The sequence below is a fragment of the Pleurodeles waltl genome, chromosome 8 (assembly GCF_031143425.1).
Source record: "Pleurodeles waltl isolate 20211129_DDA chromosome 8, aPleWal1.hap1.20221129, whole genome shotgun sequence".
NCBI lineage: Eukaryota > Metazoa > Chordata > Amphibia > Caudata > Salamandridae > Pleurodeles > Pleurodeles waltl.
The window spans coordinates 1,297,472,611-1,297,616,789 of record NC_090447.1 but is presented as its reverse complement, the minus strand read 5'-3'; the positions used below and the strand labels follow the sequence as shown (position 1 = coordinate 1,297,616,789).

General features: G+C 44.5%; 1 protein-coding gene across 1 annotated transcript; it reads left to right on the top strand.

Moving 5' to 3' along the window:
- The first annotated feature begins 59,034 nt into the window (after positions 1-59,034).
- On the top strand, positions 59,035-137,851 carry FGF9 (fibroblast growth factor 9). The gene is made up of 3 exons (XM_069202255.1): positions 59,035-60,185; positions 107,829-107,932; positions 135,997-137,851. Exons 1-3 carry the CDS (start codon positions 59,906-59,908, stop codon positions 136,240-136,242), a joined length of 630 nt encoding a protein of 209 aa, XP_069058356.1. The 5' UTR covers positions 59,035-59,905; the 3' UTR covers positions 136,243-137,851.
- Positions 137,852-144,179: the final 6,328 nt, after the last annotated feature.

The following is a 144,179-nucleotide window of genomic DNA, read 5'->3' as shown; positions in this document are numbered from 1 at the left end:
CATGATGGATTTTAAATTACTAATAAAATGTATCCTTGAACCATTTTTTAGCTATTCAAAAGCTGATGTTAAGCATTATATGTTGTTCTAAAGTATCCCAGTATTTTCCTATGGGAGAGCCAGCCTTGCAACAGGGAAAAATTACTTTTGAGGTTTTGCACTGCCAGGATATGTAAAACATTAACTAAACATGCTCTACTTTTTAAATAGTGAACCACGGCATTTAGGATCACCCTTAGAGGTTCCGTATAAGAATTACAATTGAAGATTTAGGCCTGGCAAAGGATTTATACCTATTTTGGCTTCTAATCTTTCTAAGCTGTCTCAGATCGATTTAAGTGTGCTAAATTACTTATCAATACAGACTCCCCACAAATGACTCCTCTAGAGTGCCATAGGACTGTACTGAACCTGTGTTAATTTTGAAATATTCAGAGGAAAAGGTTCTAATCAGTCAAAAGAGAAATGTGCTTGCTCAAAAGAATAACTCTATGAATAACAATAAATAAACATAGGGTCTCAAGAGAGGCCGGAGGGCATTTGTATTCAAAGGTTGATAAGGGCAAATCTGACTATCTAGCTTAGCGATGAGCAACTAAAATTTAGAATTCAACATTCAAGTTACTCCTTTCTGTTCCCACAGAGAAAGAACCAATCAAAACTGAGCATTTGTAAACTCCTGGTGTTGAGGTAATCCCACGAATCATACAATGGAAGATTTAAGCTTTGTGGCCTTCATAGATAATTTGCAAAGGAAAATACATCTCAGCCAGGTGTTAAGATTTACTATTCAGCTCGTTAAGAGATACATTTGATGACATTTTCACAGAAATCAACAACAAAAGCACAGTTCTAATGAGCATATTGTTAAAACGTTGCTTCTGACACAAAAAGAAGATTATGCACAGCAAGTAGAGACACAATTTTATATTTAACACAGGGCCTTTCAAATTGAGGCCTACAGCCACCATGACAAACTTAACGTGAACACACTCTATAATTAACTAATAATACAAAATTAACTAATTATGATCAGCCTAAATATAAAATCACACCTGAATGTAAGTAAACAATGATTATATATGATGTGCATTAGCACGTTGGCAAACAAAAATGAAAAATAGTGTCAACGCATCACCAATTTCTCCCTCTGATGGCTTCCAGTCATCACACAAAACATCACAAGTCTCCTTAATGACTGTTTTAGCTACCTGTTTCTTGACTTTTGCTGCTTACATCTGGGCTACTTTAAGTTCTTTGATTCATCATATACATGGCACAGTCAAGTCTTTCTCCTCTTGCTTTCCTTTCTTTCCTTTACACTATTTTTTTCACAATTATATTTCAAGGAACACAGAATTAAAAGGCAAAGCAAATTCTATTTGCCGTCTTATACTTGTGCAAATCTGCAAAATTTTGATTGATCTCTGTATTGTAATTTCTTTCTTGCCTTCATCAGCTTTAATCCCTTCTGCTTTAAAAACAAACAGATCACACAAATTGCAGTTATCAATATGGGTTCAATAAGGCACCTACAACCCACTTACAATCTGGCTAAACCAGCTAGCCATGGCAGAAAATCCCTTCCCAGTTGCTTCCTAGGAGTTCTCTTCCAACTCCTTTAATCTTTTAGATAAGCCTCTGGATATTCTTTACATACTTATTGAATCCCTGTTCTTATCTGGCACGTAAGTGCAACATTGCTGGACTCCTGGTATCTTACAAACTCAGCCATTGTTCAAAGCAAAATATCTAAAGCCAGCCTATTTTGTAAAACCATTGCCCTAATGGCTATTAATTTTGCATTAATGGCTAGAAGTGCTCCAGCATTATTTTTACAACTCTATGAATTTATGTGGAAAGCTTTCTAATCTTCAGAGCATTTAAAACTACTCAAACAGTGGGAACTACAGCCCCAAAAAATGTGACCTATTTGTGAAACACTACGCTTAGCTCTTCCAGAAAACCTGGTTTCCTTGTCACCTACATGATACACCTTAGTGAACACTAAAGCTAAGTAGCAGCTCCTGAACCAATTTACAGGAAGCTCCATTCTTTCCGCACAGCTATTAAACTCTAGGTATAAGAGGATCCTTTCCTCCAAACATCTGATCGCCTCTCACAAAACCTCAGTCAGTGTGGTCATTCACTCCAAACCATCATCTGAGAATTCCACATTTTTTCTTTTCTCCTTGTGAAGCATAGTTTCCCTTACTGCTGCTAATCAAGACTCAATTTCAATTGTATTTCAGCTAATTTACATTTTTCCTCTTCTCTTCCCCACACACTCTTAGGCTCATCCTTTACTTTCAACACAAGTTCTTCCCTTATATCCTCCAGATCATCAATAAAATCCTTCCCATTCTTATTCAACTTTGCAAGTCAAATTTTGACTATGAGCTTGGCTGGTTTCAAACTTGATTGGTGACCTAAATAGATACCTCATAGTATCCATATATTTAGCATTATAATGAGGATTTAAATGTTTGTACATGGGCACCTCTGAAAGAACTAAGGGGGTGATTTATACATGGGCAGATGGCCCACAGTTCTGCAACGAGGCTGCAGTAAATTACTCAGTCCCCCTGGTGGAGGGACCGCCGGCCACATTTATAAATGGCTGCCAAGCAGACAACGTTGCAATGGAGTACCCGTACTGTCAAGATATAAATCGTCCTCTAAATCATAATTTTAAAACTAATATTCAAAATGACCTTGATGATACAAAGACTAAGACGTATACTGCAGGAGACAAGCTGTATATAAGGGGAATGTGGTGCTAGATCATATCCTCCACCACAGATGCAGGTAGATAAGTACAGACATAGCAGTCTTTAACGTGAATTATATGAGAATACTTGTGCAAAAGATTGAAAAAGACATAAGTAGTAAAATCTCCCTGAGAGTCATCTCTGTGTAAAATCTTCATATTAAATCTCTGCTGCTCCTCTACATAAGTAAGATTAGGTTCAGGCTTGGTGAAAGCATGATCAACAGATGAACTCAGACTTGTTAATGAAAAAATAATCAAAATAATAGAAATGAATGATACTATGACCATGCTGATTTGGTGAATGAATCACTATTTCTTTCACAATCAGAATCAAAAGGCAAAGCAAATTCTATTTGTCGTCTTCTACTTGTGCAAATCTACAAAATGTTGATTGATTTAAAGATGAGTATGTAAGTTTGATTATCTTCAGAAGTTTAAAAGTACCCTACTTTAAGCTTCTTTTAAAGTGTCTACCCTAGTCTTCTGCAGGGGTCTTGGCCCTAAGCACTTTCAACAGTTTCAGCAAAGTTCAGTTTATTTGTAAGATCCACTTGAACCAAGTCAGTCAAAAATTAAAAGTCAAGCAGCCTTCACTATGGTTGCCCTATTCACGGAAGGCCACTTTCCGTCAGTCTTTAGGGTTCTCTTTGATCTCCTAACCACTGGCTGTTCATTTTCACTGTCACTTAGCTCACTTGTCTCTGCTTCTTCACGGACATTTTCTTTAATGCATTGCTCCAACAACAGATCTCCATCTCACACTTCCTTGGCTAGTCTTCTCTTCTCTGCCCTCCTCTGACTGCACTGCTACGGCCTTCTTCTGAGTTGTTTACAGTTTACATTGGGTACTCTAGGTACATATAAGCAATTATGGTCAACCCCATCATCATTTTCATCAGTAACAGGTAGAGGCAACTATGTAGTGGGATTGAGACAAGAACACCTTCGCAAAGTGATGCTCTCCGCAGCGAGGATAACGTGTAGGAAAGAGACCCTTTTTGCCCTTATCAACCTCACTTTTGACCAATGCTTGTGGTTCCTTATTCTGAAAATGCCCTAGGTTCTTCTAACTAGGCCCAGGGCCAGTGCTCTGTCCTCTAAAGGTGCATGGCCATTGGTATTATTTTAATTGGCAAAGACATCCTACCTTTAAGTTCCTACTATATGGTAGGGCATGTAGGTTTCCAGTGGACTTAATGCACTTAAGTGGGCACAGCTGGGGGGCTGGTGTCATTTTAAAACCAGGCCTATCTTGCTTGCAGGCTGGTTTTAAATAAAACTATGTCACAATTCGACTTTGGAATTAAAAGTACTTCAAAAGTCCAAAAATACTGTTGGGAGGTTCCTATTTTGGTAATAAGACTTCATGTTTAGGGCGGCAGCACCATTGAGTGTGGGAGACCGAATCATCCCCACACCACTTGGTTGCTGTCAGCCAAACTCCTGGCTAGCTCGCAGTGCCTCATCCAACCTTTTCATAAGAGAGGTGATTTGTGGCAACCTAAACCTGATGCTCTGACTTCTCAGGGAAGTTGTGGAAACACATCATACCCCTTTCACTCAGTTACTCAGGCAAGCTAAGGCAGGACACAAGATGCAAACTAGATTTAATTCCATTTATTGAAGCAATTGCATCCTAGTATAAAAGGCATGTGCTGCAAGAACAAGGCAGATGAAACAGAACACAGTAATCATCATTACAACCAAAGTAAAGAAGGTGAACAACCTCAAAGTTAGTGTGAGTCTAAAAAGCCTGGGGATTCTAGATATTTCTACCAAACCCTATGTCTAGATCTGAGAGCATAGTGGTTGTAACCCTTCTGCCTGGCCGAACCTAAGGGAGTAGCCCCAACCCCATACCTGTATAGAAGAGCAGGGGTATGCCTGTTGTCTGGATGGCAGTCTTCTCGGGAAGCTGAAGAGTCAGCGCCAGGATCAGCAAAGCTGTGTACAATGTGGTATGCATCCCGGGATGGTCATGAGCGGAATGCCCTCTACCCTCCTTAGGCCTATGTATTGGTTATATAATAACCCATGCAGAGTTTGAAGAAAGGGCCTGACGTAATGATGTTTCTCATGGATAGAGCTGGCTCCTGAGCTGGCAATACAACTTGACATATCATGTACAGTGCATGGCAGCCTTGGACGAAGATACATATTACATGTCGTACAATGGCATGCAGTGTGAATTCTGCCTTCCTAGAAGAGGCAGCTGATAAAATATGTAAAATAATTCCTAAAAGCAGGCTTTGCTAAAATTAGAAATAAGATGTGAATAAAGCATGTGTGTTATAAAAGGCACAAACCGGGGAATTAAGCTAAGGGTGCCCAACCCAAGTACAAAGGGTCCCTACAACACTACCTTTTTATGACCTGATAGTCACCCCTATGGTCTGCCGTTGGTGAAACAAGGGTATGGTGCATTGTTATAAAAAGCAGGGACAATATAAAATATGTTTTATATGCCCTTGTAAGGAAAAAGAGTCAAAGTAATTTTTTCTTATTGTAGTGCTGCTAGCCCGTAAGCTAACATGAGGAAGGCTTTCTTCAATTTAATTACATCTATCTTTGCATTGGAGATAGAAATCAATACCTTTCAAAGTATCAAATTAATGGTCACATTGAATCTAACAACTTGCCAAAGTTAGATTTAATGTAACTATTACAGGAAAGTAGTTTTAGAGCTTATTATCCTGACAGTACCTAAAATGGGTATTTAGCAGCCTCTTCTGGTTGGTCAGCCTTTGACAGCCTGAGCCAAACTGCTCCCTGAGTTGGTGTTCAGAGGCCTGGGTCCACAACAATACAGGCATTTAGTGAGAGGAGATTTGCTTCCTGGAGAAGCCAGGGAGAGGAAGGGGGCTGGGGAGATAACCTGGGCTTCAAAGGCAGGAGAACAGATGTCATAGGACCCAGGCCAGCCTCTATTTCCTTGATCCCCAGCAAAATGTGACCCACCCATAATTAGATTAGGAAACGGGCTGGCAGGGGAGTGTAGTCAGTGGTTAGCCACATATTTGGATTTAATTCCACAGATACACACACCAAGGAGACATTCTCTACATTTTGATTGTTGGGAGAATACTGAAGTCTGAGTAAAAATGATGCCAAACTTTGCATGAAGTGGTCATAGCAGAGAGAGTTAGCTTGACTCCTAATGGTTAAGTTGCCCCCCCCCCCCCCTCTTGGCAGCCCAGAATGGAACATACATGTGGAAGAGCTGCAGGAGTTCCTCAGATCACCGCCTGGAAAAACAGAAGAAGGACTGTCAGGAAACATGCTTGAACATTTTCTCAAAAGCTAATAGTGCCCAGTAAGAACCAGAATATAGTCTCACATGGTACCCCTGTTTGAGCTCTGTTTGACACTTGGAGTTTGTTTTCCAGAACATAATTATGCCTGGACTTGTTCCTTCATAGTTTCCTGATTATAGTGCACCGGCTAGATCAGTTTCGCAGCATGCTGATGACTCATAAAAAACATGTGCAGAACTAATCAAGCCGGCACAATGAGCTCCCCCACAAGCGCTCCAAAATGACTCATCATAAGGAAGTAAACACAAACCATCTGTCACCATATCCTGAATGACTCATTGTAAGGTGATAAAAAAACAATCAACCATGTAGTTCTAAATGACTTATCACCAGATGGTAAACATATTCAGTAATCATGAACATTCTAAATGACTCATCACAGACCAAAGACAAACTATTTAAATTGGCTCTACCCTTAAACCAGTGGTTCGTGTTGAGAATCCAGAGTCTGGACAAGCCTCTTCGGACCCTCAAAGAGCCTAGGTTCTGAGCATCTACTTACTGCCAGTAGTTTCTTTCAAAGACAGGAACCTTCTCCCTTGAAACCCGGACGGCCCGACACCTGTAGGAAACAAGAAAAGAGAAGATTAAAAGTTAAACGCTAACTGCAGCATTGCAGAGCATGCATTAATAAGAAACAGAAATCAGCACAAGCACACACCCGACCCCCTGTTGTTTTGTAATACTATCAGGGTGGCATCGGGTGCACTGAGCCTTCCAGAAAGGAACCAATTTAAAAAGGCCAATTATTTCACCAACTATATACCACGACCAAATGGACTCAGCCACAATTTACATATACATGTTAAATCAGGAGGCACTTAAAGCCAAAAGGTGAGAGTCTTTTCATAGCATACCAGTAAGTTAGTAGTGGGAAAATGTTCTTGCATGCATAGTCAGTTTGCTGAGACACGCTTTGAATAATACGTTCTTGTACTGAAACAGAATTCTGTATCTGTCCCTAGAAACAACTCATCCTTACGAAAACCAGCACTACTCTTCCTATCACTCCCACAATATCCAACAAGTTTCTATCACGCCCCCTAAAAGAAAATCTCCAGCTGGATACAGGGCCAACTAAAGAACAAGGAGATGAGAGGTGAGCCCCTATTGTCCCTGTAACCCAAAAGGAACAGCTCCTTTTCTCAGGTAAGAGCGTTCCATTGATCCTGACAGAACGGGAAGCCCACAAATAAGGTTGCCTGGACAATATGGATTCACAGGTCACCCTTCAGGATTTGGCAGCCATGTTGTCTGCCATATAGGCCGAGAATTCCACCATGAAACAAGAAATGGCCTCTATTCGGTCTCAATTAGCACAAAAAGGTAGAACCTCGCACATAGGGAAAAATATAAGTTCACAAGGTGCCTCAACTTCCTAATCTTCCACACGTCTTCAAGTCATTACTGTAGTACCCATACCACTGGCCCCTCTGAACGATTTTACTCAGATAGCAAGAAATTTGACATTTTTACAAATCAATGCCACTTACACTTCATAGCAAAACCTACAGCATTTCCAGACGATGCTTCCAAGGTGGTATTTATCTTTTCCTATTTAGGTGGAGACACAGCCCTATGGTCAATACCCCTAGTTGAGCAGGATGACCCACTGCTGTACAATTGTAGATGATTTAAGAAAGCAATGCAAAATTTGTTCACCCGACATGCCTTCTTGCAGGCTGCAGAGAACTAATTCTTAAGCCTTAAACAAGGGCCGTCCGATCTATTGCATTATATAACTACTTTTGACCTATTAGTTATCAAAGCAAATTGGCCTGAAGACAAAAGAGTATCCCATTTCTACTGGGGTTTAAATGATGAATTAAAACATCTGCTATCACAACTAGTAGAACTTCCGGAAGAATGTTCAGACTTCATAGATCTTGTAGTTAAGCTCAACCATAGGCTCCAAGAAAGGAAATCAGAGAAAGGCAAGACTTCAGATCACAGAGTAATTGCTTTCCAGCGAACCTGTGCAAGTAAGAACAATTAGGGGCCCTTTATCCAAAGAAGAGAAAGAGAAATGTAGGAAACTAAATCAGTGTTTATATTTTGAGAAGACTGGCCATTTTGTTAAGGAATGTTTGACTTGTCCCCAAAAACTCAAGGTCACTGAGGGAACTTCTTTGGCAAGTTTAACCCAAGCTCCAGAGCAGTTGGAAAACGAGGAAACTCAACTATATTTACATATGTATAAAGCAACCCAACAATATAATTAAGAATGCGTAGAGAAATGTATTCAGAACTGAAAATCTCAGCACACGAGTCAAGAAGCAGACAACTCTTCGTGTTAAATTGAGAACTATTCCACGAAGTTCATTATCATACCCATAATAAATAATTAGACAGGCAGAGAGAAGCAAAACCTCAGGGAGCTCAGGGTGAGTGAGTATAACATTGAATGTTAGAGAGAATTAATTGTTAATTAATAAGAAAGTACAGTAACAGATAATAGTGTGTCCCTAGTAATTGCGAATGTGATTTTTCAGGTGCCATTATCCAGTCAAATAAGGCGTGAGTGGCAGACTGAGTGTTCGACGAAACATCATCTCTGAGGTAGTCTCTCTGAATCCCATTCCCCTTTCCCCTTCCAGGGTCCTCAATACAGAGACTCTAATGTGTTGCCAGTAGTCTGGGTTGGGTCTGAGGATTTGTCTTCCACTCCTGAGGCAATCAAATCAAGGTACTCTGACATCTTGTCCCGGGAGCCAAACTGCCATGCAGCAGAATATATGCCCTCACAGAATGAGAGAACAAGTATCTGTGCCAATATCTGGCTAAGTACCTCGCTAATGGGTTTATCTGCCAGTCTGTCACCAGTGTCTTCTCCTCTCTTCTTTGTCACAAAAAAAGGGGGGAGAGTTAAGAATGTGCATCGACTACCGTGCATTGAATGACATTACTTTTAAAAACAGGAACCCCTTCCACTCAATCCAGAATTACTGGGCAAGGTCAAAGATGCTGTAATGTATACCAAATATGACCTCAGGGGGGCTTACCATTTGGTTTGAGTCAAGCAAGGAGACAAATGGAAAACGGCCTTCCGGACAATATTTGGTTTATGTGAATATCAAGTAATGCCCCAACTGCTTTCCAATTCTTTATAGACAAGGCCCTCTGAGAATTGATAGACATTTGCTGTATTGTCTATATTGACGATATTCTCATTTACTCCAAGAGTGAGACAGAACACGGATAACAAATACAAGCCATTCTCCAGCAACTAGAAAAACATCAATTATATGTCAAGCTAGAAAAAAGTGAGTTTCATAAGACAGAGGTGACTTTCTTAGGGTACAATCTAGGAACAGAAGGCGTAAAAATGGATGACAAGAACGTGGAAGCTGTATTAAATTGGCCAGCTCCAACTAACCTAAAACAGGTCCAGAGCTTCCTAGGATTTGCAAACTTTTATCGTCACTTTATCCACAATTTCTCTGAGATAGTCCACCCATTCAAGCCTCTTTTGCGTAAAAATACAACGTTCCATTGAAAAAAAGATGCTGAAGAAGCCTTTCAGCAGTTAAAAAAGAAATTCACAGAGGCTCTTATTCTAGCCCACCCTGATACTAGCCAGCCTTTTAAAGTGGAAGCAGATGCTTCTCAAAATGCCACAGGGGGAATACTGTTGCAATGAAATGTCACAGGGTAAATGCACTTGATAGCTTACTACTCTAGAAAAATGTTGCCCACAGAGCAAAACTATCCCATTGCAGATAAAGAACTATTGGCAATAAAGGCAGTTTTTGAGGAATGGTGTCAATATTTATTAGGAGCCCGACATCCAGTAACAATATACACAGATCATAGAAACGTACCATTTTTGCGCTCTGCCCAGGCCCTCAAAGCTATACAGTTAAGGTGGACTCTATTCTTTAATGATTATGATTTCATAATAATGTACTGGAAAGGTAAAGTAAATGACGAGGCAGATGCCTTGTTTCGACTTGGAGACGAGGAACACTCTCCAGTGCAAGAAGAAAGTAAACCCATAATTTCCGCAGAACACTTTCAAGGAATTATAATCTCCTCTAAACTTATTGAAGACATGAAACAAGAAATCAAAACAAAGCCAACACAGAAATTGATTCCAGTAGAGCCCAAGTTAGTATCAGATGACGGGTTACTGTCTACAAGAAAAAGATATTTGTACCAAACAAAAGTTTATAAGAACAGGCTCTCCATTTATTTCACAACCCCACATTAGCAGGGCATACAGGGAAACAGAAAACTGTACAACTATTAGAAGACACCTCTGATGCCCAACCTTGCCCAATGACGTGTAGCAATATATAGATGCCTGCAGGACCTGCGTCCAAGGAAAGAGGACAACTGGTCCCCCCAGCGGACTACTACACCCTATTCCAGTACCCCCCAAACCTTGGCACACCATATCCATGGATTTTGTTGTAGAACTCCCAAAGACTTCCTCAGGTCATACTACTATTTTAACCATCATAGACCACCTCTCTAAGGCCGCACACCTAATAACTTTGAAAATACTCTCCACAGCTCAGGGGTGTGTGCAAATCTTCATGCAAAATGTAGGAAGTTTACACGGTTTACCTTCGTAAATTATTACTGATCGTGGTTCCCAGTTCATAGCTACATTTTGGTAAACAATGTGTACATTACTAGGCATAGAATCATGACTATCATCAAGCTATCACCCACAAACAGATGGTCAGGCCATGTGCCTGAACCAGACCATGGAGCAATTTTTACGTTGTCTTCTACTCACTAGCGATCAGGATTGGTCAGACCTATTATGGGTAGTAGAATTTGCCTACAATAATTCTGATCATAGCTTCACAAGCATGTCACCATTCTATGGCTTGACTGGAAAACACCCACACATGACTCCTTGGTTGGACACAACAAACAGTACAGTGCCAGAAGTTGCTGAGTATCATGAACAAATTAAGAATCATATGCACACCGCCCAACAGCAACTAGCACAAGGAAACATACAAACACCATGCAGATAAACACCACAAAAAGGCACCAACATACAAAACAGGAGATAAAGTGTGGTTGTCTACAAAAATCCTGCCATTAACAGGGACAAAACGACTAATACCATGCTCTATTGCTCCATTTACTATTAGTCAGGTCATTAACTCCCTTAGCAATGAAGATGACATTAAATCCAACCGTAAAAGTACACCCAGTTTTCCACACATCACTACTCAAGCCCCAGAATCCCATGAATAGAAGAAACTCCACCCCACCACCTCTTTCAGTGGAAGGTCACGATGAATACGAGGTCTTGAAAATACTTGATTCCAAATGCATTTGTGGGAAATTGCATTATTTTGTAGATTGGGTAGGGTTTGGCTCTGAAAACAGGTCCTCGGTGTTACTCTCTCACATGATGCACGTCTCCAGTTTAATTCAACATTTTCATCATAACCATCCTGAAAACCCTATTGACACGGTGTTAGGGACGTTTCTAAGAGGGAGGTACTATCAGGAATCATGCTTGAACATTTTCTCAAAACCTATTGGTGCACAATAGTAACCAGAATACAGTCTCACATGGCACCCCTGTTTGAACTCTGTTTTCCAGAACATAATAATGCCTGAGCTTGTTTGTTCATAGTTTCTTGGTTAAAGTGCACTGGCTAGATCAGTTTCATAGCATGCTGGTGACTCAAGAAAGAAACATGTGCAGAACCAATCATGCTGGCACAATGAGCCCCCCCACAAGCGTTCCAAAATTACTCATCATAATGGAGTAAACACAAACCATCTGTCACCACATCCTGAATGACTCATCATAAGATGATAAATACAATCAGCCATGTGGTTCTAAATGACTCATCATCAGAAGGTAAACATATTCAGTAATCATGAACATTATTTCAGAGTCTGGTCAAGCCTCCTCGGACCCTCAAAGAGTCTGAGTTCAGAGCATCTACTTACTGCCAGTAGTTTTTTTCAAAGACCAGAACCTTTTTTCTTGACTCCCGGACAGCTCGACACATGTAGGAAACAAGAAAAGACAAGATTAAAAGGTAAATGCTAACTGCAGCGCTGCCCAGCATGCATTGATAAGAAACAGAAATCAGCACAAGCACGCCCCCCCCTGTTGGATTGCACTAATATCAGGGCAGCATCAGGTGCACTGAGCCTTCCAAAAGGAACCAATTTCAAAAAGTCAACTATTTCGCCGAACATTTACCACAACCAGATGGACTCCGCCACAACTTACATATACATGTTAAATCAGGAGGCATTTCAAGCTAAAAGGTGAGATTATTTTCATAGTGTACCAGTAAGTTAGAAGTGGGAAAATGTTCTTGCATGCATAGTAGGTTTACTGAGACACGCTTTGAATAATAAGTTCTTGTACTAAAACAGAATTCTGTATCTGTCCCTAGAAACAACTCATCCTCAAGACTACCAGCACAGCTGTTCCTTTCACTCCCACAATATCCAGCCACTTTCTATCATGCCTCCTACAAGAAAATCTTCAGCTGGATACAGGGCCAACTAAAGAACAAGGAGATAAGAGGTGACTCCCTATCGTCCCTGCAACCCAAAAGGAACAGCTTCTATTCTCAGGTAAAAGTGTTTCATTGATCCTGACAATGACTGCCCTGCTGGACCCCTGGACTACACTGTAGAAGGCTTGCACTGCACCTGCAGCACTCATAAATCTCCACAAAGCAAGGGCTGTGCCTGACTCAGACAGAAAGAAGTGGACTACCTGTTCAGCAGCAGGTACACCAGAGCTGGCAGAAATCAACTGTAGAACAATGAAAGAGGAGCACCCCAACTGACCAGATGCAACTGGAATTTTCCTGGACTGTGCCAGTACATTGCAGGAAATTGAGTCCTAGCCTCCTAGAGGCAGTCTCTGAACCCTTGGCATAAGCTAGTGGACATTGATTTCCCACAGACAGACTGAGAACCAACAGGATTTCAAAGTTTGGGAGCTTTCTGCAAAGTTAGTTTTGCAAGCTCCAGGAGGAGACTAGCTCTATTCCGAGAATCAAGCTGCCATCACCGACTTGTGAATCGGCCTAACCCTGCTGGTTTGTCCCGCTGAAAGCTCCAGAGCTCCTTGCTGTTGAGGACAGACTTCCAGAGCCTCACTGAGGCATCGTGCTGCAGCAGGCTGCCATCGTCCAATCAGACTCTGGATCCGAGAAACCAGAGGAGTCTTCATCGAGAGAAATGCTCCAAGGAAAAGACTAAGGTAAACTTTTCACTGGGGCCTAGACTCTCAGCCTATGCGACCCAAGCTCCATTGCGGTTGGCCTAAAACTTTGACTTTGTCCTGCTTCAGCACAAACAGATAGCAGCACAAAGTAAATTTTTTATATAATATTTTAAAAAACATATCCCTGGTTCCCTACATTGGATTTTTGTTTTCGTAGTGTTGTTTTGAAGATTTTTATAAACTGTGTTGGATTTTTATTGTGTTGGGTCTTTTACTTATTTAGGGCCTCATTATGACCCTGGCGGCCGGCGGTAAGCTGGCGGTAAAACCGCCAACAGGCTGGCGGTGTTCCGCCAGCTATTATGACAGTGGCGCAATAGCCACGGCCATACTGCCGGTCCCTTTCACAGTAGGGGGCCAGAAATACCGCCAGCACTGGCTGTATTCTGGCACCTGATGCCTCAGCGGTCTTCTGAGAAGACCTCTGAGGTTGTAAGGAGGGCCTTAATGTTTTGCAGTATAAAATGCTTAACACACACCAGTCTACTAAGTTCAGCTGGACTGCTCGTTTGCTAAACTACCAAGGGTTGAGCAAGGATTCATTTACTGAGACTTGACTGGACCTAAATACCCCCACCTATTAATAATCCCCTCTATTACTACCTTCTAATATCCTGTGAGTCTGCTGAGGGTCATGTGGCGCCAAGATCAGACTCTGGACAAACACACAGCCTTCAAAAACACCATCCGCAGACACCATCAACTCATCGGAACTGCCAAGAGAACCACCTTCAAAGAACGCATCAACAACAAAGCACACAACCACAAGGAGCTCTTCAACATCATGAAGGAACTCTCCAACCCCAGCAACATCCCGCCATCACAAGTCCTGTGTGATTCCCTAGCCACCTACTTCCACCGCAAGATCGCAGACATCCATGACAGCTTCAGCACTCAGACCCCCCATCAACCACCGAGACCACAGACTCAACACCCACCAGCCTCCTGCTATCCTGGACCCACGTCAATGACGACACCATCGAAATCATGAACACCATCCACTCTGGCTCACCATCTGACCCTTGCCCTCACCACATCCTCAACAAAGCAAGCTCCGTCATTGCATGCCAACTCTGGAAGATCATCAACAGTTCCTTTGAATCTGCCACCTTCCCGTAGAGCTGGAAACACGCCAAGATCAACGCCCTCCTCAAGAAACCTAAGGCAGACCCAAAGGACCTCAATAACTTCCGGCCCATCTTCCTGCTTCCCTTCCCTGCAAAAGTCATAGAGAAAATTGTCAACAAACAACTGACCTGTTTCCTCGAGGAGAACAGCACTCTAGACCCTTCCCAATCCGGATTCCACAGCAACCACAGCACCGAAACTGCCCTCATCGCCGCCACCAACAATGGCAAAACTGCAGCCCTCATCCTCTTGGACCTCCCAGCCGCGTTCAACACCGTCTGCCAACACACCCTACGCACACGCCTCAGCGATGCAGGTCTCTGCGACAAAGCCTTGGACTGGATCACCTCCTTTCTCACCGGCAGAACTCAGAGAGTCCGCCTCCCTCCATACCGCTCTGAAGCCATCAAAATCATCTGCGGCATACCCCAGGGTTCATCCCTCAGCCCGACCCTTTTCAAAATCTACATGGCTCCGCTCGCTAACATCGCCCGATCTCACAACCTCAACATCATCTCATATGCCGATGACACCCAGCTGATCCTCTCCCTCACCAAGGACTCCACCAAAACCAACCTCCACGAAGGAATGAAGGCCATCACCGAATGGATGAAGAATAGCTGCCTTAAACTGAATTCCGACAAGACTGAGGCCCTCATCTTCGGGTCCACCCCCTCCGCATGGGATGATTCCTGGTGGCCAGCCACACTGGGAACCGCTCCGACACCCACCGAACACGCACGCAACCTGGGATTCATCCTGGACTCCTCACTATCTATGACCCAGCAAGTCAATGCCATCTCCTCCTCCTGCTTCAACACCTTCGCATGCTCCGAAAGATCTACAAATGGATCCCCACGGAAACCAGAAGAACATTCACCCAAGCCCTTGTAAGCAGCAAACTGGACTACGGCAATGCCATCTACGCAGGAACCACAACCAAACTCCAGAAAAGGCTGCAACACATCCAGAATGCCTCTGCATGCCTCATCCTGGACATCCCCCACCACTGCCATATCACAGGCCACCTGAGAGACCTGCATTGGCTCCCCGTCAACAAGAGAATCCCCTTCAAACTCCTCACCCTTGCTCACAAGGCACTGCACTACACCGGACCAGAATACCTCAACAGACGGCTCTCCTTCTACACCCCAACTTGACAGCTCCGACATCCTTGCCCTTGCCACCATCCATGCATCCGCAGAACAACCACTGGTGGCAGATTATTCTCGCACCTCACCGCCAAGACATGGAACATTTTTCCCACACACCTGTGTCAGACTAATGACCTCCTTACCTTCAGGAGACTTCTGAAGACTTGGCTGTTCGAGCAGTAGCAGCCCCCCCCTCAGCGTCTTTAGACCCTCATGGGTGAGTAGTGCGCTTTACAACTTCACTGATTGACTGATTGATTGATTGATTGTGTTGGGTTTGAGTGTGAATAAGATCTCAACAGACTGTGCCCGTAACTGTAAGAGGATATCCCTTCACAATGACATTGCATTGCTAAATGCTGACACCTGCTGCGGTCACCACCTTTAGGCAGCCCATCAACACTGCAGCTACTGGGACAAGAGTGGCTGAAAAATGTCCAATCGGATGATTGGAATTGCTATGAGTTTGTGTGTGCACTGCAGGGAGCACCCATCCCATTCACTTAGAACAGAACAAAGGCCATCATTACAACCCTGGCAGTAAATCCCGCTTTCCGCTGTGCAGAAGACCGCCAACGTACTGTTGCAGCTGCGGAATTCCGCTACAGGTATTACGACTCAAAGCTCGGAATCTGCCACAATACAAACACCCACACAACTCCGCCACATCAAAGGTCAGTGATAAATTGGCGATACCAAAACCCACACCGTCACGCCAACAGGAATACGCCTACACTATCACGACCCACAAATCAACGCAGTGGTCTTTCAACTGCGGTAATCCATTGGTGGTACACACCGCCGCGCTCAAAATACACACACATTTGCAAAACACAACCAGATTGGACAATTCGAAATACACACACCTGATACACATACACACACCACACCCACACACCCAATCCAATATAAAGCACACACCCACATCACCCACAAACCCTTACAACCAAAATTTTGAAAGAAGGCCAGAGAGATTAGCTAACACAACACCAGCATCCACGGACACACAACACCATCACTCATACAACATCCACGCACCTCAAACAACACACACCAACACATCCCCTCACACATCACAAAAACAGCACCTCACACATCACCCACACCACATCATGGCAGCTCAAAGACACCCCAGGTTTTCTGAGGAGGAGCTCAGGGTCATGGTGGAGGAAATCATCCGGGTAGAGCCACAGCTATTCTGATCACAGGTGCAGCAGACATCCATTGCAAGGAAGATGGAGATATGGTGGAGAATCGTTGACAGGTTCAACGGCGTGGGACAGCATCCAAGAACACGGGATGACATCAGGAAGAGGTGGAACGACCTACGGGGGAAAGTGCGTTCTGTGGTATCCAGACACCAGATTGCTGTACAGAGGGACTGGCGGTGGACCCCCACCTCCTCCCCCACAACTACCAACATGGGAGGAGCAAGTCTTTGCAATACTGCATCCTGAGGGCCTCGCAGGAGTAGCAGGAGGACTGGACTCTGGCAAGTCAAATCTTAACTCCTATATCCCCCCACTCCACCTGCATGCCATCACAAACCCCCACCCTCACCCTCACACCCATCATCCAACACCCCACAGATACCCCACTACCACAACCTACACATCCCAAAACCAAGCCCTGCATGTAACACCAATGCATGGACACCCATCACCAAAGCATGTCCAGTAGAGAGACTCACTCATGCCCCAAAATCACCGATCACACAAGGGCCACGGCAATAATGCAAGCACAGGAGAGTGGTTAACTCACCCATGGCATACACAGATACTAAGATTATGCATTCACACCCCAACAGGACCCATACACCAGACAAGAGGTGCCAGACATATCCAGTCCCCCCACAGAAGAGGCCCACAGTGATGACAGCAGCTCTGCACGCCTAGATCAAGATGACCAGCCCGGCCCATCAGGGACCTCGGGACAGTCGGTTCCCCTGCCACTGTCACAAGCCACCACAGAGCCTCCCCTCTCAGGAAACACAGCATCCACCCAGCGGGCCCATCCCTCTGTCCCCAGGGCATGTCAATCAGCAGTGTGTCCACCACTACAGGGAACCCAGGCAAACCCACTAACACAGGACGATCAGGGACTTCGGGGCAGTGGCAGTGGGCACACGGTTCAGGGGACAGAGGCACAGGATAACAGGGAAGCTGGGAGGACTGCTGTGCGACATGGAGAGGACAGGCCCAGGAAACCCACTCTCCATGAGGCACTCTCCAAAATCATGGGAGCTTACCACCATTCCCAGGAGACCATGGGCACGGTACTGGCCAAGTTTTAGGAGACCCAGCAGCTGCAGGAGGAACACTACCTGGGGATCAGGGAGGACTTGAAGTTCATCAACTCCACCCTGGTCACCATTGCAGGGGTGCTGGCAGACCTCGTCAACACCAGGAGGGACACAGTGGCACACCAACGGGCCCCTGACACAAGCCTGGACGATGAACAGCCCTCCATCTCCGCCGGTGCTAGTGGACAGGAGACATGGCCACAGGAACAACAGGACACCAGCACCCCACCCCCTGCAGAAGGAGAACCACCCCTCAAACAGTCTCTGAGATCCAGTAACAAGACAGAGAACATTGCCAAGACCCCCGCCAGGAAATAAGACCCCTCTGAATGTCACCCTTCTGTCCCACTTTGACATCCTGCCATTGCTCCACTTCCTATGCCCCATTGGACAATGCACCTGTGAAACAAATAGACTGGACTCTGCCATGGACATTCCTCCACCATCACCCCCAGCCCATTTCACACCCCCCTCCACTTATTTGCACAGAAATAAACACACTTGAATCACAAAACAATCTGGAGTCAGTCTGTGCTTTCACTAATGTGTAATAGCAAAATCTCAGGAATATAGCAATGTCAATGTACCTGTTCACATACCAATGTTACACAGCTGTAGGCCAGCAGTAAACAGAGCAGAGGGCACAAAGTGGGACCCAGATCTGTGAAATGGAAAGGCAAAGTAACAAGTCAGGGTCCATACACTGAGTGAAAGTGACAGACTTATGCTAGCTCCAACAATAGTATGAGATGTGGGAAGCAGTTACATCTTCTTACCTGTGTCTCACTGGAAGTATTGCATGATGATGTTGTTTCGGTTGTCGACATCTTCTTCTTCTGACTCCTCTTCTTCACTGTCCACAGGCTCCACAGCTGCCACAAGACCACCATCTGGCCATCCTCCTGCAGAAAAGGCACCTGGCGTCGCAAAGCCAGGTTGTGCAACATACAGCAGGCCATGATGATCTGGAACACCTTCTTCTGTGAGTAGTATAGGGATCCACCTGTCAGATGGAGGCACCGGCATCTGGCCTTCAGGAGGCCAAAGGTGCGTTCTATAATCCATGACAGGTTGCTGTAACCAGAGTCACCTGCAAATATAGAGGGACAACTGTTAGACACACACTAACCCTTAGGTGCAACCCAATACCCAGACACCTATGTCAACTGTATTTGGACCTTGGGCTCACCTATTAGCCACACCCGGTGCCTCTGGAGTTGCCCCATCACATAAGGGATGCTGCTATTCCTCAAAATGTAAGCGTCATGCACTGAGCTATGATACTTGGCATTCACATGGGAGATGTCCTGGTCTGCCAAACACACCATCTGCACATTCATTGAATGGTAAGTTTTCTGGTTTTTGTACACCTGTTCATTCCTGCAAAGGAAAAATGCCACATGTGTACCATCAATGGCATCAATGATGTTGGGGATATGTCTCAGGGCATAAAAGTCACCTTTCACTGTGGGAAAATCCTCCACCTGAGGGAAAACGATGTAGTTGCGCATGTGTTTCAGCAGGGCAGACAACTCTGGACAACACGTTAGAGAACATAGGCTGGGACATCCCTGATGCCATGGCCACTGTTGTTTGAAAAGACCCACTGGCCAGGAAATGGAGTACAGACAGAACCTGCACTAGAGGGGGGATTCCTGTGGGATGGCGGATAGATGAAAGTGACAATGGCTACAGTGTATGGGGAAAGAGCCCCTGCCCTCACTGCGGAGGAGTTGGAGAAACTGGTGAATGGGGTCCTCCTCCAGTACACGCAAATGTACGGTCCTCCAGACAAACAGGTGAGTACACTGTGAGCATGGTGGATGGCACATGAGTGTATGGAGTGTCGTGGATGGAAGAGGGTGGGGAGGGGGACAGGCCTGCATGTCAGGATTGTGTGCGTATTTATGTCTGGGCCAGGGTGGGAGCTGTTTGGCAATGCGTGAGATGAAATGTACGGGATAGATCATCCATTTTGTAACTCACTTTCCCTCTAGGTCAGGCTATTTGGCGTGCCATCGCCAAAGACGTCCGGACCCTGGGGGTCTACCATAGACGGAGCACCCACTGCCGTAAAAGATGGGAGGACCTGCGCCGCTGGAGCTTGAAGACAGCGGAGGTCCAGCTGGGGATGGCCTCCGAACGTGGAAGGGGTGCCCGTCGCACCATTACCCCCCTGATGTACCGGATCCTGGCGGTGGCCTATCCAGAGTTGGATGGGCGCTTGAGGACATAACAGCTGCCAGAAGGGGGTGAGTACACTCTCGTTCAGCTGACTCTGCGCGCTTTACGAGGTGTCTGGGTGGTCGAAGTGGGCTGTGGGTTCCCCTAGGCCAGGGCAAACTTGGTAGACTAGGTCCCTTGTTAGGCAGGCTCTGTGGCACCCCAACCCCACTACTGGTAATAGCCATCTACACCTAGTCAGGCTCCTGTGACTTCCAGGTGTGCCGCAATTGGGCCTAGGCCTCGTCCCCCATGGGCATGTGAATTTGCTAGGAACTGTTAATGCATGGCTTAGTGCATAGGGCACTATGGGGGTCATTACAACCCTGGCGGTACAAGACCGCCAGGGCAGTAATGCCGGAAGCACTGCCAACAGGCTGGCGGTGCTTCCAAGGTCATTATGACCGCGGCGGAAGCGCCACGGTCGCACCGCCAGGGCCGGCGGTTTCCCGCAACAATGGCCCCGGTGGTAGTAATCCCCAGGACAGCGCTGCTAGCAGCGCTGCCCAGGGGATTACGAGTCCCCCCTACCGCCAGCCTTTTCCTGGCGGTTTGAACCGCCAGGAAAAGGTTGGCGGTACGGGGAGTCGCGGGCCCCAGGGGGCCCCTGCACTGCCCATGCCAGTGGCATGGGCAGTGCAGGGGCCCCCTGACAGGGCCCCGTGCAGCTTTTCACTTAAAGCGCGACGGGTGCAACTGCACCCATCGCACGTCCGCAACACCGCCGGCTCCATTTGGAGCCGGCTCCTGTGTTGCGGCCGAGATCCCCGCTGGGCCGGCGGGCGGAAACTAGGTTTCCGCCCGCCGGCCCAGCGGGGATCTCCAAATGGCCGCGGCGGGGTGGGGCCGCATTGGCGGCCGCCCGGCGGTCTGATCTTGGCCGGCGGCTGAAGCCGCCCGTCAAGGTCATAATGAGGGCCTATGTGTTGTGTCCGCCAACGGTAGTGGTGTTGCATGCATTGACCATGTGTATCCTCTGTCTCCCCCCCTTTTGTTTTGTCTCCCCGTTCTAGCGTGCATTAGCATCATCTGGCGAATGAGCATTGGCACTGGAGCAGGAGGGAGCTGCACCCCACATGGCCATAGATGGTGAAGCAACGGAGTCTGAAGCCACCAGTGGGACGGAGGGTGAGGGGAGCTCTACGACAGGAACAGGAGCATACACCAGTGACAGCGACTCCTCCTCTGATGGGAGCTCCCTTGCGGTGGTGGGCACCTCTGTGCCCATCGCATTAACAGGTACAGCTGCCACCCCCCCTACCAGCACCACCCTCCCAGCAGCCCCTCAGCGTGTTTCCCGTGCCCGCTCACCCAGGAGGGTGAGCATCTCCTTCGCCCCAGGCACCTCAGGCCCTGCCCCAGTCAGCCCTGCTGCCCTCAGTGAGGAGGCTATTGACCTCCTGAGATCCCTCACTGTTGGGCAATCAACCATTTTGAATGCCATCCAGGGTGTTGAGAGGCATTTGCAACAAACAAATGCATACCTGGAGGGCATTCATTCTGGGCAGGCAGCCCAACAGAGAGCATTTCAGGCTCTGGCCTCAGCACTGATGCCAGCCATTGTCCCTGTGTCCAGCCTCCCTCCTCCATCTTCCCCTACCCAGACCCAATCCCCTGTACCTCAGCCTATCCCAAGCACACCATCAGACCAGCATGCACACTCATCAACACAAAAGAGTGGACATGGCAAATATAAGCACCACACATCCCGCAAGCACTCACACAAGCACCATCCCCATGAAGACACACCAACATCCACTGTCTCCACTGTGTCCCCCTCCTCCACATCCTCCCTCCCTGTCTCGTCTCCACTCACACCTGCATGCGCTACATCCTCAGCCACTACCTCCATCACCAGCACGCCCATCACCACACACCGTTCACGTGCAATCACCAACCCCACTGCCATTCACACATCCCCAGTGTCCTCTCCCAGTGTGTCTGTGAGCCCTCCTCCCAAAGTACACAAACACAGGCACACACCCACCCAACAACCATCCACCTCACAACAGCCTCCGGCCCATGCACCTTCACCCAAATTCAGCAAACATACACCTCCTACAACCACTACCTCTTCCTCCACTCCCAAACCCCCTCCATCTTCCCGTTCCAGTGTGTCTAAAAAACTTTTCCTTGCTAACTTTGACTTCTTCCCTCCACCCCTCTCCCCAGTACTTCCCCTAGGGCCAAGCTTTCCAGGTCCCAGCCCAGCATCTCAGCCACCACATCCCCAGGCACAGTGGTGCCAGCAACTGCGGGGTCATAGAGTGCGCCACCCATCAGGGCTGCCAGTGTGCCACGTAGCAAGGCGAAGGACATCCCGCCACCTGCCAAGGTGAAAAAGGTGCCCACATCCCAGAGGGAGAAGCTGCAACTACCAGCCACCAAGGGCTCATCCAAAACAAAAGGGGCCAGTGGCAAGACACCTGCGGTACCATCAAAGGTGGGGAAGGGACACAAACCGATTGAGGGACTTGAGTCACCCCTTCTGTCAACCACTACACCAACCTGTACGGCGGCGAACACCGCCACCTGCACCGCCAACAGCACCACCACGAGCACAGCCACCTGCACCGCCACCTGCACGTCTGCAGCCTCAGCAAAGGTCCCCAACATCATCCCCAGTGGGCAGCCATCCGAGGCTGCAGGAGACGTCCTGCTGTGTCCCTCAACAGGTGCTGACACATGCACCACCGCCAGCACCTCCGCCACAGACACTGCCGCAAGCACCGCCACCAGCCCCACGACGTGCTCCGACAGTGGCACCACAGCTGACATGGCTACCATCCCCAGCAGCCGTCCGAGGCTGAAGGAGACGTCGTGGACCCTGCCCAGCTTCCATGAGGCATGACTCTCATCACTGTTTGCACCTGCAGGTGGAAGGCGAAGCAGCAGCACAGTGGGGTATGTCTCTGCCTCCATGGCATATTTTGCTACCTGTTCCTAGGCAATCTCATGGCACACACACCCATGTGAGGTAATGGGACCAGCCACACTGCATGTGAAGCACTCTGGGCACAAAGCCCCTTCCAGAACCAGTGGAGATTCACATCCACTACCTGAGTCCTTGGCAGGATGAAGCACTCTGGGCACAAAGCCCCCTCCAGAACCAGTGGAGAAAGACATCCACTACCTCAGTCCTTGGCAGGATGAAGTACTCTGGGCACAAAGACCCCTCCAGAACCAGTGGAGATTCACATCCACTACCTCAGTCCTTGGCAGGATGAAGCACTCTGGGCACAAAGCTCCCTCCAGAACCAGTGGAGACTGTTATCCACTTGAGAGACCGTGGCTTTGCGCTCCCCAGGATAAAGCAGTGGGCAAACCACCACTGGAAAGACTTCAGAGACTGTGGCTTTGCAGTCCCCAGGATAAAGCAGTGGGCAAACCACCCACTGAAAAGACTTGAGAGACTGTGGCTTTGCACTCCACAGGATAAAGCAGTGGGCAAACCACCCACTGGAAAGACTTGAGAGACTGTGGCTTTGCACTCCCCAGGGACAGCAATGGGCATGGAGCCCCCTCGTGGAGCAGTGGTGTTGTGCGTTCATCCGGCTGAGGTGCCCCCCTCTTCCCCCTGAGGTGCCTGTTTAATTTCGATCTGATGCCCCAGCAGTGTTCTCTCCGTTTCGAGTCAGGTATCTTGTGTGGGCTTCGCCCATGTATTTTGGGACCACTGGTCCACGGACAATGATTGGTACACTATCCAGACTTGTGTAGTTGCTGTACATATTTCTATGTACTGATTTTTGAACTTTCACTATCTGATTTTTCATGATTACACTTGTTACAATCATTTCCTTTTGTCCTTGCGTTCGTCCAGGGGGCGAGGGTGTGTATGTGTAATGTTGCTGCATGTGTCTGTGTGTATGGTGTTGTGGGTGGGGGTGGGGGTATTGCGGGTTGCGTGTGTGTGTGCCACTCTCTTTTCCCTCCCACCCTCCCCTGTGTTGTAGGTGCAGTACTCACCGCGATCGTCGACGGCGTCTGTCCTGCTCCTGATACAGCAGGAGGAAGACCAGCATGGGCAGTACGTGTAACTCGGGCTCCATAGCGTCCTGGTTCCTCGTAGGGTGTCGAGAGGTGAGTGGTTTCCCTTCTGTGTACTGTTTCCGCCGTGCTTTTGATAGCGTTGGATCCGCCCCGGAAAAGGTGGCGGATAGGCGTGTTGGAATACAGTGGGCAGTACTTTGTCCTCCGCCTTTCTGTTGGTGGTGACCGCCAAGCTGTTTGTTTCTACCGCCGTGGTGGTCGGAGTGTTAAAGTGGCTGTCTATGTTGGTGGTTTCTGCCATGGTCGTGAGACCATTTTTTTTTCCGCCGGCCTGTTGGCGGTTTTACCGCTGCTTTAACACCGACCGCCAGGGTTGTAATGAGGGCCAAAGTCTTTCTCAAAGTCTGGCATTCTTTGAGCCAGGCCGCGACAGAGACTTTCTCCCAGCTCAAAGAAGGCTTTCAAGCATTTGTTGTCTTGTGATAGTGGATCAGGCTTATCTTTGTAAGTAAGCCTCTGTAGAGGTTTTGCCACCATGGAAAAATTGGAAATCCACAGTAGCTCACCATTCCCAGAAACATACTGATTTTTCTGTGATTTGTGGGAGGGCTTATTTTCAATATGGCAGGGATTCTCTCTCTTGAGACACCTTTCTTGCTGCATTTTTGATATGATGTCCTAGATCCGGGGTCTTCAAACTGGGGGGCGGGTCCCCATAGAGAGGGCCTCAAGTGATCCCGGGGGTGTGCCAGGCACTGGCCAAGAGTAGCATTATGCAGATAACAGTGCTTTTTTTAGCAGAAAAACATTTATTGCATTTTTTAAAAGGTAAAAGAACTTAACTGCAATGTTGAAACAAGTCTAGACATATTTAAACATTGCCAACTTAATAAATTAATTGTGAAACATTCTGAGGAGGGCCCAACTATTTTGTTCCCACTGGGGAGGCTTGGCATTAAGAAGTTTGAAACCACTGTCCTAGATACAGTACTGGATTTTAGCTGGGGACACTTTATGTCAATTTTCAGCCAGGTGATCCAACAGAGCAATTGTATCTTGTCTGCACGCTTCTTGCTTTGTCAATGACAACAATAGGTCACCGATATATTGGACCAGAACAGAGTTGTACAGCAACTGCAAAGCCTCCAGATTATGTTTCAATATCTGATTGCAGATTGAGGTACTTTCTGTATACCTCCGTGGAACTCAGCACCACACCAAAACTTTATTTTGGAACCAGAATGCAAACGGGATAGAAAAGAATGCTTTGCACAATTTAATGACTGTGAACCATTTTGCATCGCACGTTATTTGAAACAGTTTCACAGCAAGATTTGGTACCACAGGACAACATGAGGCAATAATATTATTAACCTTTCACAGGTCCTGCAGAGTTCTCTATTTCTTTGGTTTCTGCAGGGCCATATTAGAAGGGACTTTCTAAGATGTCTTTTAAGATGCCTTTTTCTTGCAGGAACACAATTGCAGAAGTAATTCCAGCCAGCACTTCTGATGAGAGGTTATACTGAGGTGTTTGGGGATACTCTAAATTCTTATACTCACAGCTTCTACATATTTGATCAAGCCGATGTCTTTACCAGTATAATCTCAGACTTCCTCCTTCACAGAGTCCTTTAAGGAAAGGGGTAAGTCCTCTTTTGTTAAAACTGGGAACTGTTCAATGACTGAATTTTGGGTAGTCAATTTAAAGTCAGCATTTTCTTTGTGTGTTTGGAGCTCAACACCAACTGGTGTACAGTACATCACACAATTCAGTTTTCACAAGAGTTCCCTGAACAACAGATTAACTGGGCTCAAATCACATATGACAAACTAAGGGTCCTCTCCAAGGGGACCCACATTTGCCAGGACTGCAACTGAAACAGGATTCACTATCTACTTGTTGGATGTGCCTACAACTTGGTTGTGCGTTCCCGAGGGGGATAGGTTTGAAACCTACAGTTCTTGCAGTAGAGTGGATAACACCTATATAAATAATAAGCGACGGGGTGGCCATTCACCTCTCCATATACACATATGCGCCGCTCTGGTCTACTTTAAATACTGCCCCAAACATTCAATCTTCCTCCCCTCTCAGGCCCAGTCAGTGTGATTAATCAAAATCTGGCTCTCCGAAACAGTAGAGGATCGTAAACTGTTGAAGACTTTCAACGTTTGTGAAAAGGTTCTTTGGGGTTTGGGTTGACATTAAATCTGAGGTTATTCATGCTATGCTGCATTAACTGGGCTTGGGGCATATTACATTTCTAAGGTCCTGCCAGTTGTATATTTTGAGTTGGGATAACATTCACACTAGGCACCTGGCCCTCAATCTGTATTTGATTTGGATTTGACCTATAGTCTGGCTTCCAGTGGCCTAATTTATTATTATAATAATGTATTGGTTTTCTTCAACATGGCTATATCCATACCTGAATTCAGATAAACCGACAAACCTCGCAGTTTACCTTGTGGGATACCATTCCAATTCTGCATCAAATGACCACGACCTTGGTATCCAACTCTTTGGGCTCCAGCACCAACACCAGAACGATAAACAGGATTTGCCATTTACAGACCATTCTGACATCTGTTGTGGGATAACTTTGTTTGAGCTAACATGAACTACTTTCTTGTTGATTTTTTAATTCCTCTCTTCCACATCAGCATTATAATACTTTGCACATCGCTGTGTTTCGTCTAAGAGCTTTGACTCCCAACAAATTATATTTTGTTGAACATGTGACCTAATCTCCATGCACAAACAAAGAACAAACTGGGCCTGAAAATTACTAAGATATCTTTGCTTGGGTTTTTCAGTACTGCTATGCTGTAGAAAGACTTGCATGAGCCTTTCATAATAGGCATGCACTCACTCTTTGGACTCTTGAGTCGTCCTTGATAATTTCAACCAATCAAACTCTTTTTGTGGAAAAAGGTAATCCCCTAATTATACTTCTCCATAACTATCTGGGAAGGAGCATTCATCTAAGCATTTTACTGTGGCTCTGCATTTTTACCACTGGCCCACAGATCATTGGGGACAATGATGACAAATAAAGTGTTCAAATCTTCTCAAGGCACTTTCCAAATGTTCACAAATCTGTCAACCTGGGTATACCGGAGGTCAGAATTTTCTCTCAACTTTGGAAATTGATTTGTAATGACTCTAAGATACATGCACATACCCACCCCCATGTACTTCTCTCAGTGGGTAAGTCCCAACATCTGAATCGCTTCTGCTAGTTTCATCTTGTGGTCCTCCAATCTCACTATCTTTCTTCCTCTTCCTTACTTTTTTAGCCCAGCGATCTTTAATCTTTTTAGTATCACTACACTTTCAGAGGGTCCCAAATAGTTCCTGCAAATGTAACTTTAGTCCAGTTGTTTGCATGCTTTTTAAGAGTTTCCACGGTCATAAACATAGTAAGATTCTTTTGCAGAGTTTGACTCTTAGACAAATAAACCCCAAATTCTGCTGCTACTCCTACTAGCCCCTCATGAGCTTCACATTCACACCAAATAGCTTCTCTATACAGGAACGAAAGTTCATCTTGTTGTACCCATGTATAAAGTGTAGCTCCAGACTTTCTTTAATAATTTCCTCCAGCTCTGTCTTTGTTCTCAGGACATCCAACTCCCCTGTGGGAGTCTTCTGTTCTGGGATATAGTAGTTACCACTCCAAGCCTTGCTCCTTGATCTATAGTGTAACTGGTGTATGTGGTAGAGAGGACTGTTATGATTGGGGAAGCAACTGGGGCTGGAGTGACTACAATAGTACTCAGAGTTACTAGTGGTGGAAGTAGCCCAACAATGGACAACCAAGGCCGCCCTTCCTCCAGGAGACCCTGACCAACTGGTGCACTCATACCTAGTGCGGGCATTGATTGGAGTCATCCAGCAGCCTGATTCCTTCCAACTGGTGGATTCCTCCTCCAAGCTGAACAACATTATATGGAGATGGTCAGGAAGCCACAGACCATCCTAAAAGTCATCACTAGAGTCATTATCACTCATCTTATCTTTCTTTTCTTGATCGACACCCCTCTCTTGTGCTTTCTTCATCTCTGTCTCGGGCTAATGTGCGATACATTCTTACACTCCAGTTAGAAATTAGGTTTCTGATTGACAGAGGTATGCACCCTGATAAAGCAGAAACCACAATCCTAGTCAGGACAAGTCACTGACACCCCCTAAATTAACCTGTGCTCACGCTCTGGTATCTTGGCACACAGCAGTCAGGCTTAAGAGGCAATGTGTAAAGTATTTGTGCAACAATTCAATCAGTAAAACAGTCAAAACACCACACAAAAAGACACCATGCGTGGTTAGAAAAATATTACTTAATTTAATAAATAAAAGAAGAAAAATTCAATAAGTAGAACTTGAGAAATTAATTTTTAAAGAATAAACTGTGAAATAGCACTTAAAAGCAATAATCACCAATCAGGGATATCAGGTTGCACTGGACCGGGACAAAGTCCAAAGTTCAGGCCAACCGCAACAGGCCATGGGCCGGCTACAGTGACTATTGGGCCCGCGGAACAAACATACCTTAATTCCTGGCAGCAAAAGTGTTGTGTTGGTGCCAAACCACACTGTCGGGGAGATGTGTTGATTTTCCCCATGCATTTGAGGAGATGTGTTGAAGTTCCACACGGAGGAGTGATGAGGTGTTGGTTCCAAGATGAGGTGGAGTTCGGGTGCAGGTGCTGGCTGCATTGACATTGAGGCAATGCTCTAATTCCAATGAGTGCAGGGGTAAGATATGGAGTCCGTCATAGTCATTGAGGCTGTAGTTATCGGAGATGCAGAGACCTTGCCATGAAAAAAACACTGCAGTGCTTGTGCCAAATGCAATGCGCTGATTCTGCACATGAAATGGCAGAAATGCGCTGGTTCCACCCAGGCAATGGCAGAGATGCTGTGCTTCTGCTGAAGCAGTGCATTACATCTACTTCCAAGGGCTCAGGAATTGAGTGCCACCACTTGGCAGGCCAGGATCACAGCTGGCAGAGTCCAGTTGCAGTGTTGGGTTAGTTGGAAGTCTTTTATGTCCCTGAGACTTCAGATCAGGTGACTCGTCAGCTGGCCCTCGGAGTCACTCTGGTTTCTGGGTTGGAGAGATGCAGGTCCAGTCCTTCTTATCCAGGTAAGGAGGGTAGCAGGCAGCAGGTCAGCACAGCCAGGCAGCAGTTCATCCAGAGGCAGTCAAGCAGAGTGGCAGTCCTTGTAGCATCACAACAGTACTTCTTCCTGACAGGGTATCTACAGGTCCAGCGGTATGCTCAAGTGGTAGGGTCTGTAGTCCACTTCTTATACCCAGTGGTGCCTTTGATGTAGGGGAGACTTGAAAGACATCTTCGAAGTAAATAGAGCTCCTCCCTTCCTGTCCTGGCTTCAGACTCACTACAGGGAGTATGCAGCCCTTTGTATAGAGACAAAACAGCCTATTCAGGTGCAAGTGTGAGGTTGTGGCCGCCTCCTCCGCATCCAGGATGGCCCATCAGGGTCCATCAAGTCATGCCTAAGCTCCCATTGTGTGTGGCTCTCTAGAGAGAATACACAAAGCCCAGCTATTATAAGCCACAGACAAGTGATCAGAGACAGGCTGCAGGAACACAATGCTAAAAGCAGAAAAATGCCAACTTTCTAAAAGTGGCACTTTCAAAATTGTAACAATAAATCTGACTTTGCCATTAAAGATGATTTATCATTCCAATTCCATAAGTACTAATTATGACATTTACTTCCTCTCAATTAGGAATTACAGATTATTAGATGTAATAAGGAATCCCCAGTATTATCCTCTGAGAGGGATAGGCCTCACTGTAGTGAAAAATGACTTTGGGAGTTTTTCATTACCAGGACAGGTAAAACTGAAAAGCAGATCCCCTACCTTTTAAATATATAGCACTCTGCCCTATGGGTTACCTAGGGCCTATTGTAAGAGTGGCATATGTAATAAAAGGGGAGTTTAGGCTTGGCAAGGGGTTTCAAATTCCAATTCGACATAGCTGTGTGACCCTGCATTCAGGACGCAATGGCAGACCTGGGACAAGTTTTGGAATGCTACGTAGGTGGGAGGCAAACACGTACTGCAGGCCCAATGGTTGCATTTAGTTACAGGTCCTGGGTATATTGTAAAACTCTCTACAAGGAACTTACTTATAAATTAAATATGCTTTTAGGTATATACCAATCAAACCATGTTTAGGGGAGTGAACACAAGCACTTTAGTACTGGTTAGCATTCGTAAAAAGCACACAGTCCTAAAGGCATTAAAAACTAACTCAGCAAAATGCAAGGCAAGCAGGCAAAATGTTTGAGGAAGACCACCCTATGGCTCATAGGTCTAACAACCCCCAATTACATTCTACCTCAGTTCTTGTTGTTCTGCATGTAATCTCGTTTCTATCCAATTACAGACCTTGTTTTTTGCTTTAGTCTGGTATTTCTCCTTCTCCTTAGTGTATGCAGATTACGCCCATGCATTCAAAGCCTTGCATTGAGTAGGTCTATTTGGGGGTTTCATCCCATACAGCACTCGCCTTGAATTCTCAATTATTCTCAGATTGAAGGTACCATGTATTGGAAACTGCAAGGACTCTTTATTTGTAGTGATTTTATTCCACTGTTTGAGCCAGAACCACATGTGTGAACTGACCTTGGTTACCTCGTAATGTGGGGTGTGCCCTAGAAAGTAGCCTCCTCACCTTATCAGAAAGGTATTCTCACATCATCACTGACTAAAGCTCTCAATTTCTTGAAAATTTTTATTTTTCTGTACGTGCAAGGCAATACAAAATCAATAACTGTCAATTGAAATAACAGGCAGTTCTCAGCAAATCACAAGGTAATACACAACAACATTAACATCCAACCTTAGCGCGTTACCACTGAACTGGCCACTCACGGCGCAGCACTCTCTGACGTGATTACCAATCCCAGCACTGCAAACACACCAACTGACTAATACCAGTGCGGCACACTATGACACAACTTGAAGCTCCTCACATTAGCTCTCACTCAACAGCCATCATTTTCATACCAATAAATTATTAATACTCAAAACAAAATGATAACTCATCTGTTCCACTAAAAGAAAATTCATAGTTCACAATTACTCTAAGGGGATTGAAGATTTGTGTTCTCCTGGTGCTCTCACACACACAAAGTGAAATCTCTACTAGCGAGAAAACACACTAACTAGTGCAGTCTGCTCTTCTGTGCAAGAGGATTAACTAAACATCATTCTCAGTTTGTACACCCTCACATCAGAAGTTTAATAAGGACCCTTCCTTTTGTGCGGCAGACAGAGCTTCACGGTTCAACACCACAAACCTTAACAGACAAGTTACACTCAATACACTCAGGTGGTCATTCTGACCTCGGCGGTAAAAGGCGCCTACCGCCGGTCAGAAATCCTCCATAATTCCGCCGCGGTCGCGGTAATCCGCCACGGTCATTCTGACCCGCAGCAGCCAAACCCCCGAAAATCCGACAGCCACAACAGACCGCCAGACCAGCGGTCGGCGGAAAAGTGGAGGTGACCAAACCTCCACCGTCACGCCAACAGAAATACGCCCATGCCATTACGACCCACGAATCCACGCGGCGGTCTTTCAAACGCGGTTTTCCATTGGCGGTACACACCGCCGCGGTCAGAATACACACAAACGAACAAAACTCAGCCACATTGGACGATTTGAATTCCACACACCTGATACACATACTCACACCACTCCCACACACACAATACAATATAAAACACACACCCACATCACCCACAAACCCCTTCGACCAAAATCCAAAAAGAAGCACTGAGAGACACAGCAGCGATCACAGAACACCATCACACAGAGGCACACTACACCATCACCCACACAATATCCACACACAAAACAACACACACCACCACACTCAACACACTTAACTACACATACTCCACCCCACACATCATACACACCACTCCATGGCACCCCAAAGACTCCCCCGCTTCTCAGACGAAGAACTCAGGGTCATGGTGGAGGAAATCGTTCGGGTAGAGCCCCAGCTCTTCGGCACACAGGTCCAATACACCAGCATTGCCCGGAGGACGGAGCTATGGCAGAGGATTGTCGACAGGGTCAACGCTGTGGGACAGCACCCCAGAAATCGGGAAGACATCAGGAAGCGATGGAACGACCTACGGGGGAAGGTGCGTTCCATGGTATCCAGGCACAACATCGCCGTGCAGAAGACTGGCGGAGGACCCCCACCTCAACCCCCACAATTTACAACATGGGAGGAGGAAGTCTTGAACATCCTGCATCCTGACGGCCTCGCAGGAGTCGGCGGAGGAATGGATTCTGGTAAGTTGAAGCTTCAATACTGCTTCCCCCCCACCTGCATGCCAAATCATACCCCAACCCTCACCCCCATCCTCGAACCCCACCCTCACCCCCACCCTCACCCCCACCACCATCCTCACCCCCACCGCCATCCTCACCCCCACCCCCAGCACACCTATTCCCTGCCAATGTCTCACCATCACAACCCACACATCCCAAAACCTAGGCCTGCATGCGTCCACTAAGCATGGACACCCATCACCAAAGCATGCCCAATGCATATACACATCCCCCCCACAAGCCACCCTCACCAAAGCCCCCACACACGAATGCCAGCACTTGGGGACACGGGAACCCACAGATACACCCATATGGCACACATTGAAACTATAACCATACCTCTATACCCCTGCAGGACCCGACCGCCAACACACCGCCACGGAGGGCCCAGAATTCTCCACACCCCCCACCCAAGAGGCCGTCAGCGATGACAGTAGCTCTGTCGACCTGGACACTGATGACCAGCCCGGACCATCGGGGACCTCTGGACAGTCGGTTCCCCTCAGACAGCCAGAGGCCACTACAGACCCAAACCCCTCTGGGAACACCAGCACAGCTCCCACCCAGCGGGCCCATGCCTCTGTCTCCAGGGCGCGTCAATATGCGGTGTGTCTACCACTACAGGGCACCCAGGATAATCCACCACCCCAACAACAACAGGGACCTGGGGGTAGTGGTAGTGGGCACACCGGCCAGGGGGCAGAGGCCCAGGGAAACAGGGCAACTCAGAGGGCAGCTGTGCGACAGGCGGGGGACGGGCCCAGGGAACCCACTCTCCACGAGGCCCTCACCACCATCATGGGAGCATACAACCGCTCCCAGGAGACGATGGCGACGGTACTGGCCAGGTTCCAGGAGATCCAGGTACTGCAGGAGGAACACTATCGGGGGTACAGGGAGGACATCAGAGCCCTCACCTCCACCCTGGTTACCATGGTAGGGCTGCTGCAGGAACTCATCAACACCAGGACGGACACTCAACAACAACAAAGGGCCCCTGCCACTAGCCTGGACCAAGAACAGCCAACCACCTCCGCCGGCGCTAGTGGACAGGAGGCCCCCGCACAACAGCAGCCCACCAGACCCCCACCTCCTGCAGGAGAAGAACTACCCCGCAAGAGGGCCCTGAGATCTCGCAAGAAGACAGAGTAGGATGTCAAGACCCCCGCCAGCAAAGGATACCACCTGATGTCATCCCACTGTCCCACATTGTCACCCTGTCCATCCTTGAACTGCACATGCTCCATCTCTCCACAGGCCTATGGACAATGCACCTGTGTGACTGTTACTCTGGACTCTGCCATGGACATTCCTTCACCATAGCCCCCACCCACTTGAAACCACCCATCCCATTTTGAGCACTGAAATAAACACCTATTTTGCACAAAACTATCTGGAGTCTGGCTGTGATTTCAAAATATTGTAATTGACATGACAGTGCAAATATGTCCTTGTACATAGTGAAGTCAACAAACAGCTGCCACAAAGCTGTAGTCCATGGGGAAACGAAGCACAGGACTCGTAGTGGGGACCCCAGATCTGAAATAGGGAGGGAAAAGCCACAACTCAGTCATCATACACTGGGGCAAATAGACAGGCAGCAGGGATGCAGGAGAGTAGTTTACATTTACTGAATTATGTTTGAATTGTTACCTGTGTCCTATTAGAAGTACTGTGCAATGATTCTGTCCCTGTTGTCTGTTTCATCCCCGTCGTCTTCCTCCTCTTCACTCTCCACAGGTTCCACAGCTGCCACAACACCACCATCTGGACCATCCTCCTGCAGGAAAGGCACCTGGCGGCGCAAAGCCAGGTTGTGAAGCATGCAGCAGGCCACGATGATGTGACACACCTTCTTAGGTGAGTACATTAGGGATCCACCTGTCATATGCAGGCACCGAAACCTGGCCTTTAGGAGGCCGAAGGTGCGTTCGATCACCCTCCTAGTACGCCCATGGGCCTCATTGTACCGTTCCTCTGCCCTGGTCCGGGGATTCCTTACTGGGGTCAGTAGCCACGACAGGTTGGGGTACCCAGAGTCCCCCAATAGCCATACACGGTGTCTCTCTAGCTGTTCCATCACGTAAGGGATGCTGCTATTCCTTAGGATGTAGGCGTCATGCACTGACCCAGGGAATTTGGCATTTACATGCGAGATGTACTGGTCAGCCAAACACACCACCTGGATGTTCATGGAATGGTAACTTTTTCTGTTCCTGTACACCTGCTCCCTGTCTCTTGGGGGAACCAAAGCCACATGGGTCCCATCAATGGCACCAATGACGTTGGGAATATGTCCAAGGGCATAGAAATCACCCTTTACTGTAGCCAATTCGCCCACCTCAGGGAAAAGGATGTAGCTCCTCATGTATTTCATCAGGGCAGACAACACTCTGGATAACACCTTCGAAAACATGGGCTGAGACATCCCAGAAGCGATTCCCACTGTTGTCTGAAATGACCCACTTGCCAAGAAATGGAGTACTGACAGGACCTGCACCAGAGGGGGAATCCCTGTGGGTTGGCGGATGGGGGACATCAGGTCGGGCTCCAGCTGGGCACACAGTTCATGTATAGTGGCACGGTCAAGCCGGTAGATCAGGATAATGTGGCGTGCTTCCATTGTCGACAGGTCCACCAGCGGCCTGTACACGGGAGGATTCATCCGTCTCCTCGCCAAACCCAGCGGACGGTGCCTAGGAAGGACAACATGGAGCACACAGTCAAGCAACCCACAGGTACGTACTCACAGCTTGCACAGTAAACGATTCTCTATGCAGTGAATGGCGTGTCTGAGTGGCTATGCAAGGCCTAGGCCTGTGTGACGCAGTTGAAATTGAGCCATGTGGACCCTCGAAATGGCGGCTGCCTGACCTGTGAAGTGTGACAATGGGATGTGAGGTCAATGCGCTGGCGTGGCACACCGCGGCGGTCGGCAGTCGGCGGTCGAAGACCGCGGCACGAAGCCGCATTGGTTAACATTGAAGCCTATGGGTTTCAGGAGCCAATGGCGAAGGGCGCCGGCGGTGGCGGTACGCACCGCCGCGGTACGCACCGCCGCGGGCGTGACCGCCATTTTCTATCTACTTATTCACTCGCGACTTGAACTTTCACAGGAGAGGACCTATACTGCAAGTGTTGCTGTGACCTCGGTCTGGAAGGGACAATGGCTGCTGCGCCTGGGGAAAGGGCCCCTGCCTTCACTGGAGAAGAGTTGGAGAAACTTGTGGATGGGGTCCTCCCCCAGTATGCGCTATTCTACGGTCCTCCAGACCAACAAGTGAGTTTAATTCAATATGGATTTGGGGCCACTGGCTGGCTTGGGGGCCTGGCGGGGGGCATGGCGGGGGGCCTGGCGGGGATGGGGGGCATGTTGGGCCTGGCGGGGGGCATGGCGGGGGGCCTGGCGGGGATGGGGGGCATGTTGGGCCTGGCGGGGGCATGGCGGGGGGCCTGGCGGGGATGGGGGGCATGTTGGGCCTGGCGGGGGGGCCTGGCGGGGATGGGGGGCATGTTGGGCCTGGCGGGGGGCATGGCGGGGGGCCTGGCGGGGATGGGGGGCGTTGGGCCACTGGCAACGAAAATGCAGACAAACTTGAACGTGGTATTTCTCCCTCCCTGTACGTGTCACATAGGTCCGCGCCCATGAGAAGATCGGGATTTGGCGTGCCATCGCCAAGGAAGTCCGGACCCTGGGGGTCCACCATCGACGGGGCACCCACTGCCGCAAGAGGTGGGAGGACATCCGCCGCGGGACCAAGAAGACTGCCGAGTCTCTGCTGGGGATGGCCTCCCAACGTAGGCGGAGTGCCTGCCGTCAACTGACCCCCCTGATGTTCCGGATCCTGGCGGTGGCCTACCCTGATTTGTATGGGCGCGTGACGGCAGCACAGCAGACACAAGGGGGTGAGTACAAGCATAATCTACTCTGTTGTCGCGCAGTGGAGGTGTCTGGGTGGGGGAGGAGGGCTGTGGGTCCCCCTAGGCCAGGGCGATATCTGTAGGCTGGGCACCCCCGTAAGCCCCTGTGTCCCCAGCCACCACCCTCAGTAGTGTGCCAGTACAGCCATCCCTGGGCAGTGTCATCCATGGGTGCAGTTGTCAACTCTAGGCGTGTAGGGCATGTTCCACGGAATGCGTAGCGGACCCCAAGTGCGCAACTTAGTGCAGGGGGCATCTGTGTCTGTCATGTCCGCTAACTGTACCGGTGATCCATGTACTCAAAATCTCTTTATTTCTCTCTCCCCCCCCCCTTTTTGTTTGTCTTTCTGTGCTTGTGTGCATCAGCATCATCAGGCGGAGGAGAAGTGGCATCGGGGCAGGAGGGAGCTGCATCTCACATGGCCCAGGAGGGCCATGCCACAGAGTCTGACTGGACCAGTGAGACGGAGGGCGAGGGGAGCTCCACAACGGGGACGACTGGACCCTGCAGCGACACGGACACGTCCTCGGAAGGGAGCTCCCTTGCGGGGGTGGCACCATCCGTGCCCCCCGCCATTACAGGTACAGCCGCCACCCAGCGCACCATCTCCGCCCTTCCAGCAGCCCCTCAGCGTTCGCCCCGTGCCCGCTCTGCCAGGAAGCCGGGCATCTCCTTCGCCCCAGGCACCTCAGGCCCTGCCCCTGTTACCCCCGCTGCCCTCAGTGAGGAGGTCATTGACCTCCTCCGAACGCTCATTGTTGGGCAGACTACCCTTTTGAATGCCATCCAGGGGGTGGAGAGGGAGGTTCATCGCAGCAATGCGTACCTGGAGGGCATTCATTCGGGTCAGGCTGCCCATCAGCGATCGTTCCAGGCTCTGGCCTCAGCACTGACGGCAGCCATTGTCCCTGTCTCCTGCCTCCCTCTACTAACTCCCTCCTCCCAGTCTCCTGTTCCTCTGCCTGTCCCACCCACACCATCAGACCAGCCTGCACACACCTCAACACCCAAGAGCAGCTCATCCAAACATAAGCACCACAGATCACGCAGACATTCACACAAGCAACATTCCGATGCAGACATGCCAACAGTCACTACCACCTCTGTGACCCCCCACCTCCTCGTCTCCCTCCTCCCTCCCTGTGACGTCTACACTCACACCTTCATTCACCTCACCATCAGCCAGTGTTTCCATCACCAGCACACACTCCAGTACAGTCCGCACACGTGCAGTCACCACCCCCACTGCCATTTACACGTCCCCTGTGTCCTCTCCCACTGTGTCTGTCACCCCCTCTTCCACACCACACAAACGCAAACAGCCATCCACCCAACAGCCATCCACCTCACGACAGCCTCCCGCTCCTGCACCTGCACCCAAAGACAGCAAACTTGTCTCGCCTACAACCACATCCTCTCCCTCCACTCCCATACCCACTGTACCTACCACTATCCATTGTCCCAAGAAAATCTATCTCTCTACTGCTACCTTCTTTCCTGACCCTGAGCCCCCCCTCCTTCTCGTCGGGGTAAGAAGAGCACCTCAGCCACCACCAGCCCTGCAGCCCCCTTGACAAGGGTGCAGGGGTATTGGAGTGTTTCCCGCAGGTCTGGATCTTCGCCCAGCAGCAAGGGGACAGCCAGCCCACCCCCTGGGAAGAGGAGCAGAAGGCGGAAGGGCCGCCGCAGGAGCCCGGGTTCTATATCCCCCCAGGACACTAGCCAGCCACCGTCAACAGCCACAGCTCCAAAGGGAGGAAAGGGCCACAGACTCCCGACTAAGGAGGGCAAGGGCAGCAAGGCGGAGAAGTCAGGCAGCAGGCCTGCTGCCCATGGAGGACCCGTCACAGCTGCCCAGGAGGAGCCCGCAACCCCCATAGCCGCTGCCCAGGGAGGAACCATCACAGCTGCCCAGGGAGAGCCCACCACCCCCATAGCCGCTGCCCAGGGAGGACCCAGCCCAGCTGGCCAGGAGGGCCCCACCACCAACACAGCCCAGGTGGGCATTGAAGGAGCACCATCCCCGCTGCCCAGGAGGGCACCACCAGGCAATGAGCAGTTGGCCATAGAATGGCCGCCGTCTCCAGCACTGCTCTGCTGGGGACCGCTGTCTCAAGAACCGCTGAACTGGGCCCTTCAAGGCAAGAACCGCTGAACTGGGCCCCGCCCTCTCCAGCACCGCTCCGCTGGGGACTGCCGTCTCAAGAACCGCTGACCTGGGCCCTTCAAGGCAAGAACCGCTGAACTGGGCCCTTCAAGGCAAGAACCGCTGAACTGGGCCCTTCAAGGCAAGAACCGCTGAACTGGGCCCCGCCGTCTCCAGCACCGCTCCGCTGGGGACCGCCGTCTCAAGAACCGCTGAACTGGGCCCTTCAAGGCAAGAACCGCTGAACTGGGCCCTTCAAGGCAAGAACCGCTGAACTGGGCCCCGCCGTCTCCAGCACCGCTCCGCTGGGGACCGCCGTCTCAAGAACCGCTGAACTGGGCCCTTCAAGGCAAGAACCGCTGAACTGGGCCCTTCAAGGCAAGAACCGCTGAACTGGGCCCCGCCGTCTCCAGCACCGCTCCGCTGGGGACAGCCGTCTCAAGAACCGCTGAACTGGGCCCTTCAAGGCAAGAACCGCTGAACTGGGCCCTTCAAGGCAAGAAACGCTGAGCTGGGCCCCGCCGTCTCCAGCACCGCTCCGCTGGGGACCGCCGTCTCAAGAACCGCTGAACTGGGCCCTTCAAGGCAAGAACCGCTGAACTGGGCCCTTCAAGGCAAGAACCGCTGAACTGGGCCCTTCAAGGCAAGAACCGCTGAACTGGGCCCTTCAAGGCAAGAACCGCTGAACTGGGCCCCGCCGTCTCCAGCACCGCTCCGCTGGGGACCGCCGTCTCCAGCATCGCTGAACTGGGCCCTTCAAGGCAAGAACCGCTGAACTGGGCCCCGCCGTCTCCAGCACCGCTCCGCTGGGGCCCGCCGTCTCAAGAACCGCTGAACTGGGCCCTTCAAGGCAAGAACCGCTGAACTGGGCCCTTCAAGGCAAGAACCGCTGAACTGGGCCCTTCAAGGCAAGAACCGCTGAACTGGGCCCTTCAAGGCAAGAACCGCTGAACTGGGCCCCGCCGTCTCCAGCACCGCTCCGCTGGGGACCGCCGTCTCAAGAACCGCTGAACTGGGCCCTTCAAGGCAAGAACCGCTGAACTGGGCCCTTCAAGGCAAGAACCGCTGAACTGGGCCCCGCCGTCTCCAGCACCGCTCCGCTGGGGCCCGCCGTCTCAAGAACCGCTGAACTGGGCCCTTCAAGGCAAGAACCGCTGAACTGGGCCCTTCCAGGCAAGAACCGCTGGCCCTTTGGCAGACGTGGCAGGGCAGGATCTGTCTCGGGCAGGGCTGCAGGATGTCCTCTGGCCAACATGCCTCCTCCAGTGGCAGTGGAGTCTGTTATGGACTGTTTGGACTGTGGCTTTGCATTCCCCAGGATGGCCCAGTGGGCAGGCCACCCACTGTATGGACTGTATGGACTGTGGCTTTGCACTCCCCAGGATGGCCCAGTGGGCAGGCCACCCACTGTATGGACTGTATGGACTGTGGCTTTGCACTCCCCAGGATGGCCCAGTGGGCAGGCCACCCACTGTATGGACTGTATGGACTGTGGCTTTGCATTCCCCAGGATGGCCCAGTGGGCAGGCCACCCACGGTATGGACTGTATGGACTGTGGCTTTGCACTCCCCAGGATGGCCCAGTGGGCAGGCCACCCACTGTATGGACTGTGGCTTTGCACTCCCCAGGATGGCCCAGTGGGCAGGCCACCCACTGTATGGACTGTGGCTTTGCACTCCCCAGGATGGGCCAGTGGTCATGGAGTCCCCTCGTGGATCTGGAGTCGTGTACTCAAGTGGCTGAGGTGCCCCCCCTTCCCTTCCCCCTGAGGTGCCTGTCCTTTTTTCTTTCTGATGCCCCTGCAGTGTTCTCTCCGTGGAGCTCTTGTCGTGGGACTGGGCCTTGCCCCTTTGCTCAGGACCCCTGTGGTCCACGGACAGTGGTTGGACTACATATAGTAGATGTATATATTTTGTACATAGTTTATTTATTTATTTGGATTACTGCTGTCCATTTTTCAATATATCTGCCCGTTTAAGATCTCTTCTTTTGGTCTTTGCATTATTTCGGAGGGGGGGGTTTGTGGGTTGTGACAGTGATCTGTGGGAATGCATTGATGTGTGTGTTGTAGTGGGTGTGGGTGGGTGGGTGTGTGCCGGTAATCTTTTCCCTCCCCTGTGTCGTAGGTGCAGTACTCACCGATGTCTTCCGCGCCGCCGGGCGTGCTCCTGGTACAGGAGCAGGTATAGGAGTGCGGGGATGACCTGCAACTCGGGTTCCATACTGCCGGAATCTCGCGTGGAGTATGTGGAGGTGAGCGTTTTCCCGTTCGTAGTCTGTTTCCGCCGTGTTTTTATCGGCGGGGCTCCCGCCCCGGAAAAGGTGGCGGATTGGTGGGTCGTGATAGGGTGGGCGGTACATTGTCTGCCGCCTGTCTGTTGGCGGTGACCGCCGCGCTGTTTGTTTGTTCCGCCGTGGCGGTCGGAGTGTTAATGCGGCGGGCTGTGTTGGCGGTTCCCGCCAGGGTCAGAATTGCATATTTTGGACCGCCGGCCTGTTGGCGGGTTGGCCGCCGCTTTATCACCGACCGCCAGGGTCAGAATGAGGGCCTCAGTGTTTATCCCAGGATCTTAGACTAGGATGAGCCTGATTACCAAACTTCAACACTTGTAGCAAATGCATTCTCTTCATAAGCACAAGTGATATACACAAGCAGCTTTGTGGCCTTCATAGATAATTTGAAAAAGAGGATATGTCTCAGGCGATCAGTCTCACATGTGTTAAGATTCACTTTTCAACTTGTTAAGAGATACATTCAGTAACCTCCGCACAGAATTTAAAATACCAGCACAGTTCTAGCATTCTATTGGATTCTGAAATGAAAAAAAGATTATGCACCTCAAGAATGTGGCTCTTGAAATGAGAAAAAGATTATGTACTGCAAGCAGAAATACAGCATTTCATTTAACATGAGGCCTTTCAAATCGAGGCTTACAGTGACTATGGCTAACTCAACCTGAACGTGTTCGAACTATGATTAACTATTAATTTTAAAATTCCTAAATATGACCGGTATAAATATAAAATTGCATTTGAAGAAAAATAAGCAATGATTATGTGTGATGTGCCTTAACATGTCAAATAAAAATGAAAAACAGTGACAACATTTCACCATCATTTTGAAGCAGAATACGTGCATGATCAGAACATGTGTGTGTTAGGTGAATATATGCATCAGTCCATGTGACTGCATCTCCAGTGACAAGTAGATAGTCTATTTGAGAACACTTGTCAGGAACTGTAAAATAGTAAGGAAATTTGGTGGTGTGTGGGTTCCTTTGCCTTCGTGTGTTTGTCAGGAGCTCTTGGGACATTATGCTGTGTACTTAGTTATGGCCGGCAGAGTTCTAGGTGCTCCACTCGACCTATCTATGTCGACGGTCAGTATGCAGTTCAAGTCCCCTCCCCATATTGGTGTATTTGAGTCTAGCTGTTTATATTTGTAACAATAACAAGGTGTAAAATTGGGGGCAGTCTATGTTTGAACCATATACATTGACACATACCGTAGGCCAGCCTTCTGTTTTCAGACATATTACCAACAATTACATATCTACTATAAGATCTTGTATTGTGTTACCAATCATCATTAAATAGTCTATTTTAATACGGATTAGTGCTCCTTTGGAGTTTACACTGAAGACTGTGTATGTGCATTGACCTCCCTAATTTAACAATTTTTCCATTTTGAGGAGTGTAGTGTGTTTCTTGTACAAAGTGATCTCTAGGTTATGTCTCTGTAAGTATGTGGAGACATTCCTAACTTTACCGTGGTTGTGGAGACATCTGATTTTCTGAGTTAGTAATCACAAGACCAATCTACTGCTGGTTGATGTCATATTACAGGATGTTCTGCATGTTTAATCTTGTGAATGTGTCCTTGTAAAGGGTACCTGAGTGTCAGTAACACCTTTTGTAGAGTCCTGCCAAACCCTTTTGTGTCCTCTGACACCCTCATCGAAACTAATTCTCCCAACACTAATTCTATCCCTCTGTTTTGTCAAAAACGTCATTTGTACATGCACTTCTGCCCCAAGTGCCCAACTGATGCTTGGATCCCTAATGCAGATTTTTGTCATAGACAACCACAGATCATGCGTATACACAATGACATAGACCTGTCTCCTGTATTGGGGTCTTGTTGGACCAGGAGGGGCACCCAAAGTGCTACCCTCATAGTGGTGAGAGGCAGCTAGGAGTTAGACAGCATGGTGGTGGCAGTAGGAGGGAACAGGTATTTTCTAAGCTGTGTTACTAGAGATAGGCCTACAGGCTCTTTCCGTTAGAGTTCTGCTGCTGTGTGCTTAACACACTCTTGGACCACATTGGGCTTGTGTGTAGTGCTGCGCAGCACGAGTGATGTATCTGTGGTGGGTGTATGTGGGCCTGGGAACAGTAAAGTACAGCGATATTGTAGTACTGAGCAGTGTGTGCATTGTGAGTGCATGTCGCAGATATATGTGTGCCTATAAATGGTACAAAACATGGAGGATGTAGTACTGAGCAGTGCATGCATCGTAAATGGATGTGCTCTATGGATGTGTGCCTATAATTGGTGCAGTACATGGCTGATACAGTGCTGTGCAGTGCATGCATGCATGTTAAAAATATGTCCTGGATGTATGTGTGCATATGAGTGGTACAGAACATGAAGGATAACTAATGTGCAGTGTGTGTAGGGTGTATATATGCACTGCATGTATGTATGTATGCCTGTGGGTGGCACAATACATGGAGGGCCCCGATTTCCATTTTGCGGGATCCAGGCTTGTGCGGTGAAACATGTAATGTAGGTAGAGGAATATCCCAGATAGATTTGTGTATTGCTGCATTCCTGTATGGGACACACACAGGAGGAGGTAGAGCAGGGTTTCTCCTGCACACTTCAAAATATCTTCTTCAAATCAGTGAGATCACAAGGAAGGGACCTGGGGACTTCTCAGGGAGGAGTTGGGCTGATAAGAGGATCATAAAGAGTAGAGCTGGGGCCATCGGCTAATATTTTGATATACATATTACTGTGACTGCTAACTAGGTGCGAACTCTAGTCATTCCCATGGCCTCTGTTGTGGGGCTATCAGATTTAGAGTTGCTCCCCCTGTGAAAGACTGTTTCCAAGAGGAAGGGGGAGCAGAGGAGTGTGCACTTCGGAACAAGCAGACCCCCCACATAAACTTCAAAGACTCAGACTCTAATTCACATTTTGGGGGCTGGAAATGGAATATACGAGGAGCTTGAGACCCCAAAAATTGTCATCTGCCAAGCAGCCAGACGGGCTGTGTGAGGAGGGGAAACCTTGTAAGACTTTTGCCTGTGACCAGGACTGGGGTCTAAGGTCTGCTAGTCTCCCTGCTGGGTTATGGGACATCACTCAGGGAATCCAAGGCCACCTGCCCTGGAGCACCAGCACCTGCCTGCTTGTCAAGATCTGTATACCTTGTGAGGAAGAGGAGAGCATTGGAGAGAGTGAGATTCAGTGGTGAGCAAGAGTGAGATTCAGTGGGGAGCCCTGTTGAGTGGACTTCGATTGTGAGGTGTGAATAAACAGCTTCTGCACCGATTGGGTCATTGTCCATGTGTAGGAAGAAGTTGGGGACTCTGGTATGCTAGAGAAGGGCCACTGTGAACTTAGCCGTGTTCATCACTGCATCCATCGGGTCAGAGCTTATGTGTAGTGAAGAGCAGCAACCCAGTATACAAGAGGGGGCTGCTGTGTGAAAGTTGCTGTGCTGTGATGACTGTAGCTCTTGAGCCGTGGTGAACCTAAACAGTGTATGCCAGGGTGGGGTGCCACATGAAAATTGCTGTGCTGTAAGGGCTGCGGCCCATCAGCTGTGGTGAGCTGCAACCCTGTATGCCAAGGAGTGGCCACTGCAGATGACTTTGCTGTGCACAGCGGGCCACTGCTCTTGTACAGGGAAGGTACAATGACCCCATATGCCGGAGGGGGTCACTGGGAGCAACAAGACTTGCGACCTGATATACCACCACTCTGAAGAAGTGAAACTTCTGGGGAAGCACTGTCACCAAGGCGAAGGACCTGCTTCAGGATCGTCACATCAATCCCCCCAACACCTGACACTGTAGGACACATCTGACACATACTCTGCTAGGAGAAGCCACAAAGAACCTCTGGTCTCTTCAGTGGTGCCACAGCACGTGAGAAACTATCGACCCGCTGAGTGCAGCCCACCAGGGCCATGTGCGACAAACTCACCTGATTCCACATCAAGTGCCTGGGGATGAGGCATGCTCAGGAACTATGGATACTCCAAGCTTGCAGGTGTGGGTAACACTGATTTTTGGGACAGTCTGCCCTGTGGCACTGAAACACTGTTAACTTTAAAATAGAGTCTGTGTGGACTCTTGAGATTCGTACTACTAGAAGGGCTTGCCCTGGTATTACCTATAGTGAATGGGGAATAACCACTATCAACAGAATTGAGGAGGGAGTGGGAATTGGGGGGGCAGCCTAAAGAAACACTAGGACTCTGACCTCAGAGTAGATGTGTAGTTGTTTGTGAATGTTGTACTTTTCTTTGTGTTAGTAGCTGTAGAAACAAAACACTTCTCTTTTTTTCATGAAAGTATTTGGCTGAACAATGGTTAATTGCAGCTGCTTCACGCATTTTGAGTTGTGGTCCTATGTTCAATCCCCTATATCCACCTCCCCACAAGGTACCCTTGGACTGCTTGGACCGCTCTATTCATGAAAGTCAAGTGCTGAAGGGGTTCTTGGCCCAGTTGCTCAGAAACCATAGTAGGTCAGGCCCCAGGACATCAGGAGCAAAATGCCTCATCCCCCGTGTTTGGGGCCCAGTAACCCCTGCTTGCCCCCAGGCCCTCTGAAAGGGGTTCTGACACCTTCCCTCCAATTTGCCCACAAAACTTGTTCCATGACACCAGCATAGGTGAATTTGTTTGACATGCTCTGGGAAGGACTAGGATGATCCCCACTTCCACCAGCAGTTTTGATGGTGGTGACCACAATAATATTGTAACTCTGACTGCATTTGACCCTAATGCGTGTTTGCAAATGCACATATATGTTGGATATCAGTCTTGCCTAATACGTCTAAAACTGGCCAAGTGCTAATCACATTTAATACAACTGAAGCTGTATGCCATGCTTTGTTTTATAATAAGGATATGTTGCAAATTTTCAGCCATCATCATTGATGTTAACATCATCCCTTTCTTTGGCACTTCGTTTCTCAGCTTCACACGTGCCCTATACATGTTTCTTGAGAGTTAGTTACGAGTCTTTGAAGGTGTGTGATTTGTTTATCAATTTAAATCTTAGACACAATGGGTGAAGTATGGTATACGGTATATATTAATCTTTAGCAGTTTTTCTTGGATGTGGGAAATTGTCTACCGACCTCTTGTACTGTGGCTGAGTAGTCTGGAAATAAATATGAGGATCCTGCAAAGTTTGGTTCATGTTTTTTCCAGACTAACTTGAGTGCATCATCTCTGTCTCTGTGGTTCAATAAAGGGGCAGTTATTGGCCTGTTACTCCAAGAACTGGTCTCACCACCAGAGGTCAATTCGCTCTCTCCACAATCAATGCTTATAAGAAAATGTCATGACCAAAATGATTAGTATGAACCCCTTCAACAAAGTTTTCAATTTTTCTGGAGGATGTTGTTTCAGGCATTCGAGTGATTCTCATGTTATTCCAGCTGCATCTGGTTTCCAGGTCCTCGTTTTTCGTGGTTTTTTGACTCAAACATTCTTTCTATCTTAATAAGGATTTTTGTCATTCTTGGTACTGGAGTAATTCTCCAGGTCAGAGCTGTGACATTTTACCTTGTCCAGTCTTTTGGCTTCTTTGGCTAAATATTGAGTCATCCGGTCCATGTGAGGGAAGAGAGAGAGTATCTATTTTCCCATCTATCATCTAGAGGCTTTGCATCATTTCCTGTAGGATGGTCTTAATTTGTTCATCTTCTTCTATTCAATTTGTTGCTTTTCTCCTTCATACTCTGTTGAATTTCTTTCTGCTGCTGGGAGGATTTATTGGATCAAAAGTTGCTTTTTTTCCTGCTTTTGGTTCATTTTTCCCATGTTGTGCCAATATGAGATGACAAGTTTCCCCAGCAAATGTGCACGGTTTGAAGTTACTATATTCTGTGTAACTCTACTTGCCTAGATGGACTTTTTGAGGAATATTGTAACCCATGAATAAGAGCGCATGCCAAAAAGTTTCTGTGTTGTAAGTCATGTACTGTTTGTTGCTGTATATAACAGTCACACCTACAAGTTGCCAGCAGCTACCACAGCAGTAGAGTTAATTCCTCTAGTGCAAGATGAGTGGCACAATGTTGGGAGCACAGACTGTAGCACTACTTTAATAGGGTGGGAGTTGCTGCTTTGCAAATGCGGCAAAGAGAGTACTTTTGTTGAGGCTGGTTGTTTACAGCGTTGTGGAGTTCTGTGTCTGTCTCCTTGATAGGCTACATCATGTATCCTTGCGGTATGAAGTAGATCATCGCGGCTGCAAGGGAACCTCCCGTCTTCTCCTTGGTTGGTTTTGGGAATGTACTCTTTTGCCCTCCCGATAACCTGTCCCCGCTTCAATTTGTAGGAAGGCAGTAGGTCAGATGATCTATCACTCACCACCTCATGTCTGTCTATAGACGACAGGCTCTCCCTAATTCAGGATACTCAGCTAGGGCCTGGCAACATTTGCTTGCTTCCCACTTCCACAGCCATTGGCACCATTCACAGCCCTCTTATCTCAGTCCAAGTGAAAAGACCCTAGGAATCCTCTGCTATCCTGCCTCTGTGGGCACTTTTTCTCTCTCATGCCATCACCTGGATCCATTGGGGTGATCCGACTTCTACCTTGCTCCCTCACAGCATCAGTCTCTACAACTCGTATGGATCTCTTGGTTCAGGGCCCACTCTCTACGCCGCAACTCCCCTCTGCTGAACTCCCAGGGTCACACACTTGGAATCACTCCTTGGCCACACAAGTTGGCTGCAGCACCCCGGGTCACTGGCAAGATCGCTTTATCTGAAATGTTCCTTTCGTTGTCACCACAGACTCAGTGCAGTTTCTATTGAGTTCTGAATTACTTCTTCTTGCTAGATGGGGCCTCAGGATAATGAGAGATGGTGTTAGAGGCCGACAGGGCCACAATACAATGTGGCCATCCTTGGTATGCACAGGCTCAGTCCTCATATTAGCATTGGTTTTTATTAAGAAAGTATATCTTGCAATGCCTTCACCTTAAATGTACTTCCAGTATGTTTGCTGCATATACGTGCTGTTAATCTGTCTCTCCTAACAGTTTCATCACAATAGGTGCACAGATTTTTCATTAAGTCACAAAAGCTTCTTTCCAATTTCTATATACTATAAACACCAGCAAAGGCAATATTGAGTGCTAATATAACACTAAAGTGCTGACTACAAAAAACAGAAGAAAAATAGAACACCGTTGAAAATATATTCATTTACATATTATTATTTATTAAAGAGAACCTGAAAAATAAAAGAATAAACATTTATGTAATATCCCCATCACAACTCCAAAAGAGCCACTGGCAGTAAATCGTGCGCTGTGACCTTGCTCATCTGTCAATACCCAAAAAGCTTTAATCTAGAAGTGAAATCTACACACTGATGCAAGACATTTTCATCTTGTAATAACACTAAGAAAATCAGGATATTTCAATAAACTGACAGGCACCATTAGCAAGGATCCGGCTGCCCACTGGCTTTCTAAACTAATATGGCAATCTGATTCCAAAGAGCATTCTGCATTTACACAATTATCTGAGTGTAACAATCTCCAACCAGTCCTTATTGGCCTTAGATGCATTGTCATACAGCTCTAGCAGGCCTGCAAAAGACACTTGGTTCACCCCCAGAGACCCTCAGTCGAATATCAGTGCTCACCTCCAGACACAGCCAGATGTCCAAAGTGTGTTGTCTAGCCTTTAGACACACCATTTTAATTCATATACGCCAATTTCATTTGACCTTCATATGGCCAGGGTTGGATTGGGAAGGCAGGCACTTGTGCATTAGCCGATGGGCCAGTGCCTCAGAGTCACCTGTTGGCTGTTTTTTTTAGGGCTTCTGTAAACCACCCAGAGAGGCTTAATGTCTTCCCTGATCCCCACCAGACCACTATAATGTAATACCAGTATCACTGGCACTCTCCTGCAATGATGTCAAACTGAGGCTGGGGAACAGGTGTTGTTCTGGCCTTTAGGGCATTCTCACCTCGAGGTGGCGTTGGGGGGACAGCCTTGTGTGGTCAGCCCGGCACAGAAGCATTTCCCACACTGGGCCATCACATTCAGGCAATGGTGAGCATGGGGAGAGTGGGAATATGCAGGGGCCTTGCACGGGGGGAATCATTCTTACCTAAGCACCCCTAGAGTATTAGAAGTAGCCCTCTGTTTTTCTTGACCCCCTCCCCTCCCCTGCCCTGCCAGGTGATACCCTGGGGATATAGTGGGCTGGGGAGGGGTAACCAGCAGCCTCGCCATGGGCCAGGTGTTGTCACCTTTGTCTCTGTGCCTTGGTGGAGGGGCGGGGGAGTGTTTGCATACGCCTCGCTTGGAGGGCATCTTGCCTAGCAAACAAAAAAAGTGTCTGATGCAGCGTTATGGTGAACTGCTGACGCTGGAACTGTGGAAGTACCTTTGAGTTCTGGCGTCAGTTCAACATCCAATGATTCCAGGCAAATCACTTAATCTCCCTACCTAAAATAAAAAATGAATTTAATCTTGTGCAATGTAGCTGGTGCTCATGGTAATTTTTCCAATGCCTTTGGAACAAGTTCTCGCAATATAAAACTACTGGTAAAAAAAGTACTAACGATTTGGGAATGTGGACCACTCTTTTTGGAGTGCCTGAGCCAAATTGTGATCCCAATCCGACCCTGCATACAGCCTCAGAGATATGCTAAAAAATGCCCTGGTTTTCAGCAACGGAGGGAGGCAAGTTACTCTCCTGACTTCCCTTCTAGATACTTCCCAGCATAAGGCACCGGAGGTCCACCACAAATTGACCATACAGCACTTCCATGCTACAGTTGCAGTGCTCTCTACTGCCAACTTTATGGCTGTGATGTTCTTTGTGTACATGAAGGTTTTGGATGGACTAATGCTATTTTTTTGTCACATTAAAGGTTGTTTGTATGAGTAGTATGCTGTAGTGCAGGACTGCATTGCCAACAATATGGCTTTGGTGCTGTGTTCTGCCTTTGGTTGTGTAGATGGATTGTCCACGTTATGTTATTAGTGTAGATGCTGGTATGTGTGAGGATTGTATTGACTTGCAACATCACTTTGCCAACTGTAGTGTTTTAGTGCTGTGCTTTGCATAGGAGGGTGCTGATTCTTTTGACTAAGTCACTGTTTCCCTAACTGTGTTTTGCGACCCACTGGTGAGTTGGGAGTCGACTTCTGGTGGGTCGCTAAAGTCCAAGCAATAAATAAAGATGCCTTTAAATTCTGTATTTATCTTTTCACATTTGCTGCACTTCAAAGACAGAGGTCAAATGTCAGTATTAGAAATGGGGTCTTTGGTTGACAGTCAAGCAAGGACCCTCACTCTAGTCAGGGTAAAAGAGAATCACCCTCAGCTAGCCCCTGCTTACCCCCTTATTAGCTTGGCAGAGCAGTAGGCTTAACTTCAGAGTGCTAGGTGTAAAGTATTTTCTTCAGCCATTCTTCAGCGTCATTTCTTCAGCCACAGATCGGAATCGCGTCAATCTTTTCCCCGCACGGTGCTCTGTGTGTGGATTTCTCACTCTTGGGCTGCCAGCTTCTCCTTTCAGGGTCCCAAGAACTGGATGGGCACCACAGGGCAGAGTAGAAGTCTCTTCAGAGACTCCAGGTGATGGCAGAGAGAAGTCTTTGCTGTCCCTGAGAATTCAAACAACAGGAGGCAAGCTCTAAATCAAGCCCTTGGAGATTTCTTCTCAAGATGGAAGGCACACAAAGTCCAGTCTTTGCCCTCTTACTCTGGTAGAATCAGCAACTACAGGATAGCTCCACAAAACACAGGCAGGGTAGCTCTTCTTCAGCTCTTCTCCAGGCAAAGGGTTCCTCTTGTTTCCAGAATTGTTCAAAAGTCTGTGGTTTTGGGTGCCCATCTTATACCCAATTTCTCCTTCGAAGTAGGCCTACTTCAAAGCAAAGTCTATCTGGGATGTGAAATCCTGCCTTGCCGAGGCCAGGCCCCCGACACTCACCAGGGGGTTGGAGACTGCATTCTGTGAGGACAGGCACAGCCCTTTCAGGTGTAAGTGACCACTTCTCCCCTCCCTCCTAGCACAGATGGCTCATCAGGAAATGCAGACTACACGCCAGCTCCCTTTGTGTCACTGTCTAGTGTGAGGTGCAACCAGCCCAACTGTCAAACTGACCCAGACAAGGAATCCACAAAACAGGCAGAGTCACAGAAATGGTATAGGCAAGAAAGTGCCCACTTTCTAAAAAGTGGCATTTTCAAAAACAATCTTAAAATCAACTTTACTAAAAGATGTATTTTTAAATTGTGAGTTCAGAGACCCCCAACTCCATATGTCCACCCGTTCCCAAAGGGAATCTACACTTTAATCAGTTTTAAAGGTAGCCCCAATGTTAACCTACGAGAGGGACAGGCCTTGCAACAGTGAAAAACAAAGTTAGCAATCTTTCACTGTCAGGACATGTAAAAAACATTACTATATGTCCTGACAGTGAACCATACACTGCACCCCTGCCCTTGGGGCTACCTAGGGCCTACGTTAGGGGTGTCTGACATGTAAGGAAAGGGAAGGTTTAGGCCTGGCAAGTGGGTACACTTGCCAAGTCGAATTTACAGTTAAAAGCTGCAGGCCCACTAGTAGCATTTGATTTACGGGCCCTGGACACCTCTAATGCACTGTACTAGGGACTTACTAATAAATCAAATATGCCAATCATGGATAAACCAATTACATACACATTTTGTAAAGGAGCACTTGCACTTTAGCACTGGTTAACAGTGGTAAAGTGCACAGAGTAACAAAAACAGCAAAATCAGAGTCCAGCACACATCAACAACCTGGGGAACAGAGGCAAAAAGTTAAGGGAGACCACGCCAAGGATGAAAAGTCTAACAGTCAGGTTTTGTCTTCTGACATATTGAGTTTTTCTTTACATGGTGATTCTTTAGAAACTCCTCTCACTTTGAAGTCACAGGAGGAAACGTAAAGTGAATTATGTAACAATCTTGCTGGGGCACAGGTGTGTGAAAGGAAAGGCTGTAGGATGTAATTTTTTGAAACAACAAAATATAAATTTCTGTAAATTAACTGTACACATTCAGCAGTGTTAGGAAAGCAAAAATCAAGCACATTTATTATGGTTCTCAAGTGTGATAGAAACGAAGATTTCAGTAGGATCAAAACAACTCAAGACACTTTGGCCCTCATTACAACCCTGGCGGTAAATCCCGCTTTCTGCTATGCTGAAGACCGCCAATATACTGTTGCGGTGGCGGAATTCCGCTACAGGTATTACGACCCACAGCTCGGAATCCGCCACAATACAGACACCCACAGAAGTCCGCCACACCAAAGGTCAGTGATAAACTGGCGATACCAAAACCCACACCGCCACGCCAACAAGAATACGCCCACACTATCATGACCCACGAATCAACGCGGCGGTCTTTCAACCACTGTGATCAATTGGCAGTACACACCGCCGCGCTCAAAATACACACACATTTACAAAACACAACTACATTGGACAATTTGAAATACACACACCACACCCACACACCCAATCCAATATAAAGCACACACCCACATTACCCACAAACCCTTACAACCAAAATTTGAAAGAAGGCCAGAGAGAGAGATTAGCTAACAGAACACCAGCATCCACAGACACACAACACCATCACTTATACAACATCCACGCACCTCAAACAACCCACACCAACACATCCCCTCACACATCACAACAGACAGCATCCCACACATCACCCACACCACATCATGGCACCTCAAAGACACCCCAGGTTTTCTGAGGAGGAGCTCAGGGTCATGGTGGAAGAAATCATCCACGTAGACCCACAGCTATTCGGATCACAGGTGCAGCAGACTTCCATTGCAAGGAAGATGGAGCTATGGCGGAGAATTGTCGACAGGGTCAACGCAGTGGGACAGCATCCAAGAACACGGGATGACATCAGGAAGAGGTGGAACGACCTACGGGGGAAGGTACGTTCCGTGGTACCCAGACACCAGATTGCTGTACAGAGGACTGGCGTTGGACCACACTCTCCTCCCCCACAACTAATAACAAGGGAGGAGCAAGTCTTGGTGATCATGCATCCTGAGGGCCTCGCAGGAGTAGCAGGGGGGCTGGACTCTGGTAAGTCATATCTTTACTACCACATCCCCCCCAACCCCACCTGCATGCCATCACATACTCCCACTCTCACCCTCACCCCCATCACACCATCAACTCCATATGTCCCACTATCACAACTCAATACCAAGGCCCTGCATGCAACACCTATGCATGGACCACCGTCACCAAAGCATGTCCAGTACAGATACCCACACAGACCCCAAACCAACTATCATAAAAGGGCAAACACAATGACGCAAGCACAGGAGTAGAGGGTACTGCACCCAATGCACAAGATGGCACACACAGATACTAAAATTATGCATTTACACCCCAACAGGACCCATACCCAACGTCACCGTACAGGAGGTGCCAGACATATCCAGTCCCCCCACAGAAGAGGCCCACAGTGATGACAGCAGCTCTGCACGCCTGGATCAAGATGACTAGCCCAGCCCATTAGGGACCTCGGGACAGTCGGTTCCCCTGACACAGTCCCAAACGACCACAGAGCCTCCCCCCTCAGGAAACACCAGCACAGCACCCACCCAGTAAGCACATCCCTCTGTCCACCACTACAGGGAACCCAGGCAAACCCACCAACCCAAGACAATCGGGGACCTGGGGTCAGTGGCAGTGGGCACACAGTTCAGGGGACAGAGGCACAGGATGACAGGGAATCTGGGAAGACTGCTGTGCGACAGGGGGAGGACAGGCCCAGGGAACCCACTCTTCACGAGGCACTCTCCAACATCATCGGAGCATACCACCATTCCCAGGAGACCATGGGCATGGTACTGGCCAAGTTTCAGGAGACCCAGCGGCTGCAGGAGGAACACTACCTTGGGATCAGAGAGGACTTGAAGTCCATTAACACCACCCTGATCACCATTGAAGGGGTACCCGCAGACCTTGTCAACACCACGAGGGACACAGTGGCACACAAACGGGCCCCTGACACTAGCCTGGATGATGAATAGCCCTCCACCTCCACTGGCGCTAGTGGACAGGAGGCACCACCACAGAACCAACAGGCCACCAGCACCCCACCCCCTGCAGAAGGAGAACCACCCCACAAACGGTCCCCGAGATCCAGGAACAAGACAGAGAACATTGCCAAGACCCCCGCCAGGAAATAAGACCCTCCTGAATGTCACCCTTCTGTCCCACTTTGTCATCCTGTCCACCTTAAACTGCCATTGCTTCACTTCCTATGCGCCATTGGACAATGCACCTGTGATACAAATAGACTGGACTCTGCCATGGACATTCCTCCACCATCACCCCAGCCCATTTCACACACCCCCTCCACTTATTTGCACAGAAATAAACACCCTTGAATCACAAAACAATCTGGAGTCAGTCTGTGCTTTCACAAATGTGTAATTGCAAAATCTCTGGAATATAGCAATGTTAATGGACTTGTTCACATACCAATGTTATACAGCTTTAGGCCAGGAGTAAACATAGCAGAGGGCACAAAGTGGGACCCAGATCTGTGAAATGGAAAGCCAAAGTGACAAGTCAGGGTCTATACACAGAGTGAAAAAGGCAGACTTATGCTAGCTCCTACAACAGTATGAGATGTGGGAAGCAGTTCCATCTTCTTACCTGTGTCTCACTGGAAGTATTGCATGATGATGTTGTTTCGGTTGTCTACATCTTCTTCTTCTGCCTCCTCTTCTTCACTGTCCACAGCCTCCACAGCTGCCACAAGACCAACATCAGGCCATCCTCCTGCAGAAAAGGCACCTGGCGTTGCAAAGCCAGGTTGTGCAACATACAGCAGGCCACAATTATCTGGCACACCTTCTTCAGTGAGTAGTATAGGGATCCACTTGTAAGATGGAGGCACCGGAATCTGGCCTTCAGGAGGCCGAAGGTGCGCTCTATAATCCTCCTAGTTCACCCATGTGCCTCATTGTAGCGTTCCTCTGCCCTTGTCCTGGGATTCCTCACTGGGGTCAGTAGCCATGACAGGTTGGGGTAACCAGAGTCACCTGCAAATATCGAGGGACAACAGTTAGACATCCTCCAAACATTAGTGAATCTCCCATACCCAGACACCAAATGGAACTGTGTAGGGACCTTAGGCTCACCTATTAGCCACACACGGTGCCTCTGGAGTTGCCCCATCACATAAGGGATGCTTCTATTTCTCAAAATGTAAGCGTCATGCACAGAGCGCGGATACTTAGCATTCACATGGGAGATGTACTGGTCTGCCAAACACACCATCTGCACATTCATAGAATGGTGGCTTTTCTGGTTTCTGTCCACCTGTTCATTCCTGCGGGAGGACAAATGCCACATGTGTACCATCAATGACACCAATGATGTTGGGGACATGTCCCAGGGCATAAAAGTTACCTTTCACTGTGGGCAAACCCTCCACTTGAGGGAAAACAATGTAGCTGCGCATGTGTTTCAGCAGGGCAGACAACTCTGGACAACACGTTAGAGAACATTGGCTGGGACATCCCTGATGCCATGGCGACTGTTGTTTGAAAAGACCCACTAGCCAGGAAATGGAGTACAGACAGGACCTGAACCAGAGGGGGATTCCTGTGGGATGGCGGATAGCTGAAATCAGGTCTGGCTCCAACTGGGCACACAGTTCCTGGATTGTTGCACGATCAAGTCTGCAAGTGATAATGATGTGTTTCTCTTCCATTGTCGACAGGTCCACCAGGGGTCTGTACATCGAAGGATGCCGCCATCTCATCACCGTCCCCAGCGGACGTGCCCTATGGAGGAGAACGGTGAGCAGAGTGTCATACAACACTTAGGTATCACAATGTATTTTGCAAAAACATTACAATTTCTCCATGTGTCTTTGTCTGTCCGTATTCCTGGCCTAAATAGGTGTGACGCAGTTATTTGGCCTGCCATGTGGCCCCCTGAAATGGCGGCTGCCTGACCTGTAAGGTGGGACAAGGGGAAATGAGGTAGCTGCGCTGGCGTACACCGTCGCAGTAGGCGGTGGAAGACTGCAGCGCAATTCAGCATTGGTTAACATTGGGCCCTATGGGTTCCAGGAGCCAATGACGATGTACGCCGGTGGTGACAGTACGCACCACCGCGGACGTGGCTGCCATTTTTTATCTATTCACTCACTTGATACCTGACCTTCAACAGGAGAGGACCTACACTGCAAGTGCTGCTGTGACCTGTGCCTGGAAGCGACGATGGCTACAGTGTCTGGGGAAAGGGCCCCTGCCTTCACTGCGGAGAAGTTGGAGAAACTAGTGGATGGGGTCCTCCCCCAGTATATGCAACTGTACGCTCCTCCAGACAAACAGGTGAGTACACTGTGAGCATGGTGGATGGCACATAATTGTATGGAGTGTCGTGAATGGAAGAGGGTGGGGAGGGGGACTGGCCAGCATGTGAGGATAGTGTGTGTGTGTGTGTGTGTATGTCTGGGACAGGGTGGGAGATGTTTAGGAAATGCGTGAGCAGAACTGTATGGGATAGTAACATCCATTCTTACTTCACTTTTCCTCTAGGTCAGCGCCCACCAGAAGAAGGGTATTTGGCGTGCCATCGCCAAGGACGTGCAGACCCTGGGGGTCTACCATAGACGGAGCACCCACTGCCGGAAAAGATGGGAGGACCTGCGCCGCTGGAACAAGAAGACGGCGGAGGCCCAGCTGGGGATGGCCTCCCAACACGGAAGGGGTGCCTGTCGCAGCATGACCCCCCTGATGTTCCGGATCCTGGCGGTGGCATATCCGGAGTTGGATGGGCGCTTGAGGGCATCACAGCAGCCACAAGGGGGTGAGTACAGTCTCATTCAGCTGACTGCGAGCTTTATGAGGTGTCTGTGTGGGGAAGTGGCCTGTGGGTTCCCCTAGGCCAGGGCGAACTTGGTAGGGTAGGTCCCTTGTTAGGCAGGCTCTGTGGCACTTCAACCCCAATAGTGGTAGTAGCCATCTACACCTATTCATGCTCCTGTGGGTTCCAGGTGTGCAGCAAATGGGCTTAGGCATCGTCCCCCATGGGCAGGTGATTTTCCTAAGAACTGTTAGTGCATGCCTTAGTGCATAGGTTTCCGCCATGGTCGTGATTCCATTTTTTTTCCGCTGGGCTGTTGGCGGTATTACCGCTGCTTTAACACCAACCGCCAAGGTTGTAATGAGGGCCTATATTTGGTGCTGCACAAGTGCCAACCTAAAACCCAATTTCCATACAATCATTTGTCTGCAATATAGTTTTATTAGTAAAACTATGTGTGTGCAAATTTAGTGGCCATTGCAATGGAAAGTATGTTGTCTGTAAATGACAGTGTGCTACCGCAAAATGCTTTAGTTATATTTTTTAAAGATCACCCATTTCATGTCCACTAAAGATAGGCTGGTCACGAAAGTTTGCTGTTCTAAAAAGTGGATTGTGGTTCTAAAAAGTTTCGGAACCACTGGACTAACTTGTTCTGGCAGCTGTGAGGGATGGTTGTCTCAGGGTGGGCTATTGGTGTTGGTGGGATGGCTTTGCCAAATGTAGGGCTCCCGTGCTGGCTGTATGCGCGAACTGTGATGTTTTCTAATATTGTTGGTGTTGGGATGTGTGAAAAGTGTGTTATATTTTCGGGGAACATTAACATACAGCATCGACTGTGGAGTTTGTGCAGGGTGGTTTTCCTAATGTGTTCTGTTCTGCAAGGCGCTGGGTGGTTTGACTATTGTGATCTTTTGGTTGTTTGTGGCACTGTTATGTGATGAACGAAAAACACATGCTTGGGGTATGGCTTTACCAGGCATGTGGATTTACCATATTGTGTGCATTAGAGTGCGGAAATTTCTGATTAATTCGTATTGTTGGGCCTATGAGCCTTACATGTTTGCTAACTGCTGGAGCGTGGGTACATATATAGTATAAAAGTGTCACGTCTGATGCGAGTACTTTGAGTGTGAGCATGATTAATTTAATGTATTGAATACTGCAAAATCTAGCGCTGAGCTGCGTCATTAAAGCAGCGCATGCTGAAGCTGAACTTCGCAACACCTGAAACTGCAGTAAGAACAGTCTTCGCACGGGCAGGTGTCACACATTTCAAAATAGGTTTAGGCGGGTGGTGCATCAATCTGGCTGACTCGGTCTGCGGCTCTCCATGGGCGAGGTCTCTTTTCTCTGCGTCTGAGCTAAACCTGAGGCAGGGCTGCTGAAAGCGTAGCGCGGAAGCTCCAGAAACTGGCGCACTCCGAAGAGCACGGCTTTTTGGGAAATCGGCTTTTTTCCCTCTTGTAAGGCGTGTCGCTTTTTTCGTTAAGGATGCAGCCTTTGCTAAAATTACGCTATGCGGCCAAGCCGACACAAGCGGAGGCAAATTATCCAAGAAGGTTACCCCAAAAAAGATAACTGAACAGAGTAGGACAAGTACTGTGTACGCATGTTAAGATCTTGGAGGGAACCCCCATGGTGAATCCACGCCTTCTCTTACTACTTAGTAACAGTCCGGTATCGGTAAAAAGTACATGGTTTATATTGGTGTGCTGTGAATTAACACGGTACACGTTCTATGCTGATCATTTCGAGAGGTAATACAAATTGACATTTCTGCACATTGCTATTCGCTTACCCAGGGCATATTCATTCCGGTGGAAGCTCTTGGCTAGTCTGCAAACGGGCAGCGCACAATTAGAATATCAGTAGGCTGTAAGAATAAAAAAAAATACAGGGATGGTTTCAGGTCTTTTTTAAGTGATTCTGGAAAATGATCGCCTCCTATTTCTCGCATACCTAGGTACTGATATATATATATATATATATATATATATATATAATTTACTAAGTTCTGGGCGTGCTGGCACACATTTTAATAGTCTTCCTACCCCTTCACGTGCCACCAAAAGCATTCTGTTGCCTTGCAGAGCTTATTTCCAGCTGCCGAATCAGCCATCCTCTTTGGCTCACATCCCCTCCTCTGCTGAGATGATCGGGGCTGCAGGAGGGGACTGGTGACCCGCCTTGCCGCAGCGTGCAGAAGGTGAGCCGGGTTCCCTCTCTTCTGGCCTGCAGCACCAGGTGGGGGACGGGCGCTAGGACCCAGCGACGCGTCATCGATAGCACCTTAAACCCAGCCCTATGCCCGCTCCTGCGCCACTCTGCGTGCTGCTGTGGATGGAAGAGGCGAGCCCAGCCTTCTTCTGGAGGAGGAGGCAGCACGCCAGCACAGACCTCTGCCCATAGTGCATCAGCTCACCTCACTGCTGCTGCCTGGAGAGCACGAGCTCGGACTGACATACTGTCGTTGCAGAGGCAGGTCTGTCCTTGCAGCAACACCTGTTCTCAGCCATCCCAGGGGCTCCTTCCTCACGCCTGACAGCCACCAAGGACCCATCTCTCTGACCACCCTCCTGCAGCACCATTCTGGGGCCTGAAAAGTTATTTTTAAAAATATATATATATATGTGTTTATTTTCTGGTAGAGAGATCTGACTGATCACGACCCGCGAGGCTTTGATTTCTTCCCCCTGCCTTCCCTCCAGGATTCATGCTGATGCAGGCGGTCTGCTACAGGGTGCGAACACGGCGCATGCCTTTCTGGAGGATAGGATCCGCACACCCTGACGTAGCCGGTGCATCCTTATAATAAAAAACGCACCCTGGCTGTTCTGAGTTGCGATGGTCATTCTCAGTTTGAACCAAATGGAGGAACTATGGATTTTGCTCCTTTTGACGAGTGGATGGGCTGAAGACCTGGCCGCCTGCTAAGAGCTGGGGTACCTGTTTATAAGGATGTCAGTGCATCCGTGCACACGGGTGGCTCCTTAGACTTGGCGCGGTTTGACCTTGAACCTCAACCGATTATCCTAGGTGAGAAGGGGACCTTCTCTACTCTATGCATCGGATGGATCCAGGGCAGTGAGCGCACTTCGGAAGGGCGCTGCCCGCTTTTCACCTCGGCTTTCCCGTGTGTGATCGCCTCCTCTCTGCCGCTGGCTCCTCTTTCTAAAGGCAAGCTCCCCGATGGCTCCCCTGGGGGAAGTTGGGAACTATTTCGGTGTGCAGGACGCGGCGGCGGCATTTGGGAGCGTACCCGTGCTGCCGGTGGACGGATCAATGCTGCTGAGCGAGCACCTGGGCCAGTCCGAGACCGGGGGTCTGCCCCGGGGCCCGGGAGTTACTGACCTGGACCACTTAAAGGGGATCCTCCGGCGAAGGCAGCTTTATTGCAGGACTGGCTTTCACTTGGAGATATTCCCCAATGGCACTATCCAGGGAACCAGGCAAGACCACAACAGGTTTGGTAGGTGTATTGCAAACCACTTCTGAGGGCATGCCTTGTGTCGTAATGTATTTTGTTTCCTTTCAACACCGGGGAGCTGATCTGTTTTAAGTCACGCGTGATTGTTTCTTCCAGACCGGACTTTAACGTGCATCCTGGTGTTTGTAGTTTTTACTTTTCGCTATTTAAATAGAGGACTGCAAGTACCAGAATGCAGTTTTTTTTTGGGGGGGGGGGAGGAGGGGGCAGGTGCTTCTGGTATGGGATGGCTGCCGACTCGTACCGTACCACTTGCTTTGGTGGTGCTTTTTGAACACAAGCACTGGGCAAACGTGCGATCAAAATTGGCGTGATAGCGGGTTGGCGACTTCCAGAAATATACAAGAATGGCCAGCTGGGAAGAGTGCTGCTTGGTATAAGTTAATGAGAGCGCCTGGCCATTGACCGCTTCCAAACTGAACGGCTTTTGGTGGTTGGGGAGGGGCGTGGCAAAGCCATATACCCTCACGTATATCTCCAGTTGGAAAATATTTAATTTGAAGTGACCGAATAGTATTTCACGAACGGACTCTTGGGCTTGGAGTGGCATGATTAGCGCCTAGATTTTAGGTGGTTCGAATAGCATGACACGTTTTGCTAGACAAGCCATACATAAAAACGTAGCAAAGCGTGGCTTCTCTGTGACTTTGCTAGCCTGCACCCTAAAGACGAAGAGCAATAAATGCTGAGCTAATTTTAAAAGCAATTCACGTTTAATGTCCGTAGCCCGCTATTTATGACTCAGCAGTGAGACCTAGTATTATGGTACTAGCCACTTTGAAGGGCATGTAAGGAAGAAAAAACAAAAGACAATGCACATGACAGGGGGGTTGCAGTTGTAGCCTGCAGTTCTGAGATGGGCCGGGGTATCTGAGTCACTCCGCGGGCTTTTAAGGAAGTTTGATTTATAGTATAGTACAATTACGCACAGAAGGTGTAACTTAAGGAGCATACCAGCCACGTTTCCTTGGTGGCGGCTTTTTAATACAGCGCACTTCTACAGTTTTTAGGCGCTCGTTATTCACCGCCGCCCCCCCCCCCCCCCCCCCCCCCCCATTCATCGATGCATGTTTAGAATAGCATTTTCGGCGATGTGTACTTGCTGCGCACAGAATAGGAGCCCGTTGTGAGGGTCACTCGCCTACCTAGTGGCGTCAGAAGCCGCGTTTCTTGGGGGGCGGGAGTTAATGGGGTAGGAAAACTCACCTCCTCCCCAGTAGCAGGCCCGCATATAGCGCGTGAGGTAGCTGCGTAAAGCGCCTGGGCAGGGAATTCCCTGCCTGAGAATATCACCGCTGCCTTCACAGTGCTCCCCCAGTGGCGTAACGCAAAATGATGAGAACCCGCCCCCCCCATCCCCCCGGAATATGATGACGGGCCCCTGGGTCTCTCATATCACAGATTTCCATTGGTCTTGGGGTAAATGGGGGCCCCCTGATGAACTGGGGGACCTTGGCGTCCCCTGTGTCCGTTCCCGGGCAGGTGCGCACTCTGCCTACTGCAGAGCTCGGCTCGTGGGAGAACCTGCCGATAAGGCTGCGGGGTTGGGGATGCACTCGCCGTCCTCCACGCCGGGCCGTCCCAAGCTCTTGTGTGGTGGGAGGGGGGGCAGCAGTGCCTCTGCTGCTTGCTGTTCTAGCGTGTCATGGGGAACGCTATCTTTATTAGTGTTTACAGCAGGACACAAGTGTCCTGGAATGAACTAAAGGGTTCTTTTCATGTGTATTATTCTGTGCACCTGCAGGTAGTTGGATACACTTTGTTCAACCTCCAACAAACTGACAGACCACAGGCGCAGGCTTTGGAAAGGAAGACATTTCTTCAAATAATAAAAGTTTCCCTGGTGTTATGAGTACCTGCACTTCTATTTTTCTATTTCAAGCACTGAGGCATCGCTGCCATTCTTATGGCTTGAGATTCTCGTATACTGCCGCAGTCCAGAGAGGGCGGTTCCCTGGGAAAACAACCGTGTCACCTTCCCCGTTTCCAGGTGAATATATCTAGCGCTCGTTTAATTCCTTCCACTGAATCCTGCCAGTGTAACCCTTGAGCAGCTGCTTCTCTCCCAGGACTTTCCTTAGCAACACGCGGTGTCTTAAGAAGAGCCAGACCTACCCTGGACTTCCTACTCTGAATCGGCGTGCGCCGACAGGACCCTAAAAGCAGAAGTGTAGCGAGACGACGCAGCCCGCGAACCCCGAGCTGCGTGATAATTGGCACCCAGAGAATGACCAGGTGTGACAGAAACCGCGGCATCCGACGTCTGACGTCAATGGACGTTTCCCGTCACGTAGTCTTCCAGTCCTGGGTAGTCTGCGCTTTGATTGTGGACGTGGAGGAGAAACTGTACCAGTCTTTGCTGGGATGATTTTCTGTTCAAGAAGCCACTCTCTGCATAAACGCTAAAATACCATAGGTGCACTGTAGGATGGGGAGATCTGTGATTAGTTTGTGGGTGCCTCCTTATTGTCACTAGTGAGGGAACACAGGTTTGTCCAACACAACTTTTGTGGTAAACTAGAGTCCGAAGCTTTTAGGCATATGCTTTTGTGTATTGTGGTACGGGGAAGCCGGAGCTGCGTTCAGAATCTGAAAAGTGGAAGGCGTAGTTCATTTGGGGATGGGTTAGTCAGTGCAACAGAGCACATAGTTGAAGCAGTGCTTTAAATGGGCCGATACTGTCTGTTACCGAGTACCGGCACTTTTTTATTTTGGGAGGGAGAGTACTTTTCAGGGAAAACGTAATACTTTTAATTAGAGAGACCCGGCTCTTCTCAGACTCAAGCAGGTACTCTGGTACAGAGTACCTGCACTTATGTTTTTCCATTTCAAGCACTGACCTTAAGACAGAAAGTAGTGCTGAATGCACTTATTTGTGGCAGCGCACTCTAACCTCTGGCAATTCCCATTATTGTGGTCCCACTTACACTCTCCTGTTGGTCTAGACAAACCATATGCAAAAACAGTCACGGACCCGCCCCTAAGAACCAGGGTAGCGTAAGCTGCTAGGCTGCATTGCAGTGGAAGTCAAGCCTAGCAAGGGCACACACTCTGCAATAAGTATTCCATACCGTGCTGCATCAGGACTGTAAACAAGGAGTGGATTGTCAGTACATTTCCTGGGACACTAGCCTTATACCCAGATGGATGAAATATAACACTCGAACAATTTAATTATTTTTTTCCTTTTCAAGCCATGCCCTGCGTTTCTTTGCATTTCCACCTAATCTCCAACAACTGTATGGAGTTTCAATTACATAAACGAGCTGTTTCATAAGACTGTTGTGTGGAGCACATACATTAGGGCTGTGGGAGGGCCAAAGACCAACAAACATTCTGATGCTTAGCATTTATTTGGTATCTACGGTTTCAACCAATTTAAGTGGAAATTATTTTGCTTCTTGATTGTTGGATCGTTGCCCACCCCTGCAATTTTCACCTTAAAACATTTTTATTTAGTGTGGCTTCATGTTACTGTAAAGCGAAGGCCTGGGAAACAATCTGTTCGAATCAATTTCATTTCTCGAACTGAGAGATTATAGTTTTAAAATAAACTTATGCTATCCGTTAGCAGAAGTTTTACTGGGGACGGTCCTCTTGTAGATTTGTTTTCCGAAGACTGACGCAATACGGAGTGGAAATAGTTTAGCCCAGTTGAAAATCTACCTGCAGCTTCGAGGTCGGACCTGACCAGTGAGCTGTGAACTGATCAGTTCACACGGTTCTTTTTGAAGTTTTCTTGTCCTTATGTTTTATTACGACGGCAGGAAAACGCAAGGCTATGGTTGTTTTATGTCTGTGCCGCAAGTGGTGTCAGTTGGTTGTGGTTGCTTCATTGTGATATGTATAAACACAACCTCACTCCACAAAATATATACTGCAAAACAGTGGTTCTCAACCTGTGGTCCGGGGACCCGTGGGGGTCCACAAAGCCTTCTCGGTGTTGGTGGTGGTGGTGGTGGTGGTGGTGGGGGGGGGTGGGGGGGGGGGACATGACTGCTTAGAAAATTAAAAAATATTAACAAATTAGGGCCCCAGCTTTCAGTGGTGACTCAGTGGGGGGGTCCCCAGATTCCAATGATGATGATTCAGTGGGGGTCCCTGGAAGTTGGGGTCCACAGAAGTCAAGAGGTTTGGAACCGCTGCTAAAACAATTGATGCTGTCCGCTCAATAAAAATAAATCAACTGTACTTGTGATGTTATTCCCACGCCTGCTGTTATCTATGTTGATAGTCTGCTGTGTCACTAAGTGTTAGTGTACTGGGTGATGAAATGTGGCGGTAGAATAGATAATGTTGTATATGATGTTTTAGTTCAAATGAATTCCACAAAGATAACTGGTGATGATGTTGAAAAATAGCGTTCTTTCCTCATGCCCCCCGCTGCGTCAATTAATTTGAGCTGGTGGTTGCAGGTGGGGCCGACCGGCACTCATTTTTGGGGACCAGCACTTATTTTTCCTTATCAGTCTTTCACCTTGAGCAAAAAAGAGTAAAACACAAAAGGGGGGAAAGAAAGAGAAAAATGGAAAAACAATGATTAAGGTAGAAAGCAGACATGAAAAAGTACTTCCAAGAGTGAGATAACTGGCCAAGGAGTGTCTGCTGGTGGATAAAAGAGACATGAGGTGGGTGGAAGAGTACATAGCCTTGATATTCTGCAACCCTGGTATTCATAGCACTGGCCGCAGGCTTCTGAGCAAGACTTTGTGACTGCACTTATTTTTTTTTTAATACACGTCCTGCTGTCAGCATTAGAGGGTACTTGATATCAGGTGCTTCAAAAGGGTAGTACTGCGACGTTATAGCAAGTAAGCTTGACTTGCATAGGAGTCTGAGGTGAGTGGTGGCAAAGGGTAGTCTAACACCTATTAAGCATACAGAGTTTCTGGGAAGCAAAAAAATGATCTTTAAAAACAAAATGAGCACAAATGCACTTGTTAAGTCATACCCATTGATTAGATTTTTCAATGACTATTTCAATTGTAGGTGTTAAAATTCTTCTCCCAAGTCCCGGTATTCCAAAACCCATCATTACAAAATGTGCCACCTCACGTGAACGTCGGTCACTTTTAACAGACTTTAAGGGGAGGAGTTCAGCCACCTGTGTGCATTCTAAGGTACAAGAGACCATTTCATTAGCTGCATTCTAGAGCAAGGTAAGCGTCACACAGAACACATGTACCAGTGCATGTGTATTAGGAATAAAGTGGCAAGATCCCGCCTGCCATTGCTTATACCCCTTGCCACACCTAGCGTTTGCCAGCCATGGCATAGGCAACTTGCTCTTATTCATTGGAGGTTTGCAGACGTCCTCAAAACACACATTTATCGTGCTGATACATCACTATTGTTAGGCTCTCGTGATGGTGGTTGGTACGTGGAAATCTGGCAGCTGGTCTGTCCAACAAGCCCTGTTTTGCAACTTGCAGTAACTGACATGCACTTTCAGATTATATGATAAATTGTCATTTTCTATATTCATTCACAAGAACAGCTGTTTTTCATAGTATAAAGTTAAAATGAACTGGTCTGTGTTAAAGCACCTTCTGGTCAAGAAAACTTGATTTGGGCAGCTGTGTGGCATGGCAGTCTTCCATAGGGTTCATTTTTAATATATTTTCTCAGCATTTTCTTTGTTTAAGATACAGTGGTGCGTGTCGCTAGGTGAACATCTCGTAGTGCCTGGTGCATTATAGTAACAGCATAAAAGGGACTTTGGAGAAGATGGTCACAGTAAAAGGAGGAATATTTGTCATTTGAATCATAGGGAGATTTGAGTTATAAGCTTACCACTGAGTTTGCTCATGATGTCACATATCACTGCAACATTTGACGAAAGCAGATCCAGAAACCACCAATGCTTTCTCACAAGATTCAGTCCGGTGGACTCGGTAAGACATTAAAAACTCAGCTTTAAATACAGTTTCATCCATTGACAATCCCAGATCTTGGAGATCCAAGTGCTGTTTGCCTTTAGCGTATGTTTAAATTGTCTTCACTCCGTTTTGGGCCTCTGCTCAGCATTGCGAACCGTTTGCTTGTTCTCACTCTTCACGTGTTTCAAGTGCAAGAACACATTTCCACCTAAAGCAGCCACATAAATCACATGAGTGAGGCCGTTTTTTGTGGACAGAACAGTCTTAGGTTGTGCTTGTAGATTGAAAATTATACAAGCGGAAGAGACATTTGCATCCCCGTTTCATCAAAGTGTGTTAGCTAAATAATAATGCAACGTAATATGCCAAATAATTTGTCTTTTCCAGTTGCATAATTTTGTTAACGACTGCCATATAACTCGGTTCACTGTCACAACATTTATTTCGGTGTCTTTGAATTAGCAGCGCAGATTAACTTGCATGCTCCCATCTTCAACTGCATTGAGCTCGGTGAGCCCAAGTAACCTAAAAAAAATGCTCACCTGAGTAGGAGTAATACCTTCACAGAATCGCAGTGTGTCTCTTTGACGTCTCTAAGGTCCGCTGTTTGAAAGAGGCCTGCCAGCCCTGAAAGGAAACACTACCTGTTAATAAAAGATACAATTCTTTCAGATTGTGGTAGGAATATTAAACATCAAGAATAGACTTCGAATTAGAGTAAGATGTTTTAAATCTATGGCTGCAAGTGGTTTGGTTTTTTAATTGAAATGTATTTCAGAAATTAATTTCTGAAACACTCTTGATTAACTTGGGATTGAGGGAACTTTCCCTGCCCATCTCACATCAGTTTATATGTATATTTGACCGGAATTGTGTATCTTAATTCAGATATGATAACTGGGGACGTTTTTTAAGTAGTGTGCTTCTTGAGGGCTTGTTACATTTTAATTTGTTGAGTGTATAATACTGAGGCTTCCCCCATGCCAAGGAGAGTGGCCAGATTGTGGCAAGAACATAGCTTGCAGCACTGACTCTCTGGAGTCAGAGGCACTTGAATTAACAAGGCCTTGTGGCCAATGAGTCATAAAACACTTACACAACAGTTTAGATTGGGAATTGTCGGATGAGCTATTGTATGGGCTGCCAAATGGGAGCTTTTGCACCCTCGCCTCTGAAAAATGATTGTAGGCAAAGAGCAAGAGAAATCATTTTCTTATGGGATAGAGTCCATACTCGTCTAGAGGCAGGGATTTTGTTTTATAACTCCAAGTTGTAGCACTCTAGCTTATAAATCTTTGCAGTGCCAACACACTCGCCAAGCTGAAGCTCTGTCTTACTTACTGATGTCCCTGATGGAATACATTTTGCCTCCAGGGTGCTTTGCCAGACCCATGACAAACTCCACTGGAGACGTGAGCCCATCTTGCTGTGAAACCAAGAACCTAGAAGCCCTAGAAAGGCACAACATTATAGCAGTGTTCCATCTGTTTTGGGCCTTGAAGGAAACAAATAACCAGTGCAGCCCAGATGTGGTGTCGAGTGATAGGAATCCTGACTTCATTGTTTTCCCACTAACATTTCTTTTAGGGAGCAATTGTGCTAGACTGGACATATCCCTTTCTAAAATCACATGCAGTTAAACAGATTGTTAGCACAGAGAAGGGGTATCCAACGCTGATTCTGTCAAAAGCGCCTCAATAGCAAGCAGTGCAGGACTTGCATATGAGCTGTTTTCCTGTGGCTTTCCTAGATGTTTTTTTTCTGTATCTCTGTTTATCAATCGTTAATATCCTGTATTAACACCGCTGGGCAAAAGTGTCAAGACACTTAAATGTACTTCCTTTTATATCACTAGCAAACCTGAATGAAAGCATTTAATCAGACCGAACTTTGAGTGTAACCCGCAAATATTTTTTTTTGATAGTTTGCCCCTGTTGCTGTCTTAGTTATACAAATCCTTCTGGATCGTTGCTCACGAGGGCCCCCTGTGGGCACAGAGACTGTTTGCAGGCGATTTTGTGATCAGATTTCCGATTTTTTAGGTCTGCTTGAAATCACAGCGAATGTGACCTATCTTATCAATATACAAAGTCCTTTCCGAGGTCTTTGACGCTGTCTCCATGTATTTTTACCTCTGGTACAACATTTCATTAGAGAGGATCTGAGTGGCTCCACTGAAAGAGTGCTTGTATTGTAGGTTTGCCTTGTGTAAACGTTTTTATGCTTGATAGAGCAGGATCGTGGTGGGTATTTTTACAAGCCAATGATGAGGGGAGTAGGCTTGACAAATTTAATAAGGAACGTTATAAAAAGGCTATATTCCTAATTTGACCATGTGAAAAAGATTGCCAGATGTCACAGACCTGATCTGTTTGTTATGAAGAATTACAACAAAATCAGCAGGCAGACTTATTTGTTGTGAAAACGTGTGAATGGAAATTGACTGTTAGACCTGACATCCCCTAGGTGGCCTTTCCATTAACCTGTTGCCTACTCACCTCAAGTTGCTTAAGTTTTTTTTTCTTTGCATTGGGACTCTGTACGTTACCACAGTTAACCAGTGCTAAAATGCGTGTGCTCATTCCTTAAACCACAGTAAAATTTGCCTATACATGATTGACAGATTTAATTTACTTGAATGTTCCTAGCAAAGTTGTACAACATGTACTTAGCGCTTGTAATTTAAATGCTACTAGTGCACCTGCCACACTTACTGTGCCACCCACATAAGTAGCCCTTTACAGCATTTCCGAGGCTTGCCCTTACAGCCTGTGTGCTGTTTTAAACTGCCAGTTCAATCTGGCAAAATTAACCTTTTGCAGGCCTAAATCTCCCTTTTTAATATATAGAAGGCACCCGTAGGGTAGGCCCTAAACAGCCCATAGGGCAGGATGCAGTGTAAATAAAAAATTGGCCATGTATTTTTAAGTTTTACATGTTCTGATAGTGGAAAAACTACCAAATTTGTTTTTCACTACTGTGAGGTCTACCTCTCACGTAGGACAATATTGGGCCACCTTATTACATTTAATATGTGATGACTTTAATTTGGGGGCAGAAGTCATGTTTGGTCTCAAAAGCATATATTGTAAAATATTCTGTAATGATAACGTTGGATTTTAAGTAACTGTTCTGTAAATTACACTTTTAGAAAGTTGCCATTTTCTTGTCCTAACCATTTGGCGTCTTTGTCTTGGGTTACATGACAGTGAAAAGCTTGTGGTTGGCCTTTGTGTATTCCTCCCAGACAGTGAGACAAAGGGGGACCATGGTGTTGGCAGCATAGGCCATCCTTCCAGGATGGAATGGGGGCAGCTGTTCCCTGCCTCACTTACATTTCAAAGCAGCTGCCTAAGCACACTCACAATTAAATTGACACCAGTCCTTTGTCACTTTAGACTTCTTGGAGCCTGGACAGAGAAGGAAGGACATTTACAGAACTAGAGGCGTGGGGGAAGTCTAAACGTTTCTCCCACTTCAAATGCTGGCACCATTTAAAAATATAGGACCCTAAGGCTAACTCGTCAATTCACTCATGGACCCCCCCCACCCCCAGAAGGACTTCCTTCTACTAAAGAGGACTGCCCTGCTTCTTGAGGCCTGCTTTGTACTTCGTAGGCCTGCCCTGCTGCTTTGCAATTATTATCCAGTTCCATTGGCATTGCCAGTGTTTGTTACCATTTGAATAGTTTAGTAAAATAGTTAATTAATAATTGTCTTAGTTTCCTATTTGTGATACTTGGTCACCATTGTTTTTTGGTAAATTGTGTTTATGTTCTCATTTATTGGTTTGAACCTTCTGGGGGCAGGTCGCAAAGGTAAACTTACAAGTGAATAAATCTACACATGTACTTTACTTTTAAGCTTTTGAGTAAATTTACTATTTTTGGCTAGGCACCATTTATGAGTGTGAAGTAACTCAAAAGTGTAGATTTACATGTTTCTTCCTCCTGAAGAGCACTGCTCTCCCATTGTTGTCTAATGCAAACAAAATACATGTGATCTTGAATGCAGTGGCTTAAATGAGGGGGTTGAAGAACCTCATTTTAATCGATGAGTCAGGAACAGCTGCGTTAATAGCACTAATATTTGGTCGGATACTACTTGGCTAAAAACAGCAGTTTACTGAAAGGATCTTAAACATTACTCGTAATACCACACTATTTGCTCTTTTCATGGAATGTTGATTGTATAAATTGGTGTATAGAGAAATGTGTAACCACAACACTCCTAGCTCAAATGAATACAGTATGTTAGCTATGGGTTACTTACTTAAATACTTTTGTTTTCAGGATGAAAAACCCTCCACCACCCATTACTGACCCGGTTTCATTATTGGGCCCCTCCTAGCATTGGTCTTAATGATCCAGTGCAAGGTGCTACTCTGTGCAAGGGAGCTTGTGAGGTGTTATTATGGTTGGTAGAGTATGGTGGTGTCTAATGAGTGTATGATGTTAGGCACAGGGCTATGGTTCAGAGGGAGCAGTTATAAGTTAAAACTACCTATTGTTTGAGAGTGACAACATTATTATGTCTCCAGTGGTGGGAATAAAAGGCAGCAGGGATTAGTTTGACCCAAACAGAGAAGTCAACATTTTTATGCTCATCTAGCACCCCGAGTAGAGGTGTAAGGACATTCTTCAGAAATGCCTGCTCTCTCTGTCAACGTGTCAGAAAATGTAGTCAAGAAATTAAAAATTGAGAATTTACAACCAGTGGTCTAAGGTTTCAGGCTTAGATCCACCTGATTTTTTAAGACCCACCTTGTAGGGTCTCTATAGAGGGATTATGGTTCAGGTTTGCTATAATAACTGTGTCTCAGCCAAGCGTGCTTCCATCCAGATGATGATATGAAGATATATGGCCTTTTGTCCTTTAGGCCTAACTACAGTAGTTTTTGTGCTGCAATAAATTTGGAACAATCAGGATTTTATGCTTTTAAAAATGTTTATTTAGTTTTATTAGCATTAAAGAAGGATACATAAACAGACAACAAGTGTTCGTACTTTACACATTATGACAACAATAATCTTCCGTGGAGCTATGTCGTTGTGTGAATAGTGTAATCCCCCGAACTTATAGTCATCACCCAAAAACAGTCAATAGTAACAGTCTTCCCCCCCATCAGTATTTATGTGTATGAAGTATTCTCTTCACAATCCTATTGAAGCCTGAGAGGTGGCTACTTAATCACATTATGATTTTAAACTCAGCTTAGAAGCATTGTAGCCAGCTTTGTATTGTTTATAATGGCACTGGATTCCTGGCTACATTTCAACCTTTCAGTATTTTACCCCTTTCAAAAAACGCATTTGTAATTTATGTCAACATCCTGATGAAGTGAATTTTAGTTTAACATATTAGTTAGAAGGCTGCTGAGTCTTTTACAGTTGTCCCAAGCCGATAGTGTAAATCAACAGGGATTTCAATGCTAAAATGTCTGGTTCAATCACAGTTGACATGCTAAAAGAAGCTTTTTATGATGATTGGAATATCCTTGAGGGAAAATGTCTTAACCTCAGGTTGAATGTGATAAACGCTCATAGCAAACCTTTCTTAGTACTTACACTGTATTTAAAGTATAGACTGATACATGGTTCCAAAGAGGACGATATAGCAAGACGGGATAAATGTTATATGGAGAACAGTGCTTCCATCCTTGAATATTCATTAGGTGAAAGTTTAATCAATCTGTCAGCCACTTTAGGATCCTGGGCAGAGGGAGATCACCAGCACTAAAACATTACACTGCTGTTAAAGAAATGGTCTACAGAATGAAATAGTAATGATGGAACATCTATACCAAATGTAGTTTGGTCTAATTGTCAATGTAACCAGTTATGAACTGTAATTAATACTAACTAAGTATGTTAGTTGTGGCTGAAGAGCTTGTGACAAAACTAAGTGTACTCTGGAATCATTTCCTCTTAAATTAAGCAAACTTCCTGTTTATGGTGTAACCCGAGTGCCCCTTATAGGGCCAATAATGGGGAGAATATGGCAGAGTTTAAATATTTAGCTTGCAAGGATTTCAAGTAAAGATTTAAGTTTGTTTATGTATAGATACGAGTTGTGTAATGTGACAAAGGATTGTCAATTCATGTAAAATAGATCACATTTAAGCGAATAAGGCAATCACTTACAAAATTAGTATAGTATAAAAGAGTAGCTTAGTTTAATAATTATTAGAAAAGGTTAATGATTTTCTTTAACAGGACAATGCAAACAATATATTTTTAAATTAATATTTTTATTTTATTTTCCTTTTATTTTATCAATGACATAAGAAAGCACCACATAGATAGAGGGAGTACATTTTGAGAGCAAAAACAATATTAACTGTAACCTTAACCATCAAAAAACTCCCCTCCTCCCACTACCCAAATATCTATCAGCCAGTATAGTTGCAACATACTAGAAAAGCATAGTCAATTGCATCATTTCACAGAACCACATCACCTCAACTCCCATTATGACTGCAGGGAGTAATAATGCATCAATCCTCTCCACACCTTAAGAAATTTTCAGGGGCAATCCCTGCTGGTGTATTTTACTTTTTTGGCCACCATGTATATATCCATGCCCAGTGTCCACTCCTGTAATGTCAGGCTCTCACTCCTCCCACCCCTCCAGTACCCAGCTATAACTCTGTCACTAAAAGTCCTAGGCCACAGAATGACAGCTTGGCCCATGGCAGGCCAATGTCACGGGGATCCCCAGGAGGATACATTTAGGATCCAGTGGGATCAGTTCTGTAAGGGCTTTACAGAGTTCTCTGATAACTGCCGCCTAGTAGTCCTGGATTAATGGGCATCCCCAAATAGTGTGGAAAAAGGAACTGCCTCCCTGCGTGACACCTCAAGCAGTGCGGGTGACGCAAACACATTTTGAAAAAAAGAGGCAGGTGGCTTTGTAGTCAAGCAAAAGAGTGATACGCTGATTACTATTTCTAGTCTTAGCCGGGAAGACTAATTGAGTTAATAGAACGAGACAAGAGCATGAGTCAGAGTTTGGATTTGGTTGAAGATTGGAGTTGACAATTCTCTAGAAATGTTGATTATATCTCAAATATGTTCCGCCCCTCAACCTGTTGAGAACAGTTTAGTATGGACACTGAGCGTGCATTATGATTCATTGCTTTCAATGGTGGTGGGCGTCCATCGTCATCCTAATCCCGGTCTGTCAAATAGTAATTTATCCTTGATTAGTTGTGGAGTCATAGAGGAAATTGTTATTGGCAGAGACCCACAAAAAGGTGTTTCTTCTAACCCCTGTGATTATCAGTAGCTGGCAATGTTGAGCCTACCAACCTGAACTTGGGAAGTAAGTTACTTGCCATCATGTTAATCGTGCAACTTCTGGATAGGGTGGCTGAGCGTGCAGTAGATGGGCAAAGGTCCATGTGAGGTGATGATTCTATCCCCACATATCCACCACAAAGGTTCCATGGTGCGTTACATATTTTCTCTGTTTTTTTTATTTTCTCTTTATTGCTGACCTGCTTATGAACTGAGCCATATCAATGGCTTTCTACGGAAGTTGGGCCAAGGAAGTTGGGCACATTCTCTGCCTTCTTGTGCAGATAATATGGTTAGAGTAAGTCACTTATTCCTGTGTCTTTACTGGCTTGCTAATGCTGGTGGGATACTGTTCTGCAAGCTTATTGAAAGTTAATTTTACCAAGACAAAAATGATGAAGTTCATTGATTTGGGCATAGTGTGAACAGTTGGTGACTTCCAGATACTTATGAGTAGTAGCTACTGGTGGGATGATCACATCATATTTGTTAGGGATTAGCAACCATAAAAAAACACACTGGCCAAAATATCATTGGTCATCTGGATGGATTTGACTATAAATATGGCAGCCTTTCCCTAATTGTTCCTTCCATTACATATGGTGCATCATTATGGTGGTCTGGTTTTAATTGCTTTCATAATTGGGCCCTTTGTCTTACTTGTTTATAAACAAACATAATATAGTGTGTTGTAAAAATCCAGACTTGTTCACTTAGCCTTTCATTCCTCCGAGATCGATGAACCTTGAGTACTGTTGTGGTGGGGAGCTATAAACGTCTGTTGTCAACACCTTGGGATAAATGTACAGCCTATAGGGGCACCTCTTATGTAACATATTTCTGTTCACAGTTCTGACTTCAAGGACAGAATTATTATTTTTCTTGTACAAGTGCTGTTGCAAGCTGTAACCAATCTACACAATTTGTGCTATGTGACACTGTGATGGTGGTGTTGAGGAATAGCTCCTTGGGATCAACTGGCATGGGCGGTTCGTAACAGCAGTAGAAGAGGCTGAAACAAGCTGTGAGGATTAAAGCTGGATTGTTTGGTGAGATAAAGCCATTTTATTGGCACCGAGCATGAGCTACTGGCATCTGCATGTGTGATGTGGGTCTGTCTTGTGGTTAACAGCAGTTTGAAAAATTGAGGTGATGTTTGATTAATTTCTTCAAACTACCAGTTTGAGGATTTCATTATTGGGGGCATTTAAAATAGATTTCTATAATTTCGTGTGCACTACATGTTCATTGTAACTGGTGCAGGAATACCGATGTGGTACCTCTGCATACATAATTACCAATATTCTATATATGAGTAATTTCAAGGTGTGGGAAAACTGTGGTATTTCCACTTGCCCCGTCAGTAGCCCCTGAGAAATAGCGACTTACCAAAGAATTTAGTAAATTCCAGAGATAATTCAACGTTTTTGTTATGTTTCCAGCCTGGTGAGACTTCTTGGTATGTAACACCGGGAATGCAGCATCCATGTGTCAATTACCATCTCCATTTTTTCCGAATTCCCAATTCAGTTGGTAGCTCGCACATTATAGCGGTGGCACCGACTATCGAGGCCACTCCACAAAACAGTAACATTTTAAAGTACCTTTTTTACTTGAATGGCGCTTGCTCACCACCTTTCTGTGCACCTGGAGCCGAGGGAGTTCACACAGTATAAGCATTTGATCAATTTATGATAATCGTTCCAATATCTCCACCCACAAATAACATGCAGCAAAGTATTCCGCCTGGATATTATTTCAAGGAATAAGCTGAGATCTCAAAGGCCTCCAAACCTCTAGAAGCATTAGACAATCTTTCTGTGCGTGCTCGAGTGTGCTCTCAAAAATAAACCCTCAAAGACTGAACGTGGCTGTGAGCTTAGACCGGATTGTGTTGTCAGGTTATAGTTGCAGCTGCCTCCCTATCAGGCAGTACCTCATAAATTAGTCCCTTGTGCGCCAAAGGAAGCGAAATTCCCCTTTCTCACCGCTGTAACATATCGCCACATCTGCTGTGATGCGCGTTTTTTTATCTGAATCCGATGTCAGTTTTTAATATTAGTCCCCATTTGTCTTTAGGGCAGAATGCCCCAATTATTATTCTCTGTCACTGCGATGCAGCAGTATAGCAAGCGAGAATGCTGTGATGCATCATAATAAAGGGTGAGCCTCGAGGCAACAGGAAGGGAATGAAGGCATCTGTGCTACGGCATGAAGACCTAGATGGGAGGAAAACAGCGTTTCTTGCCCTGCAGGTGCAGGCATGTGGAGTTTGTGTATGGGTAGTGTGGGAAACTGGCCCCTTGTTGCAGGACCACCCCACTTTTTGCCTGGTTTTTCAATGCAATTTGGACTGGCGTGCACTAGGTGCCTGCTAACCAGGTCTTGCTGCACAAGGAAAAAGGCGCCAATCCCTGCCTGCTGCACCCAGGACTCGACAATCGTCTCTGAGGGATTGCTTGGACATTGGACAGACACTAAAAATCCCCAGAGTACCTCTACCCTTGTGAAAATTGCCAAAGATCTCCCTCCAGAGTGAAGGCATTTCTCTTTTGCATCAAAGACCAGTGAATTCCAGTTCTCTGTCCGGCTGCTGACCAAGAAACCTGATGCTGCAGCCAGACCACATTTCACCCAATAGACCCAGAGGACAAATCCTGCAAGTGTGCTAAGTTTGGTGGCATTGCACCCTCCAGTGGCTGAACTGTGCAATAGCCTGGGGTACTGGTCACTCACTATCAGACACCAAGAAGAGAAGCCCACACCGGACTCCAAAAGGACCAGAAGGAAGCCCCAGTTAGGGGATTTTGGAAGCTATCAGAACCACCCACCGGAGTGGCTCTGCTCACCTGCAAGCGACTCTCAAAGTGACCTCCCTCCTGCTTCTAAGGGCTCATTTATCTACTTGGAATCCAGCCTCACTGGGCCCGACACCAGAGAACCAGCTGTGCTCTAAAGGTCCCCCACCCCTTTTGACCTCTGTACTCCAAGAGGACCTACTGGACTCACCTTGAAGTCCGCCTACGTATTGCTTTTCCAAGTGGTCCCCTCAGTAGGCCTGCACCAGCTCCGATGACTTTTCAGCAGCTCTTCCTTCTGAACCCGGGAACCACCTGAACTCCTCCGGCTGGCTCACAGGACTTCTTGACAACCTTGACCTAAAGGCTAGAGGAGACAATGGTAAACACATTGCCTGATTTTAAAGTTTTCCCCCATTGAGTCCTACAGTATGTAATTACGCACAGAAAAGACATTTTCTAAACTTTGGAAAATCACAAATTAAAAAGTACTTACTTGATTTTGATCTATTTTTGTAAACTGGTCTGGAGTTACTCTTTTCAGTGTGTGCCCATATTTATTGGTACTGTGAGTACAACAAATGATTTGCATTTCTCCAAGATTGGCCTAACTGTTAGACCATGCTACCACAAAAATGTGAGCTTTAGCTGGTCTAGTTTTACCTCTATGCAGATAGTCTGTTCAGCCAAACATTGGTTTACAGTGTGCCTGGTTTTGCACACTACATAGATAGCCAGCCTCCTACAGGTAGACATACATACTGAGTCTTGGACCTCAAGACACTGTGTTTTCAAGCACAGTGTTTAAAACATCCCACCACTTATGTGAATGCTTTCAGTAGATGCTTAAGTGAGAGGCAGGTCTGTTTTAATATTATTAGATTTTTTTTTATTTTTTTAGAAGTTTACATCCAACTTTGTGAAGAGCAGTCCATGCACTTCGCTGTTTTCCAGCAGAACCCAGAATGAATGGATTTCTGCAGGGAATATAACTGGTGAATAAAGATATGTTATTGGTTTCCTACATTATTGGTATTTGTGTAGAATAGATCGTACTATTATCATGACACACAACTTCCACCGGTTTGCTGATGGTTTTTGCAGACTTGGGCATGCTGCCAATTGATTAGTAGAGAGTTTGCTCAATTCTTAGTTTTCAATGGTTTGTTTACCTTAATAAGAAAGTAAAATGTGTTTGATTTTGAAACCACCTTGCAGTATTTTAGGCAACTGGACGGGTGAAAAAAACGGACCCCCCCCCAAAAAAAAAACATTTGTTGTGTTTTTTTTTTTTTTTTTTCGTGTTTTGTATTTTTTATTTAAAGGTGGATTTCCTGTGACTCTGCTGGAGTAAGTGCTTTTTGTATATGCTTCACCATCCTAGTAGGTCATTATGGTGCAATCTTGTGAGCATGAGGGTCCGCTATATTTAGGCTGTATTTTTTGGTATTAGGATGGTTTGAGTGTGTGATGGGGTGTAACACTGTTGTTTTGACAACACTTTGCCTACAGTTTCTCCTATGTGGTGTGTGCATGAGAGTGTACGATTTCTAACGTATGATCTTTGAGGATGACCATTTGTGGTATCTGGAATGACTGTGAGGGATGGTATTTGTGAATGGAGGGTGCTATTGGATATCCAATGAAACCCAGATTATTGGATTTCTGAAGTGCTGAGTATAGGGACAATTCATAATGTACAGATATGAGATACTAGACCTTTTGCAGTGTAATGGGTTGGAATGTAAAAAAGTGTTCTTACAGTCAATCATGCTGCACCTTTGGCATCCTTTGAGTTTTGAAGGGGAGCCCTTGGGTTGAGACAGACTGAATTGTTCTGTTCACATATGGGATCCTAGAGCTCTGAAACAACCAAATATATATATATATATATATATATGTATATATATATATATATAGTGCAACACTTTTCTGTTGAAAAGCAGGTTTTAAATGACCCTCCTTTGAATTCAGTGATTGTGTCAGCAACTAAAGTTTCATTCTACTTCACCATCTTGTACTGTGCTACTAGATAGGGAGAGCAAACACCTTGATTAATTGGGAAGAAAGGTGTGTGGGGCTGCTGCAACTGGAAGGAAGACAGCCAGTGATACTGTATGACTGGAATATATGGTAGAGGTCTTTGGGATTCCCTTCTGTGCCTCTTGGAGAAACTTCCCAGACAGGACAGGCAGGGCTCCAGGTAGTATCGATTTATGTTAAGTTATTTGCAAAGAACTTCATAAGTGCAGATGCAGATTATTTTGATTTAGCAGCTCATGGCTACTGACATGGTTTGGTTCTGACTTGTAGTTCCCAGTTGCTCTTGAAAGGTTTGAATCCCGAGACACAGCAGTGCATTAGGAACCTTCCATTCTCTTATCAGATCCCATGCAGATGATGAAATGCACCATGTGAAATCGGAGATGAAAGCCCTGAAGGCGGTCATCCTGGAAAAGAACTACAGAAAACATCCATGTAAAAAGGAGCTATTCAAACTCTTCAATGGCAGCACAAACTGCAACAGCAGAGCCATGATGATCATTGGAAGTCTATAAGAGAGGAGAACACCAGTGATCAGCTGCTCCTTGAAAATCTTCACAAAAGACCTGACTCTTTTCTGCCTCCCCTCTTCCCATGAGTCACTCTAGTAGGTAGACATCACACACCACCTGGAAGAGTGGCAAAGAATAACAGGAGGGATAAGGGTTTTGAATACTGTACAGAATGGATGCTCATTCGCATTCAAATCCCCTCCCTTTTTTGTACCTCCGAACGAAATCTTCCGAGTACCATGGAGAGCAGCTCCAAAAGGAAACCAACACCTTACTAGAGAAATAGGCAGTGGAAGAGGTTCCCCATCACCATAAAGGAATGAGGGTAAATTCCAGTTAATTTCTGATTCAAAAGGGACGCAAGCAGGAATATGATACATTCTCAGTCCCAGACTGACCAAGAAATGAATAAGGAAATAGAAATTCAGGATGATGGCCTTACATCCCAAACTTCCATTGATGAACTTTGTGGCCTGACTCCAGAACTCATGGGCAACTGAACTTTCCACAGGACTGTATAGACATTCTGAAAGAGGCAAAATGTCCTTCCATCAGAATTTCACATGCTTTGAAGTGTGCATCCAAAACAACTATGATCCTTTCAGACACCAAGAAGTGCTGGTGGTCCTGTATCTTCTACATGTGGAGAAATCTGTTTTGCTTTTTCCTCATTTAAGGTACCATGTGCAATAATTACTGCCTGTAGGAAATCTTCACAAACCATTTTCTTAAGGATGTCAGTAGTGAAATTATTCCTAGACGGTGTAAGAAGGGTAGATCTCATTCTCCACTTTGGGAGATTAAGGGGGGGGTCATTATGACTTTGGTGGACAAAAAAGCACGTCTGCCGAATTCTAGATAGGCAGGTTGCCGCCAGTGAGGCTACGTTCTGTGGGCCCCATTATGAGTTGCCCACTGGCCCAGTGGGAAACAGCCTACGGCATAGTCTCCGGCTCATAGAAGCCAGCGGCAATGCTGTAGTGCTTAGGCTGCACCAGCTTACTATTCTAATAGCTATAGCCTCAGCTCATAGAGACAGTGATATTCAGATCTTATGCTTTCAGGAATCATCTTATGAAGAGTGGTAAGCCTAAGGTGGTTTTGGATTTCCAGGTCAACCAGAGGATTTCTTTGCTGACTTTCTTTACAAATCCTTCTTCCCCATCGGAAAATGTCCTTTGTTTAAACAAAACTAATGCTGTGCAGCAATCCAAATATTTATTTTTAAATTGCGGTCCTTTTAGAATGGTTCTAGATGCTACAAAGTGATCCATTTCCTGGGGGATAGTATTTTGTCTTACTCTGTTACCGAAAGCCCGCTCTACTTAATAAAGGGGCTCTTTTCAGACATGTACCTCACTGTGATATAAAAAGCCGCCAGTTGGAGGTTTGTCTATACATTTACAAGAAAATATAGTTTTGATTTGGACTAAAACAAGGCTGCCTAGAAAGGGCAGGCGTGAATTCCTGATGCTTTTTCATTCATTCTACCACGTTGTTTATGTGGGATGGGCTTGAAATTCTATTAGGTGGTTCTTAATATTGATTACGATCCCTTGGAGGAAAAGGAAAAGTTGCATATCTGTGATCCTAATTCTCCTTTAAGGGAATCCTCATAAGTTTACAAGCCACCCTCCCAGTTCCTTGGGTATATGAACGAAAAAAACGTGTTGTTTTATACCGATGATCCTTTTGTTACCAATGAACTGACCGAAATCTCACCTATGGGACATGATGGGACACCGGAAGAGGGTGATTATTTAAAGAGACAATGAGTTTGCCACCATAGTTTTGTGGCAATGTATGTGGTAACATTGCCCAGTTTTTCCTTTAAAAAAGGCCTGCAAAAGGGTGCTTCTAGTCACTTTTATTGAATCATTGACTATTTGGATTTATTTGGCTTTTTCATTTTTTTAAAGAAAATGAATGAAATTTGGCCAATTTTTAGTCTTTCATAAGGCTGCACAAAGATTTATTTTTTGTTATTTAAGGTGTGTTTTTCTGCAGAAACAAACTGTGTGTGTATATTCTAAAGTACTGTATATTAATGAATATATAAATATATATATATATATATATATATATATATATATATATATATATATATATATATAATAACAATACCCATGAAGAAGAAATGGCGTTGCAGGTGAGTAACTTTTCCTTCTGTGTCACTGGCTGTTACCCTTGTTTTCTTGCTCTGGTGGGTTCACACTCTATGGCACTACGCCAGTGGGTGGCCCCCCACACTTGTTGCAATCTGTCACCGACTGATATCCTTTTGCTATTTTACTTTAGCACTGGCTGCCCACACTCCCTTATGCTGCATAGTTGGCTAGAGTCCCAGTTCTTAAGTGGTGAACCGCTCATTGTTGCCAACCTCTGACCTGTATCACTAGCTAATACCTTTGCTTTTTCATGCTGTGCCACTGCCCTTATACCCTCCCCCTTTCATTCTGTTGTGATGTGCCATTACCGGACATTTTTGCCATTACATTCACCAGTGACTTGTGGCATAGCATCCTTTTGCCCTTTACTGCCTAATATTCCCGCCCTGTTGTTTTGAGCTGGTTGACTGGTGTTGGTGTTGGTGTCTGCTCTCCTGAATTGTGCCACAGGCAGATGTTCTTGCTCAAAAATACTGCACCTGTGGTTGCTATCTTCTCTCTCTGTTTTTTTTTTTTTTTTTTAGCAATTGGACTGTGCTTCTGCATTCTTTTGCTTGCCTTTATTTGTCCCTAGCTTGAAACCTCCTTTTTGTGCTGGGCCACTCCCTGGTATCTCTCCTTCCTCTGCGAGTGGTGCTTTACAGTTTTTATAAATTAATCTCTATACACGATCTGCTTAAATGTATTATCTTACACTTGATTCTATCTAAACGTGTACCCATTCGCAGGGGCGCAGCTTGGTCAGTAAGATTGGTGGGGTGTGAGCTTCAGATTTCCTGACAGTCACACGCCACATAATGTTAAAATACATTATTCACAGGCAGGGCGCATGGGGTGGGGGGGGGGCTTAGGAGAGATTGGAAAGGGAGAGGACTGCGGATTTGTAGGGGTACTAAGTGAGAGAGAATGTTTTATTAAATAATCAACATTTTTTAGTGCTTTGAAAACAGAGATGAGTGTGTGTATGTTGTTGTTGTCAGTGTGTGCTTGCAAAAATCCCAGGTGAAATCGGACAGACGCCTCACCATACCCAACTGAAAGCATCCGTATCATCAGAAAATACATTTATTGAGGGGGTGTAACACCCCAAACAGCTCCCGAAGCTACACCCCTGCGCATCTGCTTATATTGATTGTGGTAATTTGCGAATTATTCAGCGGTTGCGTGATGCAGTTATCCTTCCATCATGCACATTTTGTGTGGGGTGTTGTCAGAAAACGAACCCGAAGGCATGATTCGAAAGCACGAAAACTCTGTTGGCACATTACAGAGATGACCATTACCATGCTACACCAACATAAGGTTAAGCAGCCCTTGGCTGCAGCACCGGATAAAAAGGAAGGAAAGTGATGCATCACTTGGCTGAGAAGCCTACTGATGCTGCATTACAGTCAGCAGGAATGATGATTCTGCATGCTAATCCGTAGGCACGGCACTGAATTTGCACGTCAGCTGCCTCCTGCAGTGTGCTTTATTAAAAAACAGTAGCCTCAGCAATGTGTAACTCAAGTAATGTTTGCAGGTTGTACATACTGATAGCATGATTGCAGATCTGAATATTGATCACCCACATGCTAATAACACATATTCCAGTGTTTTGGATAATTATGGGCCTGATTTAGAGTTTGGAGGATGGGTTACTCTGTCACAAATGTGACCGATATCCCGTCCGCCGTATTACGATTTCCATTGGATATAATGGAATAACCACATCGGCCAAACTCTAAATCAGGCCCTACATCCGATGCCACCTTGAATAACTACATGATTTTGTGTTGCAAAGGAAAGTGCATGGGTAAAATAGTAAATTTGTGAATTGTACATAGGCATACATTACCGTTTAGCCTAATCTCTATCTGTTAATCTTTCCTTAACCCTAACCTCTTTTTCTCCTACACCATGTGGCAATGTTTCTTTCATTTTACGAGGGGATAGCCTTGTATCACCTCCCAAAGCTCTCTTCCGCCACACCTTCTTGTGCCATCCCATACACCATCCTTTAATCTTAACACAAACCCTATATCTCACCTACCCTTAACCTCATCCCTTACCCGAATCCTAACTTGACACTAGCCTGCACCCTAACCATATTACCTTTCCATTTATCTTCCCTTACTTTAACACTAACTTAATTCCTGAAGTTAGTCTCATCCTATGCCAACCCCAAACCACATACCTCTTACCCCAACAGTAACACTTTACCCTTACCTGTACACCTTACTTTACTTAACCTCTCACACCATACCTTACTTTATCCCTAATCTGTACACGCAATCTCAAACATGCCCCAATTGAACCGTAACTCATGGAGTTCTCACAATATTTTTCATTTTTTAAGTTTTACTTACCTTTCGACTTTTTTGGTATGCTACCCTTTCATTTAAAATATTTCACTCTAAAATATTTTTGATTAATCTCTCATCTTGTTGTCATTCATTGTTTTAGCCTTTGCCTTAAAACTTAAGCGCTATGTTACAAACATATTCTCTAAATAAAATAGGGCAAATAAATATGTTTGCAGACAAAGCTCTATGCGCCATTTCATTTTTGCAAATTGACTAGAGGCCAGTGCTGTTTTGTTGTTTTATGAGGACACATTGACGCTGGTGTTCCACGTAAAGCAACAGAGTAACAGCTTCCTCCCTTCCACTTGACAGGTGTCCGAGAAAAGCAAGGCGGGAGAATGATGGCGGCTGACAATTCTTTATTAATGCCCTATCAATGTTCAAAAAGGTCTTAGATGGATTATGCTCGTTAACATCCCTGCTTCTTTGCACGTTTGACAATCCACTAAAAATGAGCTTGAGATAAAGAAGGCAAAAACTGCCTGTTGCCCACTAAACCTCAGCTGCAGACTGGTGCCCTTTCTGCTGGCAGTAGCATGTGCTCCATCATCCAAGCCCTCATTTTGTCACACAAATAAGTCTAACACCTTACTCCTCCACTTCCTTGATGTCGACCTAGCCACGATGAAAGGCTTCCTGCATGCTGCTATCACAGTAGCGCCAAACTAATATTAGTCTAGTGTCTCTTGGTTACCGTCCAATTCACACTGTATTATTGCACCGCACGAGCTGCAGGCTATTGCATAAAAATGGATCACTACCAAAATTATATTTTTGTAATCCTAACCACCTATCTGCAGATTCCTCACCTTGTGAATATTCTCTGGCTCCACACTGGATCAAAAAGCAGCGCTCCTGAATGTTGGTAAGTGGCATTATGTGGCTCTGCACCAACTTCGTTTCACTCTAGTAGTTACAAACGGAGCTGTATACAAGCAACACACTTGCAGGCCAGTGTCAGTTCCTTTCTTTCCGTGCCTTCAGACGTGGATCTTGAGCTCTGCCCCTGTCCTTCATTTCTGAAAAGACTTTCTTTCTCAACAAATCTACCAGTGTGCAAGGGAATGTATCCCCTTACACTATAGAGTCTAAACCTTGCAGAGACTGTTGCAAAAAGAGATGTCTGTTTAAGATATCCAAGATGTGTGCCTCTGGTGTTTGGGCTTGGTAAACACCACCAGGTCCTGCACCGGCTGTGCATAAATGAACCCGAAAGACATCTGACAATGCGAGGTGAAGATCTATGTGGCAAAATAGTGCAAGACTACAAGCAGGGCTTGCTCCCAGTCGCGGTTAAGTGTGGACCTGCACCTGCTCCTGAAGTAGTTACCGCAACAGATCTCTCGGCAACAGTACAGCAGTCTCTCCAACAGTTTATTCCTTTTCAGGGCTATACCAGATGCTTGCTGTATTGAAAGCACCAAGCTATGCTGACCACAAAACAGCCCTCCCTGCCATTTCGAGGTTGGGGCTGTGGCCTCAAAGGGCAATGCCCTGGCCACTAGGGAACATGCACGCCTTGGTCCCCTGCCCCTCCGGTAACAACCTTAATAACCTCTTTAGCGTTGTGCGGTCTTAGTGGCATTCATCCATCCTGCAGGAGTCGGGATCCACCACTTCCTCCAGGGGTAGCAGGCAACTAGGTTCAACAAATGGGTCCTTCAAATCCTCCAATGGGGCAATGCCTTGCCATTCCTTTTTGGTTCGCCACACCTGCCTCCTACTTAATATTAGCTTATGGAGGACCATCTGTCCTTTTTGCATCAGGTGAAGGCTGTTTTGGCCAAGGAACCATAGCGAGGGTAACTGCCTTGGTAGTGGGTAATGGATGTTATTCCAGCTATGTCCTTGTGCAAAAGAAGGACAGAGGCCATCATCTTATTTTGCATCTTTGCCCTCTCAAAGCCTTCTTTTGAAATGGCAAGTTCACAAGAGACTGGTTGGTGGCACTGGACCCGCAAGATGCCTCTTTCCATTTCACCATCCGGCAGGCACACAAATGCAACCTGTGGCTGAATGTGGGACACAAGCATATTCATCTGCAGTCCTCCCTTTTGGCTTCACCAGTGCCCCTTAGGTATTCACAAGGTAATAACAGTGCTTGTTACCCATGATTGGCTTGCCACAGTCAGTCATGGACCAGTGAACTTCCTTACATCGCTGGGGTTCACAACCAACCTGCCAAAATCACACTTGACTCCTTCGCAGAGTCTTCCTTTTATCTAAGCCATTCTGAATACAGTGCATTTTCGGCCTTTCTTCTGGATCAACAAGTCCAAGACTTTCGGTCTATGGCTCCAATGTTTCATCCTCTTTCAAAGTGAGGATGGCTCTGAGGCTTCCTGGGCTACGGCCTCCTGCATCCTGCTCGTTGAGCGTACTAGATGACACGTGAGCTGAGCTGTGCAGTGGGATCTTAATTTTCAGTGGGCCCAGCACCAAGTGAAACTGTCAGACGCCATCCAGGATTTTGAAGGAGACTGCAAAATATCTGCTTTGGTGACTGCTGGACTGCAATTGTTCCAGTAGCAGACCCTTTGGAGTTGACAATGGTGATGGACAGATAGCTGTCGGGCTGAGAATGCCATCTGGTAGATGTGGAAATCGTAGGACTCTGATCCCCAAAGGAGACCTCCCCTCCACATCAATTTGTTCGGGTTGCAGATGATTCACTTGGCATTAAAGACTTTCCTGCCAGCCTTTCGGTCTATGACTCCAATGTTTCGTCCTCTGTCAAAGTAAGGATGGCTCTGAGGCTACTTGGGCTACGGTCTCCTGCATGCTGCTCATTCCGCATGCTAGATGACACATGTGAGCTGATCTGTGCAGTGGGATCTTAATTTTCAGTGGGCCCTGCACCAAGTGAACCTGCCAGATACCATCCAGGATTTTGAAGGAGACTGCAAATTATCTGCATTGGTGACTGCTCTACTGCAAATATACCAGCAGCAGACCATTCGGAGTTGACAGTGCTGATGGTCACATCACTGCTGGGCTGAGAATGCCATCTGGTACATGTGGAAATCATAGGGCTCTGATCCCCAAAGGAGACCTCCCCTCCACATCAATTTGTTGGAGTTGCAGGTGATTCACTTGGCATTTAAGACCTTTCTGTCAGCCATCAAAGGGTCGCTGCTGCAGGTTCTTGTGGACAACACCTTCGCCCTATGGTACTGCCATGTGGTACTGCAACAAGCAGGGCAGTTTGGGGTCGTGTATCTTGTTCCAGGAGGCTTTGTACCTCTGTAAGTGGCTGGGCATCTCTTTGGTCGTGAGGCATCTGTGGAATCTTTAAACACCAGGGTGGACGAACTCAGCTGGCAACACGTAGCAAATCACAAATGGCACCTACACCCAGAGGTTCTTGGGGATGAACCCTGGCTCTTTACCACCTTCAAGAAAGTGCATTGCCAACACTTTTGCACCTTGGAAGGCACTTTCTGTGACACACATTGGGCCTAGACTGGCGCACTGGATGTCTGTATTCCTTCCTGCTTCTACCTTTCCTGGCCAAGTTCTGAAGATCAGGAACGATTGAGCCCATGTCATCTTAGTAGCTTCAGATCGGGGCACAAACCTCTGCACTTGAGCATCTTTCGTCAGAGCAGCCTGCCTCTTTGGAAAGCCCATCTGCTGCAGCAGCACAGCAGGGTCCTGCACCTACATTCACACAATCTGCACCTCCATGTGCAAAGACTGAGGTATAGCAATTGATCTTCCTTCTGAGATCATTGATGTAATCTTGGGCCCCAAGCACCCTTCCATGAAATCAGTGTGTGCTGGGTGCTGGAAAGATTTTGGTACTTATTGCGGCATCTGCCAGATAGACCCACTGCAGGCCAAACTGTATCTGGATATATAGTTGTTTGTTTTATCTTTGGCCCAGAAAGGACTTGTAGTGGACACTGTTAAATGTTACTTATCAGCCTTTTTGACTTTTTTTTTTTTTTTTTTTTTTTTTTTACATTTGCTGAACCAACCGTCCTTGTCACCTATAATGAGATTTTGTCAAGGTGTGCATGATATGTTTCTGCCAAAACCCTTTGTGATGCCACAGTGGGACTTAAATTTGGTTCTCCTTTTCCTAATCTGTATGCCTTTTGGCCAATGCACAGTTGTCATTACACCTCTTAACCTTGAAAATGTTTCTGCTCAAGATTACATCAACTCATCGCGTGAGTAAGCTTCAGGTCATCTCAGTCCAGCCGCCTTATACCACCTTTTTTCCCCTAACAAACTAGTGTTGAGAGCCCGAGCTGCGTTCCTGGCACAGGTTGTAGTGCCTTTTCATGTCGGGCAAACTATCGCTCCTCTGACATTCTCTGCTTTAGCTCTCGAAAGAAGAAGAGAGACTCCAAAGGGTGAACCCAAGAGAGTACTAAGCTTTTACATTGTTCTGACCAAGGGGTGGATGATCACTTATTTGTGGGGTTCTCTGGAGCATGGGGCTGCAGAAGCAGACCTTATCACAGTGGATAGTCCCCACTATTGACATCTGCTATGTATTGACTAAAAAGCAGCCTCCAGGAGGTCTTAGGGCTTATTCCACCAGAACCAAGGCTTCTGCTGCATTGGTACACAGAGTGCCTGTCCTCGATATCTCACAGGTGGCTGCATGAGCATCAGTGCACATGTTCACAAAGCACTATTGCCTTGAATTTCAGGTTTGTCAGGATGGACATTTTGCCTGTTTGGTCCTGCAGAACCTTTTAATCTGAGCCATTCCACAGACGGACCACCCTGGGAGGTACTAGTACTGGTATCTATTCACAAGTAATTGATCTGCAGTTCAACGTATCCATCAGCAGAACAAGTTACTTACCTTTTGGTAATAGTCTTTTTTTGTGGATAATCTGACAGATTCCTTGGAGCCCTCCCACCTACCTGTACTGAAGAATTGTCTGCCTTTCCATCTGAAAAGGTCCTAATTTTGGGCTATGCACACTGGTACTTCCAGTTTGGTGATGGGATCCGCGTCTGAGGGTGCAAATAAGCCTCTAAAAGAAATTGCCATCAGTGCACCTGGGTGGTGCTTTTATACAGCTCTGTTTTCCTGTTCCTGAGGGGAAGACGTCAGCACTGGGCCCAACACCACCTACTAGCACAATTTCCAGATGCATTCTGGCACCTAGGGATACTCATGAGGTGGCCTTCTATGGTTAGGTAGGGTTTCTACCAGAAAGAAATTACCAAAGGTAAGTAACTTGTTCTTCTAGAGAAGGCCTCACAGTCCAGGGCTCATCTCTCATGTTTGAGATGCGCCCAACACAAGCTTCCCTTAGCCACTTCAACTTTGCCGCAAAACTTCAGAAATGCTCTTCTTCCTTCCCACTTTGCAGTCTTACATATTCTTATGCCTTTCTACGTGGCCTTCTTCTCTCACCTCCCCCCTTCCTCTCCTGACCCAAAAAAATACATTACCTTTTACTCCTGCGGCTATGGAAATTGTATTGTGTGCACTCTAACTCCTTGCAGCTCAATCTTATCTTTCTTTTTTTTACTGTGCAAAGAGTTTAGAGGCTCCCCTTGTGGCTCTCTGCACTATATATTAATGCCCAAAATAAAAATTAAATGCTGTGTTAATAAATTCCTTAATATTGTTAGTATTTTTCAATCTTGTTTTACATGACCTCTACTAGCTTCTTAAATGGTTTTTGTAATATGCTAATTTATTTGGAAATTAATTTTGTAGGCCATTTACTTTTATCATTCTCTAGTAGCCACATCTCATATCTCCACCAGTGGCCATCCTGACTGCACAGTGGTCTGTCCTTTGTTAATGCTCCAGGCAACATCTCATCATCCAACATGTGTATTGGTTAAAGTAATGGTTTGGTACAAAACCTACACCAGGTTGCGAGTCCCTCAAGTTTTCATGTCTTTGATTCTCCTGAATTGGGAGCAGGTAATCCTCCAATCTCTGCAATTTCAAATCTAGTGACCTTGGGATGTCCTTCCATTTGTATATTTATTCTGGCCCCAAGGAACCTGGGATGGGATTTGTAAGCAATAGTTCCAATACAATGCTATGTTGACAACCTAAGAATCTGCTTGATTCAATATCATGTTAAAAGATTTGGTTGTTTCCTGGAATTTTTGAGAGAAATTAATTGCTAAATCAACAATTTACAATTAATATAAAATCCTGTAAGTCCTTCCTTGACACATTTTTCATGCATTATTAAGCCTACTAGCAAGAGTCCAGATTATATCGTTACAGATACTGGTGATTGGCATTATTAATTGATCTGTTTCATAAAGAACATGATGGTACTTTATTTTACAGGAAAGCATCATCTTGCAAGAGACCAGGTTAGAGTACTGCGAATAGTAGGCTCTGACTCCACAAAGAAAATCCACACCATTAGTTAAAAGGTACCTCCTATCAGCTTACAACTTCTAGTTTCATAACCTAGAATTTGATGGCAGATAAGGACTTCTTGGGTCCACGTACTGGATCTTTCCTTTGGCTTTCTTCACCATTTAAGTCATTACCTGTGCCTGGCTTTACTCTAGTTTCATGCTAATGTTTATTTGATTGCCTAGTGCTTTCTTTATTTTAGGTTACCTTTCAGTTTTTTATTTTTCTCAGAGTTAAGCAGGCATTGCCCCAGAGAGTATACAGTTTAATGGTGTTCACTAAATCCAATGCTTTGCTTTGCGTATGTCTCCATGTTCTTGCTGTGTGTATCTAAGGATATTGCACATAGCAGGTGTAGGAAGTTTGAGATTGTGTTTATAAATCGTTGTAAATTAGCAAGCTTGTTTGACAGAGTTCCATGATATCATCCAATAAAATATTGGTTTCTGGACTTATTTAACTTTTTAGGGTTTTGAGCATTTAACTTGTTTCTGATGTTTACTTACATTCTGAGTTACTTTCACCTGTAAAAGTGTTGAATGTTTCACTTCACTCAAAGAATGAAGTACACACTGGCATGAACTAGACAATGCTCCAGAATCCTTTACTTCATTAGTTACTTTATAAGGGTTGACTTGGAAGGTCAACTTTCACTTTGATTTTTGGAATGATATTCTTTAAAGTAATTTCAAAATGCTCCGTGTGGATCTTATCAGGCACTATACTTAGAAGAGCCCTACAACATTCAAAATCCACGATTGCCAGTCTGGACAACTCCCTGAATTCTACACCTGTAGAGTGAGGATCTTGTATACTTAGATGACCCCACGAGGTGACATGTTCCAGGTTTTTTTTTAAATGTTTTTACTTCGACAAGAACAATCGATTTTGATGGGTTTGCAGCCTAAGATTTGTAATTACTTCACTGTTGCATTTCTAGTTTTAAGAAATTATGGGATCCCTTATCAGAAAAAAACTTGGAGCGACAATCACAGGCAGCCAAGGCTTAGATTAGACAACATTTTGAATACTGCATTTTCCACCTTGAATTCGCTTTGTTAGCCTGGACAGCCTATTTCTCATGAGTGGCACTGTTTCATGTTGTAGTCACCGCACTTTGCCTGACTTCGATTTCACAGTTTGAGTAAAAAGCCAGATTTTTATTGCAAACCTTCTTTCTACATTTTTAATAATTGCTCAACGTTTAGTTGCCAAACAAGCTGATGAATTACATACATTACTAGGTTACTCATATTTTGTCATGAGATAGAATTGCGTTAAAATATATCTACTTGGAGACCTTAAGAGAAATATTGTGTGAGTAAACAGAGATGAGACGTTGACCTCGTTGTCTGTCACACTGTGAGAAATTGAACCTCCTTGTAGGAACTGCTGCTAAGGATTAGAATTTCGACTGGTAGGCAATGTGGTGTTTTCACTGATGGAAGCTTCTGTGGTTGCCTGTCGCTCCCACCCCTTTCCTTCTTACTGACCTAACCCTCTGTCAATTCTCTCGGCCAAGGACAGTTTTACTTTGTTACTTTCTAAACCAATGATTCCCAACCTTTTGACTTCTTTGGACCCCCACTTTATCAGTACTGGAACCCGGGGACCCCCACTGAATCATTATTGGAATCTGGGAACCCCCCAATGAGTCATTACTGAAAGCTAGGGACCTATTCTGTTAATATTATTGATTTTTCTAAGCGGCTGTGGATCCCCTGAGGAGGCTTTGGGACCCCCAGGGGTCCCTGGACCACAGGTTGGGAACCACTGTTCTAAACAGCATGTCCATTTCGTCTTTTGTATTTTCCAGCCATTCCACTGCTGTGGATGTGCAGATTGCAATATTGAATTGTTGCATCCAACCTAATCTCCTAGGTGTAGGTCATTTTATCAATACTTACGAAGTATTCGAATTTGAGCACCAACTTTAATAAGCTACAATTTGAAAACTGTGGCGTATTTCTGAGTTTAGCAACACAATGGCAAACATATTCACGCTTTAACTATAGCATTTCAGATTGATTAACCTCCCGGCCTTGAAAGCCTTTATGTTGTCATTACAACCCTATTCCACATAGGCACTCGTGGTACGCTTAGGATTCCTATTTCTTCTTGCATACTCCATTATTGCCTACATCCCATAATAGATTCTGATTGAAGTAATGAATTCCATTGTGTTGTAGGTGATCATGATACACGTTATCCATGTCTTATTCGGAGAGGGCATTAAAATATGCTTGTATGAAATATCATTTGAGTGCTCAGGGAGTGCATGTATCCTTTGTAGAGTGGTCACAGAGTAATCCATTTTGGGTGAGTGGTCATGGAACATTCAGATCTCTGATGGGTTCTCATGAAGTGGACATATCCTGTTTCATTGGAGGAGTACTCATGCAGCTACTTTTCCCACACTTCTAAGTGAGAGTTAAAGTGTGTATATATGCAATAAACTTAGATTTGTAGGTAATGTGTATGCTGATGGATGGTTGTTCATGAAATTCATACAACCCATGCCCCAATACCAATGTGCGTGATATGACAGTATCTTTAAAGAGGGGCTCACATAGTTGATACATCTGCATGGCATTTACTTAGTGCCTAAATACCTATGATTGTCCAGGTAGTGTATGTATGCTATATCCCTGATGGATTCTTATAGGTTATATGTATATGTTTTGAGAATTTTTGGAGCTTTAAAAGCACATGACCGTTTGATAAGCACAACAAAATACTTGTGGCTTATCATCCTGTGCAGGTGCTCATGTATTGTCTGTATCTAATAATATTAGTTGGGTCCAGATGGAGGTTGTTTACTCTGCAAGTAGGTAAAATATATTTATTAAGCACACAATACCAAAAACTGTGCGATGTTGAAACGGCCAGGAACATGACAGCACTGATGGAAAAGCTCAGAAAAGAGTGTCCTAGGTGATGATGATTCAGAGAGAAAAAAGCCATGACTTGAGATGCCTTCTGATCTACTACCCTGTTGTACACTTTGCACCTAAAGATTTGTATGTGGAAATTGCATCTAGTCTAGGCTCTTCAAATTATTGTTCATAAACTTCATCAGACCCCTCTCCTCCTGATGGGCTCTTAAAAACAGCAGATAGCAACTGAAAAGGTGTTTATATCCCAATAGATGCTCATTGATTTCATATGTCTTTTGTCTCTAAATGGGTGCTGGTGCTTGTGTAGAGATGCACACGTGTTTTAATGTAGTAAATTAATCTTTATTTCTCCAACATGTTACCTCCAGCTTCTGTTCACCTGCTCTGGTTACTCGCCACACATTTCATAACAATACACCACCACCCCGCCCCCACATTCCAAATTTCATGTCATCTTACATAGCTAACATACATTCAACTCTACACATCTTCCCCCTTATGCAAACGAAACATATTTTGCACATTTATTAAAAGGAAACCAATAACTTCAATACCTTCAATAACAAGAAATAAAGGAACAATATAACCAACAATAGATACATGTATTTTCTATGATATGTGTTTTTATATGTCATATGACTATACACTACATGGTCTTTGAGTCCTTCAGTGTCACTCACAGCATTACCTGGATGACTTCTGAGTTTGCACGTGTTTTCCAGGCTACGTGTGGATCCGTCTTCCAATACTACCACCCTCCGCTTCACATTTCTCACTTTGAACGATCGCAATAACTTATTATCTCCTTACCTCTCTTCCTTATCACAACCCAGACACTGACCTCCACATTCATCTTCTTTGCACCTTTCGTAACATCCTAATATGCCATGTTTTGTTGCTGTTTCACAGTACCACTTTATTTAAACTGTATTATGATCCGCTCACACACAGGGGGTCATTATGAGTTTGGCAGATGGAAAAGGCCGTCTGCCAAAATCCAGCGGTCAGATTACCACCAGTGCGTGGCCCCCTTCCCGTGGGCCCCATTAAGAGTTTCCCACTGGGTCAGCAGGTGGAAAGACAGTTTCCACCCGCTGGCCCAGTGGGAAACTGCCTACAACATTGACGCTGGCTCATAATAGAGCTGGCGGCAATGCTGTAGTGCGTAGGGTGCACTAGCACCCGTCGCAATTTTCACAGTCTCCAAAGCAGACAGTGAAAATCGCGATGGGGCCCCCCCTGGGGCACCCTGCATCTCGTTTCCACCAGCCATTACATGGTGGATTAAGACCGCATTACTGCCAGCCCCTCCAGTGGAGAACTGGTTGTGCTGGTGGGCCAACTATGGCAACCGCCACATTGGCGGCGGTCTGACTGCCACCGCGGCGCTGACGGTCTTAAGACTGCCATGGTCATAATGAGGCCCACAGTGTTTACTCTTCAACCATGCAGGAATCTCTTTTCTTTCAGGTTCTCTTCCTGTGACAGATATAAAAAGTGATACTCCTGTCACTGAATGTGCAGTTATTCTGTATGCTCAAGTTAGTTTCCTTAACTCATTCTTCCATGGTAATTTGTTAGCTAAGGGTAACTGAATATTTTCCATGACTAATTGATTAATCCTTTCTACCACACCATTGACTTGCGGTCTGAACAGAGATACTCTTCTAAGAATCCCATTTTCATTACATATTCAGTCATACTCCTAGAAACAAATTGCACCCCATTATCAGAAGCTAATGTCCTGGGAACACCTTTTTCCATGAACACCTTTTCTAGGAATCTGATCACATTCTCAGTATCAATTAAGCCCAAGGTTTTTGTCACAAACCATTTGGTGTGGTAATCAATTAAAATGATCAGGTACTTGTCAATAGATCCTAATCTAGCAATTGAACCCAAAAAAACTATGGCTACTCTTTCCCCCAATTTGTCAGGCAAATCCACCTCAATCCAAGGGAGGTTCCCTCACAAACTTGGTCTTGTCACTATTAGCACACGCGTAACAATACCATACTACTTCCTCAACATCATCATTCATTTAGGGCCACCCAAATGACTGTCTTACACTAATTTTTTGCCTTTTTGCAACCCAAGTATCCTTCGTTTGCTATCTGCAGTATTCTGTGAAGGCTCCTAAGCATGATTATTTGGCCTCTTCTCATCAACTTATTTTCACACAAGCCCAATTCATTCTTCACATTATGATATGACCTTATTTCTTTACTTTGACTTTTATCGTTCTAGTGCTGTCTTACATTTTACATATAACCCAACTCTCAGCAAAGAGTCCACCTCCATGGCAGCCCTCCATTTGTCTTTTTCAAGAGCCACTTCTTCTCCACCGTTCAACACCTCCTGTTCTGTTTCATTTATAGATACCCTGATAGGCAGCCCGCCACCACATTCTTTAAACCTTTCATATATTCTACATCAAAATTATATTCCAACACCGACAGAATCCACCTGGATATTTAGGTGTTCTAAATCCTCTGAATGGGACAGATGGAACCACTGGGTATGAAGTACTATGGTTTTTGCTTTTTGTTCTGGAGGGGTAAGTAGGGGCCATCATATATTAAATATTGTACCCACCATATGCATATGTAGTTTTCATGAGTAGTGTGGGCAACCTTTGAGGAGAGAGGGATATAGCATTTGGATTGGGGAGTATTGGTTCTCTTTGTGTTGCATCAGGGAAGATAAGAGCAAGATTAGTCTCTCAGGCATGAAACTATTATAGTAATATATCGCATCTTTTGGAAACTTCATCAAGCGAGCATACTAGGCACACCTCTAGAGTGTAATCATGTACTTAAAGATGTGGGTTGAATAAATGTGAGGCTCAGTGGGTGATTTTATGTCATGTTATGTCTGTGCAGGTTATGGGTTATCCTGAAAGTGTATAGTATGTGGCAATCCTGATGAAAGCGTTTGGCTGAAACGCGTGTAGATATATAATGGAGTAACCACAGTTGGTTAACAAATATTGGTGGACAAGAACTACAAATTAATGGAGACCAATGGACACTGCCAAGATTTATGCTGGGATTTGAGTTAAACAATCCCCTTAGAATTAAAGGATGAAAACAATGGAATAATTAATTGAATGTGAATAGATTAACCTTGGTCAAAGGTACTACTGGCGTTTAAAGAAAGTCGACGCATCTCTTGTCACCATGTGGTTGAGGGGGCATTTTTAGTAAGCTGCTTGATTTGATTTGAATTAATGGAGTATAGAATGTATGATGGATGGGTATGAGTCTGGGATGCACAAGTAAAAGTAGAGTGAGGCAAGAAAATATAGTGCGAAGGAAGGTGATGCAGGAATAAGAATTTTTATTATATGCGAGTTGTTTTGTAATATTTGATAATGTGCAATAAAATATGAGTGAATAATTTTTGTATATATATTGGGATGCTAGATAGGAGTTGTTTCCTTTTTCATTTTGCATTTTTCCCCTGGCCTGTAGGAATTCAGGGAGTCCCTTTTCATGTATTTAGATCCACCTGGATATTCTGCACGTCACATTTCCTTCAAATCCCTTGCCTCCTTTGATGAAGTGTATCAGTGGTTTGTAGTCTGTTCTAATCCTGAATGGCAATCCCCTCACAAATTACTTAAAATGTTTGATGCTCCTACAACATGCTAAAGCTTCCCACTCAATTACAGAATAGGAGGCTTCTGCTTTCGGAAGATGCTGAGATGCAATCCTTACTACATGTCCCTTTTCATCTCTCACTTGTCAAAACTGCCTGTAAAATTCCTTCCTTCACATTCTCGAAAGCTTTTTCACATTCACTATACCATTTGAAAATGGCATACTTTTTCATCAATAGTCTCAGCTCAAGAAAGTTAGTGCCTATTTTATCGCAATTACAATATTTTTCTTGGGTTTGATACAATCCTTGGATATTTCATGCCCCAAATAGGTAACCTGCGTCTTCCTCATGTGACGCTTCTCCTTTCTTATTGTCAAACCTTAGTGTTTTAATCACTCTAAAACCTTCTTAATTAACTCCTTATGTTCCCTTTCATTTTTTCCCACAATAGGAGCATCATCCTGAAAACATAGGACATTGTTAATGCCCTTGAATATCTGTTTCATCAGTCTTTGAAACACCACTCAGGAAGATGCAAGCCCAGAAGGCATTCTCCGATATCGAAAAGCCCATAGGAGTGCTACTAAAAATGTTAGCTGCTTGGAATCTTCCTGCATGTTTGATGATAGCAAGCAGACATGTCAATTGCGCTGAACGCAGTTCCACCCCCCATAGGTGTTAATGTTTCAGAATTATTTGGTAAAGGTTGCCTTTCCACCCGTATGTTTTTGTTCAAATTGTGCAAGTCTATGCACAGTGGAATCTTTTTACTCTTCTTTTGGTGCCACCACTACTGGTGCCAATCATTCTGTAGATTCAATTGGCTCAACACATTTTTTGTTGAAGCAACTTATCCAATTCCTTCTGCAAGGATTCTCTCATCAAATATGGGACGTTCCTAACCCTGTGAAGAACCGGTATAACATTATTCTTCAAAATGATTTTAGGAGAGAAACTAGTCGGTTTACCCAGCTCACCTGTAAATATTTCTCCATTAGCGTTTCCTCATATGATTGCTTTTTGTTGATAGTTGTTTCCATGTATTTTATTTCAGCAGCCATTATGAGTTTTAAAACATTGGGATTTCAGAATATTTTTAAGTACTTCTGGTGACTCCAACCCAATAAATCGAAATCGTAGTTCATTATACATACTTGCCCGTAAATTGTTTTCTCTTCAAATTCAATTGTCATCCTTTTCACCCCTAAAATCTCAATTGCCTTCCTTTTTATCCTACGGTTATAATGTCTGGTTCATTCAATTTACCATCTTCATCTCCCCTGGTGATGCCCCTACAACCCTTCTGCTACTAAGTGTATTTGGATAATAAAGTACATAAACTCCTAGAATTTGCTTATATACTTACCAGTTCTTCTTTTCTGTTTCCTTCCTATGAGAAACTAGAGCTATTGTCTGTTTATCTTTAAGAAGGTCTTGTACAGATAACAGCGTCAACTTTCCTTCACCTTAGTTACACTTTTTTTTCTCTACAAACTTTGGCAAAATACCCCCTTTCCCTGCAGTTACGTCATATGGCATTCCTTGCTGCACACATAGTGCTAGATTCAATGCAGCCAAGTGCTCCACAACAATGGCATTTTATGGCCCCAGGTGCTATTCCTTGGATTTGCACTTTCTCATTGAGTTTAACTTTTATAACTTCTTCCACAGGTAAATTGATTTCAGACACCTTAAATCTTCTGATTTTCATGAGCCAGTTCACTTACGTTGTCTTTACCAAATGTATCCATTTCCCGCAACCACATTGATATGCGCTCCAACCCTTTGGCAATTTGAATAGCCTCCTCAAGTGTGGGATCCTTAGTTAACAGTTTTTCCTTTACGCTTTTATTATTTATGCAACTAACAATTTGATATATTATGAGAAACCACAAAAGTCTCCAAATAGCAGGCTAGAGATAAGCCCTTCAATGTGGCTACATATGATGCGGTATCTTCATCTAATTTTTGTACATGGGAAAAGGACTTGTGACGCTCTAGAACAGCATTCACTTGTGTGGTAAAACGTGCATCTAACATTTGCAGTGACATTTCATATACATTGTTGGGTTGCCCATCACCCATCCCTAAACAAAAAAAAAACAACAAAAAAAACTTTCTGGCGAATCTTCATGTAACCTCCTCCCTTCAATCCCTGAATGATGAAGCAAGATAGCTTGTTTTCGTATTGGACCATATTTGTCCCCACCAGTTGCCAAATATAAGTAAAGAACATTTTTTTTCCATTGCTTCCCAGGTATGCCAGGTGTTGCCTGAAATGTGGGATGGGTCACCTGGAATTGCCAGAAGTGTGGGAAGGATACCATATCTTGGTCATCCATGTTTTGTACTTGGAATGAAATATAAAATAACTAACTAAGATAAGAAGTCAACACAACAGACCAAAAAAGCAAATCACCTGAATAAGTTAATATTAAAAAAAAAAAAAAAAACTTCAGGTATATCAGAGTAACTTGACATCTCAGCGTAGTCCTTCTTTAGTGAAGATGAATCCTACCCACACAGCCCTTTATCGATGTTCTTCATGGTGGTAGCTAAGGGACTTTCTTAATAGCTTTGCAGTTGCACAGCAGCGCAGAAGAAGTGACGTTGTTGCTGAAGTGTTCCAAAGTATTGATAGAGCAGACAATGGTACATGGAAGACTTGTGTTCCTTGGTAAAAAAAGGAACACAAGGAAAAAAAAGTAAAATGTGCATATCAGCACAAAAGAAATCCCAGACAAAGTGAGAGTGGCTTCAGCACTTTTTCTAGGTCCGTAATAATAATAATTTGGACAGGAAGCAATGGGGAGTGGATTAAAAATATAGTGACCTGGGGAGGCACCAAAAGGGAAATGCATGCAAGTACAAATAAGACAAGTGATGGGCGCTGTGGTACTTTGCATTGGCCAGTCCACATACAAATAAATAAATACATACCAAAAAATGTAAAGGTGGGTCGGGAAGCGGAGTAATTATAGATTGTGTGATGGGCACAAAAAGAGCAAAAGCAATGAAACACATACGTCCCATAGAGTGCTCAGTGCAAACTGTGAGTCTCATATCAACAACAGAAGGATACTGCTTGAGTCAGAACACTGTAAGTTCAAAAGGATCTTGGGAGAGAACAGCATAAGAATAGGGATAAAACCATTGAATCAAAAACACATACTTGAGACAGGCAACAAAGCCATCCAATCAAGAACAAGGAGGCAACCCAAAGCCAAGTATATATATTTTATGTATTATAAACAAGATAGATAAATAGATAGATAATTACATTTTGGCACTTTGAAATGTGTTTGTTACACAAGTAGCTCCGGAAGAAATTGATGTTGCACAAGACTCCCTCATTGGGGTTGGAAGGTGGCGGAGGAAGTTATGTGTGGTGCAGCATAGATACTTGAAGAGGAATAGGTTGCAAATTGTAGTCTTTCTTGAGACATGCAGAATCTCAGGGACATTGCAAGTTTGCCACATCTTGTGGCAATGGCAACAGTGGGACAGGGGTTGTTCCATGAGTCTGATGTGTCCCAAACTGTTTTTTTTAACTAGGAGCAAAGTAGGTCAATTTTTAATGTCGTTTTATTATCTCCTTACTTGAAAAATATTCTTTTTGATTATAGAGTGAGGTGTGGCTATAATGTGAAATAAATATGTATCTTAGTAGTGGTATAGCGAATATTCCAGGCAGGCTATTTTTGTAGCTCCACATTTATGTTGTTAATATTTTAACTTACCTCTTGAAGAGAACAGGGTTCCCCTTTTCTCGCTTGTCAGTGAATGTCTGTGATGTTATATGAGGAGACTCTGCTCAATGCAGAAGGCCAGGTTTGTCTCTGTATCTATGTGTGGTTTAGCTGGGCAATTTTGTTTAAACAACTTCCATTGCACTCTTCTATTAGATGAAGAATGTATGTGAAAACCCAAAGAAAAATGGCTAAGCAAGCAGCAAGCTAAAGAGTGAATGTCTTTTTTTGGTAACCACATAGCCACAGCAATTTGATCTGAGGCAGAATGTAGCAAGACACACAAGCCAGGTACAAATGCCATGTTAATAAATCTAGGCTGTTATTGAGCGATTTATTGGAGTGGGCAATACATTTTGCTCTGCCAGTGCAATTGGTGGAATTTTGGCAACTCTGCATTACCTTTTGTAGCGTGGCATTATAGCCAAATTCTGCTGAGTGGAGGAGTTTTAGTGCAAGTGAGAATTGCATCCCTTTTTGCGATTTCCAGACACCAGGAGAGCACTAGGTGAGATTTTCCCAGCGTGGGCGCTCATGACCATTCGCTGTGAAAAGTCTGCTGCTCGAGTAGAAAGTCTAGGAGAGCAGCTGCACAATTAACTCAAGCAGCAGAGGCCTCTGGTGCACTACATGGTGCTGTTCGCACTGATTCTTCAGCAGGGAATGAGCTCCCAGTGCTAAACATCAGCGCAAGCAGCAAAATGTGCCGATTATGGACTGTCCACGGACCGCAGCGGAATCTCGTGGAGCTAAATGTAACTCTGTGAAATTCCGCAGAGTGAAACTCCGTTAGTTCCGCCCACCCCTAGTGATTAATATTAGTGCAGTTATTGGGAAAAGGGTGGAGGGACACCAGATGGGGAAGTCGTAGAGCTATTTACTTTAACCTGGTTATTAACAAACCTTAGGAGCAGGGGAGCAAAAGTTGTGATTGAACTCGTGCCTATCTTGAAAGTTCTGAACAAAACAGAGAGCCAGTCACCTTATATGGGAAGGAGCTTGATCTGACTTGAAATGCACCAGTTGGGTAATTTAATCAATCAAAGATGTCCTAAATTGCTTTCTTTTCCAATTATGGCTAATCCAATATGAAACAATTTCTTGATGATGGCTGACAGATCGTTTCAAACTACTTTCATAAGTCCTTTGGCATTTAATGTATTTGCAGATGTCAATTGGATGCATTTTCTGTTTTGTTGGCCTCCCATTCAATTTCCTCTAGTCTCTTCAATCGTATCTATTTTATTTTCTATGAAACATTTGGCAAACAAGCAACAAGAAGCAAAATTAAGGCATCAGACACCTCTGGGAAACATAATGTGAGATATTTTCTTTGTTCCTATGACAGTCTTAAATGGTGCTTAATTTGTGCTGGTGGTTTCCGGTGCTGGGCACTGGCATTTATTAGTCAACATCTAATCTTATGGCAGTCTGCTACATGGAGGGGTTGTTTGCTACTTTTGAAATGAGCACAACAACAGTTATTTAATAATTTAATATGCATTAAAATGACAGATATCTGCTGTCTTAGCTATAATTAAGGCTTTTAGTGGTCTGCAGTGGTCTGAACTGTCACACTTTTAGGAGTGGGATGGTTAGTAGTTCTAGCACAGTCCTAAGCAGTGCTGGCAGGGACAATGGGTGATGCAAGCTACAGTGGCCTCCTGACGAGGGCCCTGGTACTTCTGTTTTTTGTACAAATTAAGCACTGTTCTTAAAGCAGATGGTCCAATGATTTGCCTACTTTAATGCTGAGGTAGTAGGTAGGTGCTGTTGTTTCTTCTGAAAGATAACATTACATTAGATTAGGCCCCCATCATTCAGATGCAGTTTAAGCTTGTTACTTGCATAGCCAGTGTTGCCATGTGACAAACTTTGGAACCTATTGTGTGTCTGCACTGGACACTGTCCTCTGCCACCCTTGTTAAAGTATTGTCTACTAGAATTTTATATTTGAATGTACTGATTTGATCACCTGCACTGTAAAGCTTATTGCACCCACATTACTGTATTTAAAACTTCAGGAGTTGAAATAGCCATATCTATTTTTTTTCAGTTGGACATTGTGCTTAAGGACATGAGAAACTTGTTATTCTACATGGGTCACCTACAGTTTCTACTTCATCCTCATTTCCTTTTTTATTCAAATGCAGGGGCGGCTCCTCCGCTAAGGTGGAGAAGAGTTGCCCCACTGCTTTCAGCAGAAGGAGAAGGAAAAATAAAATGAGAATAACAAAGCATTATCATGTTATTTTTCAGTTGAGCCAGGTTAGCGCAGGACTGGAGGGAGGACTGGTCTGTGCACCATAAGTGTGCATGTCTGTTTGGCCGGCTGTGTTGGGATGGTCAAACAGACATGAGCACTTTGCATTTCTTCTTGAGGCTGTATGGCACAGCCGGGAGGAGAGCCGAAACAGGCCACTCGCACCAATTATGGTGCTGCTGTCATGCTGGTGAAAGCAGCATCAAGATTGGCTGAGGGGAGACTGGGAGCCTGTGCGCTTCCCGGACGAGGACGGAGGAGACGAGTCCATCTCTGTAGGAGACTACTAAGTGTTTTTTTTTTGTATTTTTTTTTTTTTATTTTTTTTACCCCCTGCCCTGCCACAACTTTTCAGTGGCAGCTGCCACTGTTCAAATGTTGCTTCTGCTTGTATATAAAATGCATGTTTTGAAAGTCAAACAAAAGTCCCTAGATATCAGTTCATTACATTAGGGTGCGTATAGACGTGTATCTAACACTAATTATCAGGGATGAATTTTGAGGTATTGTGCCATTAATATTGTAACCAAAATATATTCTGACAGAAATATTTTGTATAAAACTATGTCTCCCCTATTGAGGTTGATAATATAAATCTACATTCAATGTACCAATGTTTTTGCGAATGCCTAGGAACAATATTTCTGTCAGATGATATTTTTCTTTATGCCATTCTGATGTACAATGAAACTTTGTCTCTGCGATGTACACCTTTCACAATAGTAGTGTATGCATTAACAAAGGTAGTACTTGATTAAAAAAATGTAAGATGGAAATTGCAAAAGCACAGCAGCTTTGTTATTCCCCATGTGTAACAGTGCATTTTTTAAATGTGCATCATTCTTACTGTCTCGTGCTGGTGGGATAATAAAGATCATTCACTATCTGTGATAATGGTTGAATTTGTCAAAGATAGATGTTTGGTGGCAGATTGCATTTGTTATGGTAGGAAAGCCAGGGTAGACGGGTGTAGAGGCAAGCAGTGCCCCCCCTCAAGGCAGCATTAACTGGAGCAAGTCAAGAAGGAAAGGCCCTTGGGAGAGGAACACAAATATAAACGTGGGTAATGAACTTAGCAGTGATGGGGAGGCAAGGGTGTAAATCCTGCCTGGACCTTCCCCTACTTATCCTGCCCATAGTGCAGACACTTAGGGTGACATGAGTTTCAGAGACCCCTCACTACTTTTTATGGTAAACCCCTCCTTATTTTACATTATGCTCTTCTGATGAGTGATGAGGAGCACAATTAAGTGAGAAAGAGCACAGCAGTGAAAGAACCTCAGATGAGTGTAGTGCTTAATTAGTAAATTAATAAGTGCCAGGGCCTATTTCTTAGGAGGCCACTGCAACTTCCACTATCTACGTTCCATGCCTGCTCTGCCAAATTCCAGTACCAAGGACACCTATTTATCATTTCAGTCCCACAAATGTCAAAAATTTGACTATACTAGGTTATCCACAGATGTAAGAATGGCCTGAGCATCTTGGTTTAACTACTTTTGTAATCGTACATTGAATTGTTAAACATCTTGCTTATATGCTTTTTACAAACAGTCTGACAGCATTAACATATGCTGAAATGTCATAAATATGTGCCGGTGTTCTAAAATGAGTGTCGGCGCTGAGCACTTGCAAACACCAGCACAAATTAAGCACGGGATGAGTGACACTCTGTAGCTGTTGATTATTTCCTCTCACAACGAGCGAATAGAGATGAACGCTTATATAAGAGGCTCACTTACTGTGTGAGTGTGTGTGTACATATATGTACCTTTAATTTAAGATTTATTTTGTCCATGTGAGCAACTAAGAAGAGTTTTATACTGGGCACCAATATTTCTCAGGACTACACAGGAAGAGTGATTGCCTTTTGGTCATCGGATCTGCTTCACGCTCTTCTGCAAATCGTTTCATTATCGTTAAGGTATCTCCATTCGGCATATCGAGCTTATTAGTGAGTTAAGTGATGTTTGCATGGCCATTGTGCGCATATTGATTTTGAAATCCATGGGGGAGGGTAGAATCAACCTAGATCGGCCAAGCCGAAAAAGCACCGCCTGGGGTGACCCCTTTGGCAAAAAAAACCAGAGACTGACCCATTTCTGTGTGCTTGGCCACACATGCTGTTTCTGTACATTGTGTGACTGCCCCTCTGAATAATCCATGAAGCAATGATCCATATACCCTTGCAAGAAATGCATTTCATCTTTGCGTCCTCCCGACCGCGGCGCTTTCCTCTGGAGGATCATTTTAAGCCTTATTTATGTGGCTCGTGGCTGTTATTGATTGGACTACAGCCTATTTTGTCACAGAGGCAAAATGAATTGTTCTCAAATCCGTGTAAGTGCTTTTCTATAAGCCATCTGGGACCCTCCACATTGTAACAACACGGTAATGTTACACGTTATTTCAGTTTAACATGTAAGAGGAACTAGAAGTAATTCACTGAATGGCCCCATTCTGGCCTAAAATTCTCCGTCCCTGACCCTGCTCGTGCATCAGAAACATTCATTGTCACGAAGAGAGTGTTTTCCAACTGCCAAAATATCCTTCAATTTGGTGGTTTCGTTTTGAACTCTCGGTCCAGTGGGAGACTGGTAATGCAGCATTCACCATTCGTGCACCAGAATCGCAATCAAATATTCCTGTTTTTGTTTTGATGACATGACAGATTTAGCAGGCTGCTATTTTTCCCAAAAGGTCGGCAGCACAATTTCTACCTAGATAGGCACTGTTTGTTACAGATTCTCTGCAGGGGCCTACACAGAAATTCGGCTGATAGAAATAAAATACTCTATCAGACGTGCTGCAGTTGCGTAGATGGGTTTGTTAAGGTTTCTTGAAATGTGCAAAGTTAACCTAACTATGTCATTTGGCTTTGACTCTGACTCCTTGGTCTCTTATTTCAGAGTGAATCAGAGGGCGAGGGGGTGGCATATGGTCTGTGCTAAACCCCACATTTCCCCTCTTGAGTGCAGTAAAGACAGCCCTCCACTGAAGAGCCCTAACATATCTCTTGCATCATAATTAAACCCCCTTGCTTTAGAAATGTGCCAGAATAATAACCGCAGTTTGTAAATGCTTAAAGCCTTTTCTAAAGCTGTGAACACACTTTTCACACAGAATATTTATGGGACAGCACTTTTCGTTCTCTAACAAATCTTTTCCCTGTACATTTCAGACTACGGGCTCTGCAACCGTCGACACTAGTATCTCCTTGCTGTGTTTTTGGAACGGCGTGAACTAAAGCCACCCGGAAGTCTTATTTACATAAAATAAGATTCGGCACTGCACATAGCAGAAAAACATTTCATGAACCTCCCTCCTTGGTTCCTGTGATTTTGATGTGTATTATTGTTTTAATGTAAGAAAGGCTTATTACCCCCCCCCCCCCATCCCCATTGTGAAGTTTATGCAGTGCTGCTTTCTCCCTAGATTTTGCATGCAGTTGCATCATGCAGTATTTTCCTGCACTTACGGATGTGGCGTGTAAATACTGTGGAAACAGAGTAGTTAAAATTTGTTTCTTGCGGAGACCAGATGTGCAACCATTTTCCTCGCCTGTGCTGCCTATAGGTTTTCACGATGAAATCAGATCTGTGTAGTAATTTTTTTCTGAGAATTAGTATGGCGATGAAACGGGATATGCTGTTTTCTCACGAATTTCTTGTCAACCGTATTAGTGCTGTGCTGACTATATTTTCTTCAAAAACAATTCTGAAAATAGTGAGTAAGCGATATCAAAAATATTGCAAAAGACTAGATTTTCATATGAAAAGCCAAACCTGAAGAAATGTGTGCTCTTCCCATATTTTTTTCTAAAGTTTTTGCAATAAATACGTGAAGGTCGCTTGAAAAATAACATAGTAACTTTGCACACCCTTACTTTTTCCCCCTATGATTCTGTTTTCCGGTATTCAGTGAAATATGCTATGGGCTGGGATATCATTACTTTTTCTAAAGGTTTGTTGTACCACAGAGAGAACTAAGGGCCTCATTACGAGTTTGGCGGTCTTAACCCTGGCCCGCCAAACTCCCGGGGAGGACGCCACTACCATAGCAGTGACGTTTCCCAGAGCGTATTACAATGTTCCCGCCGGGGACTTTGCATGGGCAGTGCAGGGGCCCTCCTGGCCAGCATCCTTGCAGTGTTCACTGTCTGCTTTTCAGACAGTGAACATTGCGCGGGTGCTGGTGCACCCTGCATCCTACAGCATTGCCGCCGGCTCTGCTACGAGCCGGAGACCATGTTGTAGGCTGTTTCCTACTAGGCCAATGGGTGACAACTCAGGTTTATGCCTGCTGACCTAGCAGGAAACTCTTAATGGGCCCAGCAGGGAGGTAGCCACTATGGCGGCGACCTCCCAGTCGGAGGTACGGCAGATGGCCTAAACTGTCCACTGAACTTGTAATAAGGCCCAATAGGTCATTCTTGATTTAAATTCCCCCCCCGCTCACTTACTTTCTTCCAGTATAATTTGAAAGGTGACTTTAGCAGCACAAAAGGATGATGGACGGCGTGCTGAACAATGCAAACACTCACCCCCAGTCACAGATCTGGGTTTAATCCATTGTTCTCTTGCTCACCATGCCACCCCAGTTTGGACCCAGCCATATGCAAATCAGTCTTGACCCTGTTCCTCATGGGAAGAGTCCAGCCCGAACTGCCAAGCCAGGTCCTCCCTGGACCGGAAACAAGCATTCAGGGACCAGTTTCCGGGTATCACCCTTCATCAGTCAGGCTAGCTTGAATCCAGTGGCACAGTGAGCAAGGGACCCACATCTGGGCATACCCTTCCCTCATAGGGCAACTTTAGCAACACAAAAGGATGATGGACGGAGTGCTGAACAATGCAAACACTCAATTTGAAAGGTGTACACATGCCTCTTTTAACAAGACCTGTTGTAGCTTGCCTATAGAAATGTTAATGCAATTTTTACACAACAGATTTAAGTGAAAGGAAAAATTAATGTGACACAGGTGAGCCATTTGAGGACATCATTGAGCACTCCTTGACTAAGGAGTGAAGGATCTTAGTCTTTTTATTGTACAGTCTGATTCCATTACAAATACTCAGTCTACCAAGGATGCTAACTCTTTTGACACGTTTGGCAACTGTTTCAGGTCACCTTTTATTTGCAGGTACTTTTGCATATCGTTTGCATAAAAATCAAACAAATTATTTTACTTTTTTCTTTGAGTGGCTCTATACATACTTATGTGATAGTGATGTCAGAGGCTCATTCTGGAATAAAAATACAAGTAGGCGTGCCTGACTTCCTTATTGATTAAGGATCCTGGGCCTGCTTGCTTAGTAAACTAATGCATCTGCTCCATTAATTTGTGTTTGACCTCTGGGTCATCGGTTCAAATCCTGGCAGGTGAGCCTTTCATGTTCTGAGGTCAACAGAATGAGTACCATTAAGTTGAGTAACAATAAACATCTGTGCCAAGTGACCAAAGGGTTGAGTGTACATGTTACAAAAACACACAAGAAGGCAGAAGTTGGGCTAGTATCTTAAATCTCTGTGATTACTAAAGTATTTCTGTTGCCTGGGGAAAACACACTTTTAATTATTGTTGCCATTTAATTTGTGTTTTTCCGATAAATGAGACAGACAATGTTTAGATTTTTGTCCCTTTAATAATCACAAATGATTCTGTTTAGTATAACAAAGAGTTTATATGTTTTTGTTTATTTTTTGTAGGCATACTAGAATTCATAAGCATAGCGGTGGGCCTCGTCAGCATTCGAGGTGTGGATAGCGGACTCTACCTCGGAATGAATGAGAAAGGAGAGCTGTATGGGTCGGTAAGTTCTTTCTGTTTTAGGACATGTCAAGATCTCTGCACACCCTCATCAACATTTGCTCCCAGACTTACACCCTTCTCCCAAACTTAGACCGTCAATAAGAGAGACACTGCACATTATACAGCCATTTGGATCCCATTTTCTGTCATCAAGCCCATCGGGTGTGTTCAACTCTCTTCCTAAAGTTAAATAAATAAAGGGGCTACATTGTTGACCGCACAATTTCTTACTTATGACCTAAAAAAAAAAGGGCCTTTCTTTTTAAGCATTCCCTACCAGATTGTGCAAGTTGTCTGGTTGATTGCTTTCCATTGGTTGGCTGTATTGTCACTCGCATTTGCTTGCTTCTTATTTGAAAGCTTGCCTTCCTGTTCTTGTGTTTGTCCCTCCCCTAAAATATATCCTCTTTATGATCCTTTTGATTGGGTGACTTGTATCCTTCCACTGCTCACATTTACTGAACTACTTTTTTTTTTTTTTAGATTAGCAGTCCATGAGAGTGCATGTGTTTTTTAGCTTTGTCCCTGGAGTGCTGATTCTCCACCCACACACCCAAACATCCTCACCTCTCCCAGCTTGTCTGAAAAAACACATCATCATGGATGTTTTTGCTGGGATATGGTTGAAAAGGTTTTTGTTCTATCTTCTGCATTCCATATAGCGCATGAAAAACAAGCTTTGGTACAACAAGAGTTTTATGGTTTTAGATGAATAGCTATCTGCTGCACTCACTTCGATGGCCTTCTGAGGCAGAAGGTATACTTAGCATGACACTTTTCCTGGAGTCCATAAATCTGCTCCCTGGGTTCCACAGACAACCTAATGACTGAATCCTGTGAAAAGTAAATTAGGCAAGTGTTTCTCTTTGCATTCTGATAATGCCTTTTTTAAATTCTGTTCAGAATATTTGAAAACTAAATCATGCTATTTATAAAGGTTTAAAACTTTGAATTCAATGTACAGTTTTGAGGTATCATTAGATAAATAGTTACGTCTCCTTTCTTACAGTACTTTGATTTTTGTTTTTACTTAAAAAAAAAAAAAGTAATTTTTTTAAATCAGTACGTTACAGAGAAAGTTTGTCAAAGCTTGCACATGTATTATAAAGGCGAGACCTACTGACTTTTCCAATGTGTGTTAAGTTTTTTTTTTTTTATGCCAGCCAGAAGGTGAAAAATAATATTTTTAGTGCTCTAATCCTACCAGAACCATATTATGGAGACCAAGCAAGCACACGTTACTGCCCAAATTGAGCTGGCCAACTTTAATCCCTAAAAGATATTACAAATTTCCAAATCTTTCCTGCAGCCTAAAGCCCTTTCTCTGGAAATCCTCCCTCACAGACCCTTTGTGACCAGATTTCATCCTTTTTTGAGGATAAGATTCTAATCCTACAAAGAAGCTTTTCAACATCCAGCTCCACAACTGCTATCCTCCAGATAGGCCGTTCGATACCACAGTTAGCCTCCTTCAAGATAGGCCACCCAATGCGAGGTTGGCCGCCTTCCTTGAAATTTCTCTATCAGTCTCATCAAGCCATTCTTGCCTGTAATTTAGGCTTAATCCATGATCCATGCCCCTTGGCGATCCAACATATGGCCATCAATACATTTAATCCACTACTCAGATACTCAACACGTCTGTGTTCATGGCTGAAGTCCCTACAGCCTGGAAACTGGCAGTTGTGAAACCCCTACTAGAAAAGCCCATAGCAGACCTCATGTTCCTGTCTAACTTCAGGCCTATCTCCCTACTTCCCTCTTTGACAAAAAATGTTTGGTGGAAAAAGTGTAAATGGTCAACTCATCTTGTTCCTAGAAAACATCAATTCATTACACACCTGCCAATCTGGGTTCAAGCTCTCCATGGATTCGGCCCTGTCCGAAACCATTAAAATGACCTTGGACTCTGGCAGCAATGTGCTGTTGATATTGCCTGATTTCTCCGCAGCATTTGAGACCATCTCCAACACCATCCTTCTGCAGTGGATCCAAGATATTGGCATCTCCCATAAGACACTGCCCTTGATCAGATCTTTCCTTACTGACCAGAGACAAACAGTAGCTTGAGGACAGTTCTCAACTGAGAAATCAGTTGCTTTTGCAGTCCCTTAGGGCTTGTCTCGCAGCAACTACACTATTCAATTTCCATATGGCCTGTCTTATTTCTGTGATAGCCTCCTATGGAATTGTTACCACATCCTACACTGACAATACACAATTGATCCTAACCCTAGACGAAGGTTCATTTAGATCTGAACTCAACTTCAAAAATGTCTTCACCAATGCCATCCTTTGGATGGAAAATAACCATCTCGAATATAACATGGATAAAACCGAAATTCTTCTGTTTGGCAAACCAAAACTGTCAAAGTGGCAAAGTCTCGGTGCCAAATTTGACACCACCCTCTCTTTCCACCCACAAACTCTGACAGTGGCAGGCATGTGCTTTAGCTTAATCAAATCGCTAAAAAAAATGATTTCCTTCCACTGGCTACCAAGAAAACAGTTGTCTTTGCTCTAATAACCTCCAGACTTTACTACTGCAATAGCCTTTATGCAGGAAACTCTAAGCACTTGCTCCACAAACTCCAGATGGTGCAACATGCATCCGCTAGATTGGTACTCAAACTCCCTAAACAGAGCTCAGCATCCACAGCCCTGAAAAGATGACAATGTCCACTAGTCCATAAGCGGATCTTATTTAAGATCCTCATACTGGTCTTAGAGCCTTTAACTCCACCGGCCCCAAATTCCTCACAGCCTGGTTTTGTTATTACAGAACCCAGAGGGTGTTGAGATCATTCAGTGCCAATCTGTTGAAGTGCCCACCCTTCAGACATAAATCCCAGGGCCGAAGTCTTTAATGATGTTGGTAGCCAAAGCTTGGAACCAACTCCCAAGTTTGCTTCGTTTTATTATCAGTGAAACTAAATTTTAAAAGTTTGAAGGCTTGGCTTTTTCTTGTCTGGAATGTGCTCTCACTCTTTATTCTAGCTTAAAGCTCTCTGGTCTAATTCCGGTGTCATCACGTGCATGTTATGTTAATCTCCAGCTTAGTGCCAGAATGCTCTCCTGTGAGTGAAAGTGCGCTGTATAAATTCAAAATTCATTCATTCTATATCACCTTGTGGTGTAACATCCTTGCACATCTTGGCTTGCATAACTGGGGCTCACAAGCACGCTGGCTAGGGCACACTCCCCTCACATCTCATTTAATGTGACAGTTGAACCCTGAAATCCGATAAGACGATAAGCTCACTGAGGGTTTAGACCACCTTTTTAATATTGTGACCATCCTTCTTTCTCACTGTGCGCCTTTTAATCCTGCTCTTAAAAATGATTTGGTTTAAGCGTGTTTCTGCATTTCTCTGAGGTGTATTCTAATTTTCTTCCTGCTTGGGCTGAGATCAACTTGCTTCTGCTAGCTAGAAATTAACCTTAGTCAGTCAGGTTGAAGTTCATTTGCTGAAGTAATAATGTCGTATGGTGCTTCATACGAAACTTTTACAACCTATAAGCACTGTTAATAATAGGTGTAACTGTTACTATTACCTACTATTGAGGTGCTCAGTTTACGTATCTCAGAAGGATGAAAGGATTAATTTTCCTTGCTGGGATTCAACTTGTGTTTGTCGGCCCAGATGTAAACAGAAAGTGTTAGAAATGGGGTCTTTGATTGACAGTCAGGTTACCCCTTGTTCAAGCAAGGACCCTTACTCTAGTCAGGGTAAAAGAGAATCACCCTCAGACAACCCCTGCTTACCCCCTTGGTAGCTTGGCAGAGCAGTAGGCTTAACTTCAGAGTGCTAGGTGTAAAGTATTTGTACGAACACACAGTAACTTAATGAAAACACTACAAAATGACACAACACCCGTTTAGAAAAATAGGAAATATTTATCTAAACAAAACAAGACCAAAACGACAAAAATATGACATACACAAGTGAAGTTATGAATTTTTAAAGTTCAAACTCAAAAATAGCACTTAGTAACACTAAATGCTTCAATGAGGTGTTAAGACGGCGTTTTGACGGAGTCGTTCCCAACAATCCGACACCAGCGGCGCCGGACACGGAGTCGCATAGACCCCCAAGTACAGTACCTTTGGTGAAGAGTGAAAACAAGCCGATGCGCGAAGTTGGGGATCGCGGAGTCTGTGCTAAACGTTGAATCCGCGCACTTCGAGCGGCGTCGGTCACGACGTGGTGCGGCGACTTCCACAGAGTCGCGGACTTCAGTGGGGCTGCAGCGGCGTCGGGCCTGCGAAGGTCGTCTCGTTCCAGCGAATATCACTGAGTCGGTTGCAGGCGGCATCACCAGATTCAGCAGCGCCGTCGGTCCGAAGTCGGTTTCCTTGGATTTCCACCAGCTTTCCTTTCAAGGGCCCAGGGACTGGATGGGGTACCACTTGTCAGAGCTCCAGGTGCTGGCAGAGAGATGTCTTTGCTGTCCCTAAGACTTTAAACAGGAGGCAAGCTCTAAATCTAGCCCTTGGAAATTTCTTCACAAGATGGAAGGCACACAAAGTCCAGTCTTTGCCCTCTTACTCTGGCAGAAGCAGCAACTGCAGGATAGCTCCACAAAGCACAGTCTCAGGCAGGGCAGCTCTTCTTCCTCAGCTCTTCTCCAGGCAGAGGTTCCTCTTGTTTCCAGAAGTGTTCTAAAGTCTGTGGTTTTGGGTGCCCTTCTTATACCTAATTTCTCCTTTGAAGTAGGCCTACTTCAAAGTAAAGTCTTTTTTGAATGTGAAATCCTGCCTTTCTCAGGCCAGGCCCCAGACACTCACCAGGGGGCCGGAGACTGCATTGTGTGAGGACAGGCACAGCCCTTTCAGGTGTAAGTGACCACTCCTCCTCTCCCTCCTAGCACAGATGGCTCATCAGGAAATGCAGACTACACCCCAGCTCCTTTTGTGTCACTGTCTAGTGTGAGGTGCAACCAGCCCAACCGTCAAACTGACCCAGACAGGGAATCCACAAACAGGCAGTCACAGCAATGGTATAAGCAAGAAAATGCTCACATTCTACAAGTGCCATTTTCAAACACACTTAAAATCAACTTTACTAAAAGATGTATTTTTAAATTGTGAGGTCAGAGACCCCAAACTCCACATGTCCATCCGCTCCCAAAGGGAATCTACACTTTAATCAGATTTAAAGGTAGCCCCCATGTTAACCTCTGAGAGGGACAGGCCTTGCAACACTGAAAAACGAATTTAGCAATATTTCACTGTCAGGACATATAAAACACATTACTATATGTCCTACCTTAACCATACACTGCACCCTGCCCTTGGGGCTACCTAGAGCCTACCTTAGGGGTGCCTTACAGGTAAGAAAAGGGGAGGTTTAGGCCTGGCAAGTGGGTACACTTGCCAAGTCAAAGTTACAGTTTAGACTGCACACACAGACACTGCAATGGCAGGTCTGAGACATGATTACAGAGCTACTTATGTGGGTGGCACAACCTGTGCTGCTGGCCCACTAGTAGCATTTGATTTACAGGCCCTGGCACCTCTAGTGCACTTTACTAGGGACTTACTAGTAAATCAAATATGCCAATCATGGATAAACCAATAAACCATACAATTTACACAGAGAACATATGCACTTTAGCACTGGTTAGCAGTGGTAAAGTGCTCAGATTCAAAAGCCAACAGCAACAGGTCATAAAAAATAAGAGACAGGAGGCAAAAAGATTGGGGATGACCCTGCATAACCAAAAAAATCCATCAGCAAGCAACTAACTCTCAACATGATCTTACCAACTTATTGAGGTTCTCGAGTTCTGCATTAACAGTGGAATTGTATTGACTGCTGTTTTGAGGATCTCTGTGTGTGTGTGTGTGTGTGTGTGTGTTTTTTTTGGGGGGGTTTTGGTTTATCACTTTTGTTAGACAATCATTTAAAAATGTTGCATAATTAGAAGCAGATCTTAGTCATACCTCTGTCAAAATCCATAAGGTCTCTCAGTCCACGTGTACATTTAAGTGACATGTGGAATCTTAGATCGTGCTTCTTTTGTTTTTTTTCTAGAGTTCCTTCTCTTTTGCAACTCTGCTGTAACAATCTCATTATATTATGTTTTACCGCAATCCGAGCCGTATTCTGATCTTACTTTTTTTAATGCAGATTTAGTGGAGCTGGCAGTACACTTGCATGAGTGCAGAACCTAACTCCTTCTACTCAAAATGACGATAACTTATTTATATTCCTGGATTGCAAGTTCTTTTTTTAACTTGTGTTGTGCAAATTGGGAGCAGAATCCTTAGATTTTATACTCAGTAATTCAGCAGTTGTAATGCACGCGTCTTTGCACACCTCACTGCTGGCCAGTGCATAAAATGGGGCAAAACAAAATTTACGTCCGAGGAGTGCCTTGCTCTCCAGTGTTCGACCTTTATTTAGATGTGACTTGGGTAAGAACTTGAGGCTGGATCACCAATGGCATCCCAATAAAATACAAAATATTACTTAACATTTAAACCCAATACATATGTTGTAATTCTTTTGCTGATTGAAACGGATAACAAATAGGTAGATCACCTGTAAGAATGCAAATTCTGGACAGTGATTGTAAAAATTCAGAACAACATTTCAGGGCAAACAGTCAGTTCTAGGGACCCATCTGCTGGGGCGGCTCCTTCACTAAGGCGGAGGAGTGTCGCCTCCCCACCCCCGCAAGCAGCAGCAGTTGCCAAACTTTTACAATAAAACAAAAATAAACTATGTTTATTATAGTTTTATTGTAAAAGTGGTGGGGCCACGGGCTGTGACATGCACTCTGGGGGAGTGCACAGTACTCCCCCCCCTCAGTGCGCATGTATGTTTGGCCGGCCCAAGACGGTCGGCCAAACATACATGCGCACTAGGCTCTCCAACCTGGCGCTGCGTTGCCAGGTTGGAGACAACAGGCAAAGACTCCCACTCTACCTTGGAGCTCCCTGGCTGGACACTCCGACAAATCTGAATGCTGCTGTGATGCTGCTAGCAGCAAGACGGCAGCATTCAGATTGGCCACAGAGCAGGCTGGAAGCCTGTGCCTGCAGCTTGCAGTGAATGCAACAGTAGTGGCGTGGTTGTGGTGGCGGCGATGGCGATTCAGGTGTTTTTATTTTTTTTGTTTTTTTAATCCCCCCTACCCTATGCCGTCCCACCCCCGCCACAGGACGCAAGCTGTTCCTGCCCATCTGTGGTGGTCAAGCAATCATATAAAAGTAAGTAAATAAACGACTGACAAAGGTACAAGTCAAAATGGGTTTGTGTTCTTTAGTTTTGTATAATAAATGGCAGTACTGAGTAAACATTTGTATGTATTTGAGCTTAACTGAAGACTAAAGAACATATGTACAAACCACTTGATCTCCTTTCCCCTTCTTACCTCTTTTATGGCACGTGTTACACCCTTAACATTGGACTATTCTCACATGGTGTAGGCTTGGGTACTATGGCTTAGAATGGTCTCTCTCGCCATGGTAACCTGCCAGGATGAATACAGCATGTAGCTGCCAACAGGGAAACGATCTGGAACCCCCTCCAATTGTAAAATGCCATCCAGGAAGTCTGTGGCACTCACCAAAGGTTGAATGTGCCTAAGTAATAACCATCTGGAATGTACACACCAGGCCATCACCTATGTTGAAATCCAACATAGGAAAACCACCAATGGGAAGACACATGCTAAGTACCTGAAACAGAAACACAGCCATGGGAACCAACCAAGAGCAAGGTACAATCCAGAGAACTCTCCATACATGCTAGGAAACACCAACAATTAAAACAGTCAATGTAACCAGCCAAGAAGAAAATGTGTGTGAGGAAGCCCATCATCAGGGACTCATATGCTGTAAAATAGCCAGTTTTGATAGAAGCCCCCTGTGTCAGCCAATGTTGAAATGTAAGCCAAGTAAACCACCAAAAGGTAGACAACAGGTATACATTCACCAGGTAAATTGGCAACCAGAAAATGCCCTCCAGGTCACCCACCAATATGGAACCATATCCCACAAACACAAAAGTTCAATAACGTGGAAACCTGCACCAGGTACACTTTAAACAAAAAAATGTGCTCCAGGTGACCCACATACATGGAACCAGTTGATTCAAGCCCACCAATGAAGAAACCCATCATCGCGCTTCCCCAGCTCAGAACATCATGAAGGAAAGTGGAACTTTTTCAGCTTGACACCACTACCATCCAACCAACTCGAGCCCCTGCATTTAATCTTGGTCAGTTAGTTACCCTACACTCTCAAACCTCCCCCCCCGACCCCCCCCCCCCCCCCAACAAAAAGGTTAAAAAAAAAAAGTGGAAGCCATTCCTGACTCCAAAATCACCCTTGACACACATGTCCTCAGTGGTCCACCACTACTTCTGCCTTCTCAGATTCCTCCTCTCACAAAGCCACTTTGGAGACGTGGTCCACCCAACTTCCACCTAAGTCAGCTCTCTCTACCATGGACTGTCCTGAAAGCCAACCTCCCATCTCTAAGTGATCTGGAGTACTGCAACATGACTGGTAATGGAGGACCAGCACTAGGACACTATCTCCCCAACACTGAAATCTCTGCTATTGCTCCCTTTAACTCCTGAGCCACCTCAAAAATACTCCAATAACAAATTACAGCACCACAACCTGGATAATGCTGTATGGTACTCTGACAAAAGCCTTCTTCATATCAGATGAACCCACAGCAAGAGGCTGATACTTTGCAAGTCAAGCGCTTTATTATTTAATATGCTCTAAATTTCACATCTTCAACAGTGCCAACAACCTCAGTGCAAAGCTGCCAACCCATCAATAAAGCCATCCATCTTGCAGAAAAGTCCACCAGTCCACAGCCAAGCCACCCATCTATTAACCAAGCAATTCCACACCCTCTCTATAATGCTGACATCCTCACAACAAAATCGATCATTATGCTACAAAGCCAATGACCTCGCAGCAAGACCAACCATCTTGCAATAATGAAATGCACCACACAGAAAAGGCATTTTACATGCATCAAAGCAACTCACTATGCAGAAAAGACCACATTTCAACAGTCCCTTGATTGCTTGCAGTTTATAAGCTACAACCCTTCTGATATAGTCCAGTGATCTAGTGAATCGTCATCAAGGAGCTGCCTGCCACTGCAAGGTATAGGTTTACAATCTAATTGAGGAAAAAACAATCCTTTTTTATCCCAAGGTTGCTAAAAAAGTTTTTTTTGTTTAGTGATAAGGTTCTATTAGTACAGACAGCCATAATCACTTTGTTACATTTTAAATGCTGACTTTGTTTCCTCGAAATCAACCCTTCCTAGTATGTGATGCCTACCACTACAAATGTAGCCCTCATTATCATATGTAATATTTCCTGTATATTGATTTACATATTTGTATCATTCACGTTCTCTGTATTTTGTGTGTGTGTAATGTGAAGTGTTCTGACACCTCACATTAAGATGAGTAGTGCTACAAAAGAAATGAAAAAAGTGCTATTTACATCATTATTATTGTAATTACTCATTTGTCCTGTACATCTGACATTCTTTGAGTAGATACATCTCTTTAAGGGATTGACCAAAGTCAAAAACCTGCCTCCAAATCATACTGTCTCTTGATGTTTCCCTCCCTGGCACTAGCATCTAGGTGTTTGAACCCAGAAAGCCCCGAGACAGGATGAGACTCCAACAAAAGAAATGGCTAATGGCCCTGTAAGAGACTCCTGTGTTTTGGGCCTAGCTGGAAGTGAGAATAAGCAACCCACCTTTACCCCATGCAGGCTGCTGCTTTGAACGGAAAGCGGCCTTTAATCATAATATTTCACTAGGGCTGTCTGGATCCAGATCATTTTGTGCACTTATTTGCTTTCCCTATCAGCAAGCCACTCTCTGTTCAGTTCAACATCTTTAAAGTTAGACTAAATACTGACCCTAATAATATCATTTTAAATCAAGGACTATCTGTGTGAATAACGGACAGGTGGTCATCCTAATGAGAAACACATTTTTTTTTTTAGAAGAAAAGTATTTTCGCCTAGGTGAACCTGAAATAAGCAGATTAAAACCAGGTGATCAAATGTTTTTAAACAGGTGAAAAATGAACAAATAACGTGCAGTTTGAAATCATGTAACCCGATCACTGTTAACCACCATCCAAAAGCCACTGCATTTGTTGAACCTACTCACTTTTCAGGATTGCAACAAAATTAGGGTGACCACATTTTGAAAAGAAAAAACCGGGACAGGTCAGACAAAGTATGACTAAAGCCTTTAGTCTCACTTTTATATCTGGCCTTCCCTGTAAATGTGCGTGAGACGCACGCACGCAGACAGCAGCAGACAGGCAGAAACCAATCAATTGCTTCTTCAATTAGGAGTGTATACCTTTCACTTCTGACTCGCATGTTGACCTGACCTTTGCCCCAAAAACCGGGACATTTATTTAAATTGAACAATAGTGTCGGTACACCTGGACAGTCCTCTGAAAACCGGAACTGTCCAGGGAAATCCGGGACGTTTGGTCGCCCTAAAGAAAATGTCCTTTCCCCAGTTGATAGTAATATAACAACCAGAGATAAACAATTGGGAAAGTGGGTGCTAGAAAATATTTAAAAGTGACACCATGGGTAGCATGACTGCGATGGACTCTTCAAGACTCCACCTTGGCAGCTATTGCACTTCAGACATAGCAACTGCCAGATAACACGTAGAATCCAACTCCCCTGTGCAGCCATGGCTCCACTTATGAATATAGGGACACAAAATAGTTTTGACAACGGATGGCCGAGCTGAAACCCACTAAGTGTTGATTACAAAATGCATTGAGAGCTAATTAAGACCCTCCATTAAAAACCAACTATTTAAATGACACTCTCACCTCAAAAAGCATCTTAAGAAACAAGTGCTCTGCTGCGGCAGTATAAGGCGAGTCCGATGTTCCACAAAAAGCAAGTTGGTGCATCGTTGACACGCTACACGTGTCAGCCTGTACTAAAAACAAATTTCTCCACCCTGCAGTTGTGCAATTTGATATCGGTTTTCTTTCCCCAAAATTGTTTGGCTAGTTATAGATGCCCAACTGTGTGCGGATCGGATTTCTAGTGTCCTGTAAAAAGGCTTTTCTGCATGCTCTTTCTCTCATAGGCTCCAGGCAGGGCTGAACTAGGAACCCCAAAGCAGCCCTGGCAAATTTTGTCAGACCAGCTTCCATAGGGTGCATAGCGAGTGAGCCTGAGAAATTACAATGGGGGTAATTTGGAAAAAAAATAGCACAAATGGTGCATTCTACAACACATTTTTCATTATATATTCAGTTGTATTCGTTTTTAAAGAATCTTATATGATGACTGTATAGTGCACCAGAAAATACTAATCTTTATTGGGGTTCTTCAATGATCCCCTCACTATCACCCTCTAACAGTGCCTCTCATCTCGCCATAGCCTCTCTCCCACTTGTATTTAATTTCTTTTATAGTGCCTCTCTTAACAGCATAGTGTGCTGGAGCACTTTACATCCCACAGAGATACGAGACAGTGAATCATACATGTGTAAATTAGTGTATAGAAAATGTCTTTCATATTTTTTCAGTGCTTGTCTGGGGAAGCATAAACTCTAGATTCAAAACGTAACACAGTGGGTAGGCTTGACTTTACTAATAACAATTTATTTCTACTCAAACAAACCCTTTTAAGCAAAATTAGGATAATCAAAGACTGGAAATAAACCCTAACTTTATGGCCCATCTGACCAGTCGGGCTTTGGGTCCATGTGACAACTTCTGTGGTAATGACTAGCTTGGATTTAATGTAGTGCGTATATTCTTCCGAATTTAGATCACCTATAAAATATTGGAGCATTTACACTTCAGTGGCTACAATATTGAGCATACATGCAATCCATGCCCTATTTACTCACTGCACTGGCTTGCAGTACGAGAGGATTGGACAATTGGGCAATCCATCAATTTAGGCCCTCTCTTCTTTCATAGAAATTCTCTCCTTTTATAGTGCATTTAAAACACTAATCGTGATTATTAGGGTTTGTAAAGCTCTCACTGAGTGCTGCTTTGTGAGTACCTGATTCTAAATGTGGTTATTCACTGCTATGACATAGTAACAGTTGGAAGCAAAATGTGTTTCCCACTGTTATTACCTCCTATAGGAACTCCATGCTGCTCTGGCAAGGCTGTCAGAGTCTCAGTGCAACATTGGCACTCTGATTTGATGGCGAGGAGAGAACACAACTTCGGGAAGGGAGGAGGGAATGAGGAAAGGCACAGAGGGTGGTGGTGGATAATGGCAGAGGGCTAGGATTTTTTGTTTCATTTGGGACAGGTGGAAAAGGCAATATTATGCACTGCCCCCTATTATGACTCTTCCCCCTGCGTGGCAGGTGAGAGCAGAGTCAGACAATTGGAGAGGCTATACTTAACATAAATTATAGATGGGTAAAAAGTGAATAACGGACGGTTTTCATATGTGGATTCTGAGTGGCATAAAGAGGTCAAGCTTTGCTCACTTTGTTTAATTGATGTCACTCAGTACCCCTCTGTGAAAAACATCCCCATCTTTCACTGTTACCCACCTATAATTCATGTGGTAATCGCCACATATAAGAAAACTCAGTCTAGAGGTCCAGGTTTCTCATCAATCAATAAATTTGTTGAGCGCTCTACTCACCCAGTAGGGTCTCAAGGCGCTGGGGTGGTGGGGGGGCTACTGCTCGAAGAGCCAGGTCTTGAGGCACTTTCTGAAGGACAGGAGGTCCTGGGTCTTCCCCATGGAACATACTCCATTTGAGTATTGAAAAGACCACTACCTATAAGTTCCTGGATTTACTTCAGTTTAAAAACTGTTTTCAGTTTAGTCCAGTTGATCGACATTTGTAATGTTCAGTGCAAACAAGCTGTTGGTGGCGATGAAACGTTCAATTTTAGATATTCACTTAAAAAACCTAATAGGACTAATAGGATGAGCTATAATAGTAATCCATCCCATTCAGTATCAGAACTGAAGTAACTCATTATAAATGTGTAGATGTATGCACACATGTTCTACCCAGGGTACCAATAGCATGAATTAAAAGAAGCCTGTGTGATTCTTTTTGGAGTTTCTGCTGGAAAACGACTTGAATTTTAGTTTGTGAGAAGCAAGATGATTCTGCAAGTGGCAGATACTTTACATTTTTTTTACATCACTTTTTTTTTTGTTTTTTTGTTTTATTTTGCTCCGCGATGCATCACAGAGAGCGGCCATATGATATGTAGCTGAATCGGGCAGAAATCTCCAAAAAAGAGACACCTGAATCTAATGTGTTTTTACTCTCGCTGATTTGGAGACAATCCTTGGAGAGTAGAAGGACTTAAGTCTAAACCAACATACATAAGAAATAATTTTATCTGCTGAAATGGTAGTTTTCACAATAAATCAGTGAAACCAGTTGACACGGAAACAGAATAGTATGTTCCAATCTGGTTGATGTACACTCAGTTTCAGTCCTTTCGAATACTGTGTTTATACTGACTTCACTTGTAAGCAGTTTTACCAGCCATTCTGTACATTGAGTTTGCTACATAATTGAGACCTTCTATATGCATCTTTAAATACAAATAAAATAAACCTCACAAACTCGGTTGTAGCGTGGACTGATATTCCTATTGTGCAGAAATTGTCCATTAATCCCAGCTGGAGAGGATTTTAGAGACTATATGCTATTGTAAATACATTCAGTGTCCCTCGAGGTCTCAGGAGAAATTTACACCTAATATAAAAACCCTAATGTGGCGCAATTCTCAAAGTCGTCACACCGTTTAGTTATTCCAAAGGTTTAAAATTACACAAATTGAATGGGATGTTCTGTTTTGTAGTAGACTACTCTAAAAACTAGTTAACACATATTCAAAGCAGACAAAAAATATTAACTAACCTTTTCAAATGTCAGAAGGCAATCTCAATCTGGCCATCAGCCCTAGATGGCACACTTAACTGTTGGAGTGTATGTGCAATTTATTTAGGTATGTGTCAGAAACTGGGTTATTAATCTGGGTAGAGGGTACCCCTGCCAACTTAATACTGAGGAAGCAGAGGGCAGACTTGTACCATTTCCCTCGAAATGCTTCAGGCGAGGTCAGACTGGGCCTCACACGAAAATAAAAGTGTCCCCACTAGCGAGCCTCATAGCTAAAAATGGTAATATCAGGAAAATCAACAGTAAAAAACAGCCCACCTGGCCGTAAAACTGACCCAAAACTGCAAAAAAATAAAAAAATTAACAACCGACCCTCTCCCTCATGTGTCGGACAAGTACGTCGGGCACTGCTCGACTGCCCTATAGGCCAGTCCAACCCTGGCTACGTAGGTCTGGGGACCTGCAGAACTATCTAGTAGTTTTGAAAATCTGTTAAAAATAGTTTTTTTTTTTCTCTCTGGTTTGTGTCCCCTTGATAGTGGAGAATGATGAAATAAAATAAAATGCATCCGCGAATCAACAGATGACTGGTAATCTAGCCCCCAGAGATTGCACCTGAAAATTTAGTTCCCACTGCGATCTCCATATAATTAGGGAAAGCATGGTAATTTATACAGTCTCAGCACGCTCCAAAGGTTTCTGGTTAGATCCTTTATTGTCATGTTATAGATTTGAACACGCTTTTCCTTCCTAGGTTCATCAATTAAAAAGGCATGCATGGCCAACCTATTTAGAAAGATTTACAGTACTGTGGTATTGTAAGAGCAAACAGGAGCAAGTCGGGTGCGGTGTAGGGAGTATGGAGATAGTGGTTCAATCTGGCTCCTGCAGCCCTTTGCTCAGGTAACCATGGCTTTTTTCTGATTTGTGTGCCTTCAAGCGCCTTGCTTCTGTGCCACATTCGAAATGCCTATACATTGACATAAACAATACCTGGTCTGCAGATTTTAAGAAAACTAAACCCTTTTGTGCAGGCTCACAAAGCCGCGTTTTATTTTCTTCATCCATGTGTCTGTGATGGGCCTTTGCATGGGGTTGTTAGTATATGTCAGCATGGGCTAGCTATTCCTCCCGCCTTATTAAATAATGCATTGTACAGTAAAGCACTTGAATAATTGATGGGAAAATAACCTATTGATGCTTCTTGAAGTAAGAGAAACACAGCTTTATTTGAACTTCAGGTTTCGGATTGTTCTAAATTGAAACCTTTTAGCAGATGGTCGACAGCCTTTTCATCCACTGGTCATTTCGTTTAACTGATTGTTAGAGTTCTGACGGGGCTTACCATTTAAAATCTAATGAAGAGACTTGCAACCTTGTCAACGCTTGCACGTGTATTCTCGTGGTTGTATTACAGGGAGCGCGCATGTACTGTGTCTATTTCAATCTCTGCTGGGAGTGTTGTCCCAGTTGGCTGTTTGGACTTAACACACTAGCATTAACTGCATTTGAAGTCATTGGCATTTCAGCATTTCCAGCCATCAAACAGCAAACCTTTCGGTTTCTGCAGTAGACTTTGGAAACTATTTGGCAGTCTAAGTAGCACAATAATTAGAATGTTGATAGTAGGATAGACATGCTGATCGCTTGCATTGCAGGCCTGCTTGAAGCACTCACAGTCGGTGGTAGGAGAGTTTTGCTAAGGATGGTACATGAAAGCATTATTGTCCACTGGTGTCTGTGAAACACTGGCCCGTACATCAGGCGAGGGCCAGTTAACCCTCGAACATATTGTTGCAGTAATACCATACACGGTATAACTGATACAGGGGGCCTGGTAATAGCGGATAGTGGTGTTATTGGGGATTATGATTTAAATTCCCTGTAGGCCCTTCCTGGATTCCTTGTGTGAACCCATAATTTTGGGCTGTTTTCCAGGAAGTTTTTCATAATTGGCCTGGAGCACTTGACAGTGAGAAACCAAACTATAGTACCACTGAAGTCATAATACTGTTTTGGACAGAGATGTGTTTTAACGGTATTAACGGACTATAAAACCATATGAGTGAAAAAAGATGTAAATATCGTGGTCATTAAGTCATTGTAAAATAGGTCTATTTGTTGGGGAGGGACGGTAACCAAGAGGAGTCTGGATAGTACAGACTTGGTCCATATTTCTAACTACGGTAGGCTCTCAGACGCTTTTGCTGTCTATTTTGTATTTATTCTACAAATTTTGCAAATTCTCATGTATATCCGAATAAAGCTGCTCCAGAATCTACTGATTCCTAGAACAAATGTTCCTGTTATTTTTAATACTACATGTTACTCTATCCCATCGGTACTATGTGGGATAATTATGCGCATGTACTGCTGTACAACGAACACCTTTATAAACTGTGTTATGTGAATGTGGAACACCTTTCTCAGTTACCTTGGTAAATTCTGTGTTTAATGTTAATGGGAAATACCTTTTGCACTCTTAATTACCTGACTAAATTCTATGTTTAATGTTCATAGGTATTTGTCCTTGACATGTCTTATTAAATCGGATATTGCCGCCTTCCTATTGTTTCTTGCACCGGACTCACTTCATTATAAAATGTGAAGTTGCACCTGGTTGTTAAAAAGATACTGCTGGAACCACGTCTGTGGATATGGTACGGGTTCAAATCACTGTGTAAATTTTTGGTTGTCGAGAGGCTCCTTTGGCGTGGCTGGTACTTACAGCTAGCTTGCTGTGCATTCCTTGCGATGTACCGGCTTGCTGGATAAACCTGGACGCAGCTAAGGATTTCCACATCCTTCATATTTGTTTAGTCTAAACCTGACCTGCTGCATGCTCATTATAGAAACAGGGATAACACAGATGGTTCGTGTATTTGAAGTCTGGAAAAGTATGTGAATAAAAATACATCGTGCCTGACTTACCCTTTTGCACTATGATACAAATACCCCTTTGGACAGACACTGGAATGTTCTTGTAGTTTTAATGGCAACACTATATGGGGGGATTACCACTGGTTCTTTAGGGAACTCTCCACCTGTTTCTGCATCCCAACGGGCACTAATGATGTTTATTCGTTAGTGTCCGTGAACGCCTTTCACCTCAAAATGAGTAGTTGCAAAGCTTTATTTATTTATTTAATAGCTTTGGTGAGTCCGAAGCAAACCCTAAGGGCACCAGAGCGCTGTATTTAGAGGTAGCAGTGGGTTGGGAGCAAATAAAGCATATAACTTAAAATGTTAAATATATGGACGGAGCCAATAGCAGAGCAGTATATTATTAAATAAAGAAAATCGCATCAAATGGTATGGTACCAGAATATCCTATGCAAAATGTCATCTGATATAAACATCCTGTCCTAAATATTGTTTCAAAGTATCCCCTCCATGAGGTTAATAGTAAATCTACACATGCTGGAATGCTTTCTATACATTATATTTAAGACACACTATTTCTGTCAGATATGTTTCCTTACAGTATTCTGGCACACAGTCCATCAGAAAAGTATAATTTGTGACATGGTGTCTAGAGACAATAGTGGCATTAGAATTTCAGCATAACTATACCATAGATGAAAGGAAAGGAGGTACTGGTGAGAGCTGTAGTCTGGGTATTGTTCTTGCATTGGGAGGAAGCAGTCCTTCGATGAGACTGGGGAAAGCAGCTTGTTTAAAGTAGTGGTGGAAAGTACATTACTAGAGTAGAAAACAAGTGGTCTGTTGCAACATAGTGGGCCTCCGGCATTCAAAAACATAAATCGGAGTTCAAATAAGAATCAATTTAGGGAAAGTAGACATGCTGATAGAAATATGATGACTGTCCACCAATCGTTTAATCTCCTTTCAATGATAGAAGGGACAATGTGTCGATCTGATGGTAAATGACCTGGAGTTAGGATGCTCAGCATCAGTGTGTTCCTTGGCCAATTCGTACAGACTATGTACGAATCAAATATTAAAGGTTTTTATGACTTACCTGAATCTTAATCCTGCTGTTGCCCTAAATGGTGATTCCCTGATCTGCTTTATAGTGGGGAATCCCAGAGGAAGGAGCTTGTGACTGTAAGATATGTTAACCTTTTGGGACTACGACCGTTTTTAAAAGAATATGTTTGACCATTTTTGTATGTTTGTGGTGAAGAAAAGTAGGTAGATTAAAAAAAAAAAAAAAGCCGTATTTTACATTGTAACATCGGTCAACAACAAACGTATTTTGATTTGCTAGACCCTAGGGTACTTGACTTTTGAATGATGGCACTCAATTTGTTTAAAAAAAACATAGATTGTTTGTATGATGCTTTGGTTGGAGAGCTAGAAAACACTTCACCTCCACTATGATTACTTTCCCTCAGAACATTCACGAGTATATTCTGCATGTATCTGTACATTTGATTTAAAGTGACCATCTTTCCGTGAGAGAGACAGTAATGCTGCAATAACTTAGAAATACCATGATTAATAATTACCCTACCAATACTGTGTTTTTATGTTGAAATTCTTCATTCTTGAGATAATGTCTTTTAGTATCTCTACTGTGGAGAACACTGAGTAATGCCAGTCATCAGCATGCCCAAGGTTGAAGGTCAATAGTGGTCACTTAAGTCGTAACGTTATCATATTATCTGAATTGTTTTGCAGTCAGGCCAAAATGGATAGAAAAGTACTGCATTCTGTTTCCAGTTAGTGGTGCAGAGTCACTAGGCTATATTGCTTGTTTTTCTGGAGGGCATTACATTGGGGAATACTGGACAATAGAGCCAAAACATTCCCAACGCTAGCTGCAACTTTCCAAGCAAGTTTCTCTGTATCCATTAGAAGTAAATTCCTGCCAAGGTCTTCAAAGGTTTGGTCTGTAGCACAGCTGTGGCTAGTTCTGGCAAACGTCCGTTTTTTTTTCCTACTTAGGTGGTCCAGGATTCCACTGCTATCCTCTAGGCGTTGGTGGTCTACAATAGATTGTGATCTTTTATTTCAGGAGGTCAGTAAGTTTTGTACATTCCAGACATTTTAGACTAGAGGACATCTGGGGAGCCAGTCCAGTATCACCTAGGGAACTTTTGTAACCTGCATCATTTTCCGAAATGCATATATTCCTGTCTCTGTGTGATTCTCTATACAGATATTTCTATAGCTTTGCTTCTCTGATGGAACAGTGGCTTTTGTGAGTCCAAGTGTTGTCATTCCGCCTGTGAGCTCCAGCAGTGTTAAGTTCTTTGTCCGCATATAGGAGTGTTAAACAATAGGGAAATTAGGCTATGTCCCATTCTAGTGCCTCTTTGTTCCTACCTTCTTCAGGGAGTAGGTTGTGGCACTCAAGGCAGTATTGTGGCACTCAAGGCAGTATTCTTTCATCTAAAACCACTTATAGTTTCTTTCTAGATCTCCTGAAGGGAAACCTCCTTAGATTCCTCACTTAAGTGACTAGGAATTCCACCCAAAGCTGAGTGAGTCCTATCCAAGGAGTGGGTATACTGTCTTCCATGGAAAAACCTTTCTGCAGCCCAGAAGGGTCTATTGGTGCTGGTAAACATGTTGAATGTGATGACTCCACTTAAGAGAAGTTCTTATGGTTGGAGGCTTGACTCAAAAGCATTTTATTCTGTTTTCAACCATGTCTTCTGTGATGGCACATCTGCTCCTGGTTTTGTGATTTGTCCTTGGTGAAACCTGTTTCCAGAAATGAAACCAAACTACAATACCATAAATGCAATCACAGTGGAGACCTGCAGTGTATTTTAATGATGGTTGTGTCCTACTGCCTCACCAGAAATGTTCTTCTGTGCCTCTAGGTACAGGGGTGTTTCTGGCTGAGATTGGGAGACATTTGAGGTGGAAGGATGGCTTTGGCTGCTAACCCTTCCTTTTGTCTCTAGTTTGTATCTCAGTGCCAGGTTCTAATAGTTTTTCTTAAGACTCCCCAGCTTACTCATTACATTTAGTTTTGTGAGCAGTACTCTAGCGGTGGCAAAATGAGAATGGGATGGCATATGTTTCTTTTGCTCAGTGGGATTGAATGGAAGCCATGACATTTTTGTGCATCCATAGAATAAGGAGTAGGGCCAAAAAGGGGAAGAGGGGGTAATGCTTCAAATCTTCACCCACTCGTGCTTTGACAATCCGGATTATCCAAAAACAGAGAACATCAACGTGTATTAAGATTAACCACCTATTTCTATCGTAAGTAAAGTTGCCCACTTCAGTAACTTGAGCTTGTTCATGATCACCTTTTAACAGAACCTAAAAACCTGCTCTTGAATCCATGCACTGTAGAACACCCTGTCCAAGTTTACAATCTCATTACAAAAATAAAGAACCTGAAGGAAGGTTGAAACTGATTGTTCATACATGACTTCTCATTGCCACAGGCTGTAAATGACGATGGTGTCAGTAATCCTATCATTCTACTTTTAATGCCTACTCTATTATCCGTGCTCTGTGTATTTATCACTTCTTCTCTTACCATCTGGTTTGGCTGTCTACTGAATCTGCAAGTGCATGACCGCTTTATTTTTTCTGATTCTTGGTAATATTGTTTTTACATAGACTCCCTTTGGTTTTAGTGCATTATTGGAGTTGTCAATTGAAGCAAAGCCTGCCTGGCAAAGAGTTCATTAGAGCAGATGTTTCAAGCTGAATACCTTTGTTCTAGCAATATACGCCCCTTAAGTAGAGATGTGGTCTACTCATAACTGGAACTGGCCTTTATCGTCTCCTTGATTGTGCAATAGGACGAAAGTGGTGAAAGGTGGGCGGGGGGAATGTAAAAATCAAGCAGGAACTGTTACAGTCCTCATTAGGCACAAGATACAACACAATAAGTGCTTCCAAGTTCATATTAAAGAAACATTTCACTCCATCTCCTAAAGTCAGGAGATCACCAGATGTTATATTTACTCGACAACTGACCTATTTCAGCTTTCCATTAATCTAATGGATAGTAAGTTTGACCATTTATTGTTTTGTGTCCATTAAGTACATATCTTCTTTGCGGTGTCAGTTGTGCTGATGCCCATGGAATTTGGCCTGATTTTAGGAGGATGGCGTATTGTTCAAAGTGAAGAGATTTTTCCTTATGTTCCAGGAAGAGGAGGCTCTGGGATTAATTGCTACACTCTAAAGGCAACAGCTAGGATCAGTCTACTTCAAATGAAGATTCCAAGGCATACCTTCAGAGTGAGCTATGACGTCATTAACATGAATACATACATAGCACACGCACATCACCCTGCTCTTGCAAGCGCCACACGCACAATGCAGACACCTACACCCTCCCACTCTAAACCCACACTTCTCACACACCTGCCTTTCCACTCCCACGCATGCACAGCCACACCTTTCCCCAGACCACAATTCCCACACAGCCACACACTTTGCACATGCTGCCTTCTCATCATGACAAAACACTCAACTGCCCGTCTTCCTTGCATCCCACTCCACTCCCACACTTTGCCTTTACCACAGATGTACAAAACACTCAAGCCCCCAACTCTCCTCATAGCCCTGCATTCCCAGCCTGCACTTTCTTTGTAATCTCAAGTGCATAATAGAATTTATACACCTACAAGCACGCTGCTTATCGCATCCTCACGCACACAAATACCTCCACCCCTCCTAAATGGCATAGGTCCGCGGGTTAGTTGGTTGTGAGAACCGCTTAATGGTGTCTTTATTTTAATAGCTCACCAAGTTGTTCCTTTTATCGTTTAGGGTGGACAATCGGAATGCCTATCGTTGTTGAGTAAGTTATAAAACGGGCGAGTTGTTTAAGTAGCGACTAAATATACCAACAAGGAAGAAATGTGCAATATCTGCTCTGTTGTATTTCCGATAAGCAATTCTGCTCGGAGAGAAGCAGATGGCCTTTGTGTATTGGACGGGCTTTATCTGGGTGCTCGTTCCAGAGCTGCAGCAGGTGAAAAGGAGATCACCCCAGCTTAATGTTTGGCCCACACAATCCAGCCCCTCTGCATCATTGCAGTGCTGCAGTCACCTGCACCGGCTGACCTCTTTTTGAGAATTCATTTCATGACCTCTTTTTGAGAATTCATTTCATCTGTGTGCACTGCAGTGGCATTTCTTAAGCACATTTGCTGTTGCAGAGACAGATAAGCCTGTTGTTGCTAGGAATTCTTTGGTGTGTTGAAATATGAATATGTGTGGACAGTCTTTTTTCTATTTAATTTAAACACGCAGAATTGACTACGAGGGCGCCTCTGAATGTGTTTGAAATCTAGAGGACGTGTGAACTGAATAATGAATGCCGCAAAGAAAGGACATACTTATGACATTTTCGGTTGATCTCTATTTATAACAAAGGTTGCTGCAGGATGTACCATGTGACACGTTCTCTGCAGTGAGAAGAAAACTTAATTTCAATGAGTTTGATGCTTCTGGCTGAGCTGCAGGCGCAATAATCACTTAGGCTCCTGTATTGCAGTTAAGAAATGTTTTTTCTCATAAGAATCAGCTAAGCGATGTGATAACTTTATTTACTCCTGCTGTATTGTTTACTTTAAAAATCCGACCAATTACACGTTTGTAAGCTATCCATAATAAGACTTCTTGTTGGTTGGTTGTCAGTTTTTCAGCATCTCTTTGTGTGTTGGGGTGACTTGCCCTCTCTACACAATAAATTTTCTTTTCTAAATATATTCAGCTGTATGTTCTTATTTGCTTATTCTCATGCATATAAAAAACATGAATCGTTACTTCCAAAAGGCAAACTCAACAATTTTGGATTCCCAGTTGAACTATGCATTCCAAGAAGAATTAATACATTCACTATTTTAGAATAATTTCTAAACTCTTGCTTAGTTGGATGCACTCCCATTAATTTTCCTAATGGGCTGTGTCAGTGCTTCCTAACATGTTGGTACTCTTCTTCTTTCGACACCCCTCCACAGAAGCTCTGTCACTGTTTCTTTTTTCAACAAATTTAATATTTGCTCCCACAGATCGCTGCGCTACGCCTGCACATTCTCTGTCTTTCTTATCCCGTATTAATGTGCTATGTGGTTTCGCTTACCTCACAACCTCGCCTTTCCCTCTACTTTTAGGTAGGCCTTCAGGTGAGCGCGGGTGCACCACCATGGCTCTCTGAGCCAATACCAGAGCAAGGTACAGGAGTCTATTGCCAACTTTTTTGGCCTTGGGTGGGGGGGGGGGCGGGGATAGACTCAGTAAGCATACCTCTAAGCTAATAATGTTAGTCATATTTAATGTTCTTTCTATGTAGGATATGATCCCTGACCAGGCTCAAATTATAAAGGGGCACCTCCAGACCATATGTTGGATGCCAGCATCTACTAGTTCACACCGAGTTTACCTCTTGTCTAAAGTCCCTGCAACGGTATTAAGTCTGTGGGATTTTAGGTAGGTAGTATGCTAAGATTAAAAGTCTGTGTGTTTGAATTTTTTGTGCCTAGTAGCCTTTAATAACAATAGTAATATTCCAGAATGGTTTCCCGGTCCCAGCTTGTCAGGCTACATTTAGTAATTGATATGAGGCTTTTTATAGAGCCAAGATATCAGTCTATGTCCGCTTAACAGTCTACAGCAACTTCCATTTGTGAGAAGAACCTGCAGCACCTCGTGTGTTTGTGGCTTCAATAGGCCTGTCCCTCAAGGCTTCTGTAATGATTGCGCAAGCACTCTGTGTCAAAATTGAGTCTCTTGTAGTCCTCCTTCCTCAGTCAAGGTAGTCAGAATTTTAATGTCCCCAGTTTTGTAGGAGTCACCTATGGTAAGCACCCCAGCATCTGTCCATTCTTGTTCTACAGGCTGTAAATGCCCCCCTCCCAGTGGGTGGGATGATAGTTAGGGGGAGGGTCAGGACATAGGTTAGTTATGCATATGCAGTCTGCAGGTCTATGAGTCAGTCTGGATATCAACTGTCCCTCTTCCAGCAGTGTATCTGAGTCAGAACTTTCTTGGGTTGAGTCTTGTGCTTCTACTATGATGAAGCATGCCACTGTTAGTGGGTGACAGTACTTTTTACCCATTGATGGGTTCCCATAGAGGGTGATATTTCAGTCTTACCTCCTCATCCCTTTTTTGTGTGTGCCATTTGCACCACAGCAGCTGTTTCTCCCTCAGCTTGTGATGTGGTGTGCTGTTTAATACCTTTGTTTTTGGTTCATCTCTACTTGTGTCTCTTCGGTGGTGGCCGTCTCTGCCAGGTAGTGTTGTAATTTCACACCATGTACTTCTCCAGCCACACCCATGCTTCAGCAGGTTTGTCAAAGAATATTGTGTCCATCATGCATCATCTTCAGTTTAGTCTAGAATAACATGTACCTTAGTCCTGTGTCAGGTGGTCGTTGCTTAATCACCAGGAACAAAGTTCTCTTGTACTGGACTGTGGAAGTGTAATTGGGAAGATTGAAAGAGAGTTGTTTTTGATCTTGAGCTGCCACGTGGTTCTGGCTGATACAGAATACATAATAATGTGTAGCATGCATTGCCCTCGGAGGAGGGTGCCTGACCGTTACCATGTGCACCCTTTCCAAGGCAAATAACTTGGACAGGCCTTGCTTTGCCTGGCCTCCTCCAAATAGGACTCCATATTGATTGCCTCAATGTTCTCTGGTAGTCCTAGAACACAGATATTATTGCACACTTTGGTCTTTCTGGGTCTAATGCTCTGTTCTCAATGAGGCTCACCTTTTCATTCAATTCTACCACTTATCTCTGTAGCTTGTCTACAGGAGGCCATATGTATCCCAGGGCTTCTTTTTGTGTTTCAGCCTGTCCACGTGTTTGTGGTGGTCATTTCGAAGTATGCCTATCTCTAAAACCACTTTATCTATTTTGTTTTTCAGTTCATTTCTAGTTTGAATAATTGCCTCCAAAATTTTTATCAATTCATGTTGCATGTCTAACACATGTCCTTCCATTATTTCTGAAGAATTTTGTTGTGCTCGCCATACGACATTGCGCTGCCAAGGACCTGCTGTGTGTCAAATGCCTACTTTCAAGCCATGTGCTCTTGGCTATTTTCACTTGCAGTTACTGGTCCTTTATAACCTAAACTGGCTTTACAGGGCAGCCAGAGATTGTGCCAGGAGGGCTGTGTCAGTTTATGTGCAGCCTGGCGTTCTGACTCTGCCCCTTGGTGTTGCCATGACCACGAAGGAGAAGATAGGCCAAGTGCCAGGTGCCAGCTGACTGCCATAGTCTGCTGGTGACTTCACTGGACTACCATGTCACTCAGGGTTTCTAATGTTCTTTTTAGGTCTGCCGCTACCCCTCACTACAGTACAGGTGGGCAATGGCAGTCATTGAATGTAGTGATTTGAGGGGAGGTTTCTTCTTCGCCATCTGCTGGTGAAGCATCTAGTCCACTCTGTATCAAGGATGGGCCATAGGCCCCAGCAATGCAGTCCACAGGCCAGGCATGGCCCAGCGTCCTTAGGCAGTGTTCACCCCAGAGCACCTGCTCTTGCATCCTTTTCCTGGGCTATACCAGTGGACACTGCTCTGGTCCTTCCTCTTTGTCTACTTTCACTTAGTACCTGACCCACATGGAGCAGGATGAGCAGGACAGGCCTCCACCCTTTAAGACCTTGGCGTGATTCCCAAATCTTTTAATCTCCTTTGGGGGGGAAGGCAGAAATGCCACTCCACGATGATGCCGGACTGCCAAGATAGACTGCACACACTCAGCTGTCCAATGAGCAGTGCCCCAGCACTTCCAACACTGCAGGGTTACATGTCTCTCTCTGCACCTTTGCGATGGTTGCCATCTTGGACTTAGGTCTTCGTTTTGTCTCCTTCTTCAGCCTGTCTTCAGGCCAGTCACTGCCATTAACCTTGGTTTCTGATTGCAGCGGCTATGGAGAGCTAAATGCTCCTGTGGGGTCGTCCCACAGAATGGTAGGGCATAGGAGTGGGCAGCCGTTAGCCCACTATGGAGCATCAGTCTCCATGCACAGCTACCATGCCTCCCATCTCTACAAAGTAAGTTATTGGATATTTTTACACTGTGCATACAATCTGACACATAATTTTTCCTTTCATTAAGCCTATCATAAGCCAAGACATTTTTCGTTCTTTTATAGTGTAGTATATGTAAATAGTTAGCTTTGTGTTAATGTTCTTCAGCCATTGACTTCTTTGGCTCAGGAGGCTTCAGCAAGAGATCCTTTGACTCCGAAACCTTCAGTCACTGGTTTGAGAGCAAATTGGTCACATGAGTATTTTAGTCTCACCGCCGTACTATTGACCTCTTGGATGTATCCTTTCTGCTCCATTGCTATACAACGCTGTGCTAATTTACATCTGAAAAGTACAGTTATCCATCACACATTTAATATTTTCTGTCCTACTTTGATGCAGTTAAAAAATAATCTTTTTATTTAATGCAACAAGGTTTCAGTCAGTGTGAGCCTGACACAGACTGGCAAAATTGTAGCTAATGTGGACTATCATTGTGGCTTTTTTTTTGTCTCAGACCTGCACTTGAGCACTGTCGAGATGCTGTCACAAAGTGAGTGCGCCCCGTGGCTCCTCTTCCCTGAGTCACTGGTTCCTTTCTGCTTCTGTCAGGATGATGCATCATATCAGGATGCCTCGTGCCTCTGCTGCTGTGAAAGTAGAACCATTCCAAGCCAACGGGTCTGGCTTTCAAACCACAGTACAAGTAAGACCTATTGGCTTTGCCAATGTTTGTCTCTCCACACCTTAACAATTTCAAAGAATAGATTGTGAAATTTACACTACTTAGTTGATATTAAAAGGTTAGGCCTGCTCCAATATTTTTTCATGGCATATGTCTACCCTTGTTATATTGGTTGTGGAATACACAGATATTTAGCAGATATCACTGTGCTAATCTATTTATAATTGACATATTTTACAAAATATTGGAGGTTTGGTCACCTGCAACAAATCACTGGCATTTCATCTTTCACAAACCCCACTTCTTTGTGTCGGCTATTACCAGAAATAGTAAAAAGTATGTATTTTCAGATCAATGCATAGCATCTCCCAGTAAAAGTAGTTACTAATTTTCGTTGGCAAAGGTCTGGAATTCATTATGTCTGATGATCCAGAAGATGTCTGAGACTCCAGGTTATGGTCAGTGGCTTGCCACAAAGAAGTCCGCAAATGAAGATAAACGATTCTGTGAATATTCAAACTATAGACTGTGCTTGTGCATAGAGGAAGCTTCGGAACTTGACTTTGTACGTGGTGAGAACACACAAAAATACTAGACTAATGGAGACCACTAAAATCATAAATGTGCAAGGTTTGCCTCACAGTTGCCCTTTTTAAGCCTTGAAACTCAAGCGACTGCCCAGTTCTCTAATTCTTGCAAAGTGTTGTATGGTGACGACTTAATTATTACCTGACCAATTTTTGACTAATTCATTTGATGTTTTATTTTATTTTACACTTTGTATGAGTTGCTATTCTTTGTTTGAAAGACTTGCACCACAAATATGTTCAGAAAACTGACAGAAATGGTATCAGACGCTTGTTACTTTTATCCACTATTGTTTTAGTCTCTTCTGTTTTGATTCATTGACTATAGAGCAATTGCTCTTCAACTACTGTGCAGTAAATATTTTTTCAAGTGTATCCATGAATATGGGACTCATATTAAACAGGTTCAGGTTAATCTTGGCAGTTTAAATTGAGCCTACTTAAAATGTGTTAACAGATTACACCAAAACCCTGTGGTTACAAGCCAGACCGGACATGCGGATGTGCAATTAAGATGTGCGAGTTGTAGCTTCTTAGTTTTGAGTTCCAATGTGAAAGTTAATTTCATATTTGAAACTACAGAGACTAGAGGATTTGTCGCAGGGTCAAATTTAGGATGACATTTTCACAACATTTTGGTGCTTCAATGATTGGCCACCAACTATCAGGCCAGAGCACAAAGAACCTCCCCAGCTGAGATACCACGTATTGGAAATCGATACACAAAGGTGCATTCCAAGTAGCACTGGTGTGGTAAGATGCAAAAGTAAGCAGGCTGCATAAAGTTTATTTGAACAATATGTTTTGCGTTGCTGGTGTAGTTTGCTTTGCTAATGTATTGTTTCCAAAATATTGACACATAACTAACCTTTAAGAAATGGAATCTTATTATAGAAAAAAGTATTCTCTGTTTTCCAAACATTGTTACTAATGTCTTTTTTCCCATTGTTTTTGCAGGAGAAGTTAACCCAGGAATGCGTCTTCAGAGAGCAATTTGAAGAAAATTGGTATAACACATACTCGTCTAATCTCTACAAGCATGTTGAAACTGGACGACGTTATTACGTGGCTCTAAATAAAGATGGAACCCCAAGAGACGGGACTAGGACTAAGCGGCATCAAAAATTCACACATTTTTTACCTAGACCTGTGGACCCTGAAAAAGTGCCGGAACTGTACAAGGACATCTTAAGCCAAAGTTGACAAAAGACAGTTGCTTCACTTGAGCCCTTATAAAGTAACCACTATAAAGGTTTAATGCGGTGGGTTCTTAATGATTAGCTGTGTCGTCACATCAGCTCCACTGTTGCCAAACTTTGTAGCATGCATATTGTATGATGGAGGCTTGGATGGACCACACTGATTTTGTTCTGCACTTGAGGGTTTGTCCTCCAGGAGGAGAGCCTAGCCTACTCGCTTGATTATGATGGCAGAGACAGAAAGAGAGAGAAACACAAGCTGATGCTATGACGGAAGGGCCTGATGCATGCTGAGAGATAGCTGCGCTTTTTCATTTTCGGTCAGTTGTATTTCACCATATATCGGCATAGCTGCCATACTCACTTCATCAGGATTCCGAATGGCAGTCTACTCAAGTGTATGCTGCGTTTGCAAAGGCATGGAAAGGTGCAGTCTTACTAAAACAAGAGACTTTTCAGTTACCTGCTCTGTGGAGGAGTTCCGTCCCATGGAGTTTAAAGCAAAGACCTCTTAGTGAAAATAAAAAGTTAAATTTATTTATAGAAATTCCAAAGGCAACATTATATTTATTTTATATATTTATTTATTATATAGAGTTTATTTTTAATGAAATATGTACAGACCAGGTGGGCAGTTTGGAAGCTTTAGATTCTGTAACCATTACCTAGCAAATGCCACTATGGCCCTGTGGCATGTATTCATGCAGGTGAATATATTTGGTGCATGGATTCGCCAACGACAAACAAACAAAACAAATCCAGCAACCTTAATGTATTAAAGGTGACAATCTATTTTGTGCCCATGATATTGTAAAAGTATGCATACCACTCAATGACACTGAGTATTCAATCTTCTGACTGCTTGTCTCATACAGTAGCTAACCCCCATAGGATTAAAACAAGGCTGGGTCTTCAACTTTCATTCTGTGTCTTTACTCTTTCCTACCTGATAAGTAGCTTTCTCTTGCATCAAAACATCCTAAGCGTGGGGAGCTTTTATAGTCTAGCATATACTCATATGGGCCTGTCAAGCCTCTTCGTGAAAACAAAGCAAATGTGCTTCTTTTGCAGATGTGAAATCAGCAATGTTTTATACTGTAGGGGTCTGTTCAGAAAAACGCATGCACCTGTTTTGCAGCCATTTTCTTTACAGCACGTGGCTAAGGATCAGGGAGACAGAGCGCTTCGGAAGATGGTCCCTGGTTTGTGCAGAGAACAAAAATCACTTGGAGACTTTCCATATGAGAAGAACCTGCTACTAGGCTCACAAGTAAACATAACATAGTATATTTGTACACTGGCTATCTTACAAGGAATTAGAGAGAGACCATTGTAACATCTATTATGAAAAGTTGCTTAAAACATGACATATTAGTACCCTTTTCTAAGTAACACTTGCAAATGAATCCAATAAATCTCTATGAATTATAACTTGGGGAAAAGTACTAGATTTTTATGTTTTTCTTTTGTGTTTCACATAAGAATCATGAGGGCCAACAATGAAGAGGTTACACTTTATACACCTTATGAACCTTATTTTATCTGTAATATTTTTACAAGATGAAACAAAGAAATAAATATTACTTCAAATGTATTTAATTTGCAACATTTGATCAAAGAAGGAGTTTCTTATTGGGGCGAAGAGTGTAAACAGTGCTGAATTAGTTTTATTCAGGTCAGTTGTGGTCTTGCTTCCTTAGAGCAATGCTTCAACCAATGAACATTATTTGTAACGAGTGCGGTACTCTAACAGAGAAAAAAGGTGGAGAACACTTACAAAGGGAATTGCTCTCTGCCTCTTTAGAGTATACTTGACATACAGTCTGGATAGACATAGTGTAATGCAGTCTGGCCTTTCGATTGCCCATTCTAAATTAAGCAGGGGGTTTTATGGTCCAACTTCCGTTGGCCCTTACTCCATCAGGCCATTGGAAGAGGATGTCAGCGACTGAGACATCAGTGTTTCCATCACTGACATATTAATGGTCTGCTCATCTGTACATCAGGTGGGCGAACCTTCTGTTGTGGAGTGCGGATTCTCTGTTGCTTTTACAACATAGGACCATTAATGTCAAACTCTAAATCAGCACCTCAGTGTCTTATCATTTTTGCTTTGTGCAAGTTTGAACCACTTAGGAATGTCCTGTTGTAGATCTGTTACTTATACACTGAGATGGTATTGCACTGTGATGTAGAACATGTGTTACTGATGTGCCTAAAAATACTCTTCTTTAAGCGTGGAATACACAAGGAATGTAGCACTTGTTGCTTGAAACAAAGTAAGTAATACTTTATTTATTCGATTAATGAAAATCATTACAAAATCACATAAGACCAGCATTATAAAATCCCCACCTCTTTAAATAATTCCAAATAATATTATATAAAAAAAATAAAAAAAACATCTAAAATGCAGCAGCCCATTGATTGAATAGTTTTTCAAGTAACCTAATAAATATGCATTCCAAACAAAGAAACTTTAAAAAACCCCTTATCTTCTAAACATAAATGTAAAATTTTCCAATGCACACAATTTTTAAACTTAGAACATCCTGTCTCCAACTTGGTTATCAATTAAGTCTTACATTACAATACACTAGAAAAAAATCATGATTTGGAAATAAACATCTATTTCTAACCTCAGTTAAGCATTTGCTTCTGGTAATGCAAATATTAATCATTAGAACTATCCCCTTCGTGATCTTTCAGTAAAGCGCACTGTCAATAGATGGAGTAAAACAAAAATCTACAGGAGCGAACTTTGGAAAAAGGCACGTCTATTTAAGTGAACAATAAGTCAAATATCAGCACAGCTTGCTTTCCATTCAAAAGCCTTATTTTGCTCTTTTCTCAGTCTACAGAGTTCAGCGTGTTGTTGCATATATCCAGATCTTTGGCTTCCAGATACATGAATTTGACAAGTCGCCAGATTAGTTAGCTATCAATGCTCTGCAGACTCATCGATGCTGCTTTTTCGATTGTATGTATGACCAGTCTAAGAAATAAGGGACAAGGACATTTTCTACGCAGATTAAGTAAGTCTGAGCATATGCAGATGATGTGCCCCAGTGACGCAAAAGAACCTGAATCCTTCACAGCATTTGCAATTCTCGGACCATAAAAATGTAAACTATATTTCAGTGATGCAGGTGGGACCAAGAGAAACCTAAATCTCATGAACCTGGTTCTCTTTAAGTTTTTCAGTTTAATTCCCATGTAGTACTGAGGGGCAGGTGAAGTGTAATTCGATGTGATATTACTGTTGCACCTTTTCTAGCAATAACCTTCAATGGACTGTATTGCTTGTTACTTTTCTGTTCCTTCATCAGATCTTCAGAATGTAATATTCAATGCAAGTTGGCAGTTCCATGGCGATATATAAAATTATCTGCTTTCAGGTCCCTATTTTGGAATTCTTCAGCTTAAAGTAGTATTTCAAAAACTGAAGATCTACCAAAGTTGCAAGATTCAAAAGGCCAAATTTTAGGCTGTTGGACTAATCTGTGGAAGACCAAACATCGCACAGATAGCTGTAGAAGAGATTTTTTCAATTTAAATGTTTAACTTAGCTTCATATGTAAATGAACCATTGGTGAGAGAGGAATTAGTATTGCTCTAAAAAGTTCTAAAACTGAAGAGCCTATTGGGCTATGCAAGTTGTGGTAAGGCTTCCACAGTTTGTGTTCCGAAGCCCTTGCTTGATCTCGAATAGCAGAAGGTTTTCTTTTGTATAACTTAATTTCTGATCCTGCCACACACCTAGATACAATCCTGATTCAGTCAGTAAGATCCGTTCTCCACCAATCGACCAAGAATGGGCATCAGTGGATTTGCCAGACTGTACTATTTAAATATATATATTTTTTTTAATTGATGTTAAGATTATTTTGCTCATTAAATTGGTGGAGATATGTTAAGGCTTGTTGTAATTCAACAGGAGTACAATCTAAAAGCACTATATTGGATGACAAGAATGTGACTGGAGCTTAATTTGGATGAGAATATTCTTTCCTTCTCCATGATAGGTACTAAGTCGGCCGTGGTAGAGGTTAAATAATAAGAATGCATGGACACTGTCCTGCTACAGAACTCTATGCATACAGGTTTTCCAGTCACTGTACTACCTAAACACATCTTCATTCTTACCCATGTGTCAGTATAGAACATCCTAAACAATGTTGATGAGATGCCCCAAGAGCATATTTTCCCTCAGAGTATTGCTCTATTCACCCTAGCAAATGCAACACAAAAAATCCAAATAGCAGGCTTTTTAGGATGACTTGCATTGCCCTTTTTATGGGTGGGGTCCAATATGAAACCCTTCCATGACTCTGGTGTCATCTCTGAAGCCACTATTCCAGTAAATAGTTGAAATAATGGTCACTTTCAGCCTTTAAAATTTGATTTGAAGACTGAAACAGATACACCATTAGGGCCTGGCACACTGTTACGCTTGAAGGAGGACAGTACCCCTGAATCACTTCGTCAGTGATCGCCATGTGGAGAGTGCTGGCCTCTTGTTTTACTTCTCTTACTACCATATCTATGATGTAAGTCACCTAAGGCAGCTTATGGTTAGAAAGGGGTAGATTATCTTCTGACGAGGCCATTCTAAACTCTCTTTGGCCAATCGTTCAAAATATTGTTAGGTCAGATAGGTCTTCCAGTATTACTGCATCAATGATATTCAGTACTGATGCTGATTGTTCAGGATTGCAGATTAGCACCCAGAATCTTTCTGCATCATGCAGCACAGCCCAACTGATAATGTCACGCCACAGCTTTGCCTCAAATATTACCTTTTCATTCCAGCAGTTAGCTTTGTATGTTGCTTAATACGTAATCAACTCATGGTAGGCTACTAATGTATGCAACCGTGCAAAACGCTTTACAAGCCAATTGAGATGTTTCTTCAAAGCTCCTAAAGTGAGAGTGTATACTATTATTTTTGCCCTCATTTGTGACAGCTAGTGAGAGCTCAGGTGAGGAGTCACTTTTCTCTTCATTTATATCTCCTCCTTGTCAAAGACCTCATCCAACATTCCGTAGGAGTTTTGTACCCACCCATTGCTTCTCCCATATTGGTTTTTAGGTCGAAATCATTGGACGTTGGAGTCTTCATCACTATGGATGTTTATATTTCACTAGGCCTTCCACTGTACGAATTCTCCAGTGGCTCCCACATCTCTGCCCTTTTAAAGATTGGCAACAATAGTCAAATCTACTGACTCGTTGAGTAAAAAGATTGCCAAATCCGTAAAGACCAGAGGTACAGGTGACACACATTTCATGCATATCTCCCTTTGTGCAAGCAGAATTAATAAGAATAAAAGTGATGACTGTTTCTTATGTCATTTTATCGAGGACCCATCAACATCTGATATGCTAAAGACCACCAGTACAAGGCTTAACTTGATTTCTCTACTCATTATGTCAGATAGAGCCTTGCCCACTTCTTGCCAGAAGAGGTGGATGGCGAGACACTGCAGAAACCTGTGGACGCCCTCTCCTAACCACACCTAAGGCAGGTCTTTGTCTCTTGACCTCCTAGACTTGACGAATTCTTCAGGGTCCAATAAGCTCTGTGCAATGTGAATAGATGGCTTTTCCTGAAAGATGCAGATTTTACTGACTCCCTAAGAGTAGACAGAGATACTTTTCTATAAGTGTGTTAACTCCAGCGTCGGCAGGTCCATTCTCCAAGTCTCAACTGGCAGGGTAAAGGCTCCATCAACTCCTCGAACAAAAGTCCAATAGCGTTTAGCCACATCTCTTTTTTTCGGGGTAGAACATCCTTGTAATTTTTCATCCCATTCCATGTTCCCTTCCTCGTCACAACCCAATCCACGTGCCCAACTGGCCAACTGATAATAATTAACTTTAGATAGCCTATTGTCCGTAATTTGAGTTAAAGTTTCCCTGGACACCAGCCTGCCATCCTCAATAACTTGGCCCCATTTATTTCTGCCAGCTTCCTCAAGAGTCTTGCTAAATGGTCCTGCAGGTATTCCGCGGTTCCAGATGAATTCCATTTCGAGGCAAACTCCTTATAATTAGTTATCCCTAGCACCTGCCTGATCTAGACCTAAAGTCTGCAAGCAATGTAATCATTTTGAAGAACTTAGGGTGGCCAAACCTAAATAGACGATGTTTGCCCCCATAAGGCAATTTTTTTTGTCAGAGCTTGAAAGATGGGGCTTAACTGCTAGGACCCTCCACTTAGCAATATTCCCCATATTCATTAGCTGAAAAACCCAACAGTACAACTGGAATCTGGGATTGCTATGCCTCCTTCACGTTTATTCCTACACAGTTTTTTCCAGGTGATCCACACTCCTTTAGATAACCAAATAAAACTACTTATTTCACCCTGTAATTTCCTAAACCACTCTGCTCTGAAAGTTAGGGGGATCGTATTAAAAATAAAGGTACATTTTGGGAGTATCACCATTTTTATTATATTAGTTCTTCCAAGGATCATTGAAGGAAGGCATCCCCATGAGCTCAATTATTTTTTAGTCTCTGTCATAAGTTTATCAAAATTCACTTGGGCCATCTTATCCTGCTCCTGTGCCACATGAACCCCAAGATACTTTATTTTCTTTTTACCTGGGGGGCTATCATAGCAGGTCTTCCCAGTCATTAACTCTGTTTTTTTTCCACTCACCAAATAGCCGGCGACCATCCCATGCTCCTTCGAGACGTGCTGAATGGTTGGAAATGAACCTTTGAAATCTTGGGAATATATTGTAAAATCATATGCGTATAACAAAACTTTTTTCACCCATCCAATATTTTATATTTTGGGTGCTTACTTGCTAAGGGCTCAATATACAAATTAAAAAGAAGTGGGACAGTGGGCACCATTGCTGCGTCTCTCTTCTTGTAGAGCTCTGTTTACTAATTTTGCTATTTACATCAATTCCCGCCATTGCTCCTTATAGATTGACCAAATTGCTCTTGAAAATTCATCCAACAAGTCATAGTGCTTGATCACATCATGTAGGAAAGGCCAACATACTCTATTGAAAGCCTTAGGGGCATCAAATGTTAGTACAAGTAATGGGGTTGTTTTCTTCAGTAGCCATAACTATTGCTTCCACTAGGTCATGTGACGCCTTGTATAGTTGTCTTCCTTTGATAAGGCCCTTTTGACCTTCATGGACTAGGCTCCCAAACACCCTCTCCAATTGTTTCGCGAAAAGATGCGTATGGATCTTATAAACAAAATTTAGCAGCAAGATCGGTCTATATATTTCACAGACTTTAGGGTCTTTGTTATGGTTTTAAATTCTGCTATTTGTGGCCTCATCCCAGGATCGTGGCAATGTGTGGCCTTCTGAGAAGATACCTGCTAGTAACTTAGTTAATATCTGGGCTAATTCATCTTTTAACAGTTGGGACACTTTTGAATTAAGACCTCCATCCCAACTGACAAGGAAAGAAACAAACAAATTAGCAAAGCTTGTTTGTTAGAAATGAGGTCTTTGGTTGGCAGTCAGGTTACCCCCTGTCCAAGCAAGGACCCTCACTCTAGTCAGGGTAAGTCACACAATCCAAATGATCCTGTGCCCACCCTCTGGTAGCTTGGCACTGAGCAGTCAGGCTTAACTTCGAAGGCAATGTGTAAAGTATTTGTGCAATAAATCATGCAATAACACCATATAGCACCACACAAATACACCACACAGTGTTTAGAAAAATATATAATATTTATCTGATAAGATGCAGGTTAAAATTATTAAAATGCAATAAGTACATGTTGAGATATCACTGTAAAAGTGATATAAAATGTCTTAAGTCTTTTAAAAGCAATCAAAGTCTCTTTCAAGCACAAAGTACCTGGTTTGCATGCAAAATCTCCACAAAGACCCGCAGAGGAGGAGATGTGTGGAAACAAAGGGGTGTGCGTCGATTTTTGAGGCCGCACACAGCGATATG

Excerpts from the sequence above, each read along its gene's own strand:
- FGF9 (XM_069202255.1), top strand. The coding sequence starts at position 59,906 with ATGGCTCCCCTGGGGGAAGTTGGGAACTATTTCGGTGTGCAGGACGCG. Across the intron at positions 60,186-107,828 it reads GCAAGACCACAACAGGTTTG|GCATACTAGAATTCATAAGC; the intron begins GTAGGTGTATTG and ends TATTTTTTGTAG. Across the intron at positions 107,933-135,996 it reads AAGGAGAGCTGTATGGGTCG|GAGAAGTTAACCCAGGAATG; the intron begins GTAAGTTCTTTC and ends TTGTTTTTGCAG.